This window comes from Ursus americanus, chromosome 24 (genome assembly GCF_024610735.1).
Source record: "Ursus americanus isolate L20-20 chromosome 24, mUrsAme1.1.p, whole genome shotgun sequence".
Classification (NCBI taxonomy): domain Eukaryota; kingdom Metazoa; phylum Chordata; class Mammalia; order Carnivora; family Ursidae; genus Ursus; species Ursus americanus.
Window position 1 is genome coordinate 22,536,260 of NC_142150.1, and position 142,800 is coordinate 22,679,059.

At 46.5% G+C, this 142,800-nt stretch overlaps 3 protein-coding genes across 5 annotated transcripts; 2 read left to right on the plus strand and 1 right to left on the minus strand.

Annotated features, from left to right (window-relative positions):
* Nucleotides 1-234: 234 nt before the first annotated feature.
* On the plus strand, nt 235-73,307 carry PRR5L (proline rich 5 like). Of its 2 annotated transcripts, none has more exons than XM_045808491.2 (9): nt 235-559; nt 19,304-19,579; nt 20,977-21,057; nt 34,314-34,362; nt 46,583-46,640; nt 51,327-51,418; nt 54,567-54,707; nt 59,404-59,530; nt 67,671-73,307. In XM_045808491.2, exons 2-9 carry the CDS (start codon nt 19,416-19,418, stop codon nt 68,063-68,065), a joined length of 1,107 nt encoding a protein of 368 aa, XP_045664447.2. In that variant the 5' UTR covers nt 235-559; nt 19,304-19,415; the 3' UTR covers nt 68,066-73,307. The 2 variants fall into 2 exon arrangements, with proteins under 2 accessions (XP_045664447.2, XP_045664446.2); XM_045808490.2 differs by having other exon boundaries at nt 235-532.
* Nucleotides 73,308-82,654: 9,347 nt separating this feature from the next.
* TRAF6 (TNF receptor associated factor 6) lies at nt 82,655-103,876 on the minus strand. Of its 2 annotated transcripts, none has more exons than XM_045808489.2 (7): nt 103,691-103,876; nt 99,981-100,293; nt 96,327-96,477; nt 94,834-94,992; nt 93,157-93,228; nt 91,098-91,175; nt 82,655-89,332 (listed from the first exon to the last, which is right to left on the minus strand). In XM_045808489.2, the coding sequence occupies exons 2-7, from the start codon at nt 100,274-100,276 to the stop codon at nt 88,463-88,465; spliced, it is 1,626 nt and encodes a 541-aa protein (XP_045664445.1). In that variant the 5' UTR covers nt 100,277-100,293; nt 103,691-103,876; the 3' UTR covers nt 82,655-88,462. The 2 variants fall into 2 exon arrangements, with proteins under 2 accessions (XP_045664445.1, XP_045664444.1); XM_045808488.2 differs by having other exon boundaries at nt 99,981-100,298.
* A 35,119-nt stretch (nt 103,877-138,995) lies between these two features.
* On the plus strand, nt 138,996-142,384 carry RAG1 (recombination activating 1). The gene has a single exon (XM_045808676.2). It carries the CDS (start codon nt 139,003-139,005, stop codon nt 142,132-142,134), a length of 3,132 nt encoding a protein of 1,043 aa, XP_045664632.2. The 5' UTR covers nt 138,996-139,002; the 3' UTR covers nt 142,135-142,384.
* Nucleotides 142,385-142,800: the final 416 nt, after the last annotated feature.

Below are 142,800 nucleotides of genomic sequence, written 5' to 3' on the forward strand. Positions count from 1 at the left end.
ACCTGTTGCATCCTCCCAGGCTTTTCAAGTTGAGAGTTGGATTTCCTGAAATTGTTGATCTGGATGAAAGTGCAGGCGCCCCCTCCCCCTTCCCAGCGGAGTGAGAGTCGCTGCAGGGGGGGAGGAGTAGGAGGGGTTGAGGTGGGGTGGGGTGGGGGCCGCAGGAGAGAAACTAAAGCGAGGAGCACAGGACAGGAAAAGTGGGAGGAGGAGGAGGAGGAGAAGAAGAAGGAGGGGGAGGAGGCGGCCTTGAGACGAGAGAGGAGGGAAACGTGTCACCAGCCCGGCTCGGGGAGCTCCGCGGCCGCGGCGTTGGCTGACCCACGCTGGCGGACGGGAGGCTGGACGGGACCCCGCAGAGGCCAGCGCTGCGCGGGGAGGGAGGAGGGAAAGCGGGGCAGAGCGCGGCGGGAGAGCCCTCCAGGTCCCTCGTTGCTCTCCAGTGAGAAAACTTTCTCGGGAAGACCGGAAACTTTGTCCTGGGCGCGCAGAGTTTCGGGTGGAGGCGAGCTGCGGGTGTGCGCCACTCGAGGTGACTCAGCCCCGGGACCCCAAGGGGGTGAGTGGGGAAGTCCCGGGGAGGGGCTGGAATTGTCCGCTCAGCTACCGCGCAGGATTGAGCAGGAACTCGCCGTGCACTCTGGGCATAGACTGGCGGGGCACGGGCCGGGGGGCTTGGGGAAAGCGCCACATTTGGGGGCAACCGGATGGGGACCCCAGCACGGTGCAGGATCCTCAGATCCCACGCAGCAGGGGGACGGAGGGGACCGGACTGGCGACCCCCGGGTTGGGGCGGGGGGCGGGGAGGAAGCCGTGTGGCTTAGCGTGGGATGGGGGGATGCCGCCGACCGCGGGACCCAGGCTGTGCCAGGAGATCGAAAAAGAAAGTTTGCTTGTTTGCCTCTCTCGTTCTCCCTCTGCCTGAGGCGGCAAATCTAAAGAGCTGCCCCGGCTGGGGCGCGGGCGATCCGGCGCCCCGAGGCAGCCCATCTTTTCCTGCCGTCCCCCTTTTGCTGAGGCAGGCGTGGGAGGGAGGGCAGGGGGGCCAGGCGCTTTGTCCCGCGCTCCGCCGGGCTCCGCCGACTGGGGCGGGCCGGGGCGCAGCCCGCGAGACACCCGGCTGGGGCGGGCGGCTGTCGGCGCCGGCTGCACCCCCGGTTCCACGCGGGCTTGCCCGCCCGCCCTCCATTTGGCCAGGCTTTCCTCTGCGCGCCTACTGTGCGCACGCGGGGGGCCTACTGTGCGCACGCGAGGGGACCCACTGTGCGCACGCGGGGGACCCATTGCGCGCAGGGGGCGTTCCGGAGCCCCGGGCCCCCAGCGGCCACGACCCTCCCTTCCCCGCCCTGCGCCCCTGTTCCCGAGGGCGGGCGCCCAGGGTCACATCAGGCTGTGTGCTTGCAAACTGTGTTTCAGCAACCGGCTCTGGGGTGCCTCCCTGGTAGGCAACAGGGTTTTTTCCCTGCGCCTGCCCTCGGTCACATGCCGCCGCCTCTTCCTCCGCGGTGCCGGGAGCCCGCGTTTTGTTTGTCAGCAGTAAGGCGGTATTTATAGACGCCGCTGCAGTCCTGCGGTGTGTAAGGTTTCAATTACTGCGATGCGCCCCACAAGACGGAAGGCTCACGCGCGCCAATCGGAGGCACGTTTGCTCCCGAGACCCGCATGTTAAAAGCTCTGGGTGGGTCTCCCGGCATCCCTGCTGCGACAGAGTTCTGGAACCTGTTGTCCACAGGATCCGTGCAAATTCAAACGGCCCACGCGAAGGACCAAAGTGGTCAAGGGCGCTAACGGTCCGCACTCCCCTCCAAAGGGTGCTCCTTGATGAAGTCTCTCGTTTGACCAATCTTTGGTGACCCTGACCACCGCGTGTTGCCGTCCTGACATTCCATTAGCCTACACGCTGCAAAATGTCCCGGCGCTGAGCTCGGGTGAATTGCTCTCTGGTGGAAGGCGCTGTTCTTGACACCATGAAGCAGCAAGTGGGTCAGGAGGGGAAATGGAGCTTGCAGATGCTAATTTAGCCACATTTTAAATGTAAGCGCCTGATGAGGTTCCCAGTACCGCCGAGAAAGGTGCGATGGGCCCTCCTCTTTTTGGAACCTGGCTGCAGTGTTGAGCTGTTCTAACCCACTAAGGGTGCCCTTGAGAGCCTGTTTTGTAGGCAACTAGCAGATAGAGGAAACACTGCTTGATCTATCCACAAAATTGCCTTCGGTTCTCCAACCCCAACCATTGTCCTTTCTGTATTTTCCTGATGCTTCTAACAGCCAAAACCAGGAATAGTGTAAAAAAGAAAGATATTAGAAATGAGCTAGTCCAACTGACTTGTTTCTCCAGGGCTTAGTTTAGACTACCTTGTTTTGTAATAAGGAGACCTCGTTTCTTTCAGATCCAGAGGTTCATGGATATTTATTTCGGGAGGTGAGATTTCAATAGTAATTGTTATTTGAACATTATAAAAATGTTCCCTTTATTCAGAAAAGGAGGAAGGGGGGCAAACACTCCTTGAGTTCTTATTATGTCTTAAACTTTGCCCTAAGAGACAGTGATAATATTATATAATCTGCACCAAAACAGTGATGAGGTAGGGACGGTTATAGCCCCATCACTGTAATGATAAGCCCACTGAGGCTTTGGACAAACCATTTAAGTGGTTTGTCCCAAGGCGCACACACAGGGGTGAAGCTGAGGATGGAGTCTCTAGTGGGAGCGGGTACTAGAGATGTTTCCCTTCAGTTTGTTGTTCCTCAGTTGTTGATTAGATCATCTTATAGTTGAGTAACTTGGTGGCTTCTTCTTTCTTATTTTTTCTCGATGTCACATAGTACCACAGGATGGCTCAATTATTGAAGGGAAAAAAAAGTCCTAATCTTGTGTTTAGGAAACTGTTACTCTGGTACCTGAAAATTTCATGCTGGTAGTCTGGACCTAAATGTCATCATCTTCGGTTTGCTCACTGACAGTGTATGTGCAAGATTTAAACCCCTTATCTGTAGAAAATGGGATTATTAGGGCTTTGTGGATTTCTTAATTATTTTCCTACCCTCATTACTTCCTGTGGTCATTCCTTTTGTAGAGCCCTTGTACAAGATCAAGCGTACTGAAATCTTTCTTGAATTGCGGCCTTTTCCCTTCTGATGGTTTTTGCAGGACTAGACCAATACAGAATTGATTTGAGAAGTAGGGTGTGAGCCCCTTTGAGAGATCCTTACTCTGTTTAATGTTTGTCATTAAAAATTTCTTCCCTAGAGCTGCCTCTCTATATGCAAATGTTAAAAGTAATGCTTATAGACTGTATTATTTGTTAACAAGTCAGTGTGAATTAATATCTCAATTGCTGAAGGTTGAGAATACAGTATTTTGGGGGATTTTGTGCTGGGTTAGGAATTTGGGAACAGAGAGAGTGATATCCTGATAAGCAGAAGGCAGTGTTTTATAAGGGAAGATACCACTCTGGAACCGGGAAGGAAGTTGGGGGTATACATGATGCCAGTATAAATGATGAGACATCAGAGGTGATCTTGAGTTAATGAACATTTTTCTCAGGGACTGGGGATCCAAGGTTTGCTTTGAAACTTGCACAGTTAAAACAAACAAGCCGACATATTTCTTGGGCAGCTGTCATGAGCCAGGTACAGCTATGGTGATGTCATTTGAGCCTCTCAGCAACCTGAGCAGGGGAATATTCTTTTTCCTATTTTAAGATGTGAAAACAGAGGCTCAGAGAGGTTAATTCCTCTCCTGACGGAACAGCCATTAACTTAAGCGCCTTGTGCTTTCCAGTATGTTTTGATATCTCCCCTTGAAGGCCTTCCGTGAAGAATCCAGGGTGCCAAGTACTCAAGAAAGTCCTGGTGGTTCACATGGAAGTTTCTGGATCAGAAGTGGATACCCGAGCAGTGTGGGAGCTTAAAAATGAGGGGATAGGAGGTGGGTGAGCAATGGAGGAGCTGAAGGGACCGTCTGGGTAGTCCTTACTCCATGGAAGAAGGAGAGAGGCTCTGCAGATACTTTGAGTTTAGAGAATTATGAGCCTTGGTCTGGCAGGGGATGGCTGTCACACTGTAAAGCAAGACCTGGCAATTGGCATGCCACTTGAGGTGCCCAGAGGGGGAGAGTGGGGCAGGAAGGACCCCCACCTCCTCCCTCAGCATACCTTCTGTTGTGATGATGCTTGGTAAGACTCCCCAGTTTATAGGCAATATAAATTAGGGAGCTCTTGAGACCTGTTTCCATTTTAATTGGACTTGGCCTTTCGTGGTAATAATCATCCAACCTCTGTCTTTAAATACTCTTTTCTTATGCTTTGCCAGTTTATGGCCTTTGTAGATCAATCCTTGGATTTCATTTAGAGGAGAGAGAGGGAGGGGAAAAAAACAGCAAAGGTTAGTGATTACCTAAATTGGATTAAGTTCTGTCTAGCAGCGTTTAAAGAAATGTTGCTTGCTCTCTAATTACCATCAACTAGGAATTTAAACGGTCTATTAAATTTAAGCTGACTTTTTTTTTTTTTAATCCGCCATAGTTCTAGTTCTAACATATTCTGGGATTTTGGAGGCTTTTTTATATTCTTTAAATGTGTAGAGGGCGTTCTCTTGCTCCCTACCTTTGAAAAATACTACATTTCTGTAGCAGGATAGTAGATGATGTTTTTATATACTGGCTTCATTGCAAAGCTGAAGCTCCTAGCCAGGTACGTTCGACTCTGTCAGCCTCTGGAAAGCAAGCCGGTGAACTGAGTTCTTTGTCGGAAATTTAGGGACAGCTGTGTGAAGCTATTTGGATGGAGTATGACTTGCTCCTTTATCTCTGTAGTAAAAGGATAGGCCTATAATGAAAATCAGCCACCTTTACTCTGTGCTTGAGCTTTGAATCAAAAATCTGAGTGCTCTTTATCGAAGGGGGTGGTGTGTGCGCTTCGAGGCTGGACTGGGGAGCCATCAGGATGTAACCACGAAGGGCATGACGCTGAGAGACAGCGCCTCACTTGCCTGGTCCTCTTCCAGGCCCTGGTGTGCTGACAGATGACCTGTGCCCAGAGGGTTTGAGAGAGCAGAGAACTTACCAAAAGGTTTCTCCTTCTTTTGACCACGCCCCATGGGAAAATACGGTCAACGTTTACCCCGGCCACTGCCCGAAGAGCCATCATGCGTGTTTGTACAATTTATTTTGCATATAATCATATGCTACCTAAAAACATGTATTTACCTCTCTAGGCTTTCATTCTCCTTCCTTCTCTTCAATTTTGGGGTACAGATATAAGATTTTTCTAATGCATTCGTCGGTGTCTTGGTTTCACGTTAGCTGGTTGTCAAATGCCAGCAGCACCCCCAGTTTCTTGCTCCTCCTTACCTGTTACAGAACTTTCTCTGGCTTGGCTGGTTCTTTTTTTTTTTTTTTTTTTTTGTATTTGCTCAGAGATTTTTTTTTTTAATGATTTTTTATTATATTATGTTAGTCACCATACAGTACATCTTGGCTGGTTCTTTTTGATCCGGGCTGAGTTCTGTGTTTGGTTGAAGGCATCTGTGACAGCTGTTAGGTTTTTAGGTTTTAAGCAAATACTAGGGATTGAGGGACTGCTTGGGGCTCCTTCATTCAGGAACTAGAGTATATGTCAGCTTGAGCTGAGCCTGGAAGGATATCGAGATGAGTGTTTGTTTTTGTCTTCTTTATAGGGACTGGGGGCAGGAATCCAGCCAGGGCTGTGGTGTGTGTGTGTGTGTGTGTGTGTGTGTGTGTGTGTGTGTGTGTTATTCTGAACTGAGCTGCCTCAGACCCTGTTACAACCTGCTCGTGACCTCAGCTGCGTAAATCCGCAATGGAAACCCATTAACGCTTGCTGTCTAATTCCGCATACTCCTTTGGAACTGGTTCACTGTCGTTCCCCAGATGTCTTTGGGGGACACCATGTCAACTGGTGCCGTCATTTCGGGGAATTCTGCTGTGGCGTGCCAGCTGCCGGGGTCCCCCACTGTGGAGCTGCGTGACCCCTTTCACTGTAAAGTATCTGGAGGCAAAATTGGTGGGTAAACAAGGTAATCCTTTGCAGTGTTCTGAGAAAAGCTTCAAAAATTCTTTTTTTTTTTTTTTTAATTCTTGACCAACAGGACAATCGAGGACTTTCAAGACACTCTGAAAGGTGTCGGTATCAACTTTGCAGAGAGGGGAGCTGTTGAAACAGTCCCTGCGTTGGCCTTAACTGGCATCTTGGAGACAACACAGGTCAGGGAATTGAGATCTGGAATCTGATCTCGACTCTGCCATGGGCGAGCTGTATGACCGTGGGCAAGTTGGCCAGTTGCTCTGGGCCTCAGTTTTCTTAACTTCAAAGTAATGGGATTGGTCCACCGCTGTTTAAAATATAAAAATTAGGAGACTTGATATCTAAACTTAAGGTTTCCGTCTTTAAAAAAAAAAACCAGAAACCAAAACGAGTGGACTCCCTTAACATGGAGGTGTTCCCTGCCTCGGCCCCGCTAAGAATCGAGATTGCCATCCTGGCTTCAGGCCTTCTTGTCTTTGTCTTTAATCACGATTGAATTCTTCTTCTCTCTCTTTTTGTTTCTTTGTTGCTGGTAGGGCTACATCCGGCTTGTCTCTGTGTTCAGATAGTAGGTGCTCACGAAATATTCATTGAATTGTGATTTTTTCCATCCTGTCCTTGTCTGTCACAAATGAAAAAGGATACTCAAGCTTCTGAAGGGCTTACCTATGAAACTTGGGTTTCCTTCCCCACATTTCCTTTCTAGGCTCCAGCGTCCATGTTCTTCAGAGTGACTGGCAAGAAAATGGAGAACCTGTGTTTTTCACTTGACTTCTTAATAGCTTTGCCTTGTGACTGGGAAAGGTGAATTACCCTTCTGCCTCCATCTTGTCTCCACTGCCCATCTTCAATTATAGTTGTCAACTTGGATTCATAACATTACTTCTGGGTGTTTCTGGCGGGACCCTGAACCCTTTGGAAGCAGGTGGTTTATTCTTCCTTACCCTCTATGCTTCCTCTTCTCAGTTCCTGGCAAACACGGGACCTCCTGATGTTTGGTTGTTGAATGAACTTGAAGTGACCCCATGACCTCTGTGAAGTGATCAGATCCCAGGCGCCTCTTTAGTTTTCTGAGTCTTTGTTCAGTGCTTTCTATACTTGGCTGCAGGGCATGGAGAGAAGTTTCCTTTCCTTCAATCCCGTTTTCTCACGAAAAAGCATCTCACCCTATTCTTGCAGTGGGAGGGTGAAGCTCATTTTTAACCAATAGTACGAGTTAATCCGGAGCACATTTCCCCACACTGAAGATTCTCGTTGTCTGCCAGACAGTAGCGTCTGGAGCGCTGTGTCACCCAGCAGGGTTTGGATGTCAGAAGTCTAATTGCTCACGTAATGGTCAGCCTCCGCCACCGCCTCTGTCTAGACGTTCGGGTTTATCATCTGGAAGGCCCCACAGCATCGCTCTGCATGGCATTTACGGGCCACACCCTCACAATTTGCACTCCAAGAAACCCGATCCTTAAAGTGGGGCTCACAGATGAGTAAATAAGATGTGTGGTTATTCCCCACAGTTTTGCTTGACTTGTACCGAAGGAGGGGATTTTTTTCTGGTGATGATACAGTGGTTTGCAGGCCAGGGTGAGGGTGACGATGTGATGAAATAATTAAGGCTAGCTGGATCGGAATCGTCAGTGCTTTGAGTGCTCCGGGCACTGAGAAGGCACGGCTAAGCAGAGAGAAGCACTGGGGCTTGTGTCCTCTTTGCCCTAATATTTACTGTTGCCTAAATTCACATTCTCAAGACTCTTCTGTCTGCATCGGTTTCCAGTGGAGCGCTGAGAAAGTTGTCTCCTTCTTCCTGTGGCGCCTTTTCCGTAGTCTGAACTTGACCCTTCGCATTTTCTTGTTTGTGGGAGTGTGTCTGTCCCTCGGCTGGCGCTTTTCCCCCAAGAGCTGCGGAGAAGTCACACGGCTCTGTAGTGGGCACCTCTCCCGGGCCCTGTCTGTCGGCTCCGCTCACCCGCACGCAGACCCAGGATTCCTGGCCCACGCGGCCCAGGTCCACGTTCCCGCAGTCATACTTAGGCGGGCCGCAGTTCAGTCATCCGGGGAGAGAATTTTTCTGGTCCCTCGGCAACGGGAAGGCTGCTCTGGCGGGTGGCCTGGAAGTCCATGTGTCATTCCACCATTCAGAGACATTTACCTTGTATGGGCCCAGCACTGTGCTCGCAGCAGGCGATGGCAGGGGACGAGACGGGCCAGGTCTCAGACTTTGAGGAACTTACATGCCATCGGGGCGCGTCAGTGGACAAGTAAACAAACAACGATGACCTCACAAGCTGGTAAGGGCCCTGAGAAAACGAAGCGTCCTTCCTGGGAGAGACAGAGTGTGCTTGCAGCCCGGAGCACATTTCCCCACACTGAAGATTCTCGTTGTCTGCCAGACAGTAGCGTTTGGAGCGCTGTGTTACCCACCAGGGTTTAGATGGTGGATGTCCAGGCCAGATGTTCCGGCCAGGCCAGAAGCTGTCGATGGTGCGCATGAAAGGAAGCCACGGGTGGTGGTCACGTCTCAGCTCTGCGTGTGGCAGACATAAGTATTGCTAAAACCACGGCAGTTGGGAGCTCAGGCCCTGGAGTCGGGTAGGATCTGATGCTCGGTCCTTCTTACTAATCTTCTGACTTTGGACAAGTGAATCCCTGTGTGTCAGTTTCTTCATCGGGGACATGGGAAGATTAAACCTGCCTTGTTAGTTTCGAGTGGAGATGAACCGAGATGCTAGACACAGAGGCGTGGCACCGTCCTGACCCTTGTGGCCGGCCCCTGATGAAAGCTAGGATAGTCTTTTCAGTGATTAAATAGAGTAAAAGAGTCATGGTCAGGGATTTGCAGAATGGTTTCAGCACTCTTGAATACCCACTTCTGACTTGGTTTCTGTCTGGTGGGCTGGGGTGGGGCGTGTGGGGGTCAGATCTAGCTTCCTGGGTTGGCTCGGTGGGTCCTGTTGGCTGTGGGTTTCTTCTTGGGATCCCCGCACGCTGCCGGCTTGTCCTGTTGGAAAAGTGTGTGTGCGTGTGTCTATAATACGAAGGGGAGCTCATTGTTTGAGTGCGGAGTCAGTGATGGGGTAGGACTGAGATAAGACAGCTGATAGTTGAGAGGCTGGCCAGCTAGCTGTTGTGGTGGGTGGGGGCTAGTTCTGGGCTTGTGCTGTGGCGGGGGTCCTCTGCTGCCTCGTCTCTCAGAGGTGCTCAGTTCTGGAGGGCAGTCAGGGTAGGGGCCGAACGGAGAGCTGACGATGCCGAGGTGCTCATGGCCACCAGCTAGGCCACACTCTTTTCATCAGCTGTTAAGCCAGCAGACCTCAGGAAGGGAAGTGACTTACCAAGCCCACAGTGGCTGGTTTGTGGGGGGGTTACATTACACCTGATGGGGGCCCCGGGGAAGGGTGTGAGAAGGCTGGTGGTCATAGCTGTGATGGGATAAAATAAAGGTCCCAAACCTCTATGTTAGGTCCCTAAAGGGCGCGTCTGCTTGGGGAGTTTGATGCCAACACTTAAATAAGTCACATGAGTTCGCACTTTAAAAAACCTGGGTTTTTGGCATCTCTTGGAAAATTCAGATCTGGCAAAACTGAGCTTGTGTCCTGAGGTGGCGAAAGTCAGATTGGATTGAGTGGTGCCTGCCTCCTGTAGCCCGGGGAGGGTCCTGCCCCGTCTGCGATGTTCTGCAAAGTATAGCAAGTATGCGACACATGGTGCGAAAAAGGAAAGAAGTCGGTCTTCCTGTCGTTTTCTTTTTTCCTAGGGCTTTTTTTTTTTTATTTTTTTAAAGATTATTTATTTATTTATTTGACAGAGATAGAGACAGCCAGCGAGAGAGGGAGGGAACACAAGCGGGGGGAGTGGGAGAGGAAGAAGCAGGCTCATAGCGGAGGAGCCTGATGTGGGGCTCTATCCCATAACGCCGGGATCACGCCCTGAGCCGAAGGCAGACGCTTAACGACTGCGCCACCCAGGCGCCCCTTTCTAGGGTTTTTCTGACCCGTGTGTCCCTGTACAAGGCAGCTCCTGTCGTAGAATAAATGCCAAAGAAAGAAACTTGTGTCAGATGAACGAATGAACTATAATTGCTCACTTATTTGGGATCAGAAGCCAAGTTAGAATCCTCACTTCTTCCAAGCAGCTGAGTGACTTTGAACAAATCGGTAGCCTTTATGTTTAATTGTCTTTCTTGAGCGGGGGTGGGGCAGGCATCACTCTTGTTTTTACTTATGTATTTGACTCTGTCATACATGTTCATGTTTCAGAATTCCAAGGTGCAGACAGGTTTGCAGAGAAAAGTCTTCCCTACTGTGCCCCTGTCACTCAGCCCTGTTCCTTGGGGGAAACAGGTGTTCTCAGTTTCCAGGTTGTCTTCCCAGAGATACTCTATGCAGTGCAATGAAATATGCAAATGCTCTTTTCGTCTTCTTTTACTTAGATGGTAGCATCATATACACGCGATTCTGCGTTTAGCACACTTTCATGCAGATGGGAGGGCATGCCAGTCAGTATATAAGGCGCTTTCCCGTTCGTTCTTACAGCTGCATAGGATTCTAGCGTGTGGGACGCCCAAGCTTACATAGCCAGTCCTCTGTTGCATTTAGGTTATTTCCGATCTGCTGCTGTCGTAAAGAAGGCGGTGGTAAAACCATGGTTATGTAAGTCACTTGACATGCCTAGAGTAAAATTTCTGGAAGTAGAATTGCTAGGTCAGAGAGCACAGCCTTTGTCCCTGAGGCAGATCTTGTCAAATTTCCGTTCCTCGCAGCTGCCCCACGCTGCTCTCCCTCCAGCAATGTGTGAGCACGCCTGTTGCCCCATTCCCTACTCATAGGTCATCTCTTGGAATGTGCGAGGGTTTTGTGAAGACCCCAGCGTGTTACGAAATATTAACACTAGCTGTAATTTGAGGAGGGGGCTTGGATGCGCCAAAGCTATGATCTAGGTTATTTTGTGGAGATGCATATAACCCACTCTTTTGAAGATGAGGAAGCTTGTTTTTTTTTTAAGATTTTATTTGTTTATTTGAGAGAGAGATAAGAGCACAAGCAAGGGGAGCAGCAGAGGGAGAGGGAGAAGCAGGCTTCCCACTGAGCAGGGAGTCTGACGCAGCGCTCCATCCGAGGACCCTGGGATCATGACCTGAGGCGAAGGCAGATGCTTAACTGACTGAGCCACCCAGGCGCCCCTGAAAGATGAGGAAACTTTGAGTCATTTACTCAGGTCACCCAGCTAATCAATTGTAGAGGTTGGATTCAGACCCAGAGCTGTCATATTTCAATATCAGGATATTTCATACGGTAAAGCCTTGTGTAATTTTGGGTGCTGGTGTTCTCAGCTGACAGGCGCGCACAGTTTCGTGTCTCTCGGAAGTAGTGCCTCTCATGTGGCTGGTTCATGTGCTCCTTCCTCAAGTGTCTACAGAATTCCTGCACTGAACTAAGCACCTGGGAACAAGATAGACATAGTCTATACTCTCATGGACCTCACAAAAATAATAAGAATGAATTCTGTAGTCCTTTATTGGGTGACAAGACAAGAAAGGGGGTGAGGAGGGTGTTTTATTGGGGTCATGTGATCTAATCAGGAGTGAGGGGAAAGAGAGCTCTCTGAACAAGTGAAAGACAGGTGATAAAGGGTCCCTGGGTTTGAGCCTGGAGAAGTGGATGGGAAGTATTTCACACAGGGGGCATAGTATGTGCAAAGGTCCTGGGGTACAGGTAGTGTTGGAAAATGAAGGAAGACCAATGAGCTGGGGTACAGAGTGGCAGGAGGTGAGGGTATGAGGATGGGGTTTGGGGATTTATTCTGACAGCTGTGGGAAGCCTTCGAAGGTATGGAAGCAACAAAGTGACATGGGCACCAAGGGCTCTGGGCAGTGGGGTTCCTGTCATAAGCTGTATGACCTTAGACTAGTTAAACATTGGGTATATTTTCTCCTCTGTAACAGCACACAGAGGCTTTCAAACATTTTGACTATTACCTACGGTATGAAATACGCAACTTATTTAGACTCTGGGCATATGAGCACAGGTGTAATATACACGTGTCCCCAAGATGCGACGCACTGATACTTTCTGTCGTAATCTATTTAAGGTTTTGGCTGAGACCCCCTAAGTTCATGTGGAAATAGTGAGAGAATACGGCAAGTGTGTGTGTCACAGCGGGCCCTCCGTAAGTGGTGCTGTCACTCTCCTCATGGGCCTTGTCATCAAGAGGATTCTGGCAGTGACTAGAGCCGACTGGTCAAATCCTGCCGGTGCTGAAGGACACTGGCTCTTCTTGTCCTTGTTCAGGTCCCAGGGAAGGAGCTGCACGCCAGGTCTCTTGACTGCGGGAGCCTCTGAGGGGGACGTGTCGATTGGGCAGCCTCTACCGTTTCCCTGGGAACTGGCTTCTCCTTGTTTTCTGGGCAGTCACATCCGACTGTGTTTTCTCGGTTTTCTTTGACTTCTTTGTTATTTACCCTCAGAATGGCTTTTTCCTGGAAGCCTCAGAGTCATTAGAAGCCACTCACTTCTTTATTTTAAGTTGTGCCATGGTTCTACTTCCCCTTTCAGAGCTCAGGGCTGGAGGCTGAGTGGAATTTATTTGCATTTCCCACTAAGTGCACTCCTTCCTCGGCCCGGCCCCGCTGGGCTGGCCTGCAGGCCTGTCGCCACACTCCCTGTGACCTGGCCCTGGGCGCTGGGAGGAGAGCTTGAGGCGCCACGGTTTTTTTTTCCTCTAAGAAACCTATCTTGGATCCTGTGTGTGGTTTTCAAAGGAATCCCTGTGCAGTGAGCCGGGGGAGAAAGACCAGTGAGGATACCCAGTAACCCTGTAACCACCACAGCCCTTCCTGTGTCCAGGATCCCAGCTTTCCAGATAACTTAAGCACCTACAGCGTCACCATTTAAATCATTTTAGAAGCACATGTCTCTAAATGTTAACTGCATTGGTCCTCACAGGAGAACACCCACCAAAACACGGGTGTCTCATCCCGAGACATTAGGTAAAGAGCTTTGCATGAGGATGATGATGGTGATTGCGGCTGAATTGTGTGCCCTCCGGCTTTGTATTCAGAACTCAGCTCCCGGTACCTTTGAATGTGACTGTGTTTGGAGGTAGGGCCTTTAAAGAGGTGATGAGGGACGCCTGGGTGGCTCAGTTGGTTAAGCGTCTGCCTGGCTCAGGTCATGGTCCCAGGGTCCTGGGATCGAGTCCTGCATCGGGCTCCCTGCTCAGTGGGGAGTCTGCTTCTCCTTCTCCCACTGCCATTCCACCCCGCCCCGCCGGCTTATAATCTCTGGCTCTCTCTCTCTGTCAAATAAATAAATAAAATCTTAAAAAAAAATTTTAAAAAGAGGTGATAAGGTGAGCCTGTTAGGTGGGCCCTAATCCAGTCTGACTGGTGTCCTTGTACAAAGAGGAAATTTGGACACACACAGAGAGGTGAACGTACATAGACGGAGGGCTGTCTGAGGACTCAGAAGGAACGTGGTGATCTGTAAGCCAAGGAGAAGGGCCTCAGGAGAGACCAACCCTGCTGACACCTTGATCTTGACATTCTAGCTTCCAGAACTATGAGGAAATTCATTTCTGTTGTTTAACATGTCATGCAGGCTGTGGCCTCTGGTTACAGCAGCCTGAGCAGGCTAATACAGGGGTGGTGGTGGTGGTAATAAAAATAAACAGTACGTAGCATTTATTAACCACTTGCTATATACCGGGACTATTTTAAGCCTTACTTGAGTCATTTCTTTCACCCCTCATAGCAATCCTGAGTCACCTGCCCGGTCACACAGTAAGTGATGGCACTTAGCCTGGTGCTGGCACCTTTGCTCAGAACCTTCACTGCACCTGTGTGTCGCCCCTGATAGTCCTGGATCCCTGCCAGGCACTTCACAGATCATCTGTCTCATCACCACAGCTCTCCAAAGTAACTCTTTCTGTTCCCCTGTTTTCAGACGTAGAGACTGTGGTTCAGAGTGGTCCCAGGCCACACCGTGAGTATATTCGTTTCTTGGGGCTGCGATAAGAAATTACCACAAACTTGGTGGCCTCAAGCAGCATAAATGCATGCTGTTGTAGTTGTGGAGGTCAGAAGTCCCGAAGCAGGGTGTCGCAGGGCCGTACCTCCTCCAGGGGCGCTGTGGGAGAATCGATGTCTTTCCCCTTCTGGCTGCTTCTGTGGCCACTGGCATCTTCCGCATTCGTGTTACGAGGATACATGTCATGGTATTTATGGCCCATCTGGAAAGTCCAGGATGAGCTCCTTCTGTCGAGATTCTCAACGGAGTCACATCCTTTGCCGTCTAACATAATATTCACAGGTTCTGGGGACTCAGAAGTGGGTACGTCTTTGGGGCAGCAGTGGTTCTGCCCGTCACAGTCAGTGAGCCGCAGAACGCGCCGTGATGCCGGGGCTTGCCTGATTCTGAAGCCACTCGGGGCCACTCATCTGTGGGAGCTACGGTCATGAGACGTCCCAGCTCCCTTTCTGCAGCGCTGTTTCTGTCAGAGGCACAGGGTCCCTGAGACTGGCGGATATGCTCACTCTTTGCAGGAACAAAAAACCAGAAACTCCCAAAGTACCCATCCACTGGGGACTGCTTATGTCAAGTATGGTATCCCCTAAATGGAAGGAGGAGACCGTTAAAGATAATGAAGTCGATCGGTATACGGTGTTAGGGGAAGATAGCCACAATGTCTTAAGAGGGAAGAACAGATGACCCGTCTTCGTTCAGATATTGTGCGGACACGTGTGTATGGCGTTAAAGATGACATGAAATTAAAATTCACTTCCTCAGCCACATTAGCCCCTTTGGAAGCGCTCACCGGCCCCATGGCTCGCAGCTACCACCTTGGACAGCACAGATCTGGAACATTTCCGTCCTCTCAGCACGTTCCGGGCAGAGAGCTTCTCGACACTAAGTGGCTAGAGTGAGGCCTTTTTCACTTTGTGTGTTATAGATTTATGTGCATGTTTACCTTTTTTATGAGCAACAAGTAGGTGTGCTGTTATCAGAAAAATGGGAACACAGGGGGTTTCTGAGGTAACGTCCTCTTTCTGAAGCAGGTGGAAGTTTATCACTATCTAAGATACGTGTGTGTGTGTGTGTGTGTGTGTGTGTGTATAATCTCCTTTTTACATATGTTGCATAAGGAACATGTTTTAAAATATATAGGGGAAAAAAGAATTTCGTGGCAGGACAGGCTTGAGGTTGGAAGACTCGGGGCGGGATCTGCTTCCCTGCCCCAACCGCCTCCCAGCCATGGCCAAATCACATAGCCTCAGTTTCCTGATCTGACAGGATCCCTACTCGACCCGCCTTGCAGGGTTAGGGTAAGATTTACAAGTGTGGTGATGTGTGGAAATGCTCTGAAACTGAGGGACGGCCACACGGAGGTGAAGGGTCAGTAAATAAGTGTGTTGCCCGAGGTGGGAGGGGGCAAGTCTCAGCACTCCGTGACCACCATGGCAGCTTGGAGGCCTGGCGTCCTCCCGAGCGGAGTGTTTTCCAGATGTCACCGAAGTCACAAGAAACGGGGGGAAGTGTTGCTCTATTTCCCTTGCTGTCATTTCTTGGAGATTTAGAAATAACAAGTTATTTATTTAACGAGCACTTATATAGCTGTTTGCTGTTTGCCACGGCCTGTCCTCTCTAAGTGCTTTACAAATACGTACTCATTTTATCCTCTTGTAATGCTGAGGTAGTCACCATTAGCATGCTCATTTCATGCAGAAGGATGTCAAGGCTCAGAGAGGTCAAGTAACTTACACAAGGTCACACAGCTTTAGGAAATGGGGTGTCTAACTAAGGCAGTCCACACTTGCTCCTTTCTTCCCTTTTCTTCATGGCTCCTCTTTCCCCTGTCAGACGTGGTCGTAGGGTTCCTTGTGTCCGTGTGTCTGTCGCAGGGGCGTGAGATTTAAACTTGGATATGAAATCTCATGAGTGGGTGTTCTTGACTGACATGGTAGCTTCTGGTTCCTGGCTGAGTTCGGTAGCATGACAACGTGGGGATAGGCTATAGAATTAGGTCAGTCTGGATACCAGTCGACAACCTGCCACCTGGCTTTGTGACTCTGGCAGATTACTTTGGTCTTCAAGTGGGGTTTTGCGAGGGTCCTAAGTTCATCTACGGTGACAGTGCTTGGCACCACGACAGGCAAGCTGTCCGCGCCTTGTGAGCTCCCATCCTTCCCTCATCTGTGTCTTGGGCAGTGAGCTTAGGCTTGAGCATACAGAGAGGAGTAAGTGCCGTCTCTTTAAGGAGGTTATAGAATGGCCGAGGTGGGGCCTGGGGAACTTTCTAGATGGGGAGTCGGGGAACCTGAGTTCTAGCCAGTGCCGGCTCTCCTACCTCAGAGACACTGGACAAGTTGCTCTGCTCCTGTGGGCGTCACTTTGGTCATCTGAACATGGCAGCCCCATCTGTCTTATGTTCTGATTTGTCGTGGTGAGGTCAGGACCAGCCTGTGCCTGTGGGGCCAGCGCAGTGGTAGCAGGTGGATGTGGGGGGAGGGGGGCACCAGCTTTTGCCTTCAGGCTGCTCCTGTCCATGCTGCCAGTAGCCCCCCCTCCGCAGTGCTCTGGGGAGGCCTCCTGACTCTCTGGAAGCAGGAATGGTGGAAACAAAGGCAGCTTCCGACGGTCTTGCCCGTCGGGGTCTGAGGGTGGCAGGCCTTGCAGGTGAGAGTAGAGTTGGAGGCAGTGGCTTGCTGTGTCTCTCTGCGGCCAGTGACAGGGTGGTGGGAGCTGCGCTCGTCTTTCTTTGGGCTGAGAATTATCCTTATTTAAAGAGGGCTGCAGGTGGATGGGGCTGGCCGCCCGGGTGCCTTGCTGGATACACACCCGGCCTGGAGCGCGAGGCCTGGGGGCTGCTGACTAAGCGGTGGAGGGGGACAGGAGCCAGCCCCGGGGTCCTCCGTGTCACCCAGCCTCCTGGGGTGGGGGGGAGTGGCTGTTTCAGCAAGAAGCTGGGAAGTAAACACCTGGATGGTCCGTTCAGCTCACCTTCTATTTTCCTGTGCAAAGGCCCCTGAGCGGGAGACAGCTCTGTCACCTCAAGTCTCAGGTCCTCGTCAGAGCAGTTAATATCCTGTAATTACACGGATGTATTGCACTTAGCAGGCCCCTTTAAAGAACGGAAGTGAAATGCATCCTCTTTTAATAGTATGACCTTTACCAGGCAAGTGAAATCCCAAAGCCGGGGCTCCGTGGTTTTATTTCTTCTTCGCCTCATCCAGTGATTTGCAAAGATCTTTCCAAATTCCAGGGCACTTGTGTAGTCGTTGAGACGCGGAAATGGAGCAGGCCTATTTTGATTTCTGCGGTATGTATTGATCAATTTTAGTCACTGCGGGTTCATCCTGAGAAGCAGGGGGAGGGCCAGGTGGAGTCCCACATCAGGCTCCTTGCTCAGCGGGGAGCCTGCTTCTCCCTCTGCCTGCTGCTCCCCCTGCTTGTACACTTTCTCTCTCTCTCTCCCTCAAATAAATAAATAAAATCTTAAAAAAAAAAAAAAGAATCTGAGACTGAAATGACAGGAACAGAGGTGCTGCGGAAAGCGAGCTTTGGGTGTGCCGTTCTGCTGGGCGCGTCCCACGATCTCGTGTCTTCTCTCATCAGTCCTGCGCAGTTGGTGCTGCTACTGGCCTTGGACTCCTGAACTCCATGTGCCCCAGATCATGCCGCTGGGGAGGGGCCTGGTTAAGACTCGAACCCAGGTTCACTCCAAAGCCATTGCCATTAACCACAAAGCCATAAAGTCCTGGGAACGGCTCAGGGGACAGTGTCCGTGAACCCAGCCCTGCAGGGTAAGTTAGATTTAGATAAGCAGAGAGGAAAAGGAAGGGAATTCTGGGCAAGGGAAGCAGTAAAAATAGTCAGAAGCTAGGGAGAGGGAAGAAGCATGGCGTGGAACCGTGTCTGCAGGTTGTAAGCTCCACAGGGCAGCGACCACGTTGCCCAGAGCCACCAGTGTATCCCCAGGACCTGGGTGAGTGAGTGGTGCATAGTGTGCGGTCAATAAAAACTGCTTAAAAATAGAACCACCCTATGATCCAGCAATCGCACTACTGGGTATTTACCCCCCAAATACAAAAATGCTCATTCAGGGGAGCACACTCACCCCTATGTTCATAGCAGCATTACCTACAATAGCCAAATTACGGAAGCAACCCAAGTGTCTGTCGATTGATGAATGGATAAAGAAGTCGTGGTACATAAAGACAAGGGAATATTACTCAGCCACCAAAAAAGAATGAAATCTTGCCATTTGCAATGACACGGATGGAGCTAGAGTGTATTATGCTAAGTGAAATAAGTCAATCGGAGAAAGACAGGTGACATATGATTTCACTCATATGTGGAATTTAAGAAAACAAATGAGCAAAGGAAAAATAGAGAGGGAAGCAAACCGAGAAACGGACTCTTACCTATAGAGAACAAACTGATGGTAACCAGAGGGGATGTGTGTGTTGGGGGGGGTTAGGGAGTGCACTTTGCCACGAAGAGCCCTGGGGGATGTGTGGAAGTGTTGAATCACTATATTGTACACTGAAACTAACACTGTATGTTAACTACTGGAATTAAAATTTATAAAAAAAATAAAATCAGGAAAAGAATACTTATTGTGTGTATGAATACACAGTCATCTTCTCAGTAGACCTTGAGCCTCTCGAGGGCAGGGGTTATGTCTCAGAAATCTTTGGATGCTCCTCAGCTCCCAGTGGCGACTAAACAATGAACACTCAGCGAACATGTTCTGATGGAATGAGTGCATGACGGCAGGTGAGGGATGGTGAGATGTGCTTGAGCGAAGAGGCATTGATGCTTTGGGAAGTACTGAGCAATACACGTAGGCTGGCATGCTAAGGGCAGATCATGGAAGGTCCTTAGTGCTAGGAGAAGGAGCACCTGTGTTCTTTTTGCGGCATTTTTTAAAAAACCATCTCTGAATACACAACATTGCAGGGTCGGCAGAAACCCAGCCAGTGCCCAGACTTTGCTGTTTATAGGAAAGCATAGTCCGGCACAGCTTAGAAATCACTTTTCTGTAGGATTGCCTTGACCTATGCCCGTTGTTGCTGCCTCCCCACCTTGGGGTAACCAAAAAGAGACCTGTAAGAATGCGCGGATGGGAGCTGGTGGGGTATGGATATTAACTGCAGGGTCCTGGAGTCGTTTTTAAAATAGTGTGGCCGGAAAATCCCAGCCAGCCTCCTCTAAAATGATCTGCTCAACCTGGGAGTGTTGAGTAAAAACTGTCCTCTCTTTTCAGGTGTTGGTTTTAAGAAAGCCTGAGCGCCAGAGGATAGCCCTGGGAGAAGCCCTTCCTGTGGGCACTTGGAACCTTCTGGTCCACAGGAGAAGGCGTCCTCTCACCTGGACTTATGACCCGCGGCTTTGCCCCCAGTCTGCCCGCTGAGTTCCACAAGATGGGCTCCTTCCGTAGGCCCAGGCCGCGTTTCATGAGCTCCCCAGTGCTCAGTGATCTGCCCCGATTCCAAGCAGCCCGGCAGGCTCTGCAGCTGAGCTCCAACTCAGCCTGGAACAGGTAACGGGGGGCCCATCATCGTGGAGTAGAGGGCTCCCATAGGGCCAGAGCAGGGCCTGGGGACTGGCTCAGCTTCTGCTCCTGTGAGAGCTCTGTTCCAGAAGGTCGTGATTACGTCTAGGCAGTTGATGAAGACAGCACGTTTTCCTATGGACGATGTACCCACTGGCGTCCCTAGTTTGAGGAGAGAGGAGGTGGGCCCCTGGGGGCCTCTGGGCTATCAGAGTCAGTTACCCAGCCTGGGACAGTTGGATTGGAATTTAGAGTTACTGGTCATGCTCCCTAGTCACACCCCAGAGTATTCGAGTACCCAGGGGTGGGGCTGTGTAAGTAACCTCAAGACACCTGTTCCCTCTCTGGGAGGATGAGACACGTATCTGTGAAAAGCCAAATGAGCGGTATAAATCAGGGACTCCTGGTACCTGTGAGCCACAGGTGGTTGGGAAAGGAGATGCCACACTTGTATACGGTGTCTGGCTGACGTTTTGTACACCAAGCATTGAATAGAGATGGAATCAGCACTATGTTTTGCATCCTTGTGGGCTGTTTTTCATATCTAGCCGTTACTGTTTGGATGAATTAAATGCATCATTATTTTAAAGCCATTACTGGATTCTTTGTACTTTGAATCATTTTGGATTTTCTCATGAATGCACAACTCTTATGATGGGGGTGAAGAGGGGCTCTGACATGTTTTGCTGTGAATGGATCTGTGTTCTTTAAAAAAAAAAAAAAAAGACCTGAGATCCTTGATGAAGACAAGATTGTTATCTGCTCCTTGCTGAAATATTGGGCTGGTGCCCCAGAGCATGTGGAGTCAAGACTTAATTGTGGCCCCTCCAGGGACTAACCCCCTCCTGCCTGTACACCTTGCAGGAGGGGAACGGAAGAGCTAAGAGAGGCAAGCCTCAATGAAACTCTTCCAAGGTAACCCTGAGGCAAGGAATTAATTATTTCATATCAGCCCCAGGCATGCAGGCTGCCCTGTGAGGACAGGGACCTCCCAAGTGAAGGAACCCCAGGCACCATTGGCATCTGCTTGCTGCAGACGCCATTTTGGATCCCTCCAGGCCCAGGGTCCTGAGAGCAGATCCCACCACCTGCCCTTCATGAGTGCTGCTTGCCAGCAGGGCCGACGGTGAGGCCAGTGAGGAACACTGGCTCACCTTTGAGAAAGTTGGGGAAGAAGGGCTGCTTTTGAATCTTCTTGGCCTGTCTTCCTTTCTCTCCAAGGACCGTGGGAATGAAATGATGGATTTCCAGGGATGGAAAACGGGGCCATGTTTGTGCCATGGGCTCTCTGGCCCTTGCACCTGCCTTTAGCCCTTAGCTGCTCGTTGAGGTTGCCCTAGGCAGGCAGATCCTCTAACGAGGGCTTGTTTCCGTTTCCCTTATAGTGTCCAGACTGCCGTGATCAATGTCTTCAAAGGGGGCGGCTTGCAAAGCAACGAGCTCTATGCACTGAACGAAAGCATCAGGTACGTGGATGGGCCATTTAGGGGCCATTTTCCCCTGCGGGCCTGAGCTGTGGCAGGGAGGGCTACCCCACCGGGAGGCTTAGCTTAAAGTTTTTGTCTGCTTGGTTCTTGTTGCTGTTGCTTCTGTCAACTTCTTCTGGATCATATGGCTACTAAGTTCTGAGACCCTTATCTACCTAGACTTCTGATCCACGGAGGGTTCATCCATTTATTCCTGTGTGTAGTATCTGTAGGGGGGCACCCAGAGGGGTTGATATATGGCAGATATCACATACTCTCTGAATCTGTATTGAGCCCTGCTTAACCATTAGGTGCCGTATTGGGCAAGATGGCCTTGTGGTTGGAGCCAGATTGCTTGGAATTCTGTTGCCCTTGTCGCTTTTACCAACTTAAGTGACTTACCAACTTCTTTGTGCCTCAGTTTCTGTGAAAAGGGATGGGAAATATACCTACTTCCACAGGATTCTTGTGAAGATTTAAATTGAGTTATTGTATAAATGACCTGTTAGGACAAGGTCGGAGCTCACTAAGTACGGGGACTCTTACGCCTGTGTGTGTTGTTGCTGTCATTACAGTTAAGTTTTGGCGATACAACCCTCAATAGACGTGGTCCTTGAGGGGTTTCTTGTCTTTGAGAATCTTCCCAGTAGTGTCAGCTTTTCATAAATTTATTTACTCCTTCAACAAATATTTGAGTGCCTCCTTATTGGCCAGGCACTGGAGAGACAACACTGGGCAAAGACCGAGGTGGACCCTGCTGTCCTGGGATTTATATTCAGTCAGGGAGATCATCCTTGGTCAACTACTCATACCTGTAAAATGTAAGAGTGCTGCTGTGACAGCTGCTCTGAGGAAAGCATGTCCGTATGACTCGTTCTTGCCGAGACCAGGAGTGACGTCCTCCTTGTGCTGTCTTCTGGAGGATCAGTGGGAATTCACCAGGTGAGACTGCAGGTGCAAAGGTCCTGTAGCAGCAGTGAGCAAGAAACCAAGAAAAGGCCCACATGCAGAGAATACCAGAGGTTGGGGGCGTGGTATGGTTGGGTTCATGTTTTGGTGACACGAGGGCAGAGAGGCAGGCAGGTCCCAGAGCGCACAGGAGGTTGCACATCAGGCCTTTTAATGCCCTGATGTTCTTTCCTGTCTGGTGTGTTAAGTGCAGAACATCAAGGCTTAAGACCCAACCCTGGAGTTGGCGGAACAATAAACAAGGCCATGATTTGGGTCCTGTTTACATTTAGTAAAGACCTGTGTTAAGGGTCAGTGACGTGATTTAAGAGCTCTGCTTTCATTAGGGGCGCCTGGGTGGCGCAGTCATTAAACGTCTGTCTTCGGCTCAGGGCGTGATCCCGGCGTTCTGGGATCAAGTCCCACATCAGGCTTCTCCGCTAGGAGGCTGCTTCTTCCTCTCCCACTCCCCCTGCTTGTGTTCCCTCTCTCGCTGACTGTCTCTATCTTTGTTAAATAAATAAATAAAATCTTAAAAAAAAAAAAGAGCTCTGCTTTCGTTAAAACCTTTAGGGCTGAGAAGTAAACTGGGGTGTGTTGAATTTCTATCCAGGATCTTGAATTTCACATAGTAATTACACAAATATGGGAAGAGTCAATAGAGCTTGTCTAGCCCAAAGCCTCCTTTTACAGAGAAGGAAACTGAGGCCCCATGAAGTCGAGTGACAGGGGCAAAGCTGGGTCAGCCAACCCCTGGGTTGCAAGAACTCTGTTTTACTCCAAGAACTAAGGTCCTGGCCTCTCCGAGAGGGTTCTTTAGCTCACAGTGGAAGCATAAATAAATAAAACAGTGACTCAGGAACGTGCTAATTGTTCCTCACTTCGGGAGACTGATCCTGAAATGGTAGTTAAAATCTTTGTTCGTGGGCAGCTAGGAAAAGTATTGGGCTTGGCAGTTCCCACCAGCCTTCTCTCCCCAGGGGGTTGTTAACTCAGAAGCCTTCAGGTGCCGAGCGTGTCTTCTGAATGCGTGAGGCTGGCCTGGGTGCAGGGGGGTGAGAGTTCACCCTCTGTGGAAAGGGGATTGCGGATTTCCCTGGCAGGACACAGGGCTGGTGACATGTCAACCGATTTCTCAACCGGAAATTAAGACTTTTATGTGAAATTTCCTGGCTTTTAAATGTTGATAAATAATCTGAATTTCCCCCAAACATTAGTACAGGTCAAACAAAACACATCTGTGGGCTGAATGTGACTGGGAGGCCATCCGTTGACAAGAGGAGCCCCAGCGTGCATGAAGGCGTTGCTGATGGAGGCTGTCCTAGCACTAAGGAAACATGAGTGGGGGTGGGGGAAGGGAGCTGGTCTGGAAAAGCACTGAGCACCTTTTGTGTACATCAGCCCATTGGACCCTTCTCACAGCCCTGTGAGGCAACCATTGTTCTCGTAGTGTATCCATACACTTGTGGATAAGAAACATAAAATAACTCTCGTCCAAGGTCTCCCAGCTATAGAAAGGGTGGAGTCGGGGTTTGAACCCCTGTCTCAGCCACCTGTGTTAGTTTGCTCAGGCTGCCCTAACAGATGCCCCAGACTGGGTGGCTTCCACCCTAGACATTTACTTCTCACTGTTCTGGAAGCTGGGAAGTCTGAGGTCAAGGGGCCAGCAGATTCGGTGCCTGGTAAGAGCCCAGTTCCTGGCTGCCTGCTCACTGTGTCCTCATAGGGCCTCCCCTTCGTGTTCCGGCAAGCTCTCCGGTTTCTTCTTCTAAGGTCACTAATCCCATCTCGAGGGCCCCCCCCCCATGACCTCATGGAAACCTGACAACCTCCCCAAGGCCCCATCTCGAGCGCGAGCACACGGGGAGGGCACACGGGGGAGCGCGAGCACAGAGGGAGGACTTTAACATAGGAGTTTGGCAGGGATGCAGGTCGGCCCGGGGCAATACCTATGCTCTTCGTACCGTGTTGTACAGTCAGATGTTTTAGGCTTCAAGAAGGGTGAAGTGGATGGCCTTGGTGTTCTGCCTTCCTTTCACGAGGCCTCTGGGACCCCATCTTTCATCATGTGCTGCGATTCTTAACACCCCTCGGAGAAGCATGACACCCCCCTCCCCCACACTCCCTTCCTGTGTTGAGTCTAGGGGGTAGGGGGTGGCTGGCTGTTCCTTCCTATGTTTTGAACAATTTTCAGGCCGGGAGAAATACGTGTGGTTGGGGTTTGACACTGATTGCCCAGATGTGACTTGAGCCCAGAAGACGTCAAAGCTGTCAAAGACCACAGAGTGTTCTGGGCCTTCTCTCCTCTGGCCTTCTCCAGGAGAGTGGTTAGAATGGAGATGGGTTTTCACATCACAGACACTCAAAGTCTGACTCAGAATGCGCAAGGCCTGCTGGGTGTACGTGTGACCTGTCCCGATAGAGTCAGGTGAGCTGGCCTGGGCGCGTGCCCACACCTGCAGGGGCCTGCATGGGGATAAAGTGTCCCTCGTTTCAGCAATTAAAATGCCAGAACAGACCTGCCACTGTCTGGTTCACCTTCGTGTAGACATTTGGGTTTTGATTTTCCTTTTCTTTTCTCTTTTGGAAGCAGGTCCATAAACCGACAGGGTTGCGGCTTGCCCAGTGAGGAGGGTGTATGGGGAGGGGCGGGGGCACAGGACAATAGGAATGTGGGGAAGAGAATGTGGAAAGAGAGAGGACCAGTGATTTTCAGGCCCACTTTGCAATCATTTGTGATAAGCCTTTGGGCCAGAGGATCTGTACCAGGTCCAGAAGAATTTTGTAACTTGTTAAGAGAGTTGCATTCGGATTCAGAGAGACTGGGAATCAAGATTAGACTCGCTGTGTGACCTTGGGCAAGTTACTCTGTTTTTCTCTGTCTCTGTTTTTCCTTCTATAAAATGGTGATAATAATAGCATCAGTCTCATGGTGGTTGGGAGGACTAGATAATGCTAAACACGTCATGAGTGTAGGGTCCAGTGCCTAATACGTGTTAACCATGATTATTCCTATCCCTGTGAAATGTTAGCGATAATACGGTGATAAAGGATGGACGGGTACCATGTATGAGAGCACAGGGCAGGGTGGTGACTCGCCACACGGATGGTGAGCTCACTTCGAACAAGAGAGGTCCAGAACAGGCTCCTCCAAGAATGTGCTGGACTTGAAGTCTGGGTGAGGCTGAGTCCTTACAAGGAGCCAGCTGTTTGTCCTTTCTGCAGAGAAAAGAACGAGAGGAAATGACTCTGTCAGTTCTCCATTCTACTCGAGCCAAACGGTAATAAACTTTGATGGATCGTCCAAGTCCAGAATCAAAGTCGAAATCAGTGTCCCCAGGTCACCGCGGCCAGCCCTGGCCGCCTTTCTAACGGTGGGGCTAGCACGTGCCCGGGAAATGTGCATTCATTGAAACATGGGTGGATGCAAAGGGTGACGAGGAAGATGGGGGTTTTATGTAACTAGGTTTTATAATGCAGTCAGTACGGACAACTGGTCTTTCGGTCATCGAAAATGAACTCCAGTTTAAATTTTAGCAGGTAGACTTTGGGGGTAGCCATGAGGAAGACCCTTGGTAACAATGGGCAAGTTCTAAAACACATTATTATTAGATCAAGAGAAGGATGTGGAGACTTTTTAAGAACAAATTCATCAGGACTGTCACACCTCAGTAAAGCAGCAAAGTTTCCCCCAAATAAATCAGGGCATATGGTCAGTCAGTATGAAGACCGTAAATCAGAATTGCCTGAGAAAGCAGGACTTGCTTGTTGTCATTTCCCTAAAGGCAAGAAAATGACCCTTTAGAATAGACCTGTTCTAGGGAGATCCCCGGTCCTCACAGTCTACGACTCTGCCTGCCCTAAAATTCCATCTGCTCTGACTGGGCCTGGTCCTGGATGTCCTCTTGGTTTAAATTCTCTGCGGGGCATCGATGTGGTTTGTAATACCATCCCCAGCCTCAGTGCTGATGTGGCTGCAGTTTGGCAGTGGGGACGCATCTGGGTCTGAGGTTTGGGTTTCGCGAGCTCTCCCAGAAACAAGAGTGGCCGAACTCCCTGACACACCAGAGCACGCTCTTCCTGAACATTCTTGACTCTACCGATGGTGTGTGACTACGAAGGGTTAGAAGAGTGTGAGAAACCTGTGATTTACATCGACAGGTTCTTATAAGAACCCATGCGAGTGCTTTCACTGTTTGATTGGTAGGGGGTTGTGTGGAGGAGAGGTCAGAGGTCACTGGTTCTTTCACTCCTGTCATCAGTGGATGCTCGTGGATGCTCGTGGATGCTGTGCCGGATACTGGGCTGGGTTTGGGCGTTGCTGTGGAAGAAGGTGGTTCTAGCTCTTGGGGAGCTGCCTGCAGAGTGAGAGCGGGGCCCTGCACAGGCAGTGATGGTACCATGTCGTAAGTAGGGTGCTAGCAGAATCCAGAGTGCCGGGAGTGCAGGAGATGGGCACATATAGTGATTTGGGGGAAGGTGAAATCTGGAGTTGAAATCTTGAAATCTGGAGGATGAGCAGGTAAGGGTCAGGCGGGAAGGGCAACTAAGGCTATAACCTCCTTGCGACTACCGTCTCCATGCCCTCCCACCTCTGCTCCTCCCCAGGAGGATTTTTTTCTCTGCAGAAATGAATGCTGAGAGGCGAGGTTTCCGGAAACCAGAGCTGAGCGATCTGCAGCTGGCCTGAGGCAGGAAACTCACATTTTCCTTCTCTCTCCAACCACACTGCTTCTGTCCTTGTTGGGAGGGAGGCAGGGTGGAGGAAACCCCAGAGATTTTCAAGGAAAGAGGAGGTTCCAAGAACTGTGCTTGATCTTTGACGGGGCTGCATTGAAACGCCCTCCTTCTGAGTCATTTGGGCCACCCGCCCCCCAAGGGAAAGGCACCTCAGGTTTTCCCATCTCCGTGGGGGAGTCTGTTGATGGTCCTGGGACCCGCCGGGGGAGGGGCTGGGAGGAGCTGGGAAGGAGCAGAGTCTGGATGCGGCCCACGGGCTCGCTGAGGTGATGATGACAACAGACATTTGTGTAGTGTTGAGTATGTGCCGGGCTCGATTCTGAATGCTCGACCCATGTCCGTTCTTCTAACACTCACCACAGCTCTGAGAGAGGTACGGTACCCCTGTCTTACGGACGAGGGCATAGAGGCACGGCGAGCTGGGACAACACGCCCAGAGTCGCACAGCTGCTTAGTAGCCATGCTGGGATTTGAACCTGAGCCCCTGTGTCCCTAAACACCTAGCAAGTAGGCGGCGAGAGGCACGCAGAGCCCGCGCTGTCCAGATCTAGGCCTCACGTCCCTGGGCATAGATTTGATACCAGATCCTGAGGTTGGTGGGGCATTGTCTTCTGAGGATCCTGTTTTGGGAAGGGCTTAAGGTGGAGTCTCCTTTCGGCCCAGGTGGCTCTGCCCGAGTATATGTGTTGTTGTCCCTGTGTCTGCTCTGGTTGATAAACACACTTGTCTTTGGGGGCGGGAAGAGTAGTGAGAGGGAAGTGATGAATCGGAAACCTCTGGGGCTGGCCCGTGTGGTGGTGGTTGGCCTGTCCAGTGTTTAGAAACATGGGTATCTCCCCTGAAAATCCAGGCCTTTCTGCAAAGTTCACATCGGGTAACACTGGACCTGTAGTCTGGGCTGGGAACTGGTCAGGGGGAGCCAAGCCTGGCTGCTGGCTTTCGAGGAGCACGCTGCAGCCCCTGCTGTTCATGCCCTCCCGAGTCCCTCACCCACCTTACCTGCCCGTCCCTGTGAGTGTGTGGGGCACCATGGGCTGACTTGGAGGTCGGCCTCATTTTGAGTGAGGATCGGCGTATATGGCCCTGGGCAAGGCTCTGAGGATAAATTCCTCCACGGAGGTATTGATTGGAGAATTAGCATTGCTGCATGCCAACTGTCCAGCATCGTGCATGTGACATAATTAGGTCAGGGCCACCTGGCTGGCTCAGTCGGTAGAGAGTGCGACTCTTGATCTCGGGGTTGTAAGTTCAAGCCTCACATTGGGTGTAGAGATGACATAAAAATAAAATCTTAAAAAAAAAGAAAGAAAGCCAATGGAAGCTGTTTGTTGGATTTCCTCCATCTTTTTCACTGTCCTCTCTACCACCCACTAGGGTGCCGGAGAACAAGAGGTATGGGAGTCCCCTCTTTTTACCTGAGTCATGGACACCGCCTCCAGTGGGCCCCAATAAAATGGACCCAAGGAGGAAAGGGGCATTTGCATGTAAGTGCTTAAAGATGCCACCTCCTTAAAATATGTCCCATTGCAGAAGTGAGGGAGGTGATCTTCGAAGGAGTTAGCAGTCAGGTTGGGGGGTCAGGTTGGAGGGACACTGACCAGCGACAGTATGAGGAACAGGGCCTGGATCACGAGGAGGTCGGGTTGGATCCTGCCAAGGCACCAGCTGGGAGGGTCTGAGTACTTGGGGCAGCCCCTAGTTGCCAGATGACATGGAAATATTGAACAACTCATCTGGCCGTCCTGACGGATGCTGGGGAGCCATGGGCCCCGTGATGCCTGTCTCCAGACTGCTGCATCCTCCCCTGGGATTTTGCCGCTCTGGGTCTTTCCCCATGTGCCCGGGAGATGGTGGCTCGTACCCGAGGCGGTTTCTCACCATCCTCTGGGCCACTCCTGCACCACCTGCCCCCGTGGGGTCCCTGTGCCTCTCCACCAGCCAGGATCCGGCTCCGGCCCGGCCTTGTTTACTCTTCAAGCCCACAGAAGTGGGAAGTTGAGTTGACAAGACAGTGAGGGGCGAGATGGCGGGTCTGTGTAATAACAGGAAATCTTGTCATCTGGGGTGGTGTCTCGCCCAGTCAGCCTGGGGGGTGGGGAGAAGGGGTGAGATAATACAGACCAGTGAGCGGTTCCCCATTTTTTCCCTATTGTGGCCTTTCTGGCTTCTGACTGAACTTCGTGCCCCATTTCCCTTTTGGGTTGGGTCCACATGAGCGTTCCTTTGCCATTACTCCCAGGTCCCCACTTCCTTCTTCCAGCTCAGTGGCTGCTGCTGCTGGCGTTAGCAGCAGGATTCTGTTTGCAAATGAGGCCTGGCGTGGAAGCCCCTATATGTGACGCAGGTGAAGCCGGAGCCCCGTAAGCTGGGACGTCACTTCCGTCTTAGGCACCCCCCCGGCCTCCTGAGTTCGGCCCCACCACCCTGCCTTTGTTGTAAGTTCAAGCCTCACATTGGGTGTGAGGTCACCCTAGTGTCTGGGGTGAGGTCTGGCCCTAGTGTCCAGCCCCTTTCATGAGTTTCGCCTGGGTCCTTCATGCCAGGTTTGGGAATGGGCTGGTCCGGCTGTACTTTAAAAAAGATGCCGAGAAGCTGTTGAATCAAGTTCTTGGGAATGTGGGCGTCAGGATCTGCAGCCGCGGGCAGCACGCCCCTGCCCAGCCTTGTGTTGTGGGGACTGACCAGTCCAGGATGAACTCCTTTAACCCTGGTGCGAATCCACAGAGTAGTAGCCTTGTTACCCCTGAACTCTGGCCGGACAACGGGTACAAGGGACTGACCTGTGGCATTGATTTGCAAAGGTGACCGCTGACAACAGGCTTCAGTCCAGGTCCCCCCACTCCATGAGGCCCCTCTCAGCTCTGTCCTGTGCTTGCTGCCTGCCCTCCGTAGTGACCTCTGAGGCTTGGTTTCCTTGTGTATAAAAAGCGGAGATATTGCTATGACCTTACGGCTTTGTTTTTGGCTTAGAGGAGGAAACACGTGTTGTGTGTGCTGTGGGCAGCAGTGCCTGGCACCTAGTAAGTGCTTAGTAAACTTCAGTGGAGGGGAAAAATCATCTAGCCTCCCTCCTAGGAGCAATTGATTTCTTATTCCTTATTTTTATGTATTTGTTCCTATAGGTAATTATGTTCCTGTTTTCAGGGAAAACACCCTAGGAGAGGGTGGAAAAAGTGGAAGGGGGCTTCCGGATTCTCAGCCCCCGTGCCGTAGCCAGAACACGTATCCTAGGGATCGACGATGAGATTTTTCACCTCTTTCACATCTAGGGAACCACAAACCACAGGCTCGTTAATTCTGCTGTCATTCCTCTTGCTTTGCTCTCCTTTCTTGTGCTTTACAGACTAAACGGGTGAAGTTAGGAAGGTTAGAGGGTGAGCTGACCGTCTGTGAATTTCGGTCTGTGCACCTCGACGCCTTGATACTTGTACTGTCTACTGTGCCTCGCAAGACTGTGGCCCTGGTGGGGAGAAACTCTGTCCGAGGTCTGTTCACCCCTTCTCCTAGCAGCGACCACCCTGTCTGACACAGAGCAGGTGCTCAGGAAATGGCTGTGATTTGGCAAATGAATTCGGGGATCTCTATTCTCTCTCAGTCGCTCTGGAGGGACGCTGCTGCCGAGTTCCCCCTGGAGATGGTGTATCAAGACAGAGGGGTGGAAAATCCCTCTTTCTCTCAGTTAAGCTAAGATCATGTTTTTCAGAAGTACTCTTTCCTTGTAAACCAAGTGCAAGCAGAATAAACACCGAGTATAGAAACAGGTTGGAGATTTTTCGATATGACTCAGTGGCAGTCTGCTCCGATGGCTGGGCCAGCTCTGGCCTCCTCCCCACTCTTCTCTCTGAGTTGAATTCTCAGGCTGGCAGGCTGAGGTGGTTTTGGCTTGGCAGGTTCTCTGGCCCTGTGGGATTCTCCGTGCCCTGGGACCACCTGCTTCCTGACACTGCAGCCTTGATGGGAACTCCCTCCCAAAAGTCCTCCTCAGCTACGAGCCGTTTGGTGGTAACCCTGCTGGTCGTTCTTGTTAATTACATTTTTAAAAACATTTTTTAAATGTTTTTATTTCCATAGAATTCACAGGGTACAAAAATTTTAAATATAGAATGAGTTACACTGTAAAGAATCTCCCTCTCCTGTACCCCAGAAACCCAGTTCTCATTCAACACCCCCCCAAAGGTAATTATTATAACAGCAGTTTATTGGACATTCTTCTAGACCTTCTTTATGCATATGTAAGGAACATATATATGGAAAAGCAGCTGGGGACACTCAGCAATTTATAGGAGGTCTGCAGACTGGGGCTGTATCTCCTTCTAACTTCAGGGAATCAAGTTTGCTAAAGTGTTTTGTTGCCCTGCTTAATTTCCAGCAATAGCTGCAGCTTTCTCCGGCTCCGTACTTGGGAAGCATGCATACATGCTCCGTGTGTTTCAAAATCAAGGTGCTATCTATTTTAGTTCAAAGGGCCTGTTGGAAACCAAATCACATCATTGTTCCAGAGCAGTAAGTTCAAAGAACAGATGTGACACCTGAGTTAATTGGTATTCTGTAAATAAAAATACATATTCTTCTTTTTCTCTTATCTTTTCACAAAGTAGCATATTATACACACTGTTCAGCATCTTGCATATTTTAAAACTTAATATAACCTAGATCTTTATGTATCATTAGAGTTCTCTCTTTTTCTTTTTTCCAACAATGGCATAAAATTCCATTGTAGGAATGAACCGTGATGTTTTACGAGCACTTTACTGGTGCCCATTTAGGTTGATACCTGTATTTTGCTGCTGCAAAAACTCTGTGCATATATGCGGTGACCTTGTCTAACATACAGCCTGCTCAGAAGAGGACAAGTTTTCTAAGAGACAGAACCGCTTACTGATTGCCCCCCCCCCCGCCCCACCCAGGACAACAGAACATTGACTTCAATGGTCCAGTGGGGTCTGTTCTGTTCAGCTAAGTCTATATAACAAGACCTAGTGGACAGGGTTTTGAACTCGGCATTGAGGAAAGGACACATGTCTGGTCGTCTTCCCATATCCGGTCAGAAATAGTCCATTAGGTGGAAAGTATGGAAAGTGGATCGTTTCTGATTCCTGTACCGTTCTTCTCCATCACCGTCGCGCTGCTGCTGGTATGGCTGCTGCTAGCTTCGGTCTTAGAAGCTTCAGTCTTTCTGCTGTGCCTTCGTCTTGGCGGTTGTTTCGGGCTCCCTCCTTAGCCTCTGCTCCTTTATCAGCCAGTTTCTCCCTCAAGCTTTGTCTCCCTGTAACGCTCTGCAGAATTCTGGCCGTGGCCCCGGCTGGCGGCACCCCCGCGGGACCGGAAGGTGCTGTACCTTCCCCTCCCTGTGGGCTGCAGCCTTTCTGCCTCCCCTGATGGGTCAGGGACACGCTTCTCGGATGCCTCCGTTGGGTAGCGTGGCGATGCTCCCGGAGCACTGCCGCAAAGAGTCGCTGGGCTGTAACCGCCTGTTAGCCATGTCCAGCCTCAATTAACGACGCTCACGGCTACGTAGATCCCTCCTCCACTGTGCTCCAGGAAGGTCTCCTGTAGCAGGTGACCTTGAAGGCCTACCCTTCCCACGGACCTCTTCGTCCTTCCACTTGACCCGAAGGGTCTTCACGGGCACAGTGTTTCCCAGCGTGAGTTCCCCAGGGACACCAGTTCCATCGCCCATCACTTGGTCTCAGAGCTGTGTCCACCCCTCAGCATCATGCGTACCCACGAAGTGCTTGGGAAACCCTGTGTGTGGCAGCCCATTACTATTAGGACTTGTTTTCCCACCTTTTGAGGAAGCCTGGCTTCCTCACCTACGGTTTCGAGGCTTCCCAGTGGCCGTGAAGACCTTGCTGGGAGGCGCCTGTCCCTGCAGCAGTCAGAAGCGGCCTCCCTGTCTCTTCCTGTTTGAAAGCCTCCACCCGGGGATGCCCACCAGCTTTCTGTTTTCTGCCTGAGAGATGCCTCTAGGCTCCAAGAGCGGGGGTGAGCGACCAGCCCTTGGCCTGCCAGCTGATGAAGGTGCCCCCGCTTCCTGTCAGACCTGCCCGCATCTGGGGGAGCTTCGGGGTTGTGTTTGAGGGGTGGCCGTCCAGGAGCCCACCGTGATACTGGATCTCCAAATGCAGTTATCTACCGCACGCGCATTTTCGGTTGTGGGAGAAGGAAGATATTTTCCTAGCTTAGCACGTGTTTGCAGCTCTCCAGGGGTCTTTCTGGTACAAGAATTTAGATCATGGAGATCTCCGTCTTTTTCTTCTGCGATCCTGTTGGGTCTATGATCTGCACCTAATGATACCTCACTGTAACTTCCCGTTCCTCCTCCAGCGACGTGTGGGTACACATTCTGGGGGGAGCAGACAGCCAGCAGGTTTGTCAGAAGCCTGTGCATTTGCCCCTTCATGACCACGACTGGTGGGATGGGCCAGTGAAATCCTTTGAAGTGGTGAAGAACGTACCCCCCTAGAGAACTCACGGATCTGGGGAGCCAGTTACTCATGTTTTTAGCTTCCTCCCCTTGTTTGGATCAAATTAAAGGGAGAGCAGTGGGGCCAGTCCCATGACTTGTCACCAGGACAAGGAGGTCGGTGCCAATACCGCTACTTTTAAAATTCTTTTCAGCTCTCAAGGCTCTGAAATTATCTTGCGAGTATAGTTATTAGCCTGCTATCGATCCACAGCGCCAAGAGCTCCTGTTTGCTCACTTCTGGGTACCTGGTGCTGCCACAATGTCTGGCACGTAAAGAACAGCCCAATGAATGTTGGTGGCTGGATGAGTAAAATCTGTGTTCCCGGTTGCAGTCCCCTTGAAGAACTTCCTCAGTCCCTCAGGGATGGGCCGTAAGACCAGCCAAACCATGGCAGAAGCCGAATGTCCTGAAGGATTTGGAGGAGAGCATGGTGGGATTATGGGGAAAGGTGTTGAATTTGCAGAAGGCCTGGGTGTGAATCTTGACTCTGCCACTGGCTTATTCCGAGGACCTCTCTGAGCCTCTGTTTCTTTATCTGCACAGGAGAGATAATAATTGCCCTCCTCTCGTACATACTTTATAATCTTTGGTTGAAGGATATATGAAAAATGTGTTTTAAACCATAAAGTGTATAAATATGGAGGATTCCAGGATTATGGTCTTTCTCCTCTTTGCTTTTTTTTTCTGTTTTCTTCACATAAAGCCAGGTGCCCGGGCTTGCCTCTGCCAACCATATTAGAGTCTCCTATGGCTGGGGTCATCATCTCAGGGTTGTGAGATCGAGCCCCATGTCGGGCTCTGCACTGGGTGTGGAGCCTGCTTATGATTCTCTGTCTCCCTCTCCGTCTGTCCCTCCCCCTGTTCGCTCTCTCTTTCTCTTTTTCTCTCTAAAAAAAAGAATCTTCTGTGGCTGCCTGGATCCCCCTGTAGGACTTCCATTGCCTGAATTACCCAGTAACTTTTGTGCAGAGGTATTACTAGACCCTTGCACACTCCCTCCTTAGACCTGGCCTTGGTCCCTGTGCCATTGGTGTCTGTGAACTAGACACCAGGAGCTGTACCAGCAAGGGCTGCTTGACGGTGTTTCTCTCTCCCCAGGAGGCTGCTGAAGAGTGAACTTGGATCCTTCATTACAGACTATTTCCAGGTAAGCTGCGTGGGTCTGCACATCTGTCACGGCAGTGTATGGATAGCATGCGTGTACCATTCCTTCAACGTCCAAAGTTACGGACACTGAGTCCCTGATATGTGCAGGGCCAGCGTGGTCCCTCCTTTCATGGAGATGATGGTCTTGGGCAGCAGTTCTCACGCTTTTCAGTCTCAGGATTCCTCTGTGCTCTTAAAAATGACCATTTATTTGGCTTAGCTCTGTCTTCACCATATTGGACATTAAACCTGAGAAACTTTAAAATATTGAATGCATTTAAATAATAGACCTATCACACAGGAGCTTAAACGGCATTTTTAGGAAAGATAGCTTTTGCAGAATTAAAAAGAACCAGAAGAGCGGCATTGTTTTATGTCTGCCAGTCTCTGCACCGGCTGGCTGAAGAGGGGGTGGCTGGATCCTCGTATCTGTTTCCCATTCGGTCTGTTGCGATACCGCACATCATATAGTCTCTGGAAAATTGCACGGTACGCTCATGGAGGATGCCAGGAAAGGGCAAAGCGTGGCTTAGTGTTACTGAGGAAGTAGTTTTGACCATGTGGAAAAGGTCTGGGGATCTCTTGTGGGGCCCCAAACCACACTTTGAGAATTGCTGCTCTAGTGACCTTCCCTCCCACCCCCATGGAAGGCATCTGGGTCGCTGTAAGTTTATGTGCCCTTCAGCCAAGTTATTTCTGGCCGCTAAGCCTCCCGGTCTGTTCTGTTAAAGATGATTGAATCAGGGGATCTGACGTCCCTCCTGCCCAAACCCTGTTGTTACGGGGCTGTGGAATTCAAGGTTCCAGGCTCACTTAGAGGATGGTCTCTAATCCACTGATAAAAGTTGTTTTCCTGACTCTAACCACAGGCAGATGGTGGGGGAGGGGGAGGGCATGAGGACGTGTTGTTTGAGTAACTCACTGGGTAACACTTCGGTGAAGTCAGAATTCCCGCTTTTCACTATTAGCTAGGTGGTCTCGGGCAAAATGCCTTGTTTTCCCCATCTGTAAAATGGCAATAAAAATATGACCTACCTTAGAGGTCATGGTATGGTTTACATGAAATAACACCCGTAAAGCACTCAGCACATAGTGTGTGGGGAGGAAGGTGGGGGGACAGGGTGGGGGAGTGGTCAAGATCATGCCCCCTAAAGCCAGACTATCTGGGTGCACTGCCCAGCATAGCCACGTCCTAGCTGTGTGACCTTGAGCAAGTTGCTTTGCCTCTCTGTGTTTTAGTTTTCTGTTCTGTAAAAACAGGGGTAAGAGGACCAGACCTTATAAGGTTGTTGTGAGGACTAACTAGATTATTATTTGTCAAGTGTTCAGAACAGTGATGAGCACAGAGCAAGACAGAGTAATGTGGTCATTAAATTTATATGTATGCACATTTGTTATTCTGAAGTGCCATCCACCCCTTTTAATGGGGAACTTACATAAAAACAGAAAACGTCTTGGTTTCAGGTTGGTGATGTTATTCCATATCCAAGAAGAACATACTTTTAAGACAGTTTAAAGAGTTTTTAGGTCTTAAAAACAACACACGCATTCTTTTTTTTTTTTTTCTTTTCTTACCAAGATTCGGGAAGCTCAAACTTTTATGTGCACTTTTAAAGAATGGCAGATGTCAGTCCTTTAACACACACACACACACGCACACGCACACACACACACACACACACGCACACGCGCACACACACACACACACACACACACACACCCCGGTAAATGGCCACTATAAATCTGGACAAAGCAGACCTCAACAGAAGCCTGGAATTCAGTCGGCTCAGATGTCTCAGCTGCTCGAAAGAAATCCCCCGTCCAGGGAAAGACAAACATAAAGATTAAGAAAGAGGTAATTAGTTACAAATGTGAATCATCTCAGTTGCCCTTGACTCAAAGGTCAGTCTTGTCCTCAGCCTCTTCTCTTGCCGTCTGTAGTGATTGATTTTCAGATCCAACTCCAGAGAAGTGGTTTTTCAATCAGTCCTGGAGGAATCTGCCAGCCCGGCTGCCTTCCTCGTTGACATTTAAAATAGACAGCGTTTGGTGTGGTTTCAATCGGGTTTTAAATGTCAGTTGTCTTTTGGCAAGGGGGGCTTACCCCTAGGATGGGTGGGGAAGGGCGTTTGGGTGGGGACTTGTTGATCTGGGAAGCCCTGAGGTTTTTGGGGGTGGTTAATGCTGCTTACAAAATATGCCAAACACTTAACTAATAACCACACGTCATTTTTTTTCTATCGAGAGCTTAATCAGACAAACTGCTTGGTGAATAGTGAGTCTCTGTGGGTGTGGGGTAGGAACTGGTTTTCACAGTTTTGAATCTGGGTTTTTCCTTAGTGGAAGGTGCTAGACTGGAGAGAAAGTTAGCCTGGACGCTGTCTAGCTGTCTGTTTCAGTGTAGGTTTTAACTCTCACGTAGGTGCAGAGCTCTTTTTAAAAAAGGTGTTTGGCTCCGCAGTGCCCGGGAAGTACACGGCCTGGAGCAGGTGCTCAGTCAGGCCTCTTGGGAGACAGGGAGGGGCTGTCCGCCAGAGACAGGTGAGTTTAGGTGGTGGAGGCAGGGGCGTTAAATGACATTAGTCTTCGTGGCTGGAAGGTATTTCCCTTCCTTTTCCTTTAGCGTTTCTGATGGTGCCAGAGAGGGTCTCGGTTTGTGCCAGTGTCTTCTGCACTTCTGCGGGACTTGGCCGTCTTCCTTGTTTCAGGAGGACAGAGCAGGCCTCAAATGTAGTGCCTTCAGCCAGGGGCACTAATTAGGATTTCATAATTTTTTTTCTTGCATTGAGTTGATGGTTGAGTTACATTCTATTTATGGCAAACGATGCTGCTATAGTTTCATTTTTAGCATATTTATGTTTTAAAAAGTGGATGGATTGAAGAAAAATAGCCTGCAAAGAATAACAGTTCAGGTGGCCCTGGCTATGACCAGATGCGAAAGGTGGCTCAAGAGAGACTTGGGTTCCGAGAGCCCTGTGCTAGGCACCTCTCAAAAATGGGCTGGTCCCAAAGCCGTGCCAAGTAGAACTCTCCATGAGGGAGGATGGAGGGGAGGAGGGAAATCCAGGAGAGAGGGTTCTAGAGGCCAGCCTTCATATTCAACTGGGAGATGTCGTTTCAAGAAGGAAAGTCTGAATGGGCTCCAGGAAGAACATTCCTCCAGCAAGGAGGAGGGAGGAAGGTCTGGGGACAAAGAAGGAGCAGAACCCAGGGGTGGACAGGTAAGACCCCAACGCCACCGTGGATGTGGCTGTTGGGGAAGATGATGAATGGGCTCTGTGGGTACTGGGCCCTCTATGTGAAGGATCAGATGGCCCCTCCTGGCCGTCTGCCTTAAGCAGTGGACGCCCATCTCCTGGGCCCCACACCCCCAGCCCAGGCATCTCTACTTACAAAGCCTTCTCTGGGACTCTGCTTTTGAAAGCGAACATTCTCATTTTGTAGCTTTAAAGAAAGAGTCACGAAAGAATATCTTCAAGTGAAGAATAATGGAAATGACCTGAGGGGAAGGCAGAGGGGAAGCAGGTGGGACAACGGTGCTTATCTTGTGTCCACACACACGGAAGACCAGCGGTTTGTGCGACAGAAACACAGATAGATTTCCAGAAGACGCTGGCCCCCCAAATCTGACATTTCCAGTATAGAATTTTCTTTTCTCCTCTGTTTTGAATTGCGCCTGGAAGGACAGTTGGAGTTTCCCAGGGGAACTCTGTGTCATGGAGACAGCTCTGTGAGATAATTGGTTCCTTATAACTTTGGAAACTAATGATATGAATATGCTCGGCGTTTTTCTATCACCTAATTAGTGGTTAACCACCTTGGTGGTGTGGGGCATGGGGAGGGGGGAGCTGCAGATAATCTTTTCTTGGTCCTGTATCTGCTGGCAGTGCTGTGGTTGCTGTAAGCTTTCCGGTAAGCCCAGAAAATTAAATTCCTTTTGGTGAAACTAGAGTTTCACTCGATACAGAAACTCCGTCTATAGTTGGGGGCTCTGAACGAGAGAGTACCTAGGAAAAGGGGAAATTTAGTCACCCTAATGCCAAAGGGTCGTGGATGGCCTGGTAGCATTTGAGACAAATACCTCGTCCCTACTGCCCATATCTGTGAGAGTCCCAGGAGCCCAGTTTCCTCCTTAGCACCTCACGATCAGGGAAGATTCATTGAGGGCTTTTGGTACCTGGTGGAGCCAAAGGAGGAGACCCATGGAAGCATCGTGGCCCCTGTGGGGTTGGAGATTGCAGACGGAACCGGGACACAGATGTATCCAATTGGGTAGTGTTAACTGAAAACCCGAGTGGATGGGAAAGCCTTCCAAACAGGCCCAGACTAGGTAGATTTTGTAGGGGCAAAGATGGAACTGGTTAGAATCCACAGCTTAGTTGGGTGGAGAGATGATAAAGAGTGGGGAAAATCACTTGTGTGTGATCCCCCCCCCCCCAAACTCAAATGGAATAGAGGAGAAAAGTTTCAGCTCCTCTTTGGTCAGCCTGGGAAGTCTCCAACCAGTGGGATTCCCCAAATGGAAAAAGATGATTAGGTGGACAGAGGGCAGCAAGGGATGGGGCGTTGAGCAAGTGGGCTGAGCTCCAGCGAAAAGACAAGGAAGAGGGGAGGGGATGATGCCGTTAGGTGAGAACATCGTTACAGGTTGCGTTTCGGATTTGGCCAGTACTTGGACGGAAGGCATTGTGGGGTTTGTAAATATTGAGGGGGTTGGCAGAAGCTTTCCTTGGCCGCTGTGAGGGGAGAGAATGGGGTAGTACCGTCTGGGCCCGCGAGAAGGACCCCTGGATGTTTCAGGCTACTCTCAGTGGAGGGGGGGGCTGCCCGCCAACCTGCCGTGTTACCTTTCAGCCCCTCTGCCATACTCCATCTCCTTGGCAATTACCTGAATCCTCTGCAATTACTTGAATACTTTTATTGTACTTTTCTCAAATTTTATGAAGATAAATGGAAGAGATGGGTCTCGTGAAATTGAGAGCCGTAAGTCTTCATATAGTTGGGGTCACGATGAAACTCAGCGGGCATGCTGACGTGGCAGGTCGGTCGTTAGCCTCATCGGCCTTAGGGTACTGCACCTTCCGTTGCAAAAGAAGGAACACGTAGGTGCAAAACGCTGGAAGTGTATCACCTGCCAGATGAGGTGTAATTAGGGATTTTATAATCCTTCTTAGCTCTACGGGAGCAGAACTCCTCCTTACGTCATGTAAGTGTCTCGTTCCACACGAGTACGTGTTCTCAGGAAACCATTATGTATGAAATCGGGTGATTTCCCATAGAGCAGGCAGCAGCCAGGCTCAGGGCACTGATGGAGGAGGGACGGCGGGCATGGGGGGTGGGGGTGCTGGGAACGCCCGCGGTGTTCAGATACGGGGACCCGTGCAGCGGTTCAGGGGCCACGAGGAATAAAGACTGAGTTGGAAGGGCTGAGAAATACTTGTTAGGTGTGGAAAGCAACAGAGCAACTTTGTCTGAGGCTGGTGAGCAGCTAGCTGTAAGGAGGACCAAAGCAATAACAGTCACGACCGCTAACATTTTCACGCATTTACGAGCCAGGCATTCTTAAGCGGATGGTTCTCAGAGTGTGGTCCCCGGACCACACTGCGAGCGTGTTGGAAAAGCACATTTTCAGGTCCCACCTCAGACTCACAGAATCAGAAAGTGCAGGCCTGGGGCCCAGCAGTCCGTGATTCGGATGCCTACGCAAAACGCTTTAAGCGTTTTCCCTGGGCCACGTCACTCATTCCTCCCGACAGCTGATGAGGAGGATTCTGTTCTTACCGTTTTACAGATATTGCAGCTGAAGCCCGGAGAAGGGAGGTTATCCAAGATCGCACAGCTAGGAAAAGGTAGAGCAGCTATCAAACCCAGGCCATCGGGCCGCAGAAGAAAAATCTTCTGGATTATACTTTAAATGTTAAAGGATGCCCTAAAGGCAGCCTCTGAAAAACCCTGGGGAAGAGAAATTTCAGTATTTTTAATTGTGTGTGTGTCCAGTGAAACAGACATGGACTGTTTTCTGTCTTCCTTGTAAAACAACTTTTTTAAAAGCCCGAATTCACCCTCTTAATTACCACTGAAGCGGTGCTAACTGGAGAATTAGCAGTTGTACCAAGTTTTAAATCTTCTTCACCCTCCATCTGGGCATTTCTGTCTGGTCTCATCACACCCCCTGATAGACACACACATCAGGACTGGTTTATTAGGAACTCTCTGGGCCTGGGGGTGAGTCGTGTTTATAAGCCTTCTGGTTGCTTATCTAGGAAGGTATCCAGGCTCACAGGAAATGCAGACATCCTTAGAGACGATGACTGTACTTCCAAAGTCGCAGAGGGGAAAAAAGGAGGTGGCCCACCATTTCCATCACTGGCTGGGTGCCAACGCCAGGAATCTTTGTAGACCTTGGTATCACTGGAAACATGCCTGGAGTGGAATTGTTGGTTAACACAAGTTCTCGGGAGGCAGAGGGGCATGCTTCTAGACGCCTCTGGGGTTGGAAAGAATGTCTCATTTGGGAATGGAATCCACTTGGCAGCCAGGTGTTCGCCTTGCTAGACAGTGAGTGGGTAGCAGAGAGGGAGGCCCTGAGAAAGTACCTTTGGAGAGGCGGAATTTGGGATACTGGTAGCAGGGTCGGGCAGCAGGAATGACCCAGCTGGATGGAAGCTTTGTGGTGGAACTGAGTGACATCACCCGAGACTGTTAAGCCCAACTGCTCCCAGTATGTGTGAATCTGAAATGGATCTCCTCTACTTTCCCCTGTGGGCAAGGACATAAGCAGCCTTTCCAGGTGACAGGGCGGGAGAGCACAGTGGCTGAAAGCACCAGCCCTTCTGCCAGGCGCATCTGGATCCGTCCTTTCTGGAACACTTACTGGCTGGGTGAGTGCAGGCATGTCACTTAACCTCCCTGAACCTAGCTTTCTGAGTGGTAAGCTAGTTGTAATCATGGTACCTCCCTCAAAAGGTTGCTGTGGTTCTTAGAGGAAATGTTATATATGCAAAGTGCTTGGTACATAGGAACAGTCAACATATGGCAATTTGTATCTTTGAATTTTTTATTATCATTGCTAAAATAAACCAGGGGCATAGAATGGGAGAAAGACCTGAGTTTGGAATCAGACCAACCTGGGTGCCAGTTCTAGTCTCACATTTGCTGGTTGCTTCTCTGAGCCTCGATTTCTTCATCTGTAAAACGGGCATAGTTTGTGGCAAAGGTATAATGAGCTAGTGTATGCCTGACAAGGGTAAAAATCAGAAGTAACTCTCCTATCCCATCATCATCATCGTCATCGTCGTCATCATCATCATCATCATCATCATCATCATCACTGCTACAGCAGTAGAAGCGGCAGGGGGCGGCAGTCTTAGCATTTACGGAATTCCGGCTGTATGGAAAGTTCTTTCCTCTGGGAAGATGGGATTAGTGTCCTCCTCCCCACCCCCAAGCCTTGTGGGTTCCCTGTTTTCCTGAGTGCCTCCTGTGGGGTCGGGGAGGTGCCTGCTTGACAGGAGGTGCACACTGGTGACAAGCCCACCTTCTCTGTGCCCTGCCCCGCCTCCTCCTGCCTGTCCTCCATGATCACCTCGGTAGGATGAGCTGAATCTGTCCTGCCCACTCAAGATTGGGTGGTTTTAGTGCCTTTCCCCAGACATCCTTGTTTTTTGCATTTTTCCTAGCTGAACCTCACTTTTCTGTGGGCAGCCTATTTTTTGATGTCTTAGAAAAATTAGACGTGACCGCTGTTTCTCACGTCCCGGCTTCTCTGCCACTTAAGTGTGGTGTATTCCACGTCCAAGTTCATTTCTGGAGTGGGGGTGAGGCACTAAGTAACCACGGGCCTTGTTCCAAGTCCCAGATCATTTCCCAGGTGGCTGCTGTTTAACGTAAGTGTTTTTTCGCTTGAAGCCTTAGGGCTGGGGAGGTGATGGGGCTGCTGTCATGGGGCGGGGAGTGGGACCAGAGAAAAGTCAGGTTCTTTCCAGTGCTGGCCCCACACGGCTCTATCTCCACTGACCACAGCGAGCAGGTACTTGGCACCTTCTGGAGTCAGGCACTGGTCGAGTGCTGGGAATGCTGTGGGGTGAGTTCCAGGGAGAACAGGTGCCTAGAAAGACAGACTGTGCATGATGGATGCCCGATTCAAGGCTGGTTCTCCCCCGCCTCCACTTTTTAGGTCTCAGCAGCCTTAAACCCCACAGATGTCCAGTTGGCATAGCCTTAAGTGAAGTGACCACCCTGTGAAGCCCGCCTTGTCTGGCTTCATAATTTACAGGGCTCAGTGCAAAATAAAAATTTGGCCATGGCCAGGGTGGGGAAATCAATCTCCCCTTCCTGTGGGCCTGCTGCTGCGACCCATGGTGGCCAGGTGACCCCAAAAGAGATCGTAACCTTCGCACTCTCAGTACCCAGATCAGGGGTGGCCAAGAGCCTCCCCCCACCCCCACCACTTGAGCCACAGCACTGCCAGCCCCGGACGGGGAGGGCTGCCACCAGGCCCCTCCCCAGGATGCTGCAGGGCAGGCCCCCAACCCTCCCCTCCCTGCACCTGTGCCTGGGTCCCCACCGACAGGACCCTTTTCACCATCCAGGGAATAGGAGGCTAGTGGGAGGTGGGCAGGGCGAGGGAGACCCTACAGCCAGCCACCAGAAGGCGGGGAGCAGGTGTTGAAAACCCCTCCTAGGGAAGTGGTAGGAAGCAGGACCCCAAGGGAGCTGAGGCCCCAAGCCCTGGTATGTCCTCCCAATAGTGCCCTATCCAATTTCACGTACAAAACACAAGTTCAAAGATAAAATTATTAAGAATTGAAACGGTTAACTACAGAGCATTAAACCCCAAGCAGGAGGCCTTTTGGATCGTGAGGCCTGCTGTCACATAGGACCCTAACCTCCACAGGGTCCTGCCTGACTACATATTCCCAGGAGAGAAGACCATTGGCTCAGTTCGAGGCCTGGGTCAGGGGTGGGGTCGGAACCAGGCCAGTCGGCTAAGCCAACGATGCAGGCTGGGGTCAGGGGGTTTGAGCTTGCACGGTGGGGGGCACAGGTCCATTAAGTGGATGACAGGTGCTTCTCTAGAAAGGGGGGCTGTGGCTGGCCCCAAAGATCCTTCCTCTGTGCACACGTGCCAAAAAAGAGCTAGAGATCAGTTGCTCGACTGTGAAATAAGAGTAAAATCTACAAGTACCGAGGGATAGAAAAATATGCAAGATACTTTTGAAAGGTGCTTTAGTTTCCCGGAAAGGAGCCCACCTGAATACCATGAAAACTGTGTGACCAGTGGACTTTGACCACCGAGCTGGGGAGCTGACAGCATGGTTAGACGCTCCTTGGATCTCCTCCCGAGCCCAAGTTTTTATTGCTCTTATTTGGTCTAAGTTAAGGATTGCCATGCTGTGTATCATGTGAATTTTAAAAAGGATATTTCCTTTTCCATTTCTCTATAATATACAAGTAATTTCTTTTCCTTGAAAAAGAAAAAAAAATGTTGTGTGTGGTTTTTCCCCCCCAAATGTCTCCTTGAAGGGGAAAGATCTAGGAGAGAGAAGGAGAACCTGGGCCATCTTTTAAAGTTTATTCCTTAAGATCCAGACAAAGTCATTTTTACCAAATGAAGAAACGTCAACAAATTTAGGGACCCTGTATCCCTTTCTCCCCTCTTACACACATTCTGTCTCTTATCTTGATTTCTTAGAAGTTCGGAATGGTCCTTAGCACCAAAACGGGCAACATATACACTCAGCAAATGTTCTTTCGCATCTGCCGTGTTTGGGGCACTGTTCTCAGAGCCACGGGCACTAAACTAAGAAATGCTCCTCACCCTTAAGGGCCTAACACATAGGATATAGGGTTTTAATTCATTTCTTTGATTAAGTCATGATAGCACTTGGACGAGGCTTTTCTCTCTCCATCTCCCAGTGCTTCTGGTTCCCCCCAATCCCTCCTGCAAGTGTAGATAACTGCAGTGATGGGACACAGTCACCGAAACTGCATGAGGAGGGAGGCCTGACCACACTCGCAGGCGCCCCTCAGAGACATGAGCTTGCGGAGGGTTGTAAAGCTGTCTTGGAAGAAGCCTGGGACAGCTGCACTGGCATTAGAGGTGCTGACAGAGAGTCATGGCTTCAGGAGCCCTGGCACAGAGCGCCCAGGAACGTTCTGAGAACCTCCTCCGGATGGGTGAAAGGGACCCATGCAGGGACTTGAGGCCCCAGTTGCTCAGAAACATGTCGATGGAGCGATTGCTACCTGGAAGCACCTCTGTAACCCTTTCCTGTCTGGCTCAGCTGTCACAAAGCCTTGCTTCTGAGAGTCTAAATTGGGTGCCCTGGTGGTTTCTTGCTTTCTGGCCCAGAAGCTGCTGGGATTCGTTTGCGAGGCTGGAAGGGAGAGAACGTAGTTGGGCTTTTACCTTAATTACCTGTTCATACCATAGTTCTTTATAAAGGAATGGATTTTTTCTTTTCTCCTTTAACAGAGTTGGTGTTCTCCCATAAGATGTCACTCTAACTTGGATTTGGGGTTCCATCTTGAAACCAAACAGTGGCCGACTACTTTTTGAAGTTAGGTCATATCTTTTTTTTTTTTTTTTTAAGATTTTATTTATTTATTTGACAGAGATAGAGACAGCCAGCGAGAGAGGGAACACAAGCAGGGGGAGTGGGAGAGGAAGAAGGCAGGCTCCCAGCAGAGGAGCCTGATGTGGGGCTCGATCCCAGAACGCCGGGATCACGCCCTGAGCCGAAGGCAGACACTTAACCGCTGTGCCACCCAGGTGCTCCATATCTTGTGAGTTTTAATAGGATCTGTGAAATTTGGTCCATATGTATGAGTCACAGAAATGTGGTAGTTCCTTTTTAAAAATATTTTAATATATTTGATGTAGGCCCATTCGTTACAGACTCTCTCTACCTCCCACTCCTTTTGTGAAGGTAGGTGGGCTAAGAGAGCAGCTATGATCATCACTGCATGTTGCCATTGAGTACTAAGGACATAAAATACTCTGTGTGTGTGTGTGTGTGTGTGTGTGTGTGGTGTGTGTGTGTGTGTATTTACAATGACTAATCCTTATACGAGCTTTATGATATTGCTGGTATGGTACCATTTTACAGACGAGGAACTCAAGAATCGGGGAAAGTAAGGCCAAGATCACACAGTTAGAATGTGGCCGAGGTGGGACTTGAACCCATCTGATGTCCAAGTTTTTTCCACTCTGCTGTGCATGCTCTTGTCATCATTGCAACAGGGTTGTAGGGTTTTATCAAGGAAAAAACTAAGAAATGCATTAGGTTTTTTGTGTAGGATACATATCCCTGTGGTCCCCCTGCCCCATAAGCATAGGCCTTTGATAATCTGATAATATGAGGTATGGTGGAGAGGCACCAGCACATCCTTGCTCTCGCAGCTTCTGTGACGTGTGGAGAGGCTGTTCCACTTCTTATGGGACCTGCTGTAGCCCTTCAACGGCAGGAAGGGGTCTGGGTGGGAAGACTTGCTGGTAGGCAGCAAAGCGGAATGGAGAGGACATGGCTGCTGGCTCCAGGAAGACCTGCTCTGTCTCCTACAGGCAGTGTCTGCCCTGACCAGCAGTCAAGTAAGAGTGATGACACCAACCAGATGGAACTGTCCGGAGGGTTGGAATTAGGTGAAATGAAGGATATAAACCCTCTGACATACACAGAACACTCAACAATTGTTAGGTGCAATTGCAAAAGAACTTCACCTTATTCTCTCTTTCCAGAACTTCCCCCACACGCTCACTGACGGACACATACCCAGGGCTGCTTAATGTTTTGCACATAGTCTCTTTCATGTTAGCGTGAGAAACCCTAAATTTATCTTTTTAAAAAATATCATTTCTGTGTAATTTCCCATTACCTCAATGCTCCCTCTTCTGAGTTTAGATTAAGGGCTTGAAGAACATTGGGTGTCAGCCATAGGTCTGCCATAGGAGCCAGCCAAGCATGAGGCATGCCTCCTTCCTGCTTGGAGGGATGGGTGGCGGTTGGGTTTGGCTCTTGTCTCCCTTGTTTGCTGTGGGATGTCTCACGGACTTCTCCCGAAGCCTGATCTTCCAAGAGGACAAAAGGCACCTCAGACTTGGAGGCTTGACTAGCCTACAAGTGCCCAGCACCCCGCGCCCTCAGCCATTGGAAGTGGAAGAAGGTTTTGTCACTCTCTGAAGGAGCCCAACCCTTGTGTTCTTTGTTCTCTCTTGACAGAACCAGCTTCTCGCAAAAGGCCTGTTGTTTGTGGAGGAGAAGATTAAGCTGTGTGAAGGCAAGTACAAGGCAGCCCTCGTACAGCCCTCGTACAGCGGGCTCTGTGACTCAGCGTCTGATGTTTGGACAGCTGAAACGCTTCTGTCCAAAAGTGGCGGGCTCCAAGTGAGTGATTCACCCCGCGTTTCTCCTCCAGCTAGCCGGCAGCGCTTCGCTCGGAGCCGGCCACTCGTGGCTGTGCCAGTCACATCTGTATTTTGAGAAGCCAGGTGGAACCGGGGGGTGGTCTTCTCACTGACCTTGTTGGGGCTTTTCATAGGATGCATGCTGGCGGTCTCCTGTGAAGGATTAATTATACTACAGATCCTGCCATGCCGTTCTCTCTGGTCTGATCCAGGCTATTCCTAATTGGCCTTTTTCATATTTCTTGTGGTCCTTCATGACAGGAGACCCCTACCCATTTGGGGGACATTATTCTAAACAGGTACCTTCTGAATGAGGTACGTGATTTGATAGGCAAAGGAAGGTTTCCTGGATTAAAAGAGTTTAGAGCTCATGGGACAGGAGAGAAAGACACCAGATGGAGATGGCAGACAGGGCCAGGCAAGAATGGGCCAACCCCATGACTCTACCATGGGCTGCCTGCTCTCAGCTGCCACCAACGTGGATCCCAATCGTAGCTTGCCACCTATTGCTTCCGTGACTTTTGGCGAGTCTCTAGGTTCTTTAAGCCTTGGTTTTTATCATTTTTTAAATGATCAAATGGGGCTAGGGAGTATAGGGAGTGTAATCAGCGTAGCCCCATTATCTGGCACACAGTAGGTCCATAGACTGGTTCCTCCTCCTCCTCCTTTTCTTTTTACCTGCTCTAGCCTAGAAACCTCTGTGTGTAGGTCATATTTAGTAATAGACAGACACAGCAGGCAGGAGAGCATGCTTTTTTTTTTGCCCCCATTCCCTGGGAAAAAGATTCTTGTCCAGTACAGTGTCTCCTAGAAAGATGAATAGGAGACAAATGAGAACCGATGCTAGAAGGGTCCAGTACCTGGTTCACAGTAAGTGCTCAGCAGACCCTTGGAAGAATAGAAGCTAGAAACAATTTCTGTATATCTGAGAGCTGACTGAGCCAGTAGTAGCCTTGTTTTCCCTCAGTACAACTCTATTCAGGCTTTTTCAGCCTTATAAATGCCCCTAGCCCAAGGCCTTATTTATTTTTATCTTTTGAGAGAGAGCACGCATGCATGCAAGCAGGGAGGAGGGGCAGAGGGAGAGGGAGAGAGAGAGAATCCTAAGCAGGCTCCACGCCCAGTGCTGAGCCTGATGCGGGGCTCGATCTCATGACCCCGAGATCACGACTTGAGCTGAAATCGAGAGTCAGACCCTCAACCCACGGAGCCACCCAGGCTCCCCCCAAGGCCTTATTTTTAAGTGACTGGCTTTGATGAGAAGTGTATGCCCCTCTTGTATGTTGGGGTCAGGCTAGTACGCAAGCGTGGAAGGTGGCTGCTTCGTAAAGGGAGGGAAGAGCAGCACAGTCTGTGGCCATGGTCTTTGCCTGTAAGTCATCTGGGGAGTGACCACAAGCTCCTGAAAATGTGGAAAAGCAGCTTCATGAAAAAGATACTGAGCAAAACCGGAGATTTAAGTGCTTTCAAGGGGACGTTCAGTGCTGAGTGAAAGCTCAGGAACGGAGCTGAGCTGACCCAGGCCAGGGAAGGTCATCCGAGGTTCTGTGCCTCTGCCCCCGCAGCGCACTACGGGGCACCGGGCTGGACATTCTGCCCGGGTCCGCTCTCGTCCTGGCATCTGAGTGCCCCTTCTGCACAGCAGACGGGCCTGTGGAGAACCTCTGAGGGCCTTTCCTGTCTTCAGAACATCTCCAGTTTTTTATGTGATATACTGCAGCTCCAAGGAAGATTTTATTTGGCTGAAAGGACCCTCTTGCTGTAAATCAGAGTTTGGAAACCACAGATAGGATCCATCCTATCACTGAATGGACCTTACTTTGTCGACCTCACTGTTTACTAAACACGTGCGCCCTGCCTGACGGCCACGGAAACAGCACACGCAGCTCTTACCCACGTGTTGCTCTTCTGCGGGCAGGATCTGTCATGATAATTCCAGTAATATTTCCCAGAGCTTTAGCGACCTTGACCGTGATGAGTTTCCCATTCCCCTTCTATAGACATGCGGCGATCTAAACTCCCGTGGCACATTAAGAGGACAGTTTCTGTAGGGTATTCATCTAGAACCTTCCATCCAGTCGCCCTTCATCTTTGCACGGAGCCAAGTCCTCTGGGCTGTTTTCTGAAGGTGAAGTCACCTCCCCGTAACTCTCTCTTCCCTGGGGCTACCCTGTTTCCTTAGCCTGTGTCTATCTGATGTTCTCCTCTGAACATTTTCCAAAACGTCCATTACTCTGTGAAGTTTGAAGCCAGCAATTAGACCCAGGTTCCCAGGAGAGGGGCCTTCCTGCTGCCAGGTCGAAGGATGACCTCATGTGCCGACGAGCATTCCGTCTTGGCGGCGGAGGGGAATAAGTAGGCCCCCGCACTGACCTGCACCAGTCTCCTTCCCTTCTTCCATGTCGGGAAGGCCTCTGCAGGTCGCTCTCATGGAGGACTTAGGATACAGGCCATCAGGAAACGAGCTGGAAGAGCCCTTTCTCCTGTGAAGGACGTTATCTGGGTGTTGGGTTCACCTTGGTTTTAGGCACCAGGATGAGAGCTAACATTTCAGATGTTCTTTTTGACACCGCCCCCCCCGACTCCTCCCTGTGGTGAATTAACTTGGCCTGCATTTGAAAAGACTTGTGCATTCAGACATCGATTGATGGTCAACTGTGTACCAGGTGCTTTGCTCGGTGCTGGGGACACAGTGAACAAAGCCATCATAGGATTCCAGGCCCTGGTGGAGCTCACTACCAGTGGTGGAGACAGATATAAAACTGTAATTGCAACAGGCACTAAGACTACAGTCCATAGGTGGGGGTTTGACCAGTGGGTGAGACTTTGCTGTAGAAGCAATGCTGGAGCTAAAACCAGAAGGACAGACAGATGTGAGTTAGGCAAAGGTGGGGGGGGGTGTGGAAGAACAGTCTAGACAAAGGGACTAGCACATGCAAAAGCCCTGTGGTGTGAAAGATCCCGGTGAACATGATGGGCTGAGGGAAAATCCACATAGTTAGGGCCCAAAGGTTGAAGGGAAAGGTCAAGGGTCCTCCCCCCCTACCCCCCCCCCCACCAAAATGCCCATATGGTGAAAGTTTTCTTGATCTAAGAGCAAAGGAAAGTGTTGGAGCTAATGATTTAGTCCTGTTCTGTCCTGAACCATATCTGGATTAAATGGTAACCTCCTTTCACTCACCGGCCTTAGCATCTGCGGAAACCTGCACACTTGATACTTGCTATTCATTCACTCAGAGATTTCTAAAAATGGATTTATTGATCTGTCTGGCATCGTGCTAAGCACTAGAAATAATAGCGGTGAGCAGGACAGACAGAGCTCGCGCGCACTCCCGTTCTAGTGGAGGAGACAGACAAGTCAGTAAGTGATTCCAACCGAGTGTAGTTAGCACTCCGTGAGGGGAATTAGAGGGCGCTACGGATTTGCATTTGCCCCTGGTGTGTTTCTGTCTGACCTTTCAAAATCTGCGCGTCTTCGGCCCTGCTCGCTGCTAGTTATGCCCTTGCTCTGCTCTCTCTCCCAGCCACTGCTTTTATTGTCCATTAAATTAATAGGCGGAAGATGCTAAATGAATCTTTCAAGACCTGTTCAGTGGAGCTGGCAGTATTTTGCCAAACGTATCTCTCAGTGTCTAATCTTGGCTGACCCAGTTTCTCTGCCTCAGATGAGCAAAGACAGTGCTCAATCAGCTCTGTCATCTAGGTCATTAAAAAGCAGCCACCGTGCGGGCTCCTCACTGCCCATGCCCGCCTTCCTGCAGGTGCAAAGTTCCTGGCACAGCCTTCCGGTGGCATTGGGTGACCCACGTGCAGGCAGCCTGGGACTGGTGCCTGACCGCGGTCAGCCTTCTGGGTCCCAGGGGTGAGAGCAGGCACAGCCTCAGGAGGTGGGTCCTGTGTTTTGCAGGTGACCACTGTAGAGCATGCTGTCCACCTCCCACCCACCCCTACCCAGCCTCTGGTTATTGCAAACCAGTGGGTGGAACTGACAGTTTCTAGGCCCTTCTTTTCCCCTCCCTGTACTGACAGCTCGAATCCAGACTAAAGAACAAACAAAACAAAAAACATTGTCATGATTAGAAAATCAAAACAATAAGTAATTGATCCTCCCAGATTAAACTGGTCAAGAGCACGGGTTCTGGAATCCCAGCTCTGCCTTCTGGCTGTGTGACGTTGAGCAAGACCCTTGGCCTCTCTGAGCCTGTAAAATGAGGTCATAGAGTTTACCATGAAATGTCCTGTAGATAAGTATTCAGCACAGTGCCTGAGAGTGTTGTAACCATTCCCATGATGGCACCAGTTGTCATGTGATTTCCAAACTTTCAGCTCCCTTGGCTGGAGGGGACGATAGAAGGCATTATTTGCCTGTTTTCAGTTAAGTCTTCCCGTCCAGCTCCACGTTTACTTCTAGTAATGCCTGTACGGCAAATGCAGGTAATGAGCTGCTTCCGTCCCCCTGTCCCCATGCTGCATGTGACATGGGACAGTCTCTAGCCTCCTGCAAGTAATGACAAATTCTTTTCTTTCTTTCTCCCCCCCGTCTTCTCGCCCTCATGTAGGTGAAAATCGCATTGAGGTTCTGGCTGAAGTGTGGGACCACTTCTTCACTGAGACTCTCCCCACCCTGCAGGCAATATTTTATCCAGTTCAGGTCAGTCTCACCGAGGAACGACCTCCTGCCGGCCTCAGCACTCTGTCTCCTTCCTTGGCCTTTGGCCAGCTGGGGCCTCCTGCTGAATGGGGGGGAGGCAGGACATCGGGCGCCTGGGTTGGCTGAGGACCTCGGCGCTCTTTGGAGGGCTCTCTGGTCTATGTTTAGCATCTAACCTCAAGCAAAGAGAGAGTGCCTGCCTAACTAACAATTTGTAGGCTCTCGTCACCCTCTTGGTTTTGAGTATGCCTGTATATTCTTGGAGTGGTTTGTTCTCCCAACTTCTCAGAAGTAGAGAAGATGGGGCAGGGAGACTTTTTTCTTTTCTCTTTCTTTTCTTCCCCCTGCCTTTCTCTGAAGCCCAATTTTAAAGCAAGTTCCTGTTGTCCCGACTTGTGGGAAGGGAATCATGTTCCTTGCCTTCCATGAGGGGTGCCTGAAGACGAGCAGCCACGTGAGGGAGCAGAAAGAACCCTGGACTCCATCAGTAATTGGACTTGGGCAGACTCATCTCCCTTCTCGGAGTGTAGCTCCATTCCATCTGCAAAATGTGGAATTTTGAGCAGCAAATGAGCAGCATCTCCTTAGTGTTCTTATTCTGTGACGAGAACTTATTCTTACACTTGAGTTGACTTCATTCCACCTTCCTGCAAAGGCTAATGACAGGACTGGTCACTGCCAGGTCAGAATGGACACCCCTGCAGGCAGGTTGACCGATAGATCTTCCTCTGCAACATTGAGATCTCCGTCCTCCATGGACACCGGCTCCGCTCCACCCATTGGGGTGAAGCCCATCTAATGGGGCTTTGTTGAAATGCGGGTGTGGGGCCCAGAAGCAGCACAGCCCTTAGTAATGGCATGTGCCAGACATAAGGGCCCACATGCTTTGGTTGCTTTGAATGGTGTTATATGGGAACTTGGAATTCCTTTGGGAGGGTATGCCTACAGAGTCCATTTTCCATTTCTGGCCTGCCCCTAAGAGTTCCAGCAGAAGCTCTGTCCTACAGCTCACTGCTGTCTTCATCCCACTCTCAGCTCCATCCTGTACCCCCATTTATGTGGACAGTTCAGCTCCCATACCCACAAACGTCTCCCCTCCCTGGAATGGTCACTCCTAGGCCAGCGCTGGTTCCTAAGAAGACAGACCTGGGAGGTAGAGTTGTCAGAGTGGGCAAATAAAATTATAGGATGCTGAGTTAAATTTGAATTTCAGGTAAACAATGAATAATGCTTCTACTAAACAATTATTCACATTCAACTGGACATTCTTCAGTTTTATTTGGCAACCCTACTGGAGGGGTGTGTCGATCTGGGTCTCTCTCGGAGGACCCTGCGGGCATGGAATCCCAAGGTGTGGGTGTCCAGATGGTTTAGAATGAGTGGGCGTGGCCCTGGTACAGTCATCGGACGGCCGAGAGGGGCCCTCCCTGGCATATATCCAGGCAGGAGCCCAGTTGTTCGGGTCTGAGGGTGTTGCCCGTTCTGCTTCTCTTGGGAAATTGCAACAGCTCCGTGATAGTTGATACTAGCCCTGCCCACCCCCTTCCCCACACGTAGTTTCCCAAGTGCTGCTGCTGATCCAGACACCCCACCTTGAGAAGCTCGGAGTTGGGGGTTCTCACTACTGGTAGTAACATGCCGAGGTGTCTGTCGGTCCAGTTCGGTCCTCCTTAGAGCACCCCTGTCTGTCTGGGTGTCTGGGTGAGACCTGCGTCCTCATCGGACAGATGAGTTTTTGAGTACCTACTGTGTTCAAGGCTGTGGAAGCTTGCCTTCATTTTCCTACCTTAGAAAGCGGAAGGAACCCAGGAGATGAAGTGAGGGCATAGCTAGCTACAAGGTCAGAGGTCAGTGCTGAAAGGCGAGGTGGGGGAACCGCTGCCATTGGAGGTGGGCGGGGAAGGCAGTTGAGGAAGCGGGGGGTGGTTGACCCAAGCCTGGAAGGCACTGGTGGTGGTTGTGTGCATTTCTGGGGACTGAAGTGGGGGGATGGCAAGACCACTCTTGTGCGTTTCTGAGACCCCAAGGAGTTCGAGGACATGTGAGACTTCCTTAAGCCTTGGCAGACTCGAGGGATGAAAAGCGACCTCCTGTTTGCCAGGTATCTTCGTGGTCTCTTGGGCTGTACCAGGAGCAGCCCATTTTTGGTGTGTGCCGTGTGCATATGCGCAAAGGGGAGTCTAGGAAAGAGGCCCTCCTTTCTCGCTCTGCTTTGGGAAACTTTGGGAGCCCTAAAATCAAATAGTTAAGGTTTGCGATCCAGCTCTGCCCTGGGGATAGAACCGTAACTCTGGGCTCGAGGGGTTTCATCTGTGAAGTAGGTTTTATAACAGTACCTGTCTCGGGGTGGGGACTAATCGTGTTAGTTCCATCTAAAATACTGAGAGTCATGCCTAGCACCTGGAGCTTAGAAAGTGTCAGCTCTTAGGATTATTAGTTATTTTCATCTTCCGCCCACATCCTGCATGGTCAGACTTGTCCTTGTGTTCTCCTTCTTGGCCTGGTGCGTGCTAGGTGCTCACATAGTGAACACAGAGGTGAGGAAGCAGCCTTGAAAGTGGGGGTGGGGGCTGGGGGTTGGGGGGGTGTTGATCTTTTCTCTCATTTCCCCCCATCTTCCTCTCTCTTCCTCCTTCCTGACCCTCCCCCCTTGCCCTCATGACAGCCTGGCTCCCATTTATGTGTCTTGTATCATCTTGGGTCACTTAGGCAGGTCGAGTCCCACCTTATCTTTTTTTTTTTTTTTTAAAGATTTTATTTATTTATTTGACAGAGATAGAGACAGCCAGCGAGAGAGGGAACACAAGCAGGGGGAGTGGGAGAGGAAGAAACAGGCTCACAGCGGAGGAGCCTGATGTGGGGCTCGATCCCGTAACGCCGGGATCACGCCCTGAGCCGAAGGCAGATGCTTAACCGCTGTGCCACCCAGGCGCCCTGACACACCTTATTTTAAACGAAGCTTTCCTTGGGAAGGACAGAGCCAAGTCTTCGACTCTTTGGCAGCCCCCCGCCCTCCCCGAGTTCTGCAGACACCTCGTCCTTTCCCATCCTGGTGTTCTGTCCACCCTGGTTGTCCTGGACTCCGTGTTTTTGGTGGCATATCCGGCGGGCTCTCACCTCCCAGCCCTGCCCCCTCTCTCCTCTCCAGGGCCAGGAGCTGACCATCCGCCAGATCTCCCTGCTGGGCTTCCGCGACCTGGTCCTGCTCAAGGTGAAGCTGGGTGATTTGCTGCTGCTGGCCCGGTCCCAGCCGCCCTCGTCCATTGTCCAGATGTTGCTCGTCCTGCAGGTGGGTGAGGCCCCACTGGAGACGCGGCCACCAGGCCGGGGGAGGAAGAGACCCTGTGGGAGGGACCGAACGACCCGAGCACCTGAGCTCAGCTGCTGTGCTGCAGTGTCGTCGTTCCTGTTTCTTAGCGCGTTTGTTCATTTGCTCGACCTCCGCGGAGCGCCTGTGAGGCCCCTGGCGCTGTGCTCCATGCTGGCATCCCAGTGGGGAGGGTGGGGCGGACACCCTCCCTCCTCACCACGAGCCACAGGTAGCACGTGACGGCAAGAGCCCCCTGCAGCTGAGCTCGAGCCACACCAGGAGCTCCCTGGAAGGTTCCCGGGGCAGGCGGGCCTCCTAAGAGACTACAACCAGAAGCGAGACCATGTCAGGCCCCAAAGCTGCCAGCCTGTCGCCACTGACTGGTCTTTCCTTGTCTCTCTCTTGACGCCGCCTCTGCTGGCCCTGCCTGGTGTCTCTTGGACTGGGTGTTTCTGTCTCCCCCTCCCTCTGCAGACTTACGTTCAGTACTTTGGTTTGCACCTGGCCAAACGTGGCGTCACACACACACAGCTCATGCGTTTCCACCAAGGGGTGACCCAGATGGTTGCCTCTTCGTCCCCATTCTGAATCAACGGTGGGGAGACGAGCTAGCAGTACCGGTTCCTGGCTGTGTACTAGGTCCCGGCCGAGGACTTTGTGTGGTGTTTTCCGAACCAGATAATCCAGATGACCACTTTCTGAGGTAGATAGTGTTGTCAGTCCTATTTTCAGGTGAAGAGACGGAAACCCAGGAAGTGTGTGTTTGTCCAAGTTCCCTCAGCAAGTGGCAGTAGGATTCAGAGCTGTGTAAACTCAGGGGAAAGAGTCGAGTTGGTCTAGCCCCAGCTACACGACTCTCCTTTGCCAGCCAGTCATGACCTTGGGTCAAGTACCATACACATGGCCTCAGGGAGCCCAGTCCTATGGAACGGGTGCACCATTCCCAAGAAACAGATGTGGCCCAGGGATGCCCCCCAAAGATGGCTGCCTTGCCTCCCCCTCCATAACAGGTTCAGATGACACAGCGTCGGGTCTGAGCTGTTCCCCAGAGCAGCCGTTGTCGTCCTCGCCTCAGGACAGCTGTGACCCCACTGCCTTACGGCAGGCTTGGGGCCTTGGGCTCCCCCTCCCCCGGCTGCTGTTCTCTTCTGGGTCCCGAGGCTGGGCCGCCCCTCTGGGCCTTCTCCCCCTTTCCTGAAGTCCGAGGGGAGCAGGAGTTACCTGACAGGATGAGGGTGCTCTTTGTTGGCCGGAAAGGCAGGTCAGCTGTTTTTCTGTCGGGGAGAAGGAGGGGGTTCAGAGTGGGGGGGGGGCTTGTGTCTGAGAAGCATAAGGTAGAGCTTGGTTCCCAAGCAAGGAGTCTAGAAAATGACCCCTTTGGGGTTCAGATGGGAAGATTGGGAAAGAGAAGTTGGGCTTTCCCCCCTCTTATTTCCATGTATAGTATTTTAAGGGTGAGAGGTGATTCTTTTGTTGTTGGTGCTGTTTTTGTTCTCTGTGAGGGCCCCTGCCTGCTGCTAGTAGTCCGGGAAGGCCTCTGTCCGTGCCATTGAAAAACATCCACCACGTTCCCACATTGGACAACCCAACGACCATCTCAGAAAGCTGCCATCATCCCCTTGTAGCCCCTTAGGGGTTAGCCTGCTTGCCTAGGGGACACTTCCTTCTTCCACCTGGGCCTCCAGCCCACGTTGCTCTCCTTGGGGTTCCCGGCGATCTTAGGAGAACAGCCTGATCTGTGCCCCGGCCTCCGGTCCTCCCGCCTCCCCAGCCTCACCTGGAGCCTCCGGTCACACCGGCCACCTTTGCCTCTCCCTGCGGTAGCAGAGTCTGCGCACTTGGGTTCCCTCTGCTGAGAACACTGTCTCCCGGGGCCGCCAGCCCCCCTTCCAGTCAAGGCAGGTCTGTCCATGTTCTCCTCCCTCTTGGGCCTTCAGCACCCTGCACATGGTAGGCACGTGGTAGGTGTTAACTAAACATGTGTCTGGTGAGCGACGCAGCCAGCAAGAGCCTGAGTGGGACTGACTCCAGGTCTCCGGCCTCCAGTCCCCTGATGGTGACCATCATGCAGGGATTTCTGTGTTGGCAGAGGCAAGGAGGTACCATCCAAGAAGCTCCGTGGTTGTGACAGATACCTGGGAAGTTGAGCAACAGAACAGTCCCTGTTTTCCTACTTTCGCAGATGAGGTGGGGGTTCAGAGAGTCGGCCAAGCAGCTTAAGGTCACATACTAATTTGTAAGAGAGTGTCACCCATTCCTCAGCCCTTGCTCGGATGCCACAGCCTCCCTCCCGCAGTGCCCCAGGGCCTTGGATGAGACCGCATGAGCTTCTGAGATGGTCCACTTTCATGCCGGGCATTTGGCGCTCTTTCCCGGAGGGTCTCGTGGGACGAGTTCTGGCCCACGTTCTTCCTCACTCCAGGAGCTGTGAAGCCCAGAGCTGGGAATGTGACGGGGACGAATAGGGATCTTTGGCCAGTCAGGTCTATCTTCTTGGGTAGCAGGGCAGCAGCTGCTGGATCTGAATGCCCTGGGACCATGTCATTGCAGAAAGTCGTTAGAATTGCTCCCTTCTCTTTCCAGGCCCCCCCTTGCCCCAGTGCCACGAGATCTGGGGCTGATTTCTCCTTGCCTGACTCTCATACAGCGAAAAGAGCCGTTTCTCAGGCCTTTTCTGGCACTCTTCCAAAATGTCCCCGAACAAACCTCTCCCTCCCCAAAATGTGCAAGGGGCTCCAAGTTCCCTGCTCTGGGTTGTCTGCTTCTGTCCCTAGGCTGCCCCAGGGAGAGGCCGAACCAGAGATTTTGACTGTCGTATAGATCTGCTTCCTCCTGGCAGGTGCAGCCGGGTCCTGAGATCATCCTGCAGGAGCGTCTTCTGCACTGACCGTGCAGTCACCCAGGGTCCCACGCCGAGCAGGGTCGTCTGTCCCATCGCCATCTTGAAATCCTTAGTATTTTTGAACAAGGGAACTGTACGCACATTTTCGTTTTGCCCTGGGCCTTGCAAATATGTGGCCAGTCCCCCGGCCAGGCTGAGGGCTGTGTGTAAGTCAGGCTGTCAGCAGCTGCCCTGGGAGAAAACCAGGCAGCTCCCAAGCACGCCCTTGTTACCCATTTTCACCCCACCTCTTGCCTCTTCTTCTCTCTCTGTTGTCCCTCTCTGTTGAGCATTTATAAACTGTAGTGGGGGAAGAAAGGCTTGGGGCGAGAAGGCAAACGAGAAATATCCAGGAGGAAAAAATTTAAAAAGAAAAAAAAAAAGTTTCCTCAGCTCTGAACACCAGTCGAGGTGGTTTTGGGCCTGACACTGCCCTGCTTTTGAGGCCTGAGTGGTTTCCGGGGAGCCCGAGGAAGGCTCCCCTCTCCCTTCTGCGGCCTTCAGGATTCCCTTCCTGGCTGAAGCACCCCAGTGCTTTTCCCCCTTTATTTCCATTGTTAGGTTTTCCAGTGCTTCAGCCCAGGCTGAGGGCTAGGTATCGGAGCCCAGTGGGCATGAAAAACCACCCCATCTTCTCCCCACCATCCCTTGCAGTGCCGGGCAGCCTTCACCGCGGCGCCATGCTGTGGGTCAGAGGCCCACTTGTTTATTCCGCAGGTCCTCCCTTCTGACCCCAGCCCCAAGTCTTCTGCCCGTAACCCCTTCCCCAGCCTCCTTTGTGTTCCCTTAAACCAACCCCCCCTCTCTTCCACTGCCCCCAGCCTTCCCTGTCTCCGTGGGATGGGCCCTTCCCACTTCACTCCTCCACCGTCCTTTCCTCCAATCCCCCAAAACTCCAGCACGGTGGGGACTTTATACTTTCTAAGTGAAGGTGATGTAACCTCTTTTCCGATGTGAGAATTTGATGGGCCATCCTATTGGGCTGAGTGCAGCTCGGCTCCCCTGCGGCCCCTTAACACAGAGCAAGGCTTTGAGTCCTTTCCAGAGAGAAACTGATCCCTAGGCATCTGCTGGTCTTCTGGAGAACCTTGGTCACTTCTGGTTTCCTTTTTGGTTTTTGACCGTTGTCATTGTGTTAGTTGCTGTTTGTGACAGGGGACACCTGTCATGTTGAGCTTTTGAACTAACTCTTCGTCTTGGTGCTAAATGTATGTCTTGCTCCACAGTGACTCTTTGTTCTGCTGTTCTGGATTTTTCCATATTCTGTCGCCCTTTCTTTTCTAGCCTCCTTAGCAAGTGGCAGTGAGGTGGGCTCAGAGCCAGCGCAGCCTGCACTCCAGTCCTGGGTGGCATGAGCCCTGCGGGTCTTAGCTCTCTCGTCTGCGGAAGGGGGATGATGAGTGCACCTGGCTCCTCGGGTTGTGGAGAGGCCCCTGTGCTTCGGAAGGGGCTTATGCAGAGTGCCTGCATGCCAAGTGTGAGGCAGCCACTATGACGGGGGTTACTGTGGCTGGGACCAGTCAGACCTCAACCCTGGAGCTGCGCGAGGACAGTCCTGCCTGCCCTGCGTGGCTGGGCCCGTGGGAGAAGATGCCACGGGGCACAGTTCTGATCACTGTGACTTACGGCAAGGGACTCGGGCTTCGGATTCCTTCATTCCAGCCACGAGGATGCTGCCTGCTGGTATCGCTGCTTTGAATGTAGCAGGAGGGCAATCGGGGTTTGCTGGCTGAGTGCCAGCTGGCCCTGGCCGTTTTTGACTGACCTTTGTCTCTCTTGGATGTTTATTTCCAGAGTGTTCACGAGCCCACAGGCCCGAGTGAGGGTTATTTGCAGCTGGAGGAACTGGTGAAGCAAGTGGTGTCTCCTTTCCTGGGCATCAGTGAGGACCGTGGCATCTCGGGTCCCACGTACATGTCAGGTAAGGGGCGAGGCTCTCAGGCTGCAGAGATGTTTTCCTGTGCCTGGATTATGTAGCAAGCTCTTTGCTTCTGATGTGGGCCTGGGCCGATCTGTCCATGTTAGTCACTTGTGTTTCCCTCTGGCCTGGGTCTCATAACCTCCCCGCTTGACGATTCCTCCCCAGGGACTGATACTGCGCCTCTGTGGTCTTGCTTTTCTGATCCGCATCTTTGATCAGTGGCTTTGATCTTTTTCATGTGCCTGCAATGTTCATTTTCCCGTATCTGATAACCAGAAACTGTGCCTGATTGCAACGCCCCACACACACTTGAGTGGAAAAATCACTCGTGGTGGATTTTCCCGTGAAAGCAGCTTGAAATGGGAAGACAATTCGTTTTGTGTGCAGCCAGATGAAATGGCGATGCTGTTCCTCCCCCCCACCCCTTGTCTGTAGGTACCACCAAGGCCTACCTGCCAAGGAAAGGCGCTCCTGGATTAGGGACAAGTCCTGTTGGTGGCTATAAAGCTAGCATTAGTGTCAGGCTCTGCACTTGGCACCCTGGAGAATCTAGAGGTGAATTGGATCTGTTCCTTCTTTCCATGAAACCACTGTCCAGATGGGGAAATAGCCCTATGACAGGCTTATCATAAGAGGCATTCCTCAGTTACCTTTTGAAATGAGAGGCCCCCCCCAATATAGGAATTTTCCTATCTCCAGCAACTTTAATGGTGGTCACAGATAGTAGGCACTCAAAAACATACCTATTAGATGGGTGACAGGCAACTGTACCCCAAGGCAGGGGTGACCAGCACCTATACAGAGGTGCAGAGGCTGAAAGGGATTCCCTGAACTTGGAATCTTTTGCCCCGCTCTCCTCGCTTAATGGAATTGTAGCTGAGCTTCGGAGGAACAGTCTCCAGCGAGGTCCTGCCCTTTCCTGGGCCTCACTACTGCAGGAAAAGCAGGGCTGGCTGGCAGTTTTCCTGGCCCCTTCCTGTGTCTCTGGAGGTACCAGCTTAGCCATGGCTGCCACACATCTGGGGTGCTGGCCTCAGCCTGCCTGCTGGGTCCTTCCCCCTACCCCTCCCTTCCTCCCTTGCTCACTCACTCATTCCACCCAGCAGCTGGTACAAACCAGAGTAACAAGGCCGGCTAAAGGGAGAGAGGTCCACCCCCCCCGCCAGCCGTGAGCAAGGTGCCATGTGGCTATGCCCTCCACGGAGCCCACCTTCTGGCTTCAGCTCAGCCCACTGGCTCACCAGCTCACCGAGATTGGGGCGGGAGGATGCAGGCAGATGTCAGGACACAAGCAGGTAAGCTGGGCCGTGGCAGGGACTTGGCCATTGGCTGGGCCTAGAGCCAGGAATAAAGGATAGATTCGGAAGTTTGTTCGGGGAGTACTTACTCTTAAGAGGGGATGCCTTTGGCTTTCCAGGTAAACTCAGAATACTACATACTTTTGACAGATTATAAAGTAAAGGCCTGAGGTTTTCTTACACCAAGGACAATCCTCGCATTTGGGCTGCTGTCTCGGGAGGGGCAGAGGGGGAAGAAACTGACTCTTTTTGATTGTTTTATTATTATTTTAGCAAATGTGTCCTGAGACCCTCCCCCAGGTACCTGGATTTGAGGTGCTACAGGTTTGCCCAGGATTAAAACTGACCCGTCTCTGCCCTGTGGTACACACGGTCCAGTGAGGAAGTCACAAACCATAGATCACAAACAATGACTCATTAGTGTACAAGGACTCTAAGCGGGGGAAGGACATCAGCCACGGGGCCCACGGCAGGCGTCCTTCACCCGGACTGGGAAATCAGGGGAGGCTCCCCAGAGGAGGTGATACCTGAGATGGGTCCTGTAGGATGCATTTGAGTTAGTCTGCCTTCCCTGTTTGCTCAGCTATCCCAAGCCAAGGGAAGGATCTTTGGGAGGGCTCTGGGGTAGGGGGAGTGGTGAACAGGAGGTTGGAGCCTTCGAGGAACTGAAAGACCTTCAGAGTTACAAAGTGGCTGGTGGCAAGGGAAGGCACAGGTCTCAGACTACATCTTGGGCAGGCACTCTCCCCGGCGGGCTGGATACCGTACCACAGAGTGGGTGCCACTGTACCCATTTTACAGGTGAGGCAAATGAGGATTAAGGTCACTTGGCTATTGGAGCTGGGATTTCAGAGCCCCGGGTTGGTTGCTCTTTACCGGCTGTCCTGCATGCTCCACCCTCACCCCAGCCTACCCCTGTCAGGTTCTAGAAGGCGATTGTGATTTTACTGAGGGACAGCTGAGGAGGTGGCCCTTCCCCCTCATTCCTTAGCCCAAGAGGGTTCCGGGACCAGACATTTCACCCCAAACTGCTACAAACTAAAAACCTAAAATGGTCACAGTGGAGACCTTCCCTGTTGAGGACACCCCTTTGCCGGATAACGTGAGGACTCTCTGGGCCTCAGTCTTCCCGTCGGTAAAATGGACACCGTAACACCTGTCCTGCCTGAAGGAGAGGAGTGTGGAGACCACCAGCTGAAATGTAAAGCCACATGAGGGCTTTGCCATGGTCCACTCGGGGCCCATCCAGGGCTGGGAGTGGTCAAGGAAAGCTGGAGGGCTCATCTCAAAAGCTACCACTCATCAAATGCCTGCCAGCCTGTCTTCCTTGTACGGCCTGCTGAGGGCCTCAGTCAGAAGCCTCCTGCGGGAGGGAACCAGAGCCAGAGTAGTGGTTTCTCCGGCCGTGGGGGTGGGGGCGCTGGCCCAGGCGTGTTTGACCCCATGGGGATTCTTGGGCAGTCTTTCTTCCTGTGAGCCGGCTGATAGGTTTGGGACGTGAGCCTCACCCACTGACCTGCAGGGCTTGGGAGAGAGAGGAGTCTGAGGCTCGCGTTGGAGCGACTGTGTGCGATGTGCGGTCACTTTCCTAGGGTAGCGGGGATGTGGAGGTGAAGAGGAAGAGGGAAAGCTTTAAAAAAAAAAAAAAAGATTTGTCAGAGTCCAGGCCCACATCCTACCTTTCTGGTTCCCAAAGTTTCCAGGCTGCTGCCCTGGCTGCTTCCAGGGCCCTCGGAGCAAACACTCAGAACACTCAGCATGCTGTGTTTCTCCACACAAAAGCCCTGGCCTCCGCCAGATCTTCCTCCATTGTGTCTCCAGGGGGAGGGCCCTTTTCCTCAAGATACTATGACTTCTCCTCGGGACAAGTAGGCTTTCATGGGCTTTCAGGTGCCCGGGCCTGGAGAGAGACGCCCACAATGGGCTTGGTGTGCAGAGGTCACAACACCCACATTATGGCGGCCACTCCTGTGAGCCTGGGAGATCAAAGGCCTGGGAACCGAGTCCCCCAGAAGGGGCCCGAGGACCGCCTCATCCAGGCTCTGCTTCTCTGGGGCTTTGAAAGGAGCTGCCGTTGCTGGCTCCCGTGTAGGGGGATGAATGCCAGAGCTCGGCGGGGCGGCTGGGGAGCGAGGAAAGAATAAAGGCCCCCCCGGGCCCCACCCCGTGTGAAAGGCAGGAGGCGGGGGTCTGGAGGTGGGTGCTGGCTGAGGTGGCAGGACCCGGCTCCTCCCCCAGCTCAAAGGGCACCCCTGCAAGGAAAGGACCCATTTTGCCCCCAGGGGGTGCCCGCAGCTTAATCGGTCTCTTCAAGGGAGATTTCCTTCCCTGAGTGGCAGGGCCTGGCTTTCCCTGGCACAAATAAGAAGAAGGCGGGGAAGGTGGCCGGCAGCACCAGTGTGGGTAGCTGTCTCAGCTCCCGGCCCAGTATGTGGCCTGACCCCACTGGAGCCGCAGCTGACGCGCTGGTCTGAGGTTGACTCTGGAGTCTGGTGGGAGCTTATCGAGGAAACACTGTCTGCCCAGGGGACTCAACACAGCCCAGCGGCCCCTGTGGTCTCAGTTCTGCCCACACCCAGTCCTGGGAACCAAAACATTCCACCCAGAAGGCAGAAGAGCCCTAGGCCTCTCCTGTGAGTCATGAGCAGGGAACAGCCATAAGGAGAGAGGCGGAGCCCAGCCGCAGAAGGAGCAGGGCCTTGAAACTGCAAGGGATGGGCTTCAGCTGTGTGGCCTGGAGTAAGTTACTCGATGTCTCTGAGCTGCCGAGGGCTGAGCACAGAGAAGGAAGAAGGTGCCCTGTCTCAGGGCAGGGCCCGGGCAGAGCTGCTACCTGCTGTGTTACGGGCCCCAGCTAGAGGGTGGCCTGGCCTCCTGGGAATCACTCCAGCTGAGAAATTGTCTGTGCCTCCCCCGGGAGCCCAGACCACATCCTGGCCCTTGCTGTGCTGTGTGGTCCTGCCTGATGATTTGTCAGTCTCCCCCGTAGACTGTCAGCTCATTGGGGGCAGGGAGCACGTGACGCCCCTCATAGCCCAGGCCCTAGCCCTGTTCTCGGCTCTGAGGGTTCCATCTGTCAGTCACTCTGGAGCAGGCCCCTCCGAAATGACTCCTCTTTAGGACTTCTCCTCCTGACTCCGCAGCGAGCTCCTGCCTTTACCTCTGCCCTGTCATTTGTTGACCTTGTCTTTTTTTTTTTAATTCCATGATCGTCACCGTCCAGCATTCTATTAGTTTCAGGTGTACAGTAGAGTGATTCGGGAGTCCCATACTTGTTGACCTTGTTCTCACAGTTGCTTGTGTGGGGGCTTCCCAGCGGGCACAAGCAGGGGCTCCACCATCAGCCCTTGGCTTGAATCCTGCTTCCATCTCTAACAGGTTACAAAGTTATTCAGCATCTTGACTTCAGGTTCCTTTACTGGAAAATGGTCAGAAGATGAACGTGTCTGGGAAGCACCTCCTTTTTTGATACAGTCCCTAGCCCACAGTAGATGCCCAGCTAACAATTGCTCCCAAGACCCTACCCCCCACCACATGCAGGCACACTCATACACGCACATGCGCTGGGCTCAGGCCGCTGCGGCAGGCCCCGTGTCAGATTTACATTTCACCCTCTCAGTGGTGACTGCAGTGTTTTCCCACGTCGCAGTTCACAGTGTTGGTTGAAGGAGGGGGCAGGTGTCATGGGGGGTCCCCCTCACTGTGGCTCCAGCTCTCAGCAGTAGCTGAAGTGGCCTCTCTTGTCTTTGCTGCCTGTTAAACCCCCAAGGACTTTGGGCTTCTGGGCTAACAACACGCGAGAGAGATGGATCACGTCCAGGGGCCCATCTGAAACACATTTCCTGGCTCATTCTGCCAGGCTGGGGCCCCTGGAAATCATCAAACAGATTGTCATTTCCTCCAGAAATGCTGTGCGTGTCCACCATCTATTCCCCAGGCCCTCAGCTTACCCTGGGCCCAGCCTTAGCTCTAGCTCTCTCCTCTTTCTGGGTCTGTGTGTAAGAAATGCTCACCGAACGGTCTAGCCCAGTCTCCAGCCCAGCTGGTTGAGGGTTTGGGCCACACCAGATTTTGCAACTGCCAATCATAGGTGCTTGCTTCTAACAACTAGCAGGAGACAAACGAATTGTTTCCAAGGGCATTTTTTTAAGGATGGTTCTTTAATGGGATCCCGGCTTCTCTGAACTCTTCTGGTGCTTCTGTCTTATAGTTATCGATTTTTGTGATCATAGAAGTAATACATGGTTATTGTAAAACTGTGGGAACATTATAGAAACGTTGAGGGTATGAGCACCCATGCTCCCGAGAGAACCTCGGCCAATGCTTGGCATGGATTCTTCCTTCTCGGTTGCTCCTTGCCATTTTGTCTCCTATTCGTTCTTCCCCAAAGAGAAGAGCCGCTGACCCAGTCTCTCCCGGCCAATACCGGCCTTTTGTTCGGGACCTCCTGGGGGGCAGCGTTTGCTGTTCTGTGCATCAGAGAAGAGTGTGTCTTCCGAGGGCAGCAGCGGGGCCCCGAGACCCAGTAGTGTGCAGTGGGGAAGGTCTGGGCACTGCCATTCAGAGCCTGTGAGAGTTGGGCCGAGCCTCAGTCTTCCTTATCGGAACAATGGGAAGAGTGAGGAGAGCCCTGGTGTTTCAAAGGGAGATTGGGAGTCCGCAGTGAGAAAATGGATGGGAACGCTCAGGAAAATTCTACATATTATTCTTTGGTTTTGAGAAGTAATTATCATTACCTGCCAGACAGCCCCCTTGGGGCTCAGAGCCAGCAGACTTGGTGACTCAGTCCTGAGTCTTATGGTTTCATCCTCTGGTCATTGGATGTGCGTCTATGTGTGTACTTGCACCTATAAAACTGTCCAGTGACAAGAACCACGGAGAGCCTTGCACATGGACATGGCAGGGCTCACTGCGACGTGCATCTAGGAGCAGGAGCTCTGGAAGTGACGGCAGAGTGTGCCTGGGGCCTCCAGAGCCATGGGAAGAGCCAAGAGTAAACAAGCAGAGTGGGCTGTGTGTCCCCAAGGATGGTCTTTGAGCCGCACGGTTTGCTCTCCCTTTAGAAACTAGGTCTTCCCCTGGGGATCCTGTCCCCACTCCTGTCAAGTTTCTCCCCTGCTGCCTGCCGCCTCCCCCTGATTAGAAAGGGAGGGGTTTCTTTTGGGGTCTTCAGGGTCTCGGGGACATGGGAGCCGTGGAAAGCTGGGACAGGCGAGATGGGGTAGGCGGCTGGACGGCTGGGAGAGCTATACACTGGTAGAAAGTGGGATGACGAACAGAACCCACTTGGTCCTCAGCCTTCCATTCTCAGTCCTCTGTCTCGCTGGGGTCCTCCAGCCAGCTCGTGATACAGATGCAGTGCCGCTGTGAGGAAGAGGTGGGGTGTCTCTTAAAGAGCATGGGGAGGTAACCGCCCTGAGACCGAGGGGATGTAGGCTTGTCGTGGCCCTGGCTTTCCTCATTTCTGGCCCCCCAGGCTTCGACCCCGCAGTGCTCCTGCCAGGTATACCTTTCTGGAGCACAGCCCCTAACCCGCCCCGTCCCCCACAGCTTGTCTGATCACAAATGGTTCCATCTGGCTTTCAGGGGCCCTCCTGTGATCAAGGGCCGTCCTGCCTGCTTGTGCATGTCTCCACTGTTTCCTGTCTTCCATGTTCCCGCCAGGCTGTGGCCTGATGGCGCACCTGGCTCGGCACCTGGCTCAGCACCTGGCTCGGGCTGCTCCCGTGGCTCAGGGTGGCTGTCCCTTCCCCCTTGTGGGGGTTATGCTACGCTGAAGGCCCAGCTCCAGTGTGCGTCCTCGCAGACCATGGATCTGCTTTTTCCTGCCTCGGAACCCCATGCACTTAGCTTGTCCTTCCCTGGAGATGCTCAGCCTGTCTAGCTATGTGTGCTTTGTGTGGGGCTATCTAGGGAGAGCAGGATCTGCAGCGAGATCTCACTTCACTCCCAGCTGTACCGCAGCCTCGCTGTGTGTGTGTAGGCCAGTTATCGCCCCTCTGATACTCCGTTTTCTCGTCTGTAAGGGGGCTAATAGCATATCACGACCTAAGCTCAGTTTTTAGGAGTCAAAAGATGAGTTCATGTCAAGGCTTAGCGTAGTTTCTGGAATGTGGGGAGCGCTCAGGCAGCAGCGGTTTTGCAATAATTCATGGCCAGCCCTCCTTTTTGGGGTCTGTCTCCACGGGGCCATCTGTGGAGCCTCGCCCATTCCTTGATGGTGCCAAAGGCTGCTGGAATCGCAGATGATGTAAATAGAATGCAGGTCTCAGCCCCTTGACCTGGTGGGAGGAGTGTCGTGGTCCCGGTCAGGATGATTTGGAGGATGTTCCACGGCCCTCGCTTTGACAGCTGAGGTCCCCTCAGTTAAGCTGGCCTTGGGCTCGCGGGGCTCTTCCACTTCATCTGCTGTCACCGCGGTGGGGGGCCTGCTTCCTGCTGCACAGAGCCAGAGGCTGTCTTTTAGAAGCTGGTCCAGCCGGTGCCCAGGCCCCGAGAGGAGACTGGTTGAAAGGAAGTGTAGGGCAAATGCAGTGAGCTCAGGTGGCAGCTGGGAAAGAGGGGAGACGCCGTAGAACCCGATGCGCCCTGGAAAGCCCTTTGGGGCCCCCTGCTCTGGTGGGAATGGGGGTCGGGGCCGCGTCCGGCACACGCAGGCAGAGCTGCAGGAGCAGCGTTCCCACCCTTCAGGTTCCTCCCCTGCCTTTCAGCAGGTCTGTACCTCAAGCTGCTCCTGGACGTGGAGCCACCACCTCCCTGTTCCCCCAAACCGATGAGGAGGTTTTGCCCCCCGCCCCCGTCAGCCCTCCCCATGACAGCCTTCGCTGGGTTCTCTCTTGCAGCCAGACGCCACTCCAGGGTCCGGCCCAAGGTCGCGGTCCTGAGCTACGCCTGCCCGACGACCGCCCTCAGCCGGCCCCCGAACGAGACGGCTCTGACCCCTCTGACGGAGCAGGAGGGGGAGGCCTACCTGGAGAAGTGTGGCAGCGTCCGGCGGCACACGGTGGCCAACGCCCACTCGGACATCCAGCTGCTGGCGATGGCCACCATGATGCACTCGGGCCTGGGTGAGGAGCCTGGCAGTGAGGACAAGTGCCTGCTCCTGCCGCCCAGCTTCTCGCCGCCGCACCGACAGTGCTCCAGTGAGCCCAACATCACCGACAGCCCCGACGCCCTGGAGCAGGTGACCGTGGGCAGCCAGGAGGACTCCGAGCTGAACTGTGCTTCCCTCAGTTGAATGCCCACCCCGGGGACTTCCCAGCTCCGGCCTGGCCACCGGCGTGAGGACGGCTCCATCCCTCGGGGGGGTGGGGGGCTCACCAAGGGGTTCCTCCTAGAGGCCTAGTCCAAGTGCCCCCCCCAGTTGTGAACCTCTCCATTTTCATGACTGTGACCCCTTCTTTGCAGCCACACAGACCCAGCTGCCTGATGCTCACTTTCTGCTTGCTTGACTCCGGATCCTCCTCTGTGGGCTTTTCCCCCAGATTAGTGCTGTCTGACGCTCCCGACCATATAGCCCAGGGCCCCTGGCACGATGCTAGTGGGAGGTCGGCTGAGCCACACATGAAGCCGGCAAGGATGCGCTGGCCTCCGGAGTTCCCCTGTAGGTTCTGTGATGTGGGGCTCCCAGGTGAAAAGACGTAGGAGAGCGGCACCTCTCCTCCCTTGTTCTGGGTGGATGGAGCGAAAGTGGGCAGCAGCCCCTGCCAAGCACGACGCTGGGGAGCGTGCCTTCCTTCTGTTACTTTCCGAATTCCGAGAGAGAGCTGTCCCCCCCCCCCCCCCCGCGGGTGAGGGTCCTTCTCACCTGTATGTGGCTGGAGAAACCCCCTCTCTGACGAAGCGAGGCCTCAGCACTCCCCTGTCCACCCTCCTCCCAGGCTCAAGGAACTAACCTTCCTGGTGGAGTAGCTGGTGCCTTCGTTCCTCTCTCATTTCAGAAACTGACCATTTTCCTGTTGTGGGTGCGGGGCCAGCGGATGCCAACCAAGTAGTCTGTTCCTGGATTTGACTTGAATTTTTTAAATGTGCATCGTTTCAAAAAAAAAAAATTGTTTGCAAGTATTTGCACGTAGGATCTTGCACTGCTCATTTCCGGGGGGGTCTTCAAACTAGAAAATAAACACCCCCCCCTTAGGAAGGTAGCCTGGAAGTGGTTCAGGGTGCAGGCAATCCGCGGTGGGCAGGGCTCATCCGCCGCAGAGCGCTGGAAGCCGCTGGACTTGAATCCAGGAGGGCCTGTGTTTGTGAGCGCCACGGTCTATAGCACTGAGATAGGGAGCCTCAGTGTGCCTCAAGAGCAGAGGGTCATAGCAAATGGAATGTCTCAGCGCTTTACAGTAGGGGAAGATGGGGGAAATGTGGGCAGGACTTTTTGGAGAGATGTTCATTCCCTGTGACTAAAGAAGTGCCTGGAATTTCTAACATCTGAGCTCTCAAAATGCTGTTTGGGGCAGCAGTCTTTGGTACTGTGCTGAATCCTTAACACTGCTCCCTCCCAGGTCTGGGCTTTGTATCCACCTGGAACCCCTGTTCTCTTTGTATTTGCCTGTTGGCCCCACTGATAACAGCTCCAGAAAAAAGAGAAGGCTCTCTTGAATCCTTCTGGTACCTTGTAGGTGTCCTGTTAGTCTTTGGAAACTGTTAATGAGACATGAGCCAGCTTGGCTTCCAATATGGCAGGAGGTGGCTGGGAGAGGAGGAGGACAGTGTGAGCTGCCAGCAGGGAAGAGGCCTTCTAAGCATATCTAAGCCTTGACGGCACATTCCCTTCTGGGTGAAGATCTGGAATATGACCAGAGTCATGCTTTAGATGGCTTGTACTTCGGAAAGTTTGTTTAAAAAGTTGTCTCATTTTTATTCTTCTAAGAGAATGTGGAAGAGAAATGGCCAAAGGAGATCTTCGGGGAATTTCAAACAAAAAATAATCTCTGTGTATGTGTTGGATGAAGTCCACAAATTGACTAACGTGCATTAGGAATAGAACGTTAAGTTAAGTAACAACATGGTGATTTATATGACTGATGGTGTCCGTCCTTACTGGTACACTTAGCACTTGGGACTAGTATTTATTGATCCAGGCAAAGTCATTAATCATGCTTGGGTTTGCTTTTTTAGTTTACAACATCAATGATATATACGCTTTTAAATGCCTTGTCCACATATTAAATGCCCCTGATGAGGACAGCAGCCATCGGTTAAACATGTGAGCTCTTAGTGTCAGTGTAGACCCCGTATCCTTAATTGCTGACGACTGTTAGCCAGTTTACAACTTCACCTTCGATGTCTGTGCCTGATAATGTGCAGTGGATATTTCGGACTGTACAGAGAAAATGTTGTTGATGTTTATGGGCATTTTAGCCATCAGAGCTGTTGCGAGAGTGACGGCGGTAGTGTTTGCAAGCACTTTTTCTCCCCTTTATGAGATGAAGCTAGGATCTTCTGGTGGCTGCGTTTTAATTGACAGGAAGCTATTACGACTCCAAGCTCTGGGTGAGCTCACAAACCAAAAACCTTTCATGTTGTCTGTTTCCAAAATAGATTCAATAAACATCAGTTTGTACACGTCATCCTGTCCCCGTGCTGTGTGGCTTGACTGGATCTGCAAGCACCGCACTCCCCTGGCGCTCTGTGCATCCTGTCCTCACCCTCTCTGCCAGCTTTTCCTGCCTCCACGTCCCTTTTCCTGTTGCCTCTGCTCCGGGACTCGGGAGCAGCCTTACCTCAGCCGGTGTCCCCTGGGTTTTGTTTGCCATCCTCAGCTGCTCTGGCAAGTCATTTCCTGGACAGGCAGCCTGTCTGCGGAGCTTGGAAAACACCGAACAAAGTCTGGGAAGGCCAGTCCTTTTCTAAAGCCAGCTTGGGCTCTTCCCAAGCGTTTGGCCTAGAGGGGACGCTTACCGTGTCTCTCATGGACTCTGTCTTTGTAGGGTCCCTCTGATTCTGTGTGGCAGAGGGGAACTAGAATCTGCTATTCTCGGCATGTTTTCCTAGGACGGCTGGAGCACACTTGACCTGAGCTTGAAGCCTAGTTAGTAAGAGCATCTAACGTGGTGTGGCCCAAGCCGATGGGGAATCCTGGGGGATGCAAAGCGGGGCGTGCCCATCTGTGGCGAGCCTTCAGGGACTGTGAGGTGGGAGAGAGCTGTGCCTGGGCAGATTTCACGTCATCGGCGCGCTGTCACATCGACTCCTGCATCTGCTCATCTACCCGCCGAGTGTGTGGAGCTGCCATTGTGTGGCAGCCCTTGGTGCTGGGGATGCAGCGGTGGACAGCCGCGCAAGGTGCCTGCTGCTCTCCTGGAGACAACCCAACAGGGGAAGGCTGGCGATCAGGTCACCACAGGCATCTCCTAGAACGGCCAGCACTGGGGGAGATCAGATGACAAAGTGCAGTGGCTGCGGAGAGGCGGGGGTGGCCCTGAGTCTGGTGGCTAGAGAAGTTCTCTCTGCAGTTGACTCGAGCCAGCCTTACGATCTGCTTCTGTTGCCTGTCCCTGCCATCCCAAGTGACCACAGATGGTAATGGCATTGAGCGGCTTAAAACAACACACGTTTCTTTATCACGGTTCTAAACTCTGAGGTGGGTCTCATGGGGCCGGGGTCAAGGTGCCGGCAGGGCTGTGCACCTGGCTGGAGGCTCAGGGAGAATGAGTTCCCTCCTCTTTGCCAGCTTCTGGAGGCCACCTGTATGCTGGGCTCCTGGGGCCCCTCCTCCAGCGTCAAAGCCAGTAACTGTGGGGGGAACCCTCTCACATCACGTGCATGGCAGCAGCCTACATTCTGTCTCCTCTTCCACGTTTAACGCCCTGTGATTCCCTCGGGCCCACCCAGACAGCACGGCATGATCTCCATCTCGAGATTTCGCGGGCACTGCCTCTGCTGCCCCCACTGCCAGCATCCTTCCCGGGAGGAGAAAAGCCACCATAGAGGGTGTGGGAGGCCCTGCGGAGATGAGACTGCAGTGGGCAGGCAGGTGCCAGTCTCGGTGTCCAGGGGTCTTCAAGCCTGACCTCCACTCAACGTTGGCCCCGACTCCCACACTCACTAGGATTCTGGAGTCTCTTGCTTAGTTCTTTCTCTGATTTCTAATCTCAAATGCTTGTCAGGCCCTCATCCTCCCGTCTGGACTTCTGCCCCTGGGTACTCCCTGTATTGGCCTCCAGAGTCCATCTCTTCCCCGTGGACAGCCCTAGCAGATCTTTCCATAGTTAAAATTTCTCCCAGGCTTTCAGTAACATCCACACCCCTGAACGTGACTTCAGGGTCCTTTCCAAGCTGGCCCCCGCCTGCTTTTGCTGCTGTGACTCCCTGTGAACAGTCTCACTGGACTTTCTGCCCTCTATCTGCAGCTGTCACCCCCACCCCCACCCCGGGGGCCCTGCCCACCGCTCTCCTGGTAGGAGACGTTTCTGCCTCCACATGTGTCAGGTGCTATCCCAGGAAGGCAACGATATGTGGGATTTGTGTTTGCCTACCTAGGGCTTAGCAATGCAGAGAAAGTTCTCTAAGTCAGGTGCATTGGACGAATTAATGGCATGGTGGAAATTCTGACTGCCACTCCTTCCCTCCCACATATTTGTACAGAAGACCTTCACCCCCTTTCCTTTCTCCGCAGGCAGAGACCTTCCCCATGCTGCTCTCTAACTGTGTTCCAGCTGAGGCTACGCGGCCAGTGACCTGGGAACACGGAGGGGGGCCAGGTCTCAGCCGTTCTCTGCAGCCCCTCCCCTTCCTGCTCCAGCCCAAGGCTGCCAGTCCCTTTACAGCGCTAACCCCATCCACAGGGCTGCTGCTTTGCTCCCGAGCCAGCTGCTTCCTTCCTGGCCTGTCCCCTCGCTGTCTGTGGTGAGAGACTCCTTCAGGGCCCGGAACATGTGCCTGTTTGTTGGCACAAGGCCATCTCTTTGAAGAAGTTCTCCTGCCAAGAAGTAAGCGGGAATATTCCCGGCCAGTGTGCTCAGGCAGGAACCTCCTGGCCCTCACCCAGGAAAGATCTGGCAAAAGGGAGCTTCGAACTCTGTCCTGGTGTGCCAAGCACTGCACGGACCCTCACAGCAACTGTGCAAGGCAGGTATCGCCCCCATTTTGCAGATGGGGAAACTGAGGCTTGGGTTCTTTTACCCCATGTCCAGGGATCATCCTTCCTCTATTCCACGAGGTGTCCTGGCTTGGTAGAAGATGAGGAAGCAGAGCAACTAAGCCAGGGGCATAATCTCCTCAGCTTGCTACACGGTGAGATGGTTTCAGGGTTTCCAGAGAGTGGAGAAACAAAGCTGCCTCTCTCGCTCTTCTCCAGCCACTTCTAAAAAAACCTCCTGGGGGGATGGAGTGGGGGAGGGGAGATTATGCTCTCCTGAGCCGCTGATTTCCTACGCAGAAAAGATTTCAGTGGGTCTTTTTCTTGAAAAATTAATAAGTTTAAATTTGGATTTAAAAATAGTATTTTAATAAGTTTAATAATTAGTATTCATTTAATAAATAATTCAGTTAATAATGTCTTTAGAATCAATATTCAATTTAAGATACAAATTTAAAAGCCTTTCTTAGGCTTTTAAGTTCAACTTACAAATTTTATTATTCTATTTATAAGTCTAGCAGATTTTAGCATTAATTTTGGAGGAGCCTTTAAATAATGCTTGGTTCTATTTACAAGCTGAGCCCAGCACTTCAAACACTTTTAAATACATTTATAAATTTAATATTTCTTTTTTAAGTACTTCAGTTTTTCTGACAGCATATAAAATCTTTTCCCATCCTAACTTCTTATAGCAGTTAATAAATTAAGCTTATAAATAAGGGAAACTTTAAATGTTTTTACACTCTACTTAAGCTTAGATGACTCCATAAAACAATCACAAGTCTTAATTAATTACTCAATTATACATTTTAAAATGGAATTATAAAACTGTCACCAAACAGGGCCTTATTCTCTTAAATACCACATGTGTCTAAAATACCAACTATGCATAGATTCCTTCCTCACATAAAAATCTTAGTGCCCTAGTTTGTTTCTTTTAAATCTTCCCACACTTGAGTCTAAATCTTCCTGGCATGTTTGTTGTGAAGCTGTTGTCTCTCGGCTTCAAGCCTTTTCCGTATTTTGGGATGCTGGGGCTGGAAGTCTAAAACCCAGTTATGCTGGGGCTCGAAGGAAGTCTAAAACCCCAGTTCCGCTTTGTGGGGCTCCACCTGTAGGAGGCGCTGGGGGGCGGTGGGGAGTGAGGAGAGACTGCTCATCTCTGTCTCCTGCCTTTGTCAACGTCCCTGGGCAGGGCAGGTGGGGTCAGTGGCAGCGGCCAGGATCTGTTTGCACCCTTTCCTCACTCCCACTGGCAGCCTCAGGACATGGCCCCTCAGAGCCAGGAGCACCCGTTGGTCTGGGCCCCCCTCTAGCCCATTCAACATCAACCATGCCCTACTTGGGCTTCTGTTTCCCTCCTCCTAAGGGTGGTACCTGCTTCCTGCACTTCCCACTTCTGTGACTCCTGTGTGTCTCCTCTTTGCCAGCTGACTTGTCCAATACCTGATGAACAATTCTGTATGTTAAACTCTCTGTTCCATTGGTAGATGTGGCTTTTGCCCCCTGACTAGACCCTGGCTGATAAACCACCCGCTAAAGAAGACACTGATCCTTTGCATTCACCCAGTTTACTCACAACCAGAAAGTTCTTTTGGGTATGTGATCCAGAGCCACAGACATGCACAGCGATTCTTCTCACCCTGATTTAAGGACACGAAAATACCTTTTCAAGTAATTTTGATGACTGTTCCTCACATCCGTGAGTTTACTGATGAAGCGTATTTGACTCTTGTCAGAATCCCCAGAGACACTGGATGCTGTTCATGATTGCTTACTCAGTAACTTCATAACCTAAGAGAAGTGACCTTGTAGGCAATTGTCTTACCAGTTGCCTAGTTCTTCGGTCTCCCTGCAGAAGTATGCCCCTCTCACCAAGTCACACATTAAATTGGTTCTTATTTTCCATGGTCTTTTGGCCTAGGTTTGGGCCTCTGAGAAAAATCCTAAGCACTATAAATATAAGCTTCTAAATTTTTGCAGGTTCTCAAGCCACATAACTTTTAGCAAATGCCTAAACTTCAGTCTGATATCAATTAAATATCTCAGCTTTGTCTGAGGCCAAATTTTTTTTTAAGATTCTATTTCTTTTTTAGAGAGAAAGCATGAGCAGGGGTGGGGGAGGAGCAGCGGGAGAGGGACAGGCAGACTCCACACTGAGTGCGGAGCCTGATGCAGGGCTCGATCCCACGACCCTGAGATCATGACCTGAGCCGAAACCAAGAGTCTGACACTTAACTGACTGAGCCACTCAGGCGCCCCTGGGGGCCAACTTATAACGTCATTCCTCTCCCCGATTACTGAACTAGGATCAAGTCAGTCGCCTGCCAACAGAAACTTTTGCTGCCTACTTTTAAGGCAGTTTTGAGAAGGGTTCAATAAATGGAAGTAGTATAACACTTCTGCTTCTGGCCAGAGGGGAATGGTTTAAATCAGATTAATCCTCCTGCCAAAATAATGATAAAAGCCGGACACAATATATAGGGCAACTGTTTGAAGGAGCTGGAGAGCGCCCGGCGCAAGTCTGAATGGCTGTGACCCCGAGAGAGGCGAAATGTACAGTCATCCAGGTTCTTCCCAAAGTCATTTTCCCAAATCACGGGTGGGGTGGGGGTGGGAGGAGTGGGTGAGAGCAGAAAGCTGCCGTCTTACTGGGCTGAGCTCAGAGGTGAAGGCTGCCAGAATAGCTGCAACTCGAAGGGAGGATGATGGAGAGGACCGAATGAAAAATCTGTGTATGTGTTTCCCTCCAGTTGTTGGCTGACTCCTAAGCTGAGCACAGCAGAGAACAGCAGCTGGGGAGCGAAGGAGCTGAACAGATTTCAGCTGCTGTGTCATGCCCAGGAGCCAGAGGTTTGAGTACTGCAGGGGAGGGGGAGAAGCTTGGCAAACGTCCTGAGGGGCTTTTGGTTGAGACCCCAGGAAGTCCAACCCAGTAGCTAGAAGGTACACTTAAGCATAACAATAGCAGTCATTATGTTACATGTAAATGGGCTAAACACTCCAACAAAATAACCAAGATGGTCACCTCAGATGAAGAGATAATATGCTGTTTATAGGAGATACAACTTTAAATATTGGGACACAGATTGAAAATTAAAAAGGTGGAAAAACATATACCGTGTAAACACTACCAAAAGAAATTTGGAGTTGCTAATTTAGAGTCATGCATATTTCATAATGATAAAAGGTTGATTCAAAAGGAAGATAGAGGGGTGCCTGGGTGGCACAGCGGTTAAGCATCAGCCTTCCGCTCAGGGCGTGATCCTGGCATTATGGGATCGAGCCCCACATCAGGCTCCTCCGCTATGAGCCTGCTTCTTCCTCTCCACTCCCCCTGCTTGTGTTCCCTCTCTCGCTGGCTGTCTCTTTCTCTGTCGAATAAATAATCTTTTTTTTTTTAAAAAAAAAAAGATTCTCTCTTTAAAAAACAAACAAACAAAAGGAAGATAGAAATTATAATACTTAAATTATCACTCACTGGTCATCAACTATATGCCAAGCACCACCCTGCGTATTTAATTCGTTGTGTTGTGTAATCATCTGAGTGCTTTTATGTAGTCGATTGTATCATACCCTTAGACGAGGAAATTGAAGCTCAGAGAGATGAACAATTTGCCTAAGGTCACACAACTAAGAAAATGATAGAGAAGATTCAAATCTAGTTCTGTCTGACCTCTTGCCAATGAGCTTTAATCACAGCTTTGCTGCCTGTGGTGTGCTTTCTTGAACCAGTTGGAGAGGGCCCCTGAGGGCACAAGAGTATGTTTTAACCCAAAGGGAGGACATTCTGTGGGTACTGCTGGGACTCTGGACTGGAAACCCTTCAAGAACTAAGACCCTAAAGATTATCTATCTCTCATACGCTCACACTTCTGTGTAAATGCTCTGCTCTTCTATACACATGATCCCCAAGAGGTACAGAGACCATCCTATTAATGGACTTCTGCAGCCCGATTCTTTGAATTTCTTGGTCTGAATTCTCAAGAAGAGGGTCAAGTTCGGGAATCATGAAGCCACTCCTGATTCAATCAGCTGGCTGCTGCGAAGGAGTGCCATCTTACCGGGTTTCAGATTTAGCTCTGCTAAGTCCTTCCTTTGGAACTGAAGGGGAGGGTTCAGCAGTTCTCAGGAGGACAGACTCACCTACTCCAGACTGAATCCATGCATATGTGGGTGGGCGGGAACCAGAGCAGAAAACCCCCAGAGAATCCTTCCCAAGCCACTGCTAGGTCTGGTCTTCACCTAAAACACAAGATGTCTGGAGGTGGAGGACAGGAGCAGGCTCATGCAGAAGAGGCTGGGGAAGCCCCAGGAAGGGGGAAGGGGGGGATGACAGATGGGCTCCTCGTCAGGGTGGGAGGGGAAGCTGGAGGAAACCATGAAATGAAGCGTTTTCTAAAGTGGGCAGCCTAGGCGGGAGCCCTCTTTGGCCTTGAGCTAGCAGGGGGACAATTTCTCTCAGGGACTGTTGTCATCAACTGCCTCTCCTCTTACTACCTGGCAGGCACCACTGGAAAAGCCTACAAAGAAAACAGACTGAAGTTCGGGGCATAATGTGCTGTGATGATGGACAGCCAAGAGGACACAGAGGATGTCTTCTAAGCTTCTGGAACTCCAAGGATAATTCTGTAGCAAGTAGCTACAATAACCACATTTAATACTCATTCAGGGCCTGCTATGGCCAGGGGCTAGTGTGGTCTTTGCCCTCTCTCTCTTATTTCATTTAAACCTTGTAACAACCCTGTGAGGTACACACCGTTGTTACTCACATTTTACACAAAAAGAAGCCGAAGCACAGAGAGGGTAAACAACTTGCCTGAGGCCCCAGAGCTAAGTGGCAGCACCAGAATGTGAGTTCAGGTGGTCCAGCTCCAGAGGCCTTGCTTTAACCACTGTGGTAAGCTCTTCCTCTACCCTTGGAAAATGTCATCTAAATTACCAAGCAGAATTATAGTCACTGGGAAAAGCAGGAGCCTGCTGGGCGGCCCCTTGGAATCATATTCCTCTGTATATATAGACATTTTTTTAATCCAGTCATCCAGCGAAGAACATTTGTGTTGTTTCCACCTGTGGCCTCGTGTGAAGAATACTGCTATGAGTATCAGTGCATAAGTATCTTGAAATGGGTGGATTTTATATGTAGGACATATCTTGATAAAGTTATTTTAAAATAAAACTTCAATTATGTTTTCAAAACGTAGAGCGCCAATACATGGTGGATACAGTTATTATCAATAACTCCTAGAATGGTAAATTTGATCAGTGAAGTGAATGGTTTTTTTTTTTTTAAGATTGATTGATTGATCTGACAAAAAGCACAGTTAGGCAGAGGGAGACAGGGAAGCAGGCTCCCCACTGAGTAGGAACCCTGGAGGATCCTGACCTGAGCCTAAGGCAGATGCTTAACCGACTGAGCCACCCAGGCGCCCTGATCAGTAAAGTGAGTTTTAAGAAAATAATAAAAAGAGGAAAAATACCAAAAAAGTACAAAGAAGAAAAGAGAGATCTGTAATCTCACTTACAGAAAATCACTGAAAGATTACTTCACAAAAATGACTAAATTTTAATTTTACCTGAAATTAGTAAAAGGAACCGAAATGAAGACACTGCCGAACTCCAGATGTTTATTCCCAACACTAACATGTTCATTCCTATGCTATCCCTCTAAAGGCAAGAGAAGTTATGAAAAAATATGGAGGTTGAGTTGGGACACACAGTATTTCTATTTCACTTCATGTTTCATGAAGCTCAAAGTTTAATTCCTGAGGTAGACAATTGTTTCATAAAAATTAGAGGATATTTCTGATGTTTAAACAAACAAAGTGCCTGAATTTTTAGATTAAACACAAAAGAACAAAGCTGAAAACCTTAGCAGGCTATTCAGTTAAACTTCTAAGAGAAATTATTACGGAATGACGAGTTTGTAAGTCAGATAACTAGAAAGAGGACAAAATGCTTATTCACAAAGCAAGAGGACGTGATTATGGGTAGTGCCTGAAATAAATCCGAGGAGGTTATACGTGACTTCTGACAGTTTTCTCCTCCTTCTGAATGAAGTGGTTCTTGTGTTTGAATATATCTGCTCTAGCCTGAATTTTCTCACCCAGAGGAGCGGAGTCCTCACACTTGTGTTCTGCTGTCTTTGCTCACTGTAGAAAAGAATTATTTAAAACTTGGGAATAAAGCAAAAAGTGGGGCTGCATGTCCTTTCAAAGTCATACTGGGGAATTATTTAATGAAGTCACCCAAGGATTATTTAATTTTCTAGCAGAATGTATCTGTGTTTGACTTTGCTATTTATTGTTTGATGGTAGCCAGATACTGCAAAGTTATGTGTTTTACTATCTGGTAGGAAAGATAACCCCAAAGTCTATGGTTGTATTAGCCTGGAGGATATTAACGAGCTTCTTATTTAACCCAGCAATCTTATTCTAACATTTTTTTTATTTTGAAATGCTTTTCCCGGTGGCTTATATAAATTCTTTTTCCTCAAATGCTCTTGGAATCAGCTTTACCAACTAATGGTTCTGTCATTCATTTATGAGCTCAACAAAACCTTTGACGCATGACTATTCTATATTTGAATGAGAGCCATGATTTTACCATTTTAAGAGTTACACTTTGATATAGCTGATAGACCTCAGCTCATAGTCTCTCCTATATCCTGTGATTACTTACTCTCTTGTTTTGCTGAAGAGTTACCTGGGCAGGGAGCCTATTTAGAATGCAGATTCCCTGGCCCACTGCTCAGCCGTCTAATTCTGGGGGTTCAACATGGGGCCTAACACTACGCATTTTCACAAGCACCCCAGGAGACTCTGAGGCCAGTGGTCCTCAGATCAGACCCCTTGAGAAAGCCCCCCAGTGAACTGGGTGGGGTGATGGTCCTCATGCTGTCTTGGTTTTCACCGTTCAGAATGGCCAGAATAGGCTAGGGTTAAACATCTAGGCTTTGGGGTGGCCTGGAGTCCAACAGTCCATTTTCCTAAACTTCAACATGCAGATGGTAGTTGATCTCAGATGTTCATCTACCTATTAGCTGTATCAGAGTGGGGGGAGATCAGGAATCTGTATATTTAAGTTGAACCTCAACAAATTGCCAATACTCATCTCTTTAGTGACCTTACAAAAATGGCAGTTTCGTATGGTTCAACCTAATCACTCCTCGGGTGTTTCTAATTTGAAGCTGATCTGGCAACCCAGTTGTGAATGTGACAATTAGGACATGGAATTTCCAATACTTGGGGACAGTGCTTTGTCGCTTCATCAGACTTAGAGCCAAAAGAAAAGAAAAAGACTCTCTTCCCAGAAAAATGTATAGAATAAAACATTTTGCATACAATGTCAGGGGGATTTATGGACTCAGTCCATGGACTCCAGGTCAATCCTATTGTACAAATTTTTTTCGTAAAGTCTGCATTCTTTAGGGATGGAGCTTTGCTGCCCCCTACTGCCACATGGTTCTTAAGCTGGGTTTGCTCTACTCCTGACTTGTCTTCCAGTTTGGAGCTTTGTAAGAGCTAGAAGGAGCTGTCCCCTCACCCAGCTGTCATAGTCGTCCAATTCTAGGCAGGAATGGGGATTTTGTGCTTTGATGGAACACTGCATTATCTTGTCTGGAGCACAGCCTTCAGGGTTATCAGATTCTGACCCTAAGGAAGCTATTTTTCAGCTCTGTCCTGTAGATAACTTCGAGAAATGCAAATAATTCTTGTTTTTAGAAATGCAAATTATATCCTGTGGGGAGAGGTTCACCTGACATCCCTCCTCTACAGAGGAAGAAGCGAGTTTTGCCTCCATTTGGACACTCATTTACATGTTTCTGGCCTGTGTCTGTTCTTTGGATTCTCCTTTGAATGGGGTATACCATCCACCTGGTTCCCTCATTAAGAATTAAATAAAATCTTTAACTTGTGTTCATTTGATATCTGTATGACAGTCATAGTTTGACTCTCTTTTGAGAAGGCCAGGATCATATTAGATATCTCAGATTCCCAACTGAGATACAGAAAGGTTGGCCCTGTCCTTGAAAGTTCATAGTCTGATGAAGGAGACACTCAATGTTGCCAGGAACTCTGAGACATCGGAAAGAAATCTGCCTCTCCGCTTCCCACCCTCCCGCCTGCCCCCCTGCATTCAAACAGGTAGCACCCTAAAACAGAGAATGAATGTGATTTTGGCCTCCAGCCTTCTGGGGTATTTTAAATCCTCAGATCCTGACTCAAGAGACAAGTTGTACTCTGATAAACTCATATGGATTCTGGGGCTACACTTAAAAAAGAACAGAAAATATTAGAACACATCAAGATGTTAGCAAGTGTTTCAAACACCGTGTTGCAGCTGAGTCAGCGCACATATTATTTATTCCCTTATGTCTACCATCGATCTTTCTGTATTTATCTACGTATCTATAATTTACCGTGGGTCACGAACAAAAGGAACAACAACAACAAAAACCACCTGCAAAACACTGCCCCTACAAGTATCAAGCCAAATTCAGGTCTGTTAGCCTAGTTGTCCTCAGAAAACCTGCTTGCTGTCTTCTTTCACAGCGGCTCCAACAGAATATCCGATTAGGTTTGAAATAAATTTCACTTTCAGGCCCTTAACTACGCTAAAGGAAACGACCTTTCTTAAGCACTTCTGGTGGGGCTCTGTCTGCTTTACGTAGACGCTTCAGGGTAAAGGACTGGCCAGAGGGAAACGGCTGGGATCAAGAAGCTAGACCTTCCCACACACGGTTTGTTTTTTGTTGTGGTTGTTTTTAAATCGATCTCTGCCAGTCAGGGTGGAGCAGCCGGTGAGAAAGTCTGGGGTAATGATTATTTTTCAGGATTTCGGAATCTAAATCTCAGTGTGGTTTTATTAGTTTTCAAAAGTATAAATTCTGTGAAGCTCAGACTTGCTGACTTGCTTTTTTATTGAAATGTGCAAATCCCTGCCCAGACCGAGCAAAAATTACTGAGATTAGGCATCATTTCCTGACAAGATTACAACTGTCACTTCATAAAGCAACCCTGCCCCTGCTGGTCCCCATACAAAAGTTAATTTTTAAAAAGGTGACAAGTGTAACAAGACATCCACAAGAATGGACTAGAAGTAAGATAAGTGTCAGAAAGCTAATCCAAATTAGAGGTGGAGTTTAAAAACATGTTATGGCTTATTCTGGGGTTAATAACAGTATTTCCCCTTTGGAACTTGACAAGGATTAAGGTGGTATTTTGTAGAACGCATGCATGCTTGACCAACTTTTACATCCCACTTGGGGAGACTGAGTCTACTTTAGAAGAGACGGGGTTGACCCACAGAAAGCTTCCTAAAAATGCTTTTTCGCTGTAGGACAGAGGCAGCCATCACTTAAAAAAAATGTGTCGGGGGGGGGGGTGTGCTAATGAAGGAGCAGCTGGGATGGCCTTGGCCCCGGAGGAGTGGCAGCTTCTCATTTATCTGTTGGGACTGAGTTCACGCCGTTTCTGGCTTCATACTTTCTATTTACCTGATTCTCTCATTGGGCCTAAAAGGGTTGTGGAAACCTTTCTTTCTCTTTTGGGCCCAATTTTATTTTGCAAAATACAGTTTTAAAAGCCCTAGGAGGAAACCACAGCCTAAACCAAGGGCTAGAATGAATCCTCATTTACCTAGGAACAAAATATTAATTGTATTGCATGTGTAAACTAGTGGCTGGGATCATTCTTCCCTCCCAGTAGAGTTACAGTCTCCAAAATAAAACAAAGAAAGCAAAAATCAAAGCAGTGTAGTTATTTTATTAAAACAAACACCCGGGATACCAGTTATATTTTAATATATATATTTCATTTTAGGTCAGAGTACTTCTTTGGTAAAACTATCGGTGCTATACACAAGCTGAGAGGAGAATATCCACAACAGGTGGGAGTGTGTAGGCCGTGTCAGTCTGGCATTTGTTTTCATGTACACTAACATTCAATAAGGGGCCATTCAAGAAACACTGTTTTGGTCAGACTCTTGTAACCACTAGTAAGACAGGATCTAATGTAAGAGCTCCAAGTGCCTTTGTGAGATCAATGCAAATCTATATGCATAACGTAGGGCTGGAAAGAACAGGTCACACTTATCTACTAAATAGAGTGGAAACCCTGTTGATCCCTCCACCAACCCTGCAATCCAGTTGTATTGACCTGACGGAGACCACCGGTGCCCCGGTGCCACTTGGGGGCTTGTTCTCTGGGTTTGTGCATGGTGATGCGGGGGTGGCTGGAGGGCCCAGTGGAAGGTGTGTGGCAGTGAATCTGAGTAATGCCTTTAAGCCCTCCCTTTCATGCACCCTGCTCTTCCGCTGAACACTGGTTTTCGGTCTTTCTGTGATGAGCCCCCCCCCCCCATCTTTGCATTCACTCCCTTCACGAAACACGTTATTTTCAGTTCGGGTGGATTAGGAAACCTGCTCCCAACTTCTGTAGCAATAGTGAACTCTGAGCAATAGCAGGCTCTTTGACAACGCTTTGACCACTGCATGTGCTCCAATTTTTATGTCAGTTTTCACCCCATAGCTTGTCATACAGTCACAGAAGTATAAGAGCCTCCCTGGGTGCATAAAGCGTTGATCTTAATAGATCCAAGCATTAAAAAACGTTACCCATTACTTAACAGTATCTAAATTTCAGATTCTATCCCACTCTTTACACGTAACAGAAATGGACAAAGACAAAGAGAACTGATTTGCCCATGGTCAGTCAGGAGTAAAACCCAAGTCTCTTAGCTTCTAATTTAGTGGTATATATGCTAAATTACACTGCCTCTTCAGCCCTCTGAGAACATAATCCTGGAACCCTGTGTAAGCAAAATAGGCCCAAAATTACATTCTCACCAGAGAAATTAATTGGATAATTTATCAAGTGTGAAAATAACATTAGAATATTCTGCACAATTGATCAAGGACTTTCAAATAAATCCATTATAAAAAGCATCCCTTCAGGCAAAATAAATAAGATTAAAATTCAGCATAATAGATTTACAAGTTGAAAACTAGCTGAAAGTAAGGACTACAATTCCAGCTACAACTCAAATATCACAAGTTTCCCCAAAGAGTTTAAGATCACTCAACTGAAGCTAATTATCTTAGCGAAATTTTTAAAGAGAAACCAAACTTGAAGCAGTCTCATTAAAATTAACATGTACTAAGTGATACAGCTAATGTTACAAGATGTTACTTGCAGATTCAAGGTGGTGGCTGTTCACTGCACAATTCATCCAACATCTTTGCCGGTTTGAAGAATTTCATAAAGAAAGTGCTTGGGGGGAAAACAACAAAACAACCAAACCCATCTAAACATCCACCTAAAACTTACATGACAAATAAACTACCAGAAATTGGTCAGTTTTAACCAGCACTTTCATGAACAGTTCATTACTAAATATGTGTGTGTGTTCTATGCCTGGCACCGTGCTGAAACCGTAAACAGAACACTGTCCCTGTCCCTCAGTTTTCACTTCTCCTTTGGACTGGAGGAAAACTGTCATTATGTGCTTCTAAGACTGGCAGCATTTCTTTCTTGGAATACAGGAACCCATATGCTCTTCTCTTCACTGGCATTTTAATTTTTACCCTGAAATCTTTAGGGTAAATGCAATCAGCCGGCAGAGGCAAGGCAGCTCTAACAGGAGGCTCTCCCTTTCGGAAACCACAGCTGGGAAGCAGCATTGCGGCTGTGCTCTGGTGACTTTCCAGGGGGGCATTCAGAGCTGCGAGCCTTGAGGGAGCAGAAGAGTCAGCCTCTCTTTCCCTCCTGTCCTAAAGGCAGGGCTGGCGTCTGGCTGAGAAAGCACTTTGAGAGAAAAAAAAACCAGCACCACATTTCCTCATTCCACAGCATGCTTGCCCCATCTAGAATGATTTTTCAGTATTTCATAACTTTATAATAACAATTTTGGGGGAGGAAAAGGCTAATTTAAAACTAAATTAAAGTCTTAGGTGACATTTAGAGAAACAAGTAGGCCTCTCTGCAAGTGGGTGACTAAAAGTGAAGGCTGTAATTGAATATTACAATCTGTAGAGAGCCATCTAAATTCAATTTCATCAAATCAACTTTCTGGAGACTGGGAATTTGGAAGTATCAACCCCATTCTATAGAATGCAATGGTATCAACTGTGAAACTTACTATAGCTTATTGTGTGAATCTGGAAATTTTAGAAAAAAACGTATTTCAAAAGAAAAGTACAAACGACTCTTGTCCATTTTTCATTTCTTTAAGGCATTGCAGTGCTTAGGCTCTGTGGAACTAGGCATCACAAAACAGACCTAATGGTATTTTATATAAATGATGAGCATAATTCATAATTTGAGACAAGCCCCCCCCCCCAAAAAAAAGAGCTGGAGTAACTGAATTGAAGTACAGTGCTTTTCAAGTCTTATGTCAGAAAAACCTCTCTCCTAATTAAAAGTGTTTTCCGGTCACCAGAGATCGGAGGGTTCCCTGGATAAAGGAATGACGAGCAACTGCTTCTCTTTAAGGAGAATGGATTCTAATTGCATGCATAATTCATAATGCCTAATTCATGCTTAGTTTATCTAAGACTTCACTGGTACAGAAACAGTAATGGAGAACTTAATTTTATACCTGTCACAAAAACTGTCAGCTACCATCCAACATCTCTGTATTAGCCCATCATTAGAGGAAAAAACACGCCTTTCATTCTATTTCCCTTGATCGGCCCCCACAGTAAGAGTTGAATCATACCGTAGCATAGCCAGAAGCTGTCACTGCTGCCCCGGCCAAAGGACGGTAAAAACTCCCCAACTACAAATCAACATCCTCACTTGTTTCCCCACAGCCAAATACACGACTTGCGGCCAGTCCCCTCCCACGCTGGGTTGGACCTCTCTGGGAAAAGAGGGAACAATTTCGCTACGTTCGAGAACGATGTCAGATCAACACGTTCAAAGGTTAATAAAATAAAAATGTGCGGCGCAAACACTAGAAAGCCAGTTGAGTGAAGCCAGCATGTTTGAGTTGGGCGGACTGGAAAAATGCAAGAGGCCGGCTTTTCCATCTCAGGGTTGATTCTGAGGTGAGGTCTATTTGGAATGACAGTCTGAATATTACTCTTACTCTCTATTTGCAGTGAATGACCAGTATAAAATAAGTGCCTGGTTTCTTAGAAAATGCCACATGTTTGGGGGAGACAAAAATTTGCTTATTTGAATTAAGATGAGACCGGCTGATGGGATACTACATCTGAAGTATTATGTCAGCAAAAAATAAGGCAGAGCAATTTCCTACTGGCAAAATCCTTTAATAAGTATTGTCAATGCTCTGCTGGTTAGGACTTAATTTCTTAAAACAGAATTTTATGGTTGGAGTGGACCTTAGAAACATCTAAACCAACTCCTTATTCTACAGATGAGAAACTTGAAGCTAGATGTTGAAATTAGGCAAAAAACTGTTTTTGTTTGGATTAAGCAGTTAGTAGAAAAAAAATAAACTAACCAAAGCAGGAAGTGACTGGCTTCAGTACCTAAAGCACAGCCATGCTTTTAATAGAATTTGACCTGGAAGCTTTCAAATAGTATTTCCTTTTTTGGTGGGGTTGAATGTTTTATGGCAACATTTTTTCCCCTCTCATAAAAAATAGGTTTATTGTAGAAAATGTAAAACATATTAAGAAAGCGCAAAGAATATAAGTTATCAAAAATAGTTCAGTATATTTCCTTCAGGCTTTTTCTATGCAACAAAAAAGCCTACCATTTGCTTCTTAAATGGAACGCAACAATTACTCACTGAAAAACAATCACAAGAACAGCAGCAGTGCAGGGCTCCCAACCTAGAGGGTGGTGCTGCAATGATTCTCCAGAGCTAGTTGGAAGGCACAGCAGCTAAGGGACACCAACTGCCAGGAAGTGAGCTGGGAACCCGTGATGAGCAGGTGGTACAGTTGGTAACTCTGGGGAACAGGATCTCTGCATGACCTTTATTTTTACTGTATAACATAAACACATCAGAGCAGGAGCCTAAATGTGGGGTAGAGAGGAAGGGCAGAAACACAAGCAAAGGGAAAAGTCAAAGTGACACTTGCTGGGTCTGCCTGGAACCGAAACCATTCTTCTCCACAGACAAGGTCTCTTGGCTTCCTTTTGAAATTAAGGCTCATCTTCAGTGCTTGTCAGGGAGCTCTGACTTAGCCCCTTGAAAGATATAATTCCATCTCTCATGACCAGACAGCATTAAACAATCTTGTGTAAACAGCATAGAGTATGGGTCCTCTAAGATTCTTCTAAGAGCCTATACTAGCCGTGGGACTCCCTGAGAACAAGATTTCACCATAAGATTTAATATCTATAGGCCTTAACAAATCAACAGCACAAAAACCATCTCTCCCTATTAGGAACATTTAGCCACTTCAATACATTCTACATGACCCTCCTCAACTACGTATTGTTGGACCAAAGCAACCTACTCAGGCTAAGTCCTGACAGAACCACTGACAGAACCACTACAACTTCCTACCTTGGTTTGATGACCTCTCAGGTTATCTCCAGTGATCTCCCAAGTATTAAGAAATTCTGTTTTTAGGAAATCAGTTTTATTCCATTTAACAACTACCAGAAGGTGTTCAAAAGAGCTGAAAATTTCTGGCTCAGATAGCTCCTGTCACCACCAGTAAGATGCCATGTTGGTTGACTAGTCAAGACGTATTTTTTCTGTTGATTATAACTGCATCTCCTTGTCCTACAAGCATGAAGCCACAGAGAACATATGTAAAGCTGGAGAATTCACTCTGCACTGAATGGATAAAAAGGGATTTATAGTATCAGACCAGGCAGTTGGTACCCACGTGGTTCTCAGCATTCTCAACTCTGGAGAAGATGCTACTTGTAGCCTCAAGGAAATATGTAAGTCAAATAGAATGGAATATTTAAACAAGAAGACAAGGTGTTTACACTAAATAAGTAAGGTTATATTTAGGGTTTAAACTAGTTTCTGAATATCCTTAGTAATACCCTGGGTGGGGCGGGTGGGGGGCTTGGAGTGCATGAGAACTTAAGCTTTCCAAGGATTAAGGTTCAAATCCTCTGAAATTCATACAAGGTCAAATAAAATGAGAACTCAGCTCCAGAGTAATAATTCTCGCTGGCACCAGCACGAGGCAGTAGTGATTCTCAAGTTTAATATATTACATATAATATAAAAATAAGCTGAAGTTTTAAGGAATGTCCATTATTATTAAAAGGTCTGAGCTTTACTAGTCCAACCACGGGCTTTCTGACAATCAAACACACTGGAGCAAAAGCCCATGGAAGTACAACAAAGAGGTATACTAAATGACGAAAGAGCCGCTGCAATATGCCACAGGCACTTCGGTTTCTGAGAAAGCACAGAACGTGTAGATTCCCAAGGAAAAAAAAAACTGCCTCAGAGATTTGTAACAGGAAGAAGTGGTAAGTGACCTGTCTAATAACATTCACCGGTGTATCCTTCCCACTTCTTTTTTGGTTTGCATATTATTGAGAACAAGGCAAGGAAAGCCACTGCTTTCTCCAGACGGCTTTTTGTTTTTGAACAAATGCAGGGATGCTATGTCCCCGAATCAGTACTTCGTGGCTGAAAACCCTCCCTCCGGAGACTGCCCATGTCGAAGCGGGTAGAGACCTCACAGCGTACTAGTAAAGTATCATCCTTAATGAAGGTTCTTTGTCTTAGGGCTTCCAGATGCATAAAAGTCACATAGCCAAAACCTTTTGGGTTCCGTGGGATTGTGGGTCTCTGGAAGGCAAGCAGCTCTGGTTTGGCATCCATGATCTCTTCATGGTTTTGCCTTACAGGTGCTTCAGACTGATCAAGAATTGCAAGGCGTATTGTACCCTGGAAGGGCCAAGGGAGGTGGCTGTCATACTCCCCTTGCATGGTGTGGACAAAGAGGGATATATAATTAGCGCAGCGCTGAGCGGTCGGTAACTGCAGGTGCAGGCGCATGCACAGTTTGTAGCCGGGTTTGCCTGTGTAGAATCCAGGGCTGTGAATGACAACAGGTTTCTCCTCTTCCTGAGACTTCAAATGCATCCCAAAGTTGCCGATCTTCCAGATGTAGATGCCGTTGCACTGCTGCGCCTCTATTTCAGCAACTTTGTCTTCAAGGGTTCGAATAGTTCGCTTGAGCTCACTTACATACATGCTCTGAGTTTCCATTTTAGCAGTCAGCTCTCGGATTTGATGGTCTTGTCTTACGAGGCGACCCTCTAACTGCTGAATGGTTTCTTGGAAATTATGGACCTCTGGGTGACACGGAGTAGAGACCCGGGACACAGAGGAAGAATCATACGGCGGCATATCACGCTGAGGTACAGGAGCTAAAGCAAGACTTAAACTCTGAACAGCCTGAGCCAACATTCTCATGTGCGACTGCGTATTCTCTTGTAGGTGGCGTGCCAAGTGATTCCTCTGCATCTAAAAACCAAGCACAAGCCTTAGGCTGGGACCAGATACTGTGAGGACTAGGAAAGGGACCTAGCCAAGCCAAATGAAAGGCTTTTAAGTGATGTCATGACTTCCCTCAATCCCTTACAACCTTTTGTCTTCATCAAATTCTTGATCCAGTGAGATGATCTTATCTCTTCATTCACTGAAAAAGTGAGGCTATGTGCTGAATACTCTCACCTTTCACTCAGCTAAATCTCCCTCCCACCTATAAAAGTATCAGGATCTACACCCATCCTTCTCTTCTGACTCAGAGAGGACTCTCTGCTTGTCCAACATTAATGCTTCACCTGGGCTCTCATTGGCACCCATCTTTTCAAGACCTCAGAGGTTTTTCCCCCCTCCTCCTTTATCTTCGTTCCCTCCCCTTAACCCTTTCCCTCAGAATATATTACAGCTTTCCTATCGAAAAAAAAAGTACACCTCTCTATCGATCTCATGTCTCTCTTTAGCTAATACCATTTTCTCCCTCTTGCTTTTACAACTCAGAGTAGTCCATATGCGCTGTCCCCAATTCATTTGTTTTCCAAACTGCTGCGAAGTATAATCTTTCTTGTCTCCACCCTCTTCTCATGTCATCAAGAACATCTTAATTGTTATATGAAAAAATATTTATAACTTCTATTATAAAAGTAATTCCATATATTATCGAAAACCAGAAAATACAGATAACCAAAAAGAAAACGAGTTACCTATGATCTCACCTAACTACCATTAACGTTTTTAAAAAAGATTTTATTTATTTATTTGAAAAAGAGAGAGACAGATAGACAGTGAGAGGGAGCACGAGTGGGGAGGAGAGGGAGAAGCAGACTCCCTACTGAGCAGGGAGCCTGACTCAGGGCTTGATCCCAGGACCCCGGGATCATGACCTTAGTGGAAGGCAGATACTTAACCAATTGAGCCACCCAGGCACCCCCCCCAATTTAACATTTTGATACATTTCCTTCAAGTCTTTTTCTCTATGCATACAATACAGAATCTTCCCACAAAATGTAATCATAGTATACACCATTTCCTCACTTTATTCTTAAAAATTACTAAATGCATGCTTATAGTAAAAAGTCAGGTAAAAAAGCATAACGGAAAAGCAGAAATATAGCTGGACTCTCCAGAAAGAGTAACTTATCATTAATAAGCATCTATCTCTGGGACGCCTGGACAACACAGTCAGGTAAGTGGCCAACTTTTGGTTTCAGCTCAGGTCATGTTCTCAGGGCTGTGAGATCAAGCCCCTCAGTCAGGGCCAGCTCTGTGCTCAGTGGGGAGTGTGCTTAAGACTCTCTCTTTGTCCTTTCCCCTGTGCACACACGCATTCTCTCTCTCAAATAAACCAATATTTAAAAAAAATAACCATCAATCTTAAATATTTGATTCAAATATTTGACTCAAATATTTGACACTGATCACTAGTCTTGAAACTAATTTTGGAAAGCATAATAATACCACCTTTCCTTACCTGGTTCACCAATTTCTAATACAGTCTGTTCATGACTCCTTTGATAGTCTGCTTCTCCTTCCTGTACACACTCACGCTATATGATCTTGACCGACCTTCTATTATCATCATGGACCACTTCCCCAAATCAATATTCTGAGTCCCAATTTCTCTTTGGAGCTCAAAGCTTATACACTGCATGTCAGCCATGTCCCCTTACACTGGTATTCTCAACTCCACTATAGAACAGAATTTTCCTTGATAGTCAAGAATTAAAAAAAAAGAAAAAACCCTTACCTTTACATGGCAACCGAAAGTACTGAATGTGCATGGAATTGGGGCTGTTGGACAGTCTAGATCATAGTGATTAGGCATCTGAAAACCAAAACAAAGGTTGAAAAATGGTTCTCCTTGCATATCATGTTCTAGTTTAATAAGATCACATTTGAAATATTTATATTTCATCTAAACAAAATCATGTATTGTCTATGGATGCTTTTGCACAACGCAGAGCTGAGTAGTTGCAACAGGAACCGTGTAGCCCACAAAGATCAAAATAATATTTACTTCCAAAAGTCACAGAGAAAGGAAAGAGCAACATCTCATACCATCCCCCCAAATCGCTCAAAGTTCCAGAAAATGAATGTTTCTATTGCTAGGAATTAACCCCCTCTAGTGGCACTTTAGAGAAAAAGCACCTTCTGATGGCAACTACAACTGCAAACTCCAGACTCTCACTGTGGTGCAGGCCACTTAATAGGGAACAGTTAACTCCACACACTGAAACCACTGGCTGTGGCCATTATTTCCCTCATGACAGGCTCTCATCAATCTTTCTTTTAACTAGGGCGTGTTTTGGTTACCAGGGGGGAGATGCAGATGTTAGAAGGTATTTTAAGAACATTAATAAAAGTTCTAAAGAGAGTCTCAGCCTTTGATTTGGGGACTCTAAAACACATTCTTTAAGGTGAGATCCATCATGTAGAATCAAGTTCTTTGAAAGTGGAGCCAAATTCCCTTTAGCAATTTACTTTGGCTATATTCATAGATACTTCAAGCAGAAATGACTACAGAAACTACTTAGACCAATTCTTCATTCTGCGTAATCTAGAACAGTGGTCTAGAACAACAGTCTGCAGAATTTTTTGTAAAGGGACGGACAGTAAGTATTTTCAGCTTTGTAGACCTTCTGGTCTCTGTCCCAAGTATTCAACTCTTACCATCATGGTACACTAGCCATGTACAACACCCGGACATATGGGCATGGCTGTGTTCCAATAAAGTGTACTTATAAAAACAAGCAGTAGGCCAGATGGGCTGGTGGGCTGGTCTGCTGATTCCTGATCTAGAAATGTGAGCTTTCTTATCAGAGATCAGTGTGCAAGTTAGGGGCACGGCCAATATCAAGACCTAGGTTTCCTCTTAACCTAGAGTTTTTTCCTACGTTATTTTATTTTTGCTAGGTTTAATATGTGATATATGGTCTCCTTCAAATATTAAAACAGAGCAAAAAAGAGAACTAAGGTGGTGAGACTTCATAAGGAAAAGGAAGTTTAACAGCTTCAAATTAAAGCTTTGTTGGGAAAAAAAACCTAAAAGACTCTGTTAAAAGACAAATGGAAAAGTTTAGTCAAGTGACGGGTTTTGCTTGCTGCTACTTATTAAAGTAATCAATTACAATCTTTGGGTTTGCAGATTTCATGGGTGTATAAATATTTAGTGACTAATATTCATATTTTGTGGGTAAACTCCCCAAATGTCAAAAGATAGCAATCAGATGGAATTTTCCTTTCTCTATTAATACAAATGTACAGTTTTCTATTATAACGACTACTTTTGATGATGCCCATTAGCAGTCTACAGCGCAAATGAACAGAGGCGCTACCCATCTTAGAAATGTCAAAATGTCCCAATAGGTCTCAGGGGCTACAGGTATAAATAATGCTCTGCTACTGAACAGACTTGCTTTCTTCTGTTTCATTGCTCTCTTTCAGCTGGTCTCTCAACACTTAAGATCCCTGTTCCACAGGTGCAAATATGCATTTCTCGAAGTTTTTTTCTTTCTTCAAATGGAGATTTTTTTGATTACTTTTAACTTAAAATGACCTGCGTTTGGTAGGAATTTTTATGAATATACACAAACATGGGTATATGTTAATGACTTGGGAATTTTAAGTACTTAGGGCTGAATATTTTGTTCTTTCTGAAAGTACTCTATTAATTTACATGAAAACTTTTGTTTTAATACTTCTTCAATCTGTATTCATTTTGCTTTATTGATTTAAATTTCCCATTAAAAACCTAACTTGTTTCTTTATTGATGGAAATATTAACTCGTGAAAGGGAATCATTATACCTGTTCTCTGATGAGCATGGTATTGCAGTATTCACAGATGACATTTGCCAAAGGACAGTTCTGGTCATGCATCTAAATTTTATTAGAAAAATATAAAAAAAGCATGAGAAAATCTGAAAAAGTAAAAACAGTCTATTTTTATAAAAAGTAATTCACTATAAAAAATTAAGGACCTCAATTTGTGCAAAACAAAAATATAAGAATAATGTACAAAGGTTATTTTCTTTCCAAAGGGAGCCAGTGTAGTAATGAGAGATTCATCTCACCTTCCAGCTCTTTAAAAGAATATGAATAGTACACAAGCGAATGTTTTAAATTATTTCTTTTGAACTTCTTCTGCAACTAGTTGGGACAAAATTTACCAGTAATATAATTCTCCAAAGGCCCCTTTCCAAAAATTTCCAGCAGCAGCTTGATGACTTAACTAAAACTCTTACCAGGAAGGTTAAAAGAACAGAAGTATTATTAGGGCAAGAGGAAGGAAGGTGAGCTTTGTGTTCCAAAACTTAGTTTAGATGCTATGCTGAGAAGTAATTAAGCTTCCATGTTAAGTCCACTTAACTTACTAAAGTTTAGGAAGACATCAATTTGCTCTAATTATGCCTAAGACTTCTCTACATGTTTATTAGCAGGTTAGCATACTTCTTTAATATTTCATCAACTTAATGAATATGCTTGACCTTCTAAGAAAGTAGGGAAAATTACCAAGATGAATTTATAAGAAATAAAGTTTAAGGAAGTATCTTCATCACTATAAAAAAACATAAATTATAGGTAGGTTATTTTAGTAAAGAGGACATAGGATGGGGATCCTGGACTAGATCTTAGTGCTAGCTTTGCCACTGACTATATTAACATAAAATTACTTAACCTCTCCACACCTCAGTTTCTTTTTTTTTTTTAAAAAGATTTTATTTATTTATTTGACAGAGATAGAGACAGCCAGCGAGAGAGGGAACACAAGCAGGGGGAGTGGGAGAGGAAGAAGCAGGCTCACAGCAGAGGAGCCTGATGTGGGGCTCGATCCCGTAACGCCGGGATCACGCCCTGAGCCGAAGGCAGACGCTTAACCGCTGTGCCACCCAGGCGCCCCACACACCTCAGTTTCTGAATGGAAAACTGCTCTATTACTATGATGCTGTCAAGCACCATGATGTTTCTTGTTAAAGATAAACATTTTAATTGAAGCATAACATATGTACAGAAAAGTGAATTCCTTACATGGATATAGTTCGATAAATTATCACCAAAGGAATACACTTCATGGTTTTTATTCTCCATACAAGTTTTAACCACCCATTCTCCTTTTCAAAAAGAAAAGTGTAAGTCTGATAAAGTAGTAATCATTCTACTTGCTTGTCTCTAATCCAAAATTGGTCATTAAAATATCACATAGAAAAGCATACAGTCTATGTCTTTCCTAGAAGCTTGTGTTACTTGCAGATCTACTATAGTGGTTAAGTAGTATAAACAATGTTTTCTAAGAAAGATATACAAGTATAAACTCTACACTTACTTACTAAAATGGTTTACTGACCCCTTTCTTAAAAGTCAATCTTCCACCACTGATAATATAGACTCAGATTTGGAGTAACATCCTCTTCTATACCCTCAGATGTACATTAAAAATTTGTTTTAAAGAAGTAGTGAAATGAACAAATCCAAGTTAGTACATGCCTCTTTATCTTCAAATGCCATCAACGCAGCACAGTTCATGCAAGAAACTTGTCTCCTTGGGCACTCCTTAAGAATGTGAATATTAAGTTGGCATTTTTGGAAGGGACGTTGGCACTGGGGACAATTCATGAGAGCAAACTCACAATGTGCTTGGTGATCCTGTAATAAGGAAAATGTAATTGATTAGTATTTGCCAATCCTTATGAAATTTCCTGAAAAATAATCTAAGAATATACTGTTCCCTTTTATAGAACTGGCTACTGAACCTGTATTGTCTAGCACACACCATATGAAGGTCTTACTAAATTTATTTTTGATTTTTTTAAGATTTTATTTATTTTAGAGACAGAGAGTGAGCGAGTGAATAGGAGGAAGAACAGAGGGAGAGGGACAAGCATATTTACACTGAGTGCAGAGCCCAATATGGGGCTTAATCCCATGACCCTGAGATCATGATCTGAGCCAAAATCAAGAGTCAGACACTTAATGGACAGAGCCACCCAGGTGCCCCTGGCCTTACTCAATTTAAATAATGGTTGTGAATTACAAGTTTATACAAAGAATGTGAACTCTCAAGTTCATGTATCCAATTAGGGAAAGAAGTCAGATTTTCTGATTATCAATTTAGTACTGTGTCAAAAGGACCATTCCTTCAAAAGGAGCTAAGTAAAGGCAGGCATGCTGCAAATACATTTTATTTTTTTAAAGACTTAATTGGCTTCCCATTGTTAAGCCAGAGATTTTTTTTTAAAGATTTTATTTATTTATTTATTTGAGAGAAAAAGAGAGAATGCACAAGCAGGGGGAGCAGCAGAGGGAGAGGGAGAAGCAGGGTCCCCACTGAGCAGGGAGCCCGATGCTGGGCTCAGTTCCAGGACCCTGGGATCATGACCTGAGCCGAAGGCAAACACTTAACTGACTGAGCCACCCAGGTGCCCCGCAAATACATTTTAAACACTTAATTTCAAATACAACATAAACAAAATTTAATTATTGTAAAACAACCAAGCTAAGAATTGTTTTATTTAAAAAGCAAATGCTTTTATCTGATTGCTTCAGCTAATCTCAAGCTGTAGGAGGACTCCATTTAGCTCATAATAAAATAAAAACAGAGAAAAAAAGTATGGTTAGGATACTAAGATGACGGACTACGTGGAGTTTGCTGCTTATTTCCAAATGAGAGGAACAAAATTAAGAGACTAACATGTGATGCTTATATTTGAAATCCTGTTTTACTGCAGATAATGTTCACTGAAAAAGCTTGTAATAGAATACTGATTTCTTTCTTATTATCACTGGGGCAAAGAGTGAGTATATGGAATTAAGAAATATATGGTTTCTACTCATTTATATTCAATTATGAAAGAACTCGTATTAATTCAGCAAGAATTTATTAACCAATTATTATATACTAGGCACAGATGGGACACAGCAAAGTGCATACCCTCGAGGAACTACCCTGCATATATGCTAACAGAAAATAATTTTAATACCTCAAGATGCCTCAGTTCCATCTTGTGCAAACAACCTTCATTTGGACACTTCACCATCAGAGAAAGAATCTCTCGTTTTGCAAAATTGTCAGGAAATAGTTGATTTTCCAGCAATATTTCATTGTCAACTGGACATTTGTGACCAGCATCCCTAAAAGAAACAAGTAAGATACATACACTTAGCAGATTTAAACAAATGTTAACGTTAGAAAACACAAAACTTTAAGTCACTGCATATAAATTCTCCATTGATTATTTCCTATGGAAAGTAATTTAACACATCATATGGGATATCACCAAAATAAACTGTTCTTTTGCAGACAGTTTAACAAGTGTTCTTCACTGAAACGAATACAACTAGCACCATTTGGTTACCTATCAAAAACTATGTGCATTTTAGATTTGGGAAAGATTTAAAGCAAAAAATGAGAAAAATTGATTAAATTGTATTTTGATTGGCATGAAGTGAAGTGAAAGTTAAGGGTGGGAACTGTGGCAGTCTGGCAGGCCTCTGCTCTGTGAGCAGCCGCACAATGTCCTAGTGAGACGGCACTAGATGTACCGCTTGTGTGCCAACAACATGTCTGTACTGTGCTGCTTGGTCATAAGGAAAAATAAAACCAATCAGCAGTACCCCTACGAGGTCATATTTTAAGGTCACTGTAATACTCTGGCTCACAGGCCACAGAAGGTTTCCTTTATGTTTAAGGTACACTTCAGTAGGGAGTTAGAGCACCTCTATGTCTTGATTCCAGGTGGTTTATTCCATCTTACAACGGAAAAATCATCCCCAGGAAGCTTGGGTGTTTGACACTCCCCTTTAACTTTCTGGGATGTCTCAATCTTTACCTGACAAAATATGGCAGGTCAGGTAGGCTACTCGATCACTCAAATATTTGTTGAGCACCTTCTATGTGTAAACCAACAGTGCCAATCGCTGCTGCAGGTAAAAAGCTGCTGAAAAATGGGGTCTGCTGTCAAAGGCCTTAGAACTAATAAAAGGTGAGAGACATGGCCTTTATGAGGCCTCTCTCAGAACGCATGTTATTACTACATTGTCAAATACTTTCTGAGAAGCAAACAAATAGATGCCCAAAACTTAAGTGATGGATGACTAAGAGAAAAATAAGAACGACCTTACAGAGTAAACTGGAAACCACTGTCCACAGCATTATCAATCACTCCAGAAGAAAATGGAATTGAATTGAGATAGATTTTGATTCCTTGAATGACTGTAAGAGTTGAAAAATTCCAGAGCTGTTCCTTTTAAGAACTTCAGAGTTAAAGTTAAATGGTCATTTCTAACTTGGAGGGAGACAGGAAAAAAAAAAAAGGCTCGGACTTCCTTTTGTGGGTTTTACTTCCTTTTCAGACCATGTCCCACTACTTGCATGAACTTTGCTACTAAAAAACATCCCTTCCTGGGATGTGTGACACTTGGTAAAATACTATACATTTTTACTCACAGGAAAACCAATAATCCATTTTTATTGCCAACATAACGATATAAGCAAAAAAAAATTGAGCCTTTAACATCATTCTCATGTACATTCTAAACCACTGGTCTCAACCAGGGCAATTCTGCCCCCCCATGGGACATTTGGCAATGTCTGGAGACCACTCTGGGTGTCAGAGTTGGGGAGGGGGGGATACTATAACATCCATGAACAGAGGCCAGGGATGCTGCTAAATCATCCTACAATAATTTCCACAACAAAAAATTTTCTGGCCCAAAGTGCCATGTGAGGAGGGTGAGAAAACCTACCCTCAACAGATCTTACCAATTCAACAGTGGGTAACACAGTTTTTTCAAGAATTGACACAAGTCACATGTTCCCTTGCAACTTAAATCAAGCCAAGTCCCAAGTATGGATGCAGTTACCCTAAATTCAAGTTTTATGCTAAAGTTAATTTAAAAGTTGAAAGAGAAAAACTTGTAAGACTAGTGAAGAGCCAGCTTAAGAATGATTCTACCAACATAACCAGAAACGTATTGAAGAACATAAAATCCCCCCCCACCTTCTTCCGCTATTTTTGTTCTGTATAGAACCCTTTAGTCACCTAAAAATATTCCCATCTACTTCTGAATTATAGTAAAATGTATCTATTTCTTAGGAGATGAATTTGAATCACTTGTGGAAATCCCATCTACCTTCATTTGGTCAAAGCAACTATGATTTACTGAGCACCAACTGTGTGTCAGACCCTGTTCTTGGCACTTAGGAAATATCAAGAAATAAAAGAGATCTCAACTTCTGCTCCCAAGAAGCTTATCTTCCAGTTAAACAAAAGCAGAGAATAAACAAATTATCTGGTATTTCAGAAGATGAAAAGTGCTAAGGAAGAAAGAAAAGTAGGTTAAGGGAGACCGAGAGTGTGGGGGGAGGTAATCATGCTTTGGTATAAATAGGGTGGCTCAGTTACCTATGAGAAGGTGAGATGTGAGCCACACTGGGGGAAGGAAAGAGTATTAGCTAAGCAATTAGCTGAAGTAAGAGTGCTCCAAGCAGAGAGAGCAGTTAAAGCCAACTCCCCGGGGCAAGAGTACGCTTGACAGTTCAAGAAATAGCAGAATGAACTGGTGGAAGGAAGGGAGTGTAGTAGAGAGGTGGTCAGAAAATGGACTATGAGCCTATCACACAGGGCCTTATAAGGACCTTGGCTTGTGTTCTCAGATGACCTGCTGCAATGTTCTGAGCAGTGATGGTATCATCTTACTTATTTTACTGAAACAGGTTGTACTGAAAACAGTATGGACGAAGGCAAGGGTAGAAGCAGGAGGGCTGAGAGGGCTGATGGTGAATCAGATGGCAGTAGCAAGTGGAGGAAGTGAGAAGGAATTTGATTTTGGATATATTATGAAGTAGAGCCATCAACTAATACTTCCTTTAAAAATACTTTTTATTTTACAGTTGTCCATAGACCCCAGGTAACAGAATTTAACACAGCTAAAATAAGAATAACTGATCACTTAAAAGTCAGCATTCTTTGTATGGCTGAGATTATCACATTCTAACAGCATCGTCATTTAAGGTACATTTTTTTAAATTTTATTTTTAAGCAGTCTCTATATCCAACATGGGGCTCAAACCCACAACTCTGAGATCAAGAGTTGCACACTTCTCTGACTGACCAAGCCAGGTGCCCCTAAGGCACATGTGTTCTGTATTATTTTCTTAAAGCATAGAGACTCACCCCTTAGTCTGCAACAGAACTGCTTTAAGTAGAAATAGCTAATTTACCTATTTATCTGAGTGTCAGGAGGGGACAGGACAGTAGTTACCTTTCATACCACAGCAGAAATGAGTAAGAATCTAAATTTCTCAATTTTCTGTCCAGTGTGCCTTTCCCTAAGTAACTTTTTACATATAAGACTATTCTCGGGAGGTCCTGTGTGCTATGGAATAATGTTCTCTGTATTTGGTTCTGTTACTGGACACAGTTCTTATGCTCATGTACTTTATTATTTTTTTTTCAAGAGTTATTTACTTATTTGAGAGAGAAAGAAAACATGTGCAAGCAGAGGGGAGAGGCAGAGTCTTAAGCAGACTCTGATTCGGGGCTCGATCTCATGACGCTGAGATCACCACCTGAGTTGAAACCAAGAGTCGGACGCTCAACTGAATGTGGCGCCCAGGTGCCCCGCTCACATACCTTATTGATTTGATGATGCAAGCTTTGCAGAACCTGTGGCCACATGGTGTTTGTACCGCTTCCCGTAACGCCATCAGGCAGATGGGACATTCATACTTGCTTTCTAGGGGTGGGTCAAACTCCACATCGTACCCCTGGATCTCTTCCATAAAAGAGCTGGAGAGGTTCCCCGTGCTGGCGGTTCCACTCACACTGTCATCTTTTGCTGCAGCGCTACAGGAGCTGGCCATGGCGGCACAGCAGTCACTTTCAGACTGGCTGGATCCACAGCTGTTTTCACAGTTTAGCAGACTCATAGTAACGTGATTACCAACTGCTCTGTAGAAACAGTGAGGAATAAAATGCCTGAGCACACATATACATACACACACATATATGTCGGAGCTTAACTATGCAAGTCACTTTTTGGTTGATATACATTAGCTATGTTAATATTATATACAGAAAACTTTTAAAAGTTCTTTGAGCTTTGCTTCATGGCTACGATTTTCTGAGTTAAGGAGTTCATGATATAGGAGAAAGAGAGAATATAAGATTAAAAGAAGAAAAGCACCTCAACCATAACACTTAGTTATGTCATAATTATCTGCTTATATGTCTGTTTCCTGTAACTGAAGTCAAGAATTTTCCTATCTTCAGTCCTTAGCACAAGAGCTTTCATATAACAGGTGCTCATTAAGCATCTGATGAAGAACTGAATTATGCTACTGAAGTTCCTTCAAGCATCATAAGGTGAAGAGCACAGTATGACCAGCAAGCAGCGCAAGGAACAGCAATGCACAAGGAATCAGGTGATCATGTGCAACTACCAGATGTGTGATTTTGGGAAACCTAACAATTTGGCTCTTGGTTTCTTCTAGATTTAAAATTCTATAGGTACTTCTAAATGTTCAGTATGGGGATTTCTATTATGTAGAAGGAATGGAATTGAAAATATATATGTGTATGTCCTTTTGCCATCAGTCAGGTCAAGTGACTATGTCTCATTATTAATGACTGGAAAAACACGTGAGGTTTCATTGACCTATGGAAAACTATTGCCTTCATGGGTAGGTACGATGCCTTCAAATTCTAAACAATTATAGTATTTATGAATTAGAAGCTAATGTCTAAGAGCAATTCACAGCCTATGTAACCAAGTCTCTGTTGCAGATAATTACACCAGAGGAAAATTCCTAATATGTGCCAGATATAGTTCTAGAAACAGAATGTAAGCCTCTAGTCAATATGGTAGACATTTATCCCCCTGCCTGTTTCATTTTCACATGAAAATCCTGGCTGCCACTAGGCTAAATAGTGGGTTAAGACAGTAATCCTGTATCTTTTACTTCCATACCTTCTTCTTTTACAGACACCTTCTTCTTCTCAAAAAGATCTACAAAGGAAGAGGTACTGTTCTGGCTGGAGACACAGTATGTGAAGTGGTAAAGAGCTGAGGTGCTGGAATTTGATGACAGGGGTTTAATTCTTTTCTCCATCATTTGGTGTAGGACCCAGACAAGGTAGGTAACCTTCTGTGCTTCAGTTTCCTCATGTATAAATAGGAGATAATAATGAAACCCACCTCAGAATTACTGAGGATTAAATGTGTTAATATGTGCAAAGCACTTAGAACAGCAGCTGGAAGAATGAGGTATTACGTGCAGCTCTTAATAGTAATTTTATTTAACAATTTTATTGTCCCCATTTTATCAAAGTGGAAACTATGAAGCATAAAAGAGTTAAGTAACTTGCTGGAAATCATAGGCAAAAGCTGAAGTGTTCCCCAAGGTTGATACAAAGTAACCACTGACCAATTCCCTATCATTAAAAAAAATTCTAATATTCTACCCAATCACTGTGAAGAATAAACAGTCACAGCCTTCTCACTATGTAAGCTGCTTTATAACAATATCCCCCTGAGCCTCATTCCATGTTTTGGTTCAACTGCTCCTGGTTTGCAAAGAGTTTTTTGGTGTGCACAATAAAGTTTTACCAATTACTACTTCAGTGATTCACTGGCTTTTACTTCTATTATTTTTGAACTTTTGACAAAGCACTGCCTTAATTAAATATTGTGGGATGTAACCACTGATGACTTATTTAGACTGCAAAATGAATAAATATTGTCATAAATCACGGCTTGTCATAAATCATGGCTTAAATCCACATATTAGTATCTGGGTATATATTATAATCCAAAGAGTACACCGTTGAATATCTTAGGGAAGGGGGGAGTATGGTGGTGCACAAAAATGTGCTCCTCAAAGATCAACAGATGCTAATGAGAGAAAGGTTCTAAGCTAAAGAAATCAACAAGGTATGTCTCAAATAGGTCAATTTTAAGTCAATGGAAAATTCATTCATGGCAAAACAACTCCTATAAAGTAAAAGGATAGTAAACGAGATACTGAGAAAGTACCTTTGTTTTTCTACTAGCTTTAGAAACAACTATTCACCAACTCTTTAAAATCTATTCCTGAAATGCAAAGATTTGTAAATGTGCTGCAATGGCCAAGAAATGCTGCAAAATAGTCAATTGTTAGGTCTTAATTTGGAATACAAATTCGAGAGGCATTCCCCTTCCTAGGCACTATTTGATTCCCTCCTGGAGGCAAGGATTTGAACAACTTCTTTTAAAATCCAAGGAGCCAAAATTATATCAGCATCACATATCCCAACTTATCACAGAAAAGGTCTGGCCTTTACAATTCTAAAATACTGAGAAGCATATAGTACATGTAGGTTGAAACTGGGCTCATCACATGGGCAACAAGTGCCTGAATGAAACACATTTCATCCTTGAGTCACAAAAAGACCACACTGTCCTTAGCCCATCCCAACTCAAAATTAGAAAAAAAAACCTTCTATCTTCCCGAGTAATCACAGAGGAGTGGATAATATGGCAGTGGTGGGGTTCACAAGGCCAACACTTAGATATTTTTTACAAGTTTTTCTCGTTTCTACCCCTGCGTAGCAAGACATTAGTAACCCGTTCTCCCGACAAACACAGAAACACACAAATACTATACATTCAAGCTGCTAATACTTTAGGTGCTTTCTGTTCACATTCAAGACAGTCCTAACTCTCAACTGGAGTTCCCCTAAAGCCAAATACTAGGAACAGCTTTATCAACCCAGCGTCTGGAACAATCTCTACAACTACCGAATGCAGGGGCGGGGGAGGAAACATTCATGTCATCCGAACCTTTTTTTTTTTTTTTTTTAACTTGCTGCTTGGGACCTCTATCGAGTTCTACAGGGAACCCAAAAATAGCTTTCCCATGACAGTGACAGAGAGTGATGGGAACTTAAAAGGTTTACGGGTTGTTTTGGGGTTTTTTTCCTTTTTTTTTTTTTTTAAGTAAAGCTGGTAACAGCTCCGAGGGACGGGAAAATCCAAGAGGCAATTTTCTTTTCTGGAAAGGTGAATACAAGGGATGAAGGGAGGTAGGGCTAAGGAAGGGGCCGCGGGATTCCCACGGGCGGATGGAGTGAGGGGAGGGGAGCAGGTCCCCGCAGGCAGGGGGAGCAAAGGTGAGACGAGAGGGGGCGGCGTCCCCAGCCTACGGGAAGCGAGGAGACAGAGGGCGGCCTCCCCAACCTCTGGGAAGCGAGGGGACAGGGGGCGGCGACCCCAACCTGTGAGAAACTGGAGAGGAGGGGGCGGCGTCCCCAACCTAGGGGAAGAGGCCGCGGCCGCGGGGAGGAGACGTCCGAAGAAGACTCACCGCTCTCGTCCGCTGGGCCGCCGACTCCAGCCGGCCGCACGACTCGGCTCCACCAAGTCTCCTCAGTCCGGGTGGAGGCGGCCTAGACGCCAATCTCCCGACCCGAAGGCCGCTTCTGCTGCGACCCCGGGCCGCCCGGAGCCCGAGCCGCAGCCGCAGCCGCCCCTACTTCCGCCTTCTCTGCTCTGCCTGGGCAGCGAGGAGCGGGGATCGGGCGGGGGCGGAGACAGAGCGGCCGAGCCGGGCCCGGGTGCCCCCTGGTGGCGGTCCTCCACGGGCCCGCAGGCTTCGGCGCAGGCGCGGGGCCGGTACCGCGGTCAACCCTGCGCGGTACCGCGGTCAACCCTGCGCGCTCCCGCTGGGCTTCCCTCGCGCGTCGGATAGGTATCCCACCTGGGAATTCCTGACACCACAGTCCTGAACTGGTGTAGAATGTGGGTGTGGGTGGGTGGGTGGTGCGTTTTCACAGCTTCCCTATCCAAGCAGGAAAAAACCCCAACTGGGTTAGATCACTTGACCTTCGGGAATTCTTAAATCCCTCCCCAACTCCACCCTCCTTGCCAAGGAAGTTTCCACAGTACTTAGAACCCTCTGTTACCACCTGGTCCTTCTCCTTCAACCAGTCCAAGGGAGTCAAACCCATATATTAAGCATTTGTTTGAAACTGCTGCCAATGACACCATCGCCTTTTCTGTTACTGTCATGAGAAAGCTATTTTGAATTCCCTGTTTAACTGGAAGCAAATGTCAAAGGAATGTAACAAGCACTTTGCAGGAGATACACAAAAGATTTTCATCGACCTCTGCAAAGGAGGCTCTAAGGGGAGGTATTATAGGGTAATGGTTACACAGTTTTAAAATCACTTTTAAGGGACATGTGAGAGGGGAAAAAAGAAGACTACTAAGGTAGAGAGGGGAAAGAGGTGGAAACAGAAGGGAGGCAAGGGCTAGGTCATGCAGGGTCTTGTAATCCATGCAACGGAGATTTATAAGGAGAGAAGAGGTGTGATGTCATGGATGGGATCACTCTGGCTGCCGTGTGAAGAATAAGGACAAGGATGGAAGCAAGGGCAAAGGGGAAAAGAAGATTGCAGTGCTCCAGGAAAGATGGGGCTTGACCCAGTGAGTAGCAGTGGATGGGATTAGAAGTGGGCAGATTCTGGATGCATTTTGGAGGGAGAGCCCCATGTCATAGGACTTGCTGGTTGGGTGTGAGCTAGTAATAACAAAGGACTGTGATTTTTTTTTTTTTAAGATTTTATTTATTTATTTGAGAGAGAGAGAGAGAGCACAAGTAGGGGGTTGGGGGAGGGCAGAGGGAGAGGCATAAACAGGCTCCCCGCTGAGCAGGAACCTGGAGATCATGACCTGAGCCAAAGGGAGACACTTAACTGAGCCACCCAGGCACCCCAGGACTCTCGTATTTTTGATGAGCAACTGATGGAGAAGAATGAGAGAGGACCAGGTTGGGAGAGAAAAGAATCAGGAGTTCTATGTTCTGACCTGCCGAGGCTTGCAATGCCTACTAGTATACAATTAGGGATCTTTAGTAAGCTGTGCAAGTAAGGCCTCTGATGTGTAAGGGAGAGATGAGAGCTAGAGTTGTAAGTCTGTGCGCAACAGCCATATAAACAGTGTTTAGAATCACCTGAATGATATCACCTAGGGAGACTGTATTTAGGGAAGAGATGCAATCTGGTATCTGCAGTGTGGACAAAAGCACCTTAGTGTCAGAATCTTTCTCATGCCAGAAGCAGGAAAAACAAGAAAGTAGATATGTTAATCTTTGATAAATTTACATATCAAGAAAGAATGAGTCAAGCAGAAGAGGAATTAGATGTGATAGAATCCAGGTCAGAGATCCAGTATGGCATTTCCCATGTACATTCTGTTTTGGGGAGAAGGTACCGTGGATCAAACTCTCCCCCTAGTTGTCTATTGTCAAAGCTGGGAATTTGGGAAATGGCCTGATGTCATTAATCTTTGAGCTGTAGAAGGAGTTGCTCATAGGGGCCAAGCAAAGCCAAAGGAGCACATGAAGGAATGTTATCCAATAGAAGATTCTTGCAGTGGAATATATGTCGAGTATAGTAAGTTTCAGGACAGCCCTCATCATTTCTGCCTCCCTGCCCTCCCACCCCCCATTCCACCGAAATCAGAGCAGGAATGGGAGTAGGTAATGAGGAGTGAAGGTGGGCGGGGTTTGGGAGACTCAGAGCGAAGGTGAGTGAAGTGTGTGCACAGGTAGATGTAATGGAAAGGCTTGGGCGGGGTGGGGGTGGGGGCTTCAGACAGTAATAACAGGCTTTGGGGCTATGCACTTGGCTCAGTCTCCTGTCCAGGTTGGGAGCAGACTCTGAGCCACTAGCAGGGAGAAGTTTAGTTTTGAATCTACTTTGTAGTTTATAGAAGTTCCCAAAATTGTCTATGGCGGCGGGGGGGTGTGTGTCTGACTGACTCATTTGGAGGAATGTGTGACTATTGATCTCGGGGTTTGGGGTTCAAGCCCCACATTGGGTGTAGAGATTACTAAGAAAAATAAACTTTAAATAAATTGTTTAGGGCAGTGAGTTTTCTTTGGTAAAGCCTGTCTACTAGCAAAGACTAAAAATTACTTGCCCTTGTCCACCCTCTTCCCAAATCCCAGTCAAGAGCCTAAACTTTGTGGGTACACTCATTTTTCCTGCTCCTAGAGAAGGGAGGTGGTCTCTTTTTGTCTCTTCATTTGGGAGAATGGGAGATGGTGGATATATGTCCAATGGATTGGGACTGGTTTTTTCCTTGTTCACCACTGCTTATGAAGCAGTGTTGAGATGATAAGTTGACCCAATTTACTGCTTTCCTTGAGGGAAAGAATGTACCAGCCAGAGGAGGTGAGTATCTGATATATTTGTGAGTTGTATTTTTAATGTAAATGAATTGCTTTTGTCTGATATGTGTATTTGTTTCCCATGAGCTGTATTAATGTAGAGGCACTGTGGGTGGGAAGAACCAGTTTTTGAACTGACAGAGCTAGGGGTCAGGATAATTAATCAGAGTAAATAATACCCTATGACTTCTCTTGGTACATTCTCTCTGGATACATTTTTTAAAAATTACTATTAAGAAAAATCATCCAAAACTTGAAATAAAGCAAGCAAAAGGAAGGCTAGTATCCTTTCAGTGTCATTTCTTAACACGTTTGCCTAATAATTCTTTAATTATTGATGTCTGAGAATTTGCCTATGTTTGATTTTACTATTTATTATTTGATTAGAAACCAGACACTGAAGTTACATGGTAACTTACAGATTTCTGTCCAATTAAAAAATATAACCCCCAGAGGTTAATGCGCAATATGATATTAACAATTTTTGTATCTAGTAACCCCATAAATTAATTTCAGCATTCCTTTGACCAACTGTATAAAAATCTCTGCTTCTCCAAGTCTTCTCTGAACCAGCTTTTGTCATCTTAATGATTCCCTCATTAGTCGCTTGAGTAAAATCTTAGACATGTGTTCATTCTATATTTATCTGGTAGTCTTGTGTGTAATTTTTTGAAAATTATATGTTAACGTTATAACATTTCTACTCAACTCTGCTTCTTTCCAATGTTTGCAAAGGGAATAAATTGCTCAGTCAGATTTTTGCATGTTTGATGGTTAACCTTTTGAATGGGATAATGTCAAACCTCTTAGGACATCAGGATTCTTACAGAAAACTTTAATCATAGCAGGGTAACACAAAACCAAAAATGTATGTATAAGAATTTGGCTTATCCGGAATTTGGAACACCTAGAGGCTTATCATTTAGGAAGTTTCTGAGTTCAAAAGCCTGATTGGTGTATGTTCCTACTGGATGCTGGGTGTGGAGATTCTCACACCAGCAGAGAGGAGAGTGTCAGAGACAGATGATAACAAGTATCTTGAACTGTGGCTTGAGCTTGCTTGGTGGGAAGAAGAGGAAAACTATTTCCAGTGTTCTCGATTAGAATGTATGATATAATTTTCCCAAAAGGCAATTAAATAAGTAATGATTGGTTTCTTTGAATTGCCCACAATGTAGTTGAAATGATGTCTTTATGCAACAGAATTATTTTCAGTAATTGTATCTTTTTACTGCAAACATATTTCAGATACTGTATGAGTCAAGTAGTCTTTTGTGGGGCTGACTGAGGAACTAGTCCCAATTTGTAACATTGTTTTTTATAGAAAACATGTATTTGGTTCCAAACAACTAAATAAAAATGCTGTGGGGAGAAAATACTGTTCTTTTATAGATTGGGAACAGCCTACAGTGAGGTTTATTACAGTGATAAAATTAAGCAAATTAAAAGCTGTTTTACTAAAATGGAATAAAGAGAAAGTGTGTGTGTGTGTGTGTGTGTGTGTGTGTGTGTGTTTTGTTGATGTTATCACACAAAGTAGGACGTATCCCGTTCCTGAAGCCTTTGCCCACGTTTGCCTTTTTCATATGGTGCTATTGTTCATACTTCGTGATTGTTACAAACAAAATAATTTTCAATTTCAGATTAAACTTCCAGCATTTCATCCACCAAAATATCATACTTTCACCCCAATTTTGCTGAAACAGAGCAGATTTCTTTCTGGATTTTCTAAGTAGAACATTGTGCTAATGAATAATGAGACTGACCACTTCCTTATAACAAAGTAATTTTAGTGTTCTGAATAACAGCTAATCCTCTATTTCTTTCCTGAAGGAGATTCTGCAGGGAATCCAGCATTCGAATAATTATGGTAAGTTAATAATAATCTTTGAAGATCTGACATAGGCACACTAGAAGATTTCCAAAATTTTTTGAGGGTAGTGGTGATGGTGAAATTTTCTTATGGTGTTTATTAAAGGTCATTTACATTTTTTGTTTTCTGCATTCGTGAACTAGGGATATAAGTGGTCAATGCCAGAAATTAGTGAACAAGAGATCATTTTAGCCATGACCAGAGAGGCATGTTTTCTGATGGGAAATCCCTCAGAACTAAATTGGGAAAGTGCCAAATATCATATTCCAGAGAGGAAATAAAGTGTTAGAAATTGGAACAAGGCTGGAAAGTAGTATGATTCATCAGCTTTAGTTCCGTTGCTCTTAAAATAGTTTACATTTATTTCACTTCTTATATCAAGCATTTCCTATGTAATTAAAATGCCTCAAAATAACATTAAAGAATGTACAATTTCCTGTATATGGCTATGCCTATAAGTTAACTATTTCTCAAGGTTATTTTTACTATATTTGCTTTTATAATGTGTTAATGAACTTTTGTGCATGAATCTTTGTCCATATTTTACCTTATGCCTTTAAGATGGATGCCTTCAATGGAAATTGGTAGGTCAAAGGCTATGAATATTTATTGCTTCTGTTACAAGTGACTTTACAGAAATACTGTCAATTTGTTTTCCATCTGGTTCTTGGTGTGTATTTTGCTCATTCTCCCTAGGATTCTAGGATTGACTATTATTTTCAAAAACACCTCCCCCGGCCCGCATGCAAACCTACCACTCCCCCCCCACACCCCAATAACATAAAAAAATTAAAATTCACAAACAAGATAACATAGTCATACTGATGTAGAAAAGACGTTAGGGTTCGAAGCCAGCAGCCAAGAAAGAATTCTTGAGATGTCTTTGGTGCAAAAAGGTGATTTTATTAAAGCATGGGCACAGGATCCATGGGCAGAAAGAGCAGCACCGGGGACATGAGAGTGGCCTATTATATACTTTCAAGTAGGGAGGGGGTTAGGGACAGCTTAAGTCCCTAAGGAATTTGAAAGCAAGGTTTCCAGGACTTTGAGGGGGCTGGCTATTTTTGGAAAAAGGTCGTTTATTACTGTCTAATAAAACCTTAGCCATGAGACCCTTCAGATGTTTTTTGGTGGGCCATATGCTTGGGGGGAGGGTGTTGCCAACACGTATCTTGGGGGGTTTAGAGATAAAGTAAGTTTCCAAAGGAATTTTTATATGTTAAAGGAGGCTTACAGGATCCTGGGGGCAGGTGGGTCGGGCTAGGACTGCCTTTTGCCCTTAGCAAAGTATTAACATCAAGGCAGTTGAGTCCCTGGAGGAATGTCACTCTGCCTGTTTCAAGGACTTGTCAATGAGCAGTAGGTAGGAAGGAAATTTAATAATTTTTCTTCTGCCTTTGTTTCCCGCATCAATGCTACAGAAGGGTAAAAACTGAAAGGTGCTTTTCCCCCTTATGTTTTGAAACATAAGGTTCTCTCAGTTCTACTTTCTTCAAGTAACCATTTTAATACCATATATATATATATATATATATAAAATACCATATATATATAATACCATATATATATATGTGTGTGTGTGTGTGTGTGTGTGTGTGTGTGTATGACCAACTTAACATTTGAAAACTAGGTGTTGCTCTTTACAAAACCTACATTTGGGAAGGAGGGTAGTGTGACCCGGTAGGGGTTCAAGGCCACTGAACCAGTATCCCTGCATTCATTAAGGTCACAACACTCTTGACACAAGTGCCATCCCTAGCCACCTTTAAGAATTGCCTGTGGTTTTGCTGACATTCCAATGGGGACAATGAGACACTAGCATGTTCCGACAGGAAGGGAAGGTGGACTTCCAGAGCCATAAATTGGCAAACTTGAAAATGGTGATTTAAAGGTGATAACATGCATTTGAAAAAGATTACAGTATCTAGTCAGTAAAACATTGAAGGCTTGTAAAAAACTTAGGCTTTTATCTAAGAGAGTGGAAAGGAGCCGCTGTTTGTCTAGACAAGTAAAACATTAAAGATTCCTAGTATGGGACAGAGTTCATGACTATTGATAATTGAGGCCTCTTCTCCTCATCGCTACTCTTTAGAGTGTCCTGCCTATTTGCTTATCTTTCAGAAATGTTCCATGTTGGTGCTCATTCTCCCTCTTCTTCGAATTATTGGAGAGTTTATTTTATTTTTTAATTGAGAATTAGGTGCTGGCATTGTTCTATGCTATCCCTAAATACTTAAGTATACTAAGAACCAGGACAGTTATAGAGTGTCCTGTATAACTACAGTACTAGTCTCACACTCAAAAATGTACTGTAGACAACAAATATTATCCAATACACACTCATATTTAAATTTCTGTCAATTGTACCCCCAAAAAATCCTTTAGAGCTATTTTTCCGTTCAATCCAATCTGAGTTGGCAATTGCGTTTGCTTGTGATTATATAATCTTTTTTAAATTAAACTTTAATTTTGAGGTAATTATAGATTCCCATGTAATTGTAAGAACTAATACAGAGAAATCCCATTTACCTTTTACCCAGTTTCCATAAATGATAACATCTTGCAAAACTATAGCATGGTATCACAATAGCCTGACACGGATACCTGATACCATCAAATACCAAATATTTCCATCACTGAAAGGATCTGTCATCTTGCCTTTTTATACCCACCCCCACTTACCTCCTCCTGCCTCTACTCTCCCTAACCTGGAAACCGCTCATCTCTTTTCCATTTCTTTAATTTTGTCATTTTAAGAATGTTACATGAACGGAATTGTATAGCAGGGAAATTTTTGGATCGGAATTGGCTATAAATATTCCTGTACAGGTTTTTGTGTGAACATAAATTTCTATTTCTCTGGGTCAGATATTCAGGAGTGTAATCATGAAGTCATATGGTGTTTGCATTTTAGCTTTTTAAGAAACTGCCACGTGCCCTTCCAGAGCGACTGTACTATTACAGATTCCCACCAGCAATGCGGGTAGGATTCAGGTTTAGAGCACTTATAAATATCTCTTACTAAAATTATTTTTAGATATTTCATATTTTCCTTTTTTTGGTATTTCATATTTTTTTGCATTTGTTAATGAGATAGTCTCCTCAAATATATATTCTTTGAATTTTCTTTAGATACTATTTTATTTAAAAAGCAGCAGAAATATCAGAAAATGCTGGAAGTACAGAGAAAACACTCCAGGTTATTTTTTTAAGATTTTATTTATTTATTTGACAGAGAGAGACAGCCAGCGAGAGAGGGAACACAAGCAGGAGGAGTGGGAGAGGAAGAAGCAGGCTCCTAGTGGAGAAGCCTGATGTGGGGCTCGATCCCAGAACTCTGGGATCACGCCCTGAGCCAAAGGCAGACACTTAATGACTGTACCACCCAGGTGCCCCACTCCAAGTTATTTTTAATTCTCTGACTTAGAGAGGCTATGTGTTAATATTTTTATGTCTATCATTCTAGTCTGTCAGGAATATTTGTATGTGTTTTGTGTGGACTATGATTTGTGTTAGTATTTTTATGTGTATCCTTTTATTTTTAAAAATATTTTATTTATTTTAAAGAGAGAGAGTGAGAGCATGGTGGGGGGGAGCAGAGGGAGAGGGACAAGTAGATTCCACACTGATCATGGAGCCTGACATGGAGCTCCATCCCATGACCCTGAGATCACGACCTGAGCCGAAATTAATAGTCCAATGCTTAACTGATTGAGCCACCGGGAGCCCCTATGGGTATCCTTTTAAAACACAGATATGTATATGTATACTCTACAAAAATGGTATCATGTTGTTACATAACCTACTCTCTTCACATAACAATAATTCTAACATTTTTCTTTTTCACTCAACAGCATAATTTTAATAGCTTCACCTGTGAAAAATGCTCTCCTGAGATTTGTTTCCTTTGTCACAAACATCCTTTTTTGTGAATCCAAGAAAGTTGTCATACTCCAGGGCGGTCATTTCCCTTCACTAGTGTAGTCCCTTCACTAAACTTTTAATAATTCTTATGCTTCTGCAGTTTAGTCACTGAATGTTCTAAAGTGAAGAAAAATAATGGTAATTTTGTCTTTTCAATTTCTTAGTTCCATTTCATATTGGATTACCTTAGTTAAAATTTTCAGAAAATGGGGGTGCCTGGGTGGTACAGTCGGTGAAGTGGCAGACTCTTGGTTTTGGCTCAGGACCATGATCTCGGGGTCCTGGGATCGAGCTCCGCATTGGGCTCCACTCTCAGTGCAGTGTCAGCTTGGGATTCTCTCTCTCTCTCTCTCCCTCTGTCCCTCTGGCTCATGCTCTCTGTCTGTCTCTCTAAAATGGGTAAATGAATCTTTAAAGAAAATTTTTTTCAGAAAATGTAAAATAATGGTGACTGTGTTTTATATGTTGTTGCTTTCTCCCTCCTCTGATTTTTCGATGGGGATGCATCCACTGTCATTGTTGAGTGGTGTATTGGTTGGTGGTTCGAATTGGGGTAGGAATCTTTATTATTGATAATGAGATGAACATTACTTTTGACTGAGGTGATCACATGTATGATGCAAAGTATATTTAATTGCTAATCGATTCCTAATACCCAACCATCCAGGGGAAAATTCTGCTTAAACAGCAGGAATAATTCTAATAGTGCAGTGCTGAATTCGATGTGCTCATTTATTATTTATTTGCTTGTGTTACTTTTTGTCAGGTCATAGTAAAAGGCTTCTGCCTGATTCACGAATGTATTTCTAGCTTTTTAAATAATCTGAATCAAATGTATATAACATTATAATTAGCTCTTCCTTAGATTTTGAAATAATTCATTCGCTAAAAAACATCACTGATTCCTTAAGAGTTTTTGGAGGTAATTTTTAAATATTTATGCTTCCATAACTGCTCCTTCAGATATTCTACTTCTGAAGCAATTTATGGTTCAAATTATATTCTCCAAGAACTTCCCACAGTAGTAAGATTTTCAAATTCATTACCAAATAATCATGCATGACATAATAATTTATTTTTAAAAACCTCCCTTGGGGCAAAGAAGGTCCTGAGAGTGAGGAATGCAGCAGGAAACACAAGCAAGAACCTTGCTTTCATGGCACTAATGCTCTAGTGAAATGAGTAAAAAATATTTAACAAACAATAAGATGATATCAGATCGTAATAAACCTTATATTTCATTTGCTCATGAAAAATTTCTAGCTTTCCTTCTGGCCACACAGTAGGGTTGTACTGATCTGCCCTTTAGAGTTACATATGGCCGTGAGATTGCTTTCCCAGTGAAATATGGACAGAAGTCATGTGTCACTCCAGGATCTACAGTCTGCCGTATGGACTCTTTCCCTCTGTCATGGCAGCCCCCACTTCTGCTGCAATTTATTAATCACAGTAAGTCACGAGGCCCAGCTGGTACGAAGGTTTGGGGGAATCGATTCTCCTTCTTGAGAGGAGTTGCAAAGTCACATTGCAAAAGGTGTAGATTCAGGGAAGGGTGAAAAATTGTGAGCATTTGCAATCAATAGACCATTATTTTCTGCTTGGATTTTTAAAATTTCCTTTTTTTTTTTTTTAATCTCTCTTTCGTTTTGTTTTGTTTTTTAACTTTTTAAAATTTTTCAAATTTTTAAAAATTTGAGTACTGATTTCGGTTGTATTTAAAAAAAACTTAAGTATTACTATTTTGATCTGTTTCTATTCACAGAACACTCCTGACACCAAATGTGGAGTTTTTTCTCATACCAACCGTTCTGCCGCTTTCTGGGCACCCACTGGGTGGACTACAGTTTAATTCAATTCTGACACTAATTACTCAGAGATGGCACAGACCCGACGGTACTACAAGATGGCCCCCACTTCAGATGTCAGTCCCAAGTCTGGGCAACCTATACTTCTGACTTACCAGCTATGAAGTTGGGGGATTCCCATGACTCCTGCCTCATATAATTGGCTAGAATGGCTCACAGAACTCTGAGAATCACTTTACTTAATACTACTGATTTATTATAAAGGATACAACTCAGGAACAGTCAGATGAAAGAGATGGATAAGGCAAGGTATGTGCAAAGGGCCTAGAAACTTCCATGCCTTCTCTAGGCATGCTGCCCTCTCAGAACCTCCCTGTGTTCACCAGCTCAGAAGCTTTTGAATCCTGTTGGGGGTAGGGCTAAAATTTCCAACCCTCTCATCACTTAGTTGTTTCTTCTGGCAACAAGCCCCCATCCCAAAGCTAAACTGGGGCTCACTGAGAGTAACCTTATTCACATAAACTCAGATATAATTGAAAGGGGCTTCTAATGAGTAGTAAAAGCTGTTCCTCTTAACCTGATCACTCAGGAAATTCCAAGAATTTTAGGAGCTTTGTGCCAGGAGCCAGGGACAAAGATCAGATATATTTGTCTAATTATATCGTAATATCACAAATACATTTAGACCTACAAATTTCCATTTGAGCAAGGCTTTGGGTATCCTACCAGTTACCACATGTTAACACGTGGTGGTCTTCTTTATTATTATTCTGTAAATAGTCCAAAGTTGTGGTTTTACTTTCTTTTTTGGTCTAAGATCATGTTTTTAAAATGTTCAAATCAGGGGCACCTGGGTGGCTCAGTGCGTTAAGCGTCTGCCTTAGGCTCAGGTCATGATCCCAGAGTCCTGGGATGGAGCCCCACATCGGGCTCCCTGCTCAGTGGGGAGTCTGCTTCTCCCTCTCCCTCTGCCTCCTACTTCCCCTGCTTGTGCTCACTCTCTCTCTCCCTGTTTCTCTCTCTCTCTCTCTGTCGAATAAATAGATAGGTAAAATCTTTTTAAAAAATGTTGAAATCATCAGGATTTTCTCTTTGTTATTAGTGACTGCATTATATTACATTTCAATTGGAGGATATGTTTCATATAGTTGTGCTGCATAGAGGTCCATTATTATATGGGCAATCTTCAAAAATGTTTCATGGGTTCCTGAAAAGAAGTTGTGGACATTTTTAAATTGTATGCAAAGTTTGAGATAGATCTTGTGTGTAAGTCCACACACATTAATTAGAATACGTGAAGTCTTGAAGTACACACACATATAATTTATCACAGACAGAGAGTAGTATGTTAAATATCCTATTATAAGCAAGTTTCTGTCCATTTATCCTCTTTTTTTGTTTTAAATATTTCAATGCTTTGTCATTAATATATGAAAGATAATTATTAGCTCATCATTTTAGATTATGTAGAATTTAATTTCTGGTCCTTATCAGGCATTCATTTAGATCTGCCTGACTAATGTGAATCCCTATCAAGTTCCTTTATTCTGTGTCAGGAGCAAGAATTTCTGTGCCCTTCATGGTCCTTCCAGCTAGAACAAGAATCAAATTGACATGAAACCGATTAACAGGGGAAAATAAAATTTAATAGCATTCTTCTGGGGAATCTACGTGGACAAGGAAATTCCAAAGACAGGCAAAATGAGGTATATGTCATTCTGAACTAAGAAGGGGGTTGGGGTCTGGGACTTCAAAGGGGAGGAATGCAATTTATACGAAGAGGAAAAACAGTAATGGTTTGGTAGATAAGTGTTTGCTGGGCCACTGGGAAACAATGGAGCATAGAGGACTTTGGTGAATAGGTCATGCTACGTTCCTCCCTATCATACCTAGTTCATATCATAATGCAGTTATCTATGGTGAAAGCTCCCTTCCTCAGTAGGTCCTCTCTCCAAATTCTTTTTAGGAGGCTCCTGGCTGGCTCAGTTGGTAGAGCATGAAACTCTTGGTCTTCAGGTCATGAGTTGAAGCCCTGCATTGGGTGTGGAGCCTAGTTTAAATTTTTTTTTTTTTTTTTTTTTAGGCATTTGAGAGGGAGGTGAAGAGCTTTTCCTGAATGTGCTGAGTTTTTATTACTTTTTAACTCAAAATTATCTTCATGCTGAAGTGGCCCATTTGGGGGCAGCCCACCCTTGGCCCCTACATCTGATATAGAGTTAATGGTTAAGTGATCTGTCTTTCACATCTTGGGGAAACTAAGATAAGAAAAAAGTGGAAACAAGTCTATTGTTTGTCATAATCAATATGGATGGATGAAACTCACCTATTAAAAGGGAAGGATTGGATTAAAATACTAAATCCTATTATACACTATGTACAAAAATCACAGTTCAAATGAAATGCTATTAGTCAAAACAAGAAACAACTCAAATGGCCACCAACAGTAAATGGTTAAGTAAATTGTGGTATGTTCATACAATAGAATACTTTATAGCAATGAAATTGAACCAGAGCTGGACACAAAATCACTGAATCTTCAAGCATTAAGATGAATAAAAAATGTCAGAAAAAAATTTATTACTATTTAATTTATACAGATTTCAAAAACTTGCACTTAGAGATGTATTCCCAGATAGTGAAAGCATAAAAACAAAAACAGAAAGTGTTTGCTTTAAGGGATGAACAAGAAGGGACACAAAAGGACATTTAAGGCTGGCAATATACCACTATTTCTTTTTTTTTTTTTTAAAGATTTTATTTATTTATTTGACAGAGAGAGAGACAGTCAGCGAGAGAGGGAACACAAGCAGGGGGAGTGGGAGAGGAAGAAGCAGGCTCATAGCAGAAGAGCCTGATGTGGGGCTCGATCCCATAATGCCGGGATCACGCCCTGAGCCGAAGGCAGACGCTTAACCGCTGTGCCACCCAGGCGCCCCAATATACCACTATTTCTTAATTTGAGTTGTAGCTCTGTATAAGCATTCATTAGGCTGTACATAAATTTTTAAAAATTTTTATTTTATTTTTTTGCACATACATTTTTAACACCTGAATAGAGCATTTTATTAGTTTCCTATGGTACTTAATAAATTATCACATATTTAGCAGCTTAATATAACATCCATTTATTATCTCACTGTTTCTTTTTAAGATTATTTTATTTTTAATTTTTTCCCCAGCTTTATTGAAATTTAATTGACATGCAACGCTGTGTAAGTTTAAGGTGTGCAACTCATTGATTTGATATATTTTATATCTTGCAAAATGATTACCACCATAGCATTAGCCAGCATCTCTATCCCAGTACATAATTTTTTAATGTAAAATTTATCATCATAACCACTTTTAAGTGTACAGTTCAGTACATTCCCATTGTTGTGCAACTGTAACCATCACCCATCCCTGGAACGTTCTCATCTTCCCAAACTGAAACTCTGTCTGCATTAAACAACTCCCCAGCTTCCCCATCCCTCTAGCCCCTGGCAACCACCATTATACTTTCTGTCTCTTGGATTTAACTCTTCTAAGTACCTCATAGAAATGGAATCCTACCGTTTTTGTCTCTGTTTTCTTGTTGGCGTTTAGCCAGGGGCCTGCTCTCGCCTATGAGGTGGGCTGCCAGCCTTTCCCTGCCAGGTGGGGCTATCCGTGGGGCCCTCTCAGTGTGGAAGCCTGCTTCTTCAAACCAGCAAGGGAGAAAAGTCTCTCTTCTGGCTACCAAGGTAGGGTCTTATGACGTAGCAGAGTCAAAGGTGCAATCGTCACCTTTGTCATGTTCCCTCGCTTAGAACAAGTCACAGGTTCTATCTGAATTCAAGAGGAAGAGATTTGCGCATAAATGATTTTATGCACTCCTCTGTATGAGTAATATATTAATAGCACATTTTTAAAAATGAATAAATTAAAAGGATAAAATAGCATGGATAGGTAAAAAGATGGTGATCTATCTACCTACCTATGAACTGTTACCTATAGTAAATTAAAAACAAAAACAGACACACAAAAAAAACCCCCAATGCAGGACAGCAATGATTATCCTAACCATAATGGAAATCAAAGAAAAAACATCAAATAGCACAATGAAGGTCATTTTATATTGATCATACTTCATAATTTTTTAGAAAGATTTTATTTATTTATTTGAGAGGGAGAGAGAGCGAGAGAAAGAGCAGGAGCAGTGGAGAGAGGGAGAAGCAGGCCCCCCACTGAGCAGGGAGCCCAACTCAGGGCTCTATCTCAGGACCCTGGGACCATGACCTGAGCTGAAGGCAGACGATTAACCGACTAAGCCACCCAGGTGCCCCCATAATTTCTGTTTTTTTAAGGTAATTTTTTTCCATGAATGGATATTTGCAAGATTCTTTATTATTCTTTAAACGTCAAAATTTTAAAAGCCTGTGTCTTGGAAGAGTCTCTGCTCATTATCTTTATCAGAATATGCTCATGAGCTCTTCCTCTTTGCTTAGTGCTAGAAAGCTGACTTCAGTTCTGTCTTGAGTAATGCTTTTCTTCCATTCCGTTCATATAGATTCAATTAATTTTGGGGGAACACCACCATTCTTGGGAGTTCACGTCACCATTTCATTTGTCCCAGGCTATCTATCCCTATCTTTTCGTCTCTTGTTATTTTCATCTCTTTATTCATGTCCTGTGTGATCAGAGAGTGTTTCTCCAGTTTGTCTTCTGTATCACCAATTTGCAAATTAGTCTTTTACAGCATCCAGTGTATTTGTCTTATGTCTTCTCCCTGGGTGTTAGTTTCATTGCCCTTCCTTCTTATCCTGGCTTAGCTCCTCATCGAGGCCCCTTCCTGTTCAATTGAGGCAATTCTTTCTAGGGACAAAAGTAAATGAATAATTTCCCATTTTTCTTCTGATTCAGAAAAAGCATTTCCCACTGAATTATTCGGCCATCAGAACGATGTTACTTTGTGCTGTAGAACTTCTTCATAGATCTCATATTGATTGAGTTCTATTATTCATCCTGAAAGAGGAGAATTCTATGTAGAGCCGATGTTAAAGAGTACTTATGTCTACTTAGATCAGAATGCTCAGATCTGCCCTTCTCCGGGGTTTCCTGCATTTCCAGCTTGACTTTAAGGCTGGACCTACCTTGATAGGAAAAACAATGCGGGCTTTTTCCCCAAATGTAGAACTCTTCAATGCAAACGCAGAGAGACTCACACTGAGATAGTTCTTAGTTGAATCAGCGGGTTCTTATTTGGCAGAAGAAGGCCAATAAGGAGAGGCACCTTATTGTATATTTGCAGACCCTTTTTAGTTTCAACATTTTTTTTTTCATGTGGTAAAACAAATCCACAGTCATTGAAGTCAGAATAAATCTTAGGTGCATCTAAAGATGCAGTTGCAAAGAGGCAGAGAGGATTTGGGGGGAGTTTAATCTTGCCCCTTGGCCTGTTTTTTCTGGTTAATGCAGTGCTGCTTGCCCGGAATGGATTTCTGTTCTTACCTTTGGAGTCAGCTTCCTACTTGCCCGGAATGGATTTCTGTTCTTACCTTTGGAGTCAGCTTCCTACTTGAGCGCTGCTTGTCTGAGGTAGATTCTCTCCATGCTCCAAGGCCTTTCTACGTGGAGCAAGCCTGCTCATCGGGGTAGCCTCCCTTCCCGTCCTCAAGTTGGAAGGTATCCCTGGGGCCTCACTTCTATCATCGATGGGCTTTCTCTTTTCTCTTGCCCGCCCCCCTTCCACTCCCTTTACTTCCTTCCTTTTGCTTTCCTGTTTTCCTTCCAGCCCATTTTCTCTGCAAAAATCGAAGAGTGGATGGAGACCCTGTTATGGCCTCAGTTGTGTCCCTCAAAATTCATATGTTGAATCCCTAACACCCATGTGACTGTATTTGGAGACAGGGCCTTAAAAGGAGTCATTTAGGCTAAGCGATGTCATATGAATGGTTTCTAATCCAATAGGACTGGTGTCTTTCCATGCAGAGGAACAGGCAGCAGGAACACGTGAGCACAGAGGAAAGACCCTGTGGGAACACAGCAAGGAGGAAGCCATCTGCGAGGCTGCAGGAGAGACCTGCTGACTCTTTGGCCTTGGACTTCCGACCTCTGGAACTGTCAGAAATAGACTCGTGTTTAAGGCACCCTGTCTGTGGTATTTTGTCACGAGAGCCCTAGCAGATTAATACACACCCCATCTTACCCATCTGGGGATCTGGGCATATGTCTCATTTTTATCCCTAATATCTGATCCTGCTGAATTTTTCTTGCATTTTAGATATTTTATAGGCCTTTTAATGGGCACTGGGAAAGAAGGGTCTGCTTGGCCTTCCCTTAATCTCCTCTGAAACTTCACATTTCTTATGGTCTCTAGCATGTAATTTAGCAGTTATGTCCTAGCTTGTTCCGTTCATTAATAGCAACAGCTTTAATATCATCTGCCCAATTAACCTATAGCTTGCAAGCAGCAGGTTATTATGTTCTGTAATTCCTGTCTAACACCCTGCTACGCTTAAAAATGCTGGTGGGTTGGTTGATTGATTTAAAACCTTGAATTGGATCCAGGGCACAGGGATCTTTTTGATTCTTTCTGTTTCCTAGGTTCATATGGTGAATTCAGATCCCATGAAGAGTGAGGGCGGGGGAGCTGGGCTTTCTCCCAACAAATGTGAGTATTTTGGAGCCCCCAGTTCTGGTTTCCACACAAAGTGATGTGTCGGTCTGTCGTTTTCCTTGGGGACCTAGAAGCAGACGTAGACAAACAGCAGGTGAGGAGGAAGGGCGGCTGGAGGAGGCTGAGGCTGTAAACAACCAGAGCTATATTAAGAAAGGTCTTGCATGGGCAGCGCTGGTCTCAATGCTGCCACCCACTGGGCATTTCCTGAATTGACTTTCCACAGTCAGCTGAGCAGGGACAGGTGTGGAATGATCTGTAGCATCAACGAGTCTTTGAGTTGCAAGGAGTCTTACCTATCATATCCTTTGGTGTTTTACAAAGTCCTGTGGTGGCACACAAATGATTTTAGGTAGTATACCAGGTGATTTTAGGTGGAGACATACTCACGTTGGATGTGCATTAACAGTGAATTGCTTTTCCAATGTTCTTTCAGTCCTTTTGATACTGGAAAGGAGAAAGTACCTGTCTGGTGCCGGTAGACCTTGGCACTTGATAACCTTCCTTTTTAACAGAGAAAGCATCTTCCCTCCTACATTGTTTTTCTGTTACTACCATTAGATAACGTATGAAAGTCTTTCCTCACGTAAACAAGGTGACTTCCTTTAGAGGCAAATAATAAATAATGCAGGTTGTTATTTGAATAGGGCAAAACTTGTGAAGGTGCTACACAGGGAAATTGCCAGCACCCCCTCCCTCTCCTTTGCATCTTTTGTAATCTTTCCCTGAGAGGCTGAGTTGGGATTTGGGGTCATTAGTTAGTGGCATCTGTTATGAGCAAGATGCCCATAAGAAAGGAGAGGCTCTCTAGAAGTAACTGGACCTTGGCACCTGGATGGACCTTCACAATGGCAATGCCTGACACCCAGAGAAGGCCCCACTGGTCACCAGGAAAAACAGAGAAGAGCAGTGCTGGGAGAAGGAATATTAAAATTTGGGAGTGTAGTCTCTGCGGCATTAAAAGGCATGAGAAACCCGGGGACTTTCAGTCATATCAAAAGGGCATAAGAGCTGGCAGGGCTGTGCAGAGGTGACAAAGCTTGGTGTCAATAGTTGTTGATCTTGGGGTCTTAAATCACATTTTGGATTATTTTCAATAAACAATTATTGTTACATGTCATATACTTTAATGTAGAAAAATATGAAAAATAGAAACTATATAGAGAGATATAAAAACTATATATGAACTATATAAATATTAAAAATGTATTTTAATATATAATATATAAAATATATAAAATAAAATATATAAAACTGTATTAAAATATATAAAACTATATATAAAAATAGAAACTATATATAAAATCCATATGCAGAGCAGTTACAAATCTCAGTTGTGCAAGTAAGTGAATTTCTTTATTTTCGGAAGCCAACTGAGTCACCATCAGGAACTCCCATTCAATCTAAAGGAGGCAGATTAATCTAACCAGTGCTTCATTTTCCCAGTCATTTCAGATGAAATCAGTCACGCCTGTATTTTCTCTCCTGTCCTCTATCCTTCTTCCTCGGTGGCGCCTACATTTCTGACATTACAGCTTGGAGATGGAGGGTGGGGACCTGGCTGACATCTGCTCAGGGGCTTGGGTGTGGACTTCATCACATCCCAGTATCTGTAGACATAACTCTTTTTCATCATTAGTCATCTGACTTTAGTTCTGCTTCCTCCTCTCTCAACTGTCTTTGTCCTTTTCAGACTCCAGCCTCAGAGAACCCACGGCCTTGTCTCTGACTGATCCCCTGCACCCTCCCACAGTGTCATCAGCTCTGTTGCTGGGCTTCCTAAAGGCATGCTTCCGTACAACTATGATATTTTGCTCATTTTTCCAGGTTAAACCCCGAAGTCAGATACTCTGTGCTCTCAGATTCCCCAGATGTGTTGGGACGTGGTTCTATTGTTACCTCCCCTTCTCCTGATTATGTTCAAGCTGGGCTTAGGTCCAGGGTCCCTTTTTGGGGGCTCTCATCAGCATCTCTATCTTCCTTGGTCTGTCTCCTTTTCTCCACTTCTCCTTCCAAAACCCTCTTCTCCCCAGGATAGTGATCACATCTAGAAATGGGATGGCCTAGTGCTTGGTCCAAATCTATTGGAATCTATTGGACGGTTAAGAATTGTCTTTGTTCTCCCTTCCAAGACAGGAGTAGTGGCCTGCCTGAGTTCCTCTTGCTGCTAAAGGAAAGACACTGATTCATGATTCAGAGTTTACCTAGCAGTGTACACAACAGTAGAAGGAATGTGTGTATATATACATAGGCTTTCAAATATATGTATATATATATATATATGTGTATATATATATATATACACGTATACATATATACATATACATATATATATATACACACACACACAGGCTTTCAAAATGTTTTCCTCTTCACTTTTGAACTTAAATAAAATACTTTGCTTTTTTCCCTTAAGCTTTAGAAAACATTTCTTACTCAATATCATTAAAAAAAATTAAACTTATTTTGAAGTTACAGATTTACATGGAGTTGTAAGAAATAATAAAGATTCCATGTATTGCCCCTTCATAGCCATACTCACTTCCTTCCCACCCCCGCTCCCTCCTTAACCCTTGGTCATCACTAACCTGTTCTCCATTTCTAAAATTTTGTTATTTCAGGAATGTTACATAAATGGGATCATACAGTATGTAAAGTTTTGGAATTAGTTGTTTTTTTTTTTTTTTTTTTTGCTCAGCATAATCTCTGGAGATTCATCCAAGTTGTGTATCACTAGTTGGTTCCTTTTCATTGCTGAGTACTACAGTATTGATAGGTCACAATTTGTTTAGCTAGTCAATTGTTAAAGGACATCTGGGTTATTTCTAGTTTTTGGCTATTGCAAATGCAGCTGCTGTGAACATGTGTGTACAAGTTTTTGGGTGAACATAGTTTTTGTTTCTCTGGGCTAAATCCTCAGGAGTGCAATTCTTGGGTCATATGGTAGTTGCATGTTTAGTTTTTTTAAATAGGCTTTTTAAAATATTTATTTATTTATTTTAGAGATAGAGAGTAGGAGGAGGGGCAGAGGGAGAGAATCTTCAAGCAGACTCCCCGCTGAGCACAGAGCCCCACACCGGGCTGGATCCCATGACCCACTGAGATTACGACCTGAGCCAAAACCAAGAATGGGATGCTTAACCAACTGAACCCCAGGCACCCCTTTAATAGAGTTTTTAAAAAACCCAATTTCAAATTTATAGAAAAATTGAGAAACTGGTACAGATAATTCTCATATATCCTCCACCTAATTTCCTCTATCACATTAGTATATTTGCCACAATCAATGAACTGATAAACTTTCTTTAGCCATTTCTTCAGGGGAGACGCAGTAGGCTAAATGGTGTCTCCCACCGTTATTGGGTCCTAATCCTTGGAACCTGTAAACGTTACTTAACATGGTAAAAATTTTACAGATGTGAGTAAGTGAGGGATTTTGAGGTGAGGAGATTATCCTGGATTATCCAGATGGCCCCTCAATGCAATCACAGATGTCCTTTAAGAGAGAGGTAGAGAGATATTTAACACAGGCTGAAGAGGAGAAGGCAGTGTGATCACTGAGGGTGGAGCTTAGACTGATATGGCCACTCCAGTGGAATGCAAGGAATGCTGCTCTGGCGACCAGAAGAAGAAGGAACCAATTCCTCAGCTCTTCCCTAGAACCTTCCAAAATTTAAAAGTTACTAGAAGAATCTAGAAGCTTTTCTCCAGTATAGTTCCCCTTTCTGAAGGCAGCCAGTGTTACTACTTTCTTGCCCAACGTTCCAGAGATATGTGATGCATATATAAGCAAAATATGTTTGCACATATTTCCCCTCTCTTTTTAGCTGTACAAAAGCGTGTACATCATTCTGTTTCCTGCTTTTTCCCCACTAACAAGAACTCTTAGAGATTGTTCCATGTAAATAGTTTCTTTTTTCCTTTTTGTGTGTTGGTTATATTCCATTGAAAAGATGGATTAGAATTCATTTAACAAGTGACAATGTTACTTGTTCTCAATGTTTTATTATTGCAAACAGGTCTGAATGTATTTTGCACATATATCATTTTGTTTGCATTCAAGTATATTTGAATCTCCCTAGGATAATTAGTAGATGTGGAATTTCTAGGTCAAAGTATTGGTGCATGTTATGGACTGACTTGTGTTGTCCCCAAATTCATCTTGAAGCTCTAATCCTCAATGTGACTATATTTGGAGATAGTGCCTTTAAAGAGGTAATTAAGGATAAACGACGTCATAAGGATGAAGTTCTAATCCAGTAGAACTGATGTCCTTATAAGAAGAGGAAGATACACCAGAATTCACACACAGAGAGAAAGGACCATGTGAAGACACAGCAAGAAGGCAGCCATCTTCAAACCAAGGAAACCAGCCTTGCCAGAAACCAACCCTACTACAACCCTTGACCTTGGATTTCCAGTCTTGAGAGCCATGAGAAAATACATTTCTGTTGTTTATGCCACCCAGGCTGTGGTATTTGTTATGGCAGCCCATGCGGACTACTATAGTGCATAAGTAATTTTGACAATAATTGCCAGATTGCTATCCATGAAGACTGGACTGATTTGTATTTCTTCCAGTCTCTGCTTTTCTGCTAATGGACATTTACACTATTTTCAATGTTCATTAAAAAAACGGTGCTGCAATGAACAGCTTTTTAGTTAGTTTTTTTTTTTTAAAAAGACTTTAAAAAATAGTCTCTTTGGCTTTCTGATTAATAATTGTACACCTGACCAAAAGATAGTCAGCTGCTTGCTTTAATCAGAAACCCAAATTTGACCCACTTAATCAAAAACAAAAATTAAAAAAGGAACTATTGGCTCTTATAACTCAGGAAAGTTTGCGATTTTTATGTTGCCCACCACTATTAAGACAGGCTCTAAAGTTTCAAACATTTCACTCATTAAATTAAGCTTATGATGTTATCCCAGATTACCGGAAAGCCATGGTTTCTTAGAAGATTCACAATGGCAGAAGAAAAGATCAGGACTCGTTATGGTTTTGTCGGACAGAAATCCAAATCAACCTAGCTTAAGGAGAAAATGGAATCTCTTGGCTTTTATAATGGACAAGCCTATGAGGTTGAAGCTTATTTCGGAAATAGTTGGATCCAAGAGTTTAAATGATGTCATCAGTTCTTTCTTACTGCTTCTCTCCTTCTCCTGCCCACTTGGATTTCATTCCCATATAGATTTTGTCATACGGTAACATGATGGCCTTAGCAGCTACCAACTTACGAAATCCTTTGAGTCCACAATCTTGGAGAGAGGAGGGTGATCCTTCTCTCTCAATTGTTCATACCAATCTCCCAGAAAGACTCTGCCTGTGAGGGTCATGTAACTAACTCTGGCCAGTCACTGTATCTAAGGGAGTGGGAAATTTGATTGGAGCTGCCCTTGGCTCAGTGAGAAAGGCAAGGCTGTGAGACTGACCACCATGGTAGAGTCACTGTAAGTGGGGAAGGGGCTGGCCTCAGTTGGACAGACAGAAAAGAACTGACATCAACTTTCTTAGAGAAAATCAAATTATAGTCAGAATGTTGCTTGCTGAAAATCCAACCAGACCAAAAGGATTTAGTGGGATTATTCAAAAGGGCAATGATTTCAGGCAATGGTAGCTTGAGGTGTTCTTCAAGCTACACACACCCCAGTGATAGGAAGCTGGCATTTTGGGGGTTGATAGCCCTCTTTGTTTGGTGAATATATGTGTATATCTGTAGGTCTTTCTGACTTCAACTTTCTAAGTTTCCATTGATGACTGTATTAATTTTCTAGTGCTACCATAACTAAGCACTATGGGCTGAGTGGCTTAAACACCAGTGTGTCTCTCCTTGTGTGGTACATGGTCATCTTCTCCCTGTGCCTTCACATGGGCTTTCTTCTGTGTGTGTCTGTGTCTTCATCTTTTCTTATAAGGACACCAGTACATTTGGATTATGACCATGTTTTAATTTAATTATCTCTTTAAAGACTCTATCTTCAAATACAGTCACATTCTGATGTACTAGGCATTAGGAATTCAACATATGAATTTTGAGGTGACACAATTTAGCTCATAACAATGACCAACCAGCTCACTTTGGTTAACAAATTCTTTTCATATTTTAATATCTGTCCTCAGGTTTTGTTCGGCCTGGAAACTATTGCATTTTCTCCTCTTGATATGACTTTTCACATCTTTGTTCTGATTTGTCGCGGATTGATTTTATAGAATAACTCTAAGAAAACAAATTTATTCAGATTTTTTAGGGGGTGCATATTCCTCCAGTACACCCATATAGCCCCTAATGGCTATTAAATGCCTATATAGCATCAGACTCTGAGTCAGGCATTTTCCTCTAATTATTTAATCCTCATAAGCATTCTGGAAAGTCGGTGTTACCCATTTTTACAAAAGGCTAAACAGAAAATGTCACTCCAGTGTGGTCATATGAATGGTTCAAGGTCACAGAGCTACATAGTGACAGAGCAGAAAATATATCTCACATCTTTTGACTCTTGATTCATAATCTCATTATCCCTCTCCACCCTACCAACTACTCTAGATTTGTTTATTTTAATTCCACATCAGACTGCATGTTCTTAGAAGTCAGAGGCAGCTGTGATGGTTACTTTTATGTGTCAACTTGACTGGATCCAAAGTGCTCGGATATTTGGCTAACCACTATTTCTAGCTGTGTCTGTGAGGATGTTTCTGGACAATATTAGCGTTTGAATCAGTAGGCGGAGTGAAGCAGTTTGTCCTCTTCAGTGTGGATGGGCATCATCATTGTTGAACGCCTAAATAGATCAAAAAGGTGGAGGAAGGGAGAATTCTCTCTCTCCCTCTCTCTCTCTCTCTGCCTGACTGTTCCAGCTGGGACGTCAGTCTTCTCCCGCCCTTAGCCTGGGTCTTGCACCACTAGCTGGCCTGGGTCCTAGCTTACAAATGGCAGATCATGGGACTGCTCAGCCTCCATAATCATATGAGCTACTTCCTCATAATAAATTCCTCTCCTAGATCACTAGACTAGAGCTCTCTCCTATTGGTTGTGTTTCTCTGGAGAGCCCTGTCTAATACGGCAGTGTCTAGTGGAATATTTCAGGCAGAGAGGATAGCAAGCAGAAGGATATATAGACTTTTTAAGGACCAGCACAACGGTCAGTGTGGCGGTAGTAAGTGGGTGGAAGAAGTAATACTCTTTGTTTGTCCTTGTGAAGTCTTCAACTTTGACTCTAACCAAGATGGGGAACTACAGTAGGGTACTGATCAGAGAAGTAAAAAGATCTGACTTGTAATTTAGTAGGACCAGAATTTGTTGTCTGATTGGATGTGAGGATTTAGAGAAAGATAAATGAAGGACGACTTTAGGAGTGTCCCTTGAACTAGGGAGTTAGTTGCCTTTAAAGAAGATGAAAAAGACCGTTAGGAGAGAGGGTTTTGGGGGAAGATGGGGAGTTCTTCAGGCAACTTTGTGTTTAGCTGAGTGCTAAGCCTCCTACATGCATTAGCCCATTTAATTCTCCTAAGAATATTACCAGATACTACTATTTTTTTTAAATAATATTTATGTATTTATTTATTTATTTGAGAGAGAGAGAGAGAACGAGAATAGACGGAGAGTGAGAGGGAGAAGCAGACTCCCTGCCGACCAGAGAGCCACATGTGGGATGCAATCCAAGGACCCTGAGATCATGACCTGAGCCAAAGGCAGATGCTTAACCAACTGAGCCACACAGGGACCCCACCAGAAACTACTATTACTCCCATTTTCAAATAAGGAAATAGAGTCAGAGAGGTTAAGAAATGTGCCCAAGATCACATAGCGTGCAAGAGTTGGGTCTTGAATTTAAACTCAAGTTTGTGTCAGTCCAAAGTCTGCAGTACCCAGTACCACAGCCCAACACCATACAGATAATAATGGCCATAATAACCATATTTGCTTATGAAGACTGAAGCCTAATGAGTATCCTCAGACTTGACCATCTAAAGAGCTTCCTCCTCCTTGGGTAGGTGGATAAGAGACGTGTCCAGGGTGAGAGACTTGATCCACACTTGGGATCCAGCTTGGGCTTCCATAACCAAATACAGAGTGGGTGGCTTAAACAACAGAAATTTATTTTCTCACAGGTCTGGAGACTAAGGAGGCTAGAGGTCAGAGACTAAGATGGAGGCTAGAGGTCAGAGACTAAGATGTTTCAGTTTAGTTTCTTTGGCTTGTTGATGGCCACCTTCTCTTCATGTCCTCACATCGTCTTCTGTGCTTGTGCATCTCTAGATGTGTCCTCATTTCTTCTTGAAAGGACATCAGTCAGATTGGATTAGGGCCCACCCCAACGACTTCATTTATCTTAATCATCTCTTTAAAGTCTCTCTCTCTAAATACAGTCACATTTTGAGGTACAGGGAGTTATGATTTCATCATGTGAATTTTGGGAGACACAAGTCAGCCCATAACACTTACCTTCAGCAACAGGTATAAACCACAAATTATTTTAACACTATCGTTACCATTACTGATTGTCGCCAAGGAGAAATAGCTTTGTTGGAGAAAGGGAGTCATGCGTCCAGGTTGCCAAAAGGCCATTGAACCTGGAGTTGATTCCTGGGATCTTACACGGAGTTTCTATATAATGGTTTGTCGGTGATGAGAAACACAGGAGCCCAAAAAGACTCAGGAGATCTGAGAATACTTCATGATGTCATGTTGCTAAGATCATTTTTTTTTTTTTGGTCAAATATATGTAATCCATGCTAGTGAAAGATAATCATGGGTTTTTATTAAGGTTGGTGTTTTTTGGGGAGGGTGAGGGGTATTGAAAGAGATAGGAAATGTTAAGGGTGGTTGGAGGAGAATGATGGTATATTCTTTTTTGCCAGAAGTATAAAGGACAGCAAATCTCAACTAAAGCTCAACTCAGCTAGTCCCCCCCCCCACCTTCTTGTCACAAAGCAAAGTCATTTTTAAAGATTGACATGAAGACAGGAAAAAGTAGAATCCAGATTGGTCTTTACAGAAACTTACATAATGAAGTAAGTTTTTACTACTAATAACCATCCCTAGATGAGGAAATAAAGATGCAAACATTTCTCTTTTCTATGGTGATAATGCCAAACTGGGATTTTACTTGCTTTTGGAAATTGTGCTCTTTGTTTGAGTGGGAGGGATGTCCCAGGAAAAATGTATAACAAGATAAACATTTAAATCACATAGTAAATTATAAACTTTTTTTTTTTTGGAAACATATTACAGACAATTCAATGACAGATTTTTTGTACAGAAATAATTAAGAGTTGATTCTACCTTTCCATCTCTCTCTAGAACCACTATTCATAAATTGAAAAGAACATAGTTTTTATTTAACACTTATTAAAAACATAGGAATTGTTTTCATTATATCAAAAATCAAGCCACATAGCAACTATTAGACAGAAACACAGTTAAATTAAATTAAATTAAATTGCAGTTAAAGTCCCTTTGTTTAAAAGTGTCTTTTTCTCACCCTCCAAAAATTATTGTGAAATTTTGGGAACCCCCAAATTGTAGAACTTTTTGTTGCCCAGTGTGGCTTTTTGTAAAATTGTCTTTTGATGTCCTGCAAGGACTCATTTCAGGCTATTATGTTTACTCTAGGCTGAGAAAGCTCATTCCACAAACCTGAATTCTAGCTTTAAGAAATTTCAATCAAATTCATCCTACACTGATGTGTGAACTATTTCTTAGACCCTTACAGCTAAATAGGACAAGGAGGAAAGAAACCACTTCCTATATTTGGGGCTTGAAGATGGGATGGATGCCTGCAAATTAGAAAGGATGTCTAGTAGAGTCCTAAACACTGGACATCACTTCTCAGTTTCTCAGACTCCCTCCTGAGGACACAGTCTTCATGTCTTCACTTGCTTGAGGAGTGAGGAGAAGGTATTTGTTACATATATTCTGAGGACGGTTAGCTGTGGTGAGTTTCACGTTGGACCCTGGGCTTCAGCGGAAGGCTGCAGTTAACTAGGTGTGGGGTCTTGAGTAAGTTGCTTTGATCCCCTACGCTTTTGGCATTGTTTCCTCGTCTGTAGGAATTATGGGGGATTCCTACAGAGGTCGGTGATGGCAGAGGGGAAGGTTAGGGAGGATAGAAGCTGGGATAAGTGGTGGAGAGAAGAGAACCAAACTTAATGACCCCTGAAACCAGTTCATGGATCCAACTTCAAGAGACTTTCGTCTCATGAATGGCTTTTCCTGAGAGATTCTTTCGCCCACACGATGGCAGTATCTGTTTAGAAACAACCTCACTAACATCAGCAAGCCTTCTGCGGCACTCCTGAATTTGTGGAGAATAAGCTGCAGCTGACGTTTAGAGCAATTAATAACACATTAGAAAATTTACTAACAGGGATAATCCACGTTGAGTTAATTAGAAAGCAATTTCAAGACTGGGGAAGTGGGGGAGGAAAGAGCACGTAGAGTGGCCGGCTCTCTGCTCCCAGTGCTGGGGCAAGTTCGCATGATCACTGAAGGCTGTCTTCTAGTAGTGACCTATTAAGCTTCTGCTTCTTTGCCAACTCAAGTTCCTTTCCAGGCTAAGGGAAGCCAGATGGCATGGGGGCGGGAGAGGGAGGGATGCTCCCTTTCCAGCATAGTGGGGAGAATCTTGTCTTGGGATCCTAGAGACCTGCTTTGTAATGCTATTTCTGCTACTAATTCCCTCCTGTGACATTGAGCAGGACACTGCCCTTGGGGGACTGTTTCTCACCTATAAGGTGTGTTCATTGGGTCAGATAACCTCCAAGTTCCCTTTTAGCGCTGGCATTCGAGTCGGTGATGTTAGGAGGCAGGAGTTTTGCAAGCTGGAGATACATAGATACAAGCTTATGTATGTAATCACGATGTCAGTAAATAGCATCTGCTGGATTATGGTAAGAGCGCAAAATACCACGTTCGCACACTCAGACCGCGGCTGCAGGAGTAGATACTGATTGATACCAGCAACTGGAGCTCATGGCTGTCTGGGGAGAAATTGAATTTGAAAAGTTCTCTTAAAAAGGCCTGCAGAGAGCCAAGGGGAATGAGTGTAGGCAACTTGCTAAGCAGAGTTGGGGGCTCGGATGGAGCGGCTGGGGAGAGGAGGGACAGCCTGCCAGGTGCGCATGCCCAGAAGGAGCCAGGCCAGTGCGGGGCCTGTGGACACTTCAGGATAAATCACAGCTAATCGCTCAGCTGGGAGTGTGGCGCTCAAGGCTGGCAACTGGCATCGAATCGTCCAAACGCCAGTTTGGCCTTTTCATGCTTTTCCTCCTGCTAAATTTGGCCAAGATCTGTCAGCAGTGTTTTATTTTTAATTTGCTTGGAACAACGTGTCATCCTAGGCAGCTCTGACTTTGCTGTTTTATGATGGAAGTCCAAGTTTGCTCCGGGTGGGGTTTGTCATGTGGGAAAGATCTGGAGCAAGAATGGTGGGTAGAATTTTAGTAGCCAGGAAAAGGGACAAGAATTCATGGCTCAGCTGGTTTTTCCTGATAATCCACGGGAGGTCTTAATTCTCGGCAGAGGACAGGTGACAGTGACACGTTTTCAACATGGATGGGAAAAAGGCCCCAGGTGTCATGGGGAAGAACAAGGAAATATTGGAAATCCTGCCCTTGAAGAATCTGATATATACAAATCTAGACTTTTATAAAAAAAATATTAGAAGAGTATATCTTCATATGCACCCAGTATTTTGTTTTGCCTCATTTAAAATTCATTAATAGTACTTTTATTTATCTGTAAATTTCATGGTTTTTTTTCTATTTTAAAGGTAACACATGACTGATAAAGAATTAGATGATACAAAAATCTATGATAAATATGGTTAAAAAAAAAAAAAAGACAAAGCTCTCTGGCTAGCTGGACCTCTGCCCCTGGCCCCTCCGGCCTGGTGTATATTCTTTGATGAGTCTCTGTGAACATCTAACTTCCCTAAGAAAAATTGAAAAGGGTTCCATTTATGAATTTTTGAGCTTAGTGAAATTTTCCAACTCTGGTTTGGGCATGAAGGGTGACCCACTGACCCTGTTTGCTTAGCCTTTCAGGTCTAATCTCAATGGCTTCTGTTCTGTCTTTAGCTTAGCGAGCAGGAGCTGTGTCCCCAGGACTAGTGATGCAGTTAGAAAGGCCCAAGTGCAAAATAGTGGAGATAGAAGAGGAATGTCTTATGAGGGCAGCACAGCACAGAGAAATCCTTGCACCTGCCTCTTTGACAGTTTTTGCTAAGAATCAAATGAGAATATAGAGGATCCCTCACGTATTAGCTGGACAGAGAGGTACTTTGGGGATCAAGCTGTCCTAAGAAATATGAATGGGGTTTGAAACAGAGATGGTACTAAGTATACAGAAGTATACTCTTGAGTCATCTCCCACTACGACCACAAATTGGCTTTCAATATTCTTTTACAGTGGAGTGGAGTGGTTAAGGAGCCCACATTGACCAGTTAGTGGCGGTGTCACTACGGATAGGTTCTCCATTGCTCTAAACTTGTATTGCTTCTCTTTGGAGATAATAATGTCAAATGTATAGATTGTTGGGATGATTAAATAATATGTAAAGCACTTAGAAGCCTGACCTATTGCTCGGGGCACAAATGATCAATCCAATTTTGTAGATGAGGAGATTCTGGCTCCCCAAATTTAAGTAATATATTGAAGACCTGAGGCAAGATTCAGATCCAGGCCTGTTGACTTCAAAACACTAGTCATGTTCAAACCCAGTGTTGTTGCAAGGAGCACAACCTTCCCTGACTGAGAATTGACCAGGTAGGAGGAATCTGGGATGGGTTTGGACACTATTTCCAAATAATAATAAAAATATGTTAGTTATTTGATGAGTATCTGCTAAGGGCCGACACCGTTCCCCGTATTTTCCTGTGATAACTCTCACTGTATAATCTCACTGACTCTGAGGTATATGCTACTAGCGTTTCTATCTTACAGATGAGGAAACTGAGGCACAGAGCTATAGAATCTTTTAGTAGAAGCCAGAGCTTATGTTGACAAGTTCATTTCCAACCCAAACAGTCTTGGGGAGTGAGCTGGCAGGTCTGGCAATGCTCCAGCATGCACCCGTGACCCTCAGGTCCCCTGGCTAAGCTTCCTGAAGAGCCAGGTGCCAGCTGGAGCTGGGGGCTCCTGGCCTCTGATTGGCTGCTAGCTTGTGTGGTTAGCCCTCTGTGGTGGGGGAGGCTGGGAAGGACAGTGGGAGCTGATAAATAATGCAGCAGTCTGCGCCGGGGGACCAGAGAGCAAAGAGGGGGAAGAGAACACACTTTGCCTTCTCTTTGCTTAGCAAGTAATACCAACCGAATTACAGACATCCCAACACTTTGGCCAGGCAGCCCTGCTGAGCAAGGTAACACTCGTAACTTTCATGCCCTGAGCCACAATATTTATTACATTTTTATGTTTCTAATCAGAGGGACTTGGGCTTTTTTTCCTTGTAGGGAATGAGGGGAGGGATCTAAGGAGGCTGACAACAATTTGATTTTTCTTTCTAATGTATAAAAATTGGAAAGGAGTAAGAAGCTAAGTTTAGGAAGACAGTGTAGGTTCCTAGAGAAGATACAGATATCCAAATTGCTGTAAATGAATATTGTGGGCAGAGGAAACCTTTAAGGAGTGCTTTTCGAATGAATGAGTAAATAAATTATCAGAGGGAAAGGTGTGACCCATGGAAAGAAATGCTGTGCTTGTCTGGCATGATAAATAAATCGGCAAACGAATTCCAGGGTGGGAGGAAATGTAGTTTCCCAGGTATTCCCAGGTATTGCCAGCAATTGCCAGCAATTTCCTGAACTCTGTTGGAGTAGGTAGGACACCGGCTTTTCTCAAAGTGTAACCGTGGGCTACTCATAGCAGGATCCCTGCAATGTTTACCGAATGCAGTTTCTGGACTCCATCCTAGATAAACTGATCCAGAATCTTTGGAACTGGATGAACTGCATTATTTTTTTTTAAACACAAGCTCCCCAGTGATTCTGATACATAGTCATTTTGAGAATTGCCACTGTAGAGACTCTACACAGAGATTATGTTCTTGAAATGGGATTCCGGACCAGGGCTTGCGACAGTGCCCTTCTCTTTCTGAAGTAGTTCAAGCAAGAAGTTGCCTGGAGGAAGGGAAAGCATCTTAGGGTCATTTCGTGGATGCCTGAGACTTATAGAAAGGCTGCTGATGCTGTCAACTTTTTGATGATGGTGTTTGGCACAAAGTAGAGAATAGTATTTATGGAGTGAATGGATGGATGCACGAGTGGGATAGGGGCGACAACGAGGGATCACACTTGGGCGCGCAGTGGTCACTTGGACTTTGTATACAGACCAAGTGGAAGGTGTGAAAAGGGGAGATTGTGGGTCAAGTGCTAGGATGCAGGTGTGTGTAGGGTGGGGGCTGGGCTGGAAGTGGGAGGTGTTCCTGCTTGTGGCTCAGCCTCCTGAAGTAACTAGTCATGCGCTCACCAAACTGTAGCTTCTCCCCGGGCCAAGCCATCCCACCCTGGTTTGTGCAAATGAATCCGTGCTCTGTGTTAACAAAGGCCCCGCAGCTGTGATGGCAGGTGATGGCCGCACTGAGATGGCAGTGCCTCATGGGAACAGGGCTGAGCCGGCAAGTGAGGCTGGTCTGCTGCTGAGACCTTTTGTTAGAAGAGAGATCAGGCATTTGTAAGATTCCCGAGAGTCACACAATGACCACACGATAACACTTACATAATCCCCACTTCATGCTCTCTATAGGTCTATATTTTCGTTCCCTTTCTACATGTTTACCAGAAAAGAAAAATGAGGTTGCTGACCAGATTTGAGGCTTAGCCAGGTCTTAAAACTTGTGGGAAGATTAAAGAAGAAATAAAGAAAAGTGACAATGGATATATATAAATCTAGTCTTTAAAACATTTTTTCTTAAAGTAGATTGATTACAAAATTAAAAAAATAATACGTTTGTGGTGAAAAATTAAAATGATGTAAGAAAGAATAAAACAGGAAATTTAAAGAGACATTCTCGCTAGGGTTAATTCTATTTCTGGAAAGTAAACATTATTAAGATTTTAGTGTGTATCCTCCCAGAATGTGTGTACTTCTAGGTGTGAGCAAGTGTGCATAAATGGAATCCTCTTAGCTATTGTTGTCCTGTCTTCTGCTTTGTCATGTGGGTATCTTTCTGCATCATTGATGCATATAGAAATCACACATATGCATTAATGCGTATGGAGATGTTAAATGTCTGTGTTGTTTTCCATTGTATAGCTGGACCATAGTTTATATAATAATGCCCTATTGGTGATAACTTATGCTATTTCCTGTTTTTTTAAAGTAACAAACATTTTTTTAAAAACAAATCTCTTTCTATGTCTCAGTCTCTCTATATGAAATAGTCACTGTGGGAATAGCCTATGGAATGTTTATTTCCACAGAAGAAATAACCTGTGGGAATGTTTCTGTAGAATAACTTCCTAAAAGCAAGTTGATTGCACCAAAGATAAGATATAGTTAAACTTTTAAAAGACATTGCTAAATTGTTCACTAGAGATATTATATCAATTTATACTCATCATGCAATGTATGAAGATACTTGCATTTCCCCATACCTTCATTAATGCTGAGTAATAATATTTTTAATCTTTGTTAACCAGATAGATAAAATATGCCTCATTAGATCTAATTATTAAAAGTTCTATCTTCTAAAAGTAATACAGGTTTATTTCAGAAGAAGTAGAAATCAGAGGTAAGGATGAAAAATATAAAACATCTATAGTTGGGGTGCCTGGCTGGCTCAGTTGGTAGAGCATGTGACTTTTGATCTTGGGGTTGTAAGTTCAAGCCCCATGTTGGGTGTAGAGATTACTTAAAAATAAAATCTTTAAAAAAAAATCTATAGCATCCACAGATAACCACGATTAGCATCTTGGTGTATATTCCCCTCGAAGCAAGAAGAATAATGCATCCCTTCTACTCCCTTCTTGCTTCTAGTTTGGATAAAGTTTTAGCAGTTGTGTTGAAAACAAAACAACAAATACATTTAATTTGGATGTCAGTGGCTCATAATTGGTTGGTGATGGTATGCTTTCTCTGGGAGTATTTAAATAAATGCATTTTGGCAGATTTTGACATAACATTTCAAGCCAGTGGGAGTCAAGAGGGTAGTGGGTAAGGAGGGGAGATAGTTCTAGAGATCCCTCCAACATGCCTGTGGTTGACTTACTCATTGAGGAAGTTCATTATTTGGCTCCAGAGATGGTGATGCAGTGTTTAAAAATAAAAACTCAAAATATTATCTTGGAAGTCCAGAGAACAAGCATGTTAGAAAAAGACTGGGTAGGAAAAATCTAATGGCATGAAAAGGCATTTGGGAAGGAGTTCCAGCCAATGGGGCAGGGGAGACCTGGGAGGCCTTCACACCTGACGCAGGACAAAATTTAGGAACATAACTGAACCCTAAGCAACGCTGAGGTGTTTTCTGGGTGGCAGTTGAAATACTTTTGAGGTTAATGAGACCTTTGAGAAGGTCGAAATTGTTTAGATCTCACACAGTCCTGCATATAGAACAATGTAACAGGATTTCCTTTTTAACCATGCTTTGGAAATTGGCTTTTAGTTTTCACGAAGAACGTCAGCCTCTGAAGCCTAGAGGATGCAAGATGGGACAAACTTCAGTAGTTTACAGGGATGACTCAAAAAGAAACTTTGGTAGCAGCAGTCAGAATTGGCCCTTGCTTCTCCTTCCCCCCTAACCCCACCCCACCCCAGCTATTCATCTGAGGATTATTCTCCACGACCACATGACTGTGTAAAAATATCATCAAGCTGGTTAGTTAATTTTTAAAAAGATTTTATTTATTTATTTATTTATTTATTTAGAGTAAGAGAGAACATGGGGGGAGGGGCAGAGGGAGAGAGAGAATCTCAAGCAGACTCCCCGCTGAGCACAAAGCCTGATGTGGGGCTCGATCCCACGATCCTGAGATCATGACCTGAACTAAAACCAAGAGTCGGACGTCCAACTGACTGTGCCACCCCAATCTGGTTAGTTAAGTAATAGAGGGGGGAAAAGGTTGCTTGACATAATTTGTGGGTCAAGAGTGTTAACCCTGGCAAATTTGGGAGAGCTAAATAATGGGTTGAAACACAGTTGTTGTTTTTCCAGTGATGTGTGCTAAGGAATTTTGAAAATATTGGGCTAATTGGATCTGGAGAGGACCCCAATGGCATTTGCAGATTTTTATTCTGCCTCACTACCCAGATTGGTAGGGTTTCCTGGCCTATGCAATTGCTAATATTTTTTATCAGAAGAAAAATATTACTCCTACCTCCTCTTATTACAGACTATAAAGCTAATGACCATTGTCCAGTAATGACTTCCAGGATGGCCTGTGTGATTTTTATCTGAAACTACTCGAATTTTTCATCTTAAAAGTCCTTTGGAATCTTTGTATGTTCATAATACAGTTTGTTGCAGGTTTAAAGAGCTCTGTGGTGTTTTGTTTCTAATGTAGACACAGCCTTGTAATTTACAGCAGTGTTCACTAATTAAAATTGTAAGCATAATTACTATCCATGATACTTATTATTAGTTAGCATTCATAAAGCCTCAAAATTCACTTCATCCTTTCAAGTAGTGAGTAATTAGTTTCTTTGGGTTTGTAGCTTTATCATTCCTTTATGACCCGCTTGTAAGAAATAAACAACCAAGCTCCCGGGAGACTGCTTTAAAAAGCTAGAAATATATTGTCCAGCTAGTGCAATGAGGCTAATACAATGCAGAAAATATGACTTTTCTGTGGTTTCACTAGCCACTTTTTCCTTGGATTTACTCAGCAAATTACTATTCAGCCCTAATGTGTACTAGGAATGTTGGAGAGATAGAAATGAATCACTCAAAGATTCTGTCCCCAAGGACCTTAAGGTTTTGGTGGAAAGAAAGTAAGGTCATACATAAATACGTAAAATGAACCATTGTGGTGCATGTTGGTATAGATGACTGTGTACACGGTCAAAGCCGGGAAATGACTATTCTCTGCTGTATGCTCAGCACCTAACGGAGTATATTAAAATAGGAGGTTTAATAAATAACTTTTTGGATCAATGAATGAATGAATAATTGAATGTATTAATTTGTATTCCTTCCAAGATGCATCAGTGGGATATTGAATTCTTTTCTTAATCTGACTTTTTTTTCATTGTTCTCAGGGATCTCAGCCAGCATGGCTGTCTCTTTGCCACCCACCCTGGGACTCACTCCTGCCCCAGATGAAATTCAGCACCCACATATTAAATTTTCAGAATGGAAATTTAAACTATTCAGGGTGCGATCTTTTGAAAAGGCACCTGAAGCAGCTCAAGTAGAAAAGAAAGTTTCCTCTGAGGGGAAACCCTCTCTGGAGCAATCTCCAGCAGTCCCAGACCAGGCTGATGGTCAGAAGCCAGCTCTGAGTCAACCAGCATTAAAAACTCACCCTAAGTTTCTGAAGAAATCCCATGATGATGGGAAAACAAGAGACAAAGCAATCCACCAAGCCAACCTTCGACATCTCTGCCGTATCTGTGGGAATTCTTTTAAAACTGATGGGCACAATAGGAGATATCCAGTCCACGGGCCTGTCGATGGTAAAACCCAAGTCCTTTTACGGAAGAAGGAAAAGAGAGCCACTTCCTGGCCAGACCTTATTGCCAAGGTCTTCCGGATTGATGTGAAAGCAGATGTGGACTCCATCCACCCCACTGAGTTCTGCCATAAGTGCTGGAGCATCATGTACAGGAAGTTTAGCAGCGCCCCACGTGAGGTTTACTTCCCAAGGAATGCAACCATGGAGTGGCACCCCCACACACCCTCCTGTGACATTTGCCACACTGCCCACCAGGGACGCAAGAGGAAGAGTCATCAGCCAAACGTGCAGCTCAGCAAAAAACTCAAAACCGTGGTTGACCGAGCGAGAAGAGCCCGTCGGCACAAGAGAAGAGCTCAGGCCAGGATTAGCACCAAAGAAGTGATGAAGAAGATTTCCAGCTGCGGTAATATACATCTTAGTACCACCCTTCTTGCAGTGGACTTCCCAGCACACTTTGTGAAATCCATCTCCTGCCAGATTTGTGAACACATTCTGGCTGACCCTGTGGAGACCACCTGTAAGCACGTGTTTTGCAGGATCTGCATTCTCAGATGCCTCAAAGTCATGGGCAGCTATTGTCCCTGTTGCCAGTATCCCTGCTTCCCTACTGACCTGGAGAGTCCAGTGAAGTCCTTTCTGAGCATCTTGAATTCCCTGATGGTGAAATGTCCAGCCAAAGAGTGCAATGAGGAGGTCAGCTTGGAAAAGTATAATCACCACGTCTCGAGCCACAAGGAATCCAAAGAGACTTTTGTGCATATTAACAAAGGGGGTCGGCCCCGCCAGCATCTCCTCTCCTTGACCCGGAGGGCTCAGAAGCACCGCCTGAGGGAGCTCAAGCTGCAAGTCAAGGCTTTCGCTGACAAAGAAGAAGGTGGAGATGTGAAAGCTGTGTGTCTGACCTTGTTCCTGCTGGCGCTGAGGGCGAGAAATGAGCACAGACAAGCGGATGAGCTGGAGGCCATCATGCAGGGGCGGGGCTCTGGGCTGCAGCCAGCTGTTTGCTTGGCCATCCGTGTCAACACCTTCCTCAGCTGCAGTCAGTACCACAAGATGTACAGGACTGTGAAAGCCATCACCGGGAGGCAGATTTTCCAGCCTTTGCATGCGCTTCGGAATGCCGAGAAGGTCCTCCTGCCAGGCTACCACCCCTTTGAGTGGCAGCCCCCTCTGAAGAACGTGTCCTCCAGCACTGACGTGGGCATTATTGATGGCCTGTCTGGGCTGTCCTCCTCTGTGGACGATTACCCCGTGGACACCATTGCGAAGCGGTTCCGCTACGATTCGGCTTTGGTGTCTGCTCTGATGGACATGGAAGAAGACATCCTGGAAGGCATGAGAGCCCAAGACCTTGATGACTACCTGAATGGCCCCTTTACCGTCGTGGTGAAGGAGTCTTGCGACGGAATGGGAGATGTGAGCGAGAAGCACGGGAGCGGGCCCGCAGTTCCAGAAAAGGCAGTTCGGTTTTCATTCACGGTCATGAAAATTACCATAGCACGTGGCTCAGAAAATGTGAAGGTGTTCGAAGAAGTCAAACCTAACTCTGAACTGTGTTGTAAGCCTCTGTGTCTCATGCTGGCAGATGAGTCTGACCATGAGACCCTGACGGCCATCCTGAGCCCTCTCATTGCTGAGAGGGAGGCCATGAAGAGCAGCCAATTAATGCTTGAGATGGGAGGCATCCTTCGGACTTTCAAGTTCATCTTCAGGGGCACCGGCTATGATGAGAAACTCGTCCGGGAAGTCGAAGGCCTCGAGGCTTCTGGCTCAGTATACATTTGTACCCTTTGTGATGCCACCCGCTTGGAAGCCTCTCAAAATCTTGTCTTCCACTCCATCACCAGAAGCCACTCTGAGAACCTGGAGCGCTATGAGGTCTGGCGTTCCAACCCGTACCACGAGTCTGTGGACGAACTGCGGGATCGGGTGAAGGGGGTCTCATCGAAACCTTTCATCGAGACAGTCCCTTCCATAGATGCACTCCACTGCGACATTGGCAATGCGGCCGAGTTCTACAAGATTTTCCAGCTAGAGATAGGGGAGGTGTATAAGAATCCCAATGCCTCCAAAGAGGAAAGGAAAAGATGGCAGGCTACGTTGGACAAGCATCTCAGGAAGAAGATGAACCTCAAGCCGATCATGAGGATGAATGGCAACTTTGCCAGGAAGCTCATGACCAAAGAGACGGTTGAAGCAGTGTGTGAATTAATTCCCTCTGAGGAGAGGCACGAGGCTCTGAGAGAGCTGATGGACCTTTACCTGAAGATGAAGCCTGTATGGCGATCGTCGTGTCCTGCGAAAGAGTGCCCAGAATCCCTCTGCCAGTATAGCTTCAATTCACAGCGTTTTGCTGAGCTCCTCTCTACCAAGTTCAAGTATAGATACGAGGGCAAAATCACCAATTATTTTCACAAAACCCTGGCACACGTCCCTGAAATTATTGAGAGAGATGGCTCCATTGGGGCGTGGGCGAGTGAGGGAAATGAGTCTGGCAACAAACTATTCAGGCGCTTCCGAAAAATGAATGCCAGGCAGTCCAAATGCTATGAGATGGAGGATGTCTTAAAACACCACTGGCTCTATACCTCCAAATACCTGCAGAAGTTCATGAATGCTCATAACGCGTATAAAAACTCTGGGTTTACCTTGAGCTCGCAGTCAGGCATAGGGGACCCGTTAGGCCTAGAGGACTGTCCAGAAACTCAAGATTCGATGGAATTCTAAGGAGGGCAGCCGCTTTTGAGTTGGTTTTGCAAATCAGTTTTCCTCTGGGTTGCACTGAGGCCTCCTCGCGCCCTTCATTCCTGGGTGTGGGGTTTCGCCCCCCCCCCCCAAGCAGCGCTAGATGGGAGAGGCCGGCGGTGCTGAATCCATGTCAGGAATGGATAACTGATGAGCTGATTGCTGGAGCCGTTTAGGGAGTTCAGAAAAGCAACAGGAGAAATCAGTTATTTGAAAGCTCACTAACTCAGAACAGGAGTAACTGCAGGGGACTAGAGATGAACAAAGATGTACATTGTGTGTGACTGAGCGACATGAAAAATCAAAACCAAGGTTGTCCAAGAGCAGCCCGGGAAGCCGGGAGAGGAATTTGTCTCGTGGTTTCCATTCCCCACCCCTTCAATTTTTTATTCTTTATATTGAGATATACATGTTTTTTATATCATTTCTGTAGAATATTTTTATTTTGTAAATTTCACAGATCTGGGCTTATGCCACAAGATTCAAAAACCTTTCAAAGCTTTTCAGATTTCTCGAATAATAACATCTTACACACTTGTATGGGATGATGACCTTCACAGAGTGCTCTCAATGCATTTTCTTATTTGGTACATTTATGCAGAAATCCCCTACATCCAGGAAAATTTTGGAAAATCAGCCCTCGTCTGG

Coding starts and splice junctions, on each gene's coding strand:
- TRAF6 (XM_045808489.2), bottom strand. CDS start 100,276: ATGAGTCTGCTAAACTGTGAAAACAGCTGTGGATCCAGCCAGTCTGAA. Junction 93,229..94,833: donor TGGCATTTGAAGATAAAGAG/GCATGTACTAAC, acceptor AATAAAATTTAG/ATGCATGACCAGAACTGTCC. Junction 89,333..91,097: donor CTTTCGGTTGCCATGTAAAG/GTAAGGGTTTTT, acceptor CTTGGTTTTTAG/ATGCAGAGGAATCACTTGGC.
- PRR5L (XM_045808491.2), top strand. CDS start 19,416: ATGACCCGCGGCTTTGCCCCCAGTCTGCCCGCTGAGTTCCACAAGATG. Junction 34,363..46,582: donor TCATTACAGACTATTTCCAG/GTAAGCTGCGTG, acceptor CTCTCTTGACAG/AACCAGCTTCTCGCAAAAGG. Junction 54,708..59,403: donor AGATGTTGCTCGTCCTGCAG/GTGGGTGAGGCC, acceptor GTTTATTTCCAG/AGTGTTCACGAGCCCACAGG.
- RAG1 (XM_045808676.2), top strand. CDS start 139,003: ATGGCTGTCTCTTTGCCACCCACCCTGGGACTCACTCCTGCCCCAGAT.